The sequence below is a fragment of the Pongo abelii genome, chromosome 14 (genome assembly GCF_028885655.2).
Source record: "Pongo abelii isolate AG06213 chromosome 14, NHGRI_mPonAbe1-v2.0_pri, whole genome shotgun sequence".
In the NCBI taxonomy this organism is placed as follows: domain Eukaryota; kingdom Metazoa; phylum Chordata; class Mammalia; order Primates; family Hominidae; genus Pongo; species Pongo abelii.
Genome location: NC_071999.2, coordinates 71,265,649 through 71,409,827, shown reverse-complemented (window position 1 = coordinate 71,409,827; position 144,179 = coordinate 71,265,649). Strand labels below are relative to the sequence as shown.

General features: G+C 34.9%; 1 protein-coding gene and 1 long non-coding RNA gene across 2 annotated transcripts; one reads left to right on the top strand and one right to left on the bottom strand.

Moving 5' to 3' along the window:
• Nucleotides 1–3,160: 3,160 nt before the first annotated feature.
• On the bottom strand, nucleotides 3,161–15,308 carry LOC112136068 (uncharacterized). The gene is made up of 3 exons (XR_002917269.3): nucleotides 15,111–15,308; nucleotides 5,562–5,624; nucleotides 3,161–3,530 (listed from the first exon to the last, which is right to left on the bottom strand). It is a non-coding gene; the product is annotated as an uncharacterized LOC112136068 (long non-coding RNA).
• A 30,559-nt stretch (nucleotides 15,309–45,867) lies between these two features.
• LOC100436943 (heterogeneous nuclear ribonucleoprotein A3-like) lies at nucleotides 45,868–94,407 on the top strand. Its single transcript, XM_054529349.2, has 2 exons — nucleotides 45,868–45,986; nucleotides 93,496–94,407. The coding sequence occupies exons 1-2, from the start codon at nucleotides 45,868–45,870 to the stop codon at nucleotides 94,334–94,336; spliced, it is 960 nt and encodes a 319-aa protein (XP_054385324.2). The 3' UTR covers nucleotides 94,337–94,407.
• Nucleotides 94,408–144,179: the final 49,772 nt, after the last annotated feature.

Sequence of the window (144,179 nt, the reverse complement as noted above, 5' to 3'; positions counted from 1 at the left end):
TAGGGAGTTTATATGAGAGTTTAAGGAATTTGGCTCAGGGCTGGGGCTAGTTTCTTTCAGTGTTTTGGGAAACTACCTAAACACCTTCCTCAGTGCCCAGGAATGTTCAAGGCACTCTTTGTTTCTAGGTCAGGACAAGAGAAAAAGCCAGGGGACCTGGGAGATCCTACAACACGTGTGCTTATTTGCACTAGCTTACAATTACAGGTGGAGAAGCAATGCATAAAAAAGACAAAGGTAAACAGTGAAATACATAAATAAAACCATGATCAGTTAGGAATAAGAAGCAGATACAAGAAAGAAAAATTTAGATTAACAGATAAGTTAAAAGGAAAACAAGAAACCCAGCGCAGAATTGATTTGTAATCTAAGTGCAAAGCATATCCTTAGCCTAATGTAAATATATTTTTAAAAGTGAGAGGGTCCGGAAAAAGGATAATCACTCTAACTTCTTCAGGATATGTTTGGTACTCTACTTCTATTTCTCTGTTCCCAGAGGCTCACTCAACTGTTTGTACTTAGATTGTTGTAGCTTTGCATTCCTTCAATTTGGGCATGTATAAGTAAGGGCATGTCTTCAGCATTTTTGCTTTACAGCAAAAATCACATTACTGGTTTAGTGAAAGTTGTGTTTATTTACTTACAGAATTTTACTCAGTGTAAGAATGCAGTAGATTTGTAAATCCATTAGGTATTAGGATGTTATTAAAAAATGAGAAAGGCTAGAACTGAGTATAGTGTAATTTCTGCAAATATGTGCCACAAATGAATAGTCCACTCTCCTACTCATCTGTCTATCTATCTATCTATCTATCTATCTGTCTATCTCTATCTCCTCTATCTTCCTACCTATAGCCATCTTTATACTTATATCAATTAAGTTCATGTACAATAACTCTTCATTTCCTTTGAGGACTTTTCTGTAATTATAGTGAACTATCATAAATTCAGAAAATAATTATTTGTATTTCCTAATTAAATTTTCTAGGAAATTGACCATGTGGTACAGCATAGTCCTTAGATGCTGCTTATTCTGGTCTGGATAGTGGCTCAGGGAATAAGGGTTTGACTGGCAGGTAGTGCTAAAGCAACCTAGGTTTAAAGCAGCACATAATCTGCTTTGTAACATAACTCACTGTTTCCATTACCATCCATAGTTTAGTTTGTCATTTGAAAAAATTGTTGCTATCCTTACTAATGTTTTTCTTAGTGTATGTTAATACCTTTCCTTATCTTAATTTTCCCACCTATAAATATTAAAATAATAATAAATCTGTCCCTCAATTATTTTTCTGGGTCATACATACTTTGGAGTCTAGTGTGCACCCCAAACGTGTAAAACAAGTACAGTATCCCTTCTCTACTATAATTTTCGTCTATAAATCAATTGTTGTGGTTTGAGTACGTCCATTTCAAAATTCAGGTATTGTCAATGTGATTGCATTAAGAAGTGAGCTGTTGAGCGGTAATTAGACCAGGAGGGCTTCTCCCTCGTGAATGTGTTGAAGGCCCTTATTAGAGAGGCTACAGGCCACATTCAGTTAGCTTACCATTCTGCCTTCCTTGGAAGCAGATAGCAGCCCTTAACAGACAACAGAACCTACCGGCACCTTGATCTTGGACTTTTCAGGCTTCACTCTATGAAAAATACATTTCTGCTCTTTATGAATTACCCAGTCTCGGGTGTTCTATTACAGTGGCAAAAACAGACTCAGACAGCACCCAAATAGTGTTTATGTTCTTTTGTGTTCAATTATCTTGGTACTTTGACAAGAGAGAGTAATTATTGTATCAGAAAAGTAGCCTTTTTCAACTTCAATATTTAGCCGATAGAAGTCCCCAACTTTATACAGCAGGTACTCAAATAACATTATTACATTCAATGTCATTTTGTTATAACATTGATGAGGAAATAATTAATTCCTGGCTGAGGCTACTGTCTGAATAGAGTGTGCATATTCTCCCCATGTCTACCTGGGTTTTTCCAGGTACTGCAGTTTCCTCTTACATCCCAAGGTATACACATTGGGTGAATTTGTGTGTCTAGATTGTCCCATCTGAGTGCCTGTAGGTGTACATGTGAGTGCACCCCAAGATGAGTCAGTATCTGGTCCAGAGCTGGTGCCTGCCATGTACCCCAAGCTGCCTAGATGGGCTTAGGTGACCCTCAACCCTGAACTGGAGTAATTGGGTAACTAATTATTATACTTGTTTTTATTAATCTTTCTTAAATACATGTGTACCTTACATTTGTTTCAATGTTTAATATTAAAAGTGTTTTGGGTCATTTTTAGGGTTTGATGATATTTTTGTGACCCAAATATGACATGAGAACTTAACTCTGATATATACCAATTGGCTTATGGTAAAATAGATTTTATTATAGTTTCCAAGAACCTATCAACAATGTTAAGTGAGGAATTACTGTATTTATAATTTTAATTTGGGGAAATTCATTGTGTTAAATAATGAAACATCATTCATAAATTTAGGCCAATTTTGCCTATTAGTTTGGTATTTACAAAAAAGTATATAAAAGTATATATATAATGCACAAAATACTCCACTGCTTATCTTATTTGCATTTGAAATATTAAGATATTTCAGAAATATGAAACTCCAAAACATTAGTTACTCCAATGAGGGAGATGAGAAAGAACCCTGAACAGGCTTTTTTTTTTTTTTTTTGCTTTCAAGTTTATTTTTTAAATGAAAACGCAAATAAACATTTGAAACACACAAAAAAATAAGAGACAGAAAAAAGAAAATGAGGCAATGGAGAAAAAAAAGGAAAGGAAAGAAAAAAATGGAAACACAAAAAAAGAAGACAGTGGAAGAAAGAAGAGGGAGAATAGGTAGGGAAGGAAGAAAATTATGAGGGATTATAATAAAAATTATATTTAAATAGTGTCTAAGTTTATATGTGCCTCACTATTAAATACAAACTCTAGAGAGTCATAGGAAACCCACTGGCTTAGAGGTAGATGTACTTCTTTTTTTATTACCGAATTTTCTAATTTTCTTAATCAGCATGTAATTTTTTGTGCATAAAGCCATTCTGGTATTTTAAAGAGCTTTATATAAGTATTTCTATTTTTTCCAGATTCTAAAATTTTACAAAAGCCTAGATTTTGCCACTTTTAAAACACTCAACACATTGTAAATTAATGCACCATTTTCTTGTTAAAATCAGCCTTGCATAAAATGATCTGTAGCTGAACAGGAGCAATAGGAAAGGTGTGAACTACTTCAAGGAAGTGCTAACTTCAGAGCCCAAATGAGAACATTTAAATGCTAAAATTTTTAGCAACAGCAAACAGATGTTTCTGCAAAATATCTTCTTTTTTTTTTTTTCCTGTTTTCCAAACTCTTTTTTCTCCATAAATTTACTTTTTCATTCTTCATACTTGGACTTTTCTGCCACTTTGCCAATTTTCAGTGCCCATTCATCCTTGAAATGTTTCATTTTAACTTCTCCATCTCTTTTCCTCTGCAGTAATTGCAATGTAAGCTGGATGTATGGTCCTGCTCTAAAAAATGAATTCAGTATTAGTGACATGTACCAGGCTGATGGCACTGCAAACTGAAGGCCATTGTTTTAATCACAGCAACTCACGCATCAAACAACACATATCACAGTCGCCTGAACAACTATTCTCAATTCTCAATGATTAACCGTTTGGCATAAAACATAGTGTTAATTTTTAAAATGACTGCATGTTATAGGTATATGCTTGACAATACATATTGTATTGATGATGACAATCAAATAGTCATTAGACAATATTGAATTTGAATGGCTCACAAAGGCAGAAGTCTACCTATTAATTGTTAATTCCAATTAAATTTGTGATTGCACAGATATTAACTCTCAAAAAGAGCACAAACACATGTGTCAAAGACAACTTAGATGATTCTAATATCATCATTAGCAAATTTATATACTCTATAGCAAACATAAAGTTCTACTAATGTATCTATTTAAATATAAATGGAAATAAAATTATCCTTTCTCATCCATAAGTGATTATTTGTATTGACAATTTGCCAACTCCAGGATAGTTTTGCTACTGTCTAAAATATCACCTCATCCCCACAAACATCAACTGATGGTGGTTTCATGAACTTAATAGAACAAAAATGGGCCTAAGTCTCAGGATGCCTGGATTTAAGTAAGACACATCTTCTAAGTGAACTAAGTGTATGAACTTGTACAAATTTCTAAAATTTTCTGGGCGTTACTTCAGCCAACTGTAAAAGAGTGGTAAATAATCATGAAGATGCCATGCTCTCCTAATATTCTCTGACTAAAATGTCCATGGGCTTTTGTATCTGTAGCAAAATCCCTATGGATAATTAGAGAAATCTTGATAGTCTGTCTCAATATATCTTTAAAAGAATATGACCCTTTGTGAGTAGTTAGAATGAGGAACTTTCTCCGTTGTCATTTGATATAGCCCTGAACTGAGTTTCTTTCTAAATTATGATCACATCATAAAACTTCACCCCACCATTAGAGCTTACTTTTACTTTAATGTGTTTTGCATATCAAGATTCTCCTTAGAAAGTAAATTACCTTAGGACACATACTTTATGTCCGCCATTAGCGAATATAGGAATGCAGATTGGTTTATAATCAAAACTTTCAAGATGGAACATAATATATACATAGGGCTAGAGCCTTGCCTTTAAGGAACGGAAGGGGATCAAAGAAGGAAAGAACAATTCCTAGCTGCTAACTCAAGTGTTTGGTGGACTAAATAGATCACATTTATCAAGGATTAATGTGGTTATGAGATAACTTGAATTTTAATTATGTGAGGTAAACAATGACTGAAGGGAGATTTAATCTGAGGGGAAAAAATAGTAGAGAATGGAGCTTGATATCATTAAGTATTAGAATAACTATCATGAGATTGAGGGATCAATATCTAAGGATTATAATCGATACAGATGGGTTGAAATTACAGGAGCGAATTACAATGAAATGTTGGCATAAACTTCTTTATAGTTATTTGAAGACAGAATAGTGTTTATAAAGATAGCAGTGTCTTCATTCTTAGAAATTTTATATAAAGTTTGAAAAGTCGTCAGAATTTTTTGCAGACAAGATGCTTGCCTGAAATGAGCATTTGGATTAATATTCCATAAAAATAGTTTTTAACCGGGATCAAACTAATCATAACCCTTATTGGAGTATGATATGGTAAATATAATTTAACATACTTTCACCTTTAATTTATAGTATTTTTTGCTAAACCATATCTCATAAATGAATTCCCAGCTTACCTATATGAAATATTGACTTTACCTTTATAGAAAGTTAAATTTAGTACAACCTTTGTCAGGAAAGCAATGTTCCTATTATAAATAAATATGAACTCCACTTGAATTATAGCAATTAATTATTTTAACAAACATGAGGGTGTACTATCATTGTTATTTTACAGATGAGAAAATATAGCATCAGAATTGAAATAACTTATCCAAGACTACAAATTTAGAAAACAGTTGCGGCCCAGTCTTTTATAACTTCAGAATCTTTGTCTGAAAATTCTTACCAGTTCTTTCCTTATGATGTCAAATATGCATAGTGTTTCTTGAGCAAACTTTCAAGCAAAGATCTTTAAAAATAGAAGAGACAACAAGCTATCTAAAAGATTCAGTTACTTTTTTATATAAAAACACTGGGGTGGATAAATTATCCCTGAAATTTCTTTCTGCCTTTATGATGGTGAGATAAACTGAAAAAAAAATTAAATACAATGAAGAAATTTGCACACTGTTATTAGATGAAAAGGTTCTTGCAGGAACTTGTTATAGAAGTCTGTGAAAAGCAGAATTGATTTTTATCAGACTGATATTGCTCAGAGGAAATAGTCACTGCTTAACGCAGAAGAATGAGCTAAATTGCCTCTAAGCTGCCTTCATCTATATGAATATAGAAGCCAAATTTTAACTACTTTTCCTGGAAAAGATACATATGATGAACATTAAAATAAAATACACATGGTCTTTTCAGAAATTTAACAATTTTCTTCAAGCCAGCAACTCTGCCAATTTGCTAAGAAACAAGAATTTTAAGAAATGTTAAGTTCTAAATACATGGCTATGAGAAAAAGTCTAGCATTACCATACATATCTCAAGATGGTTTTGGATTGAGTATTTTAATTTTTTGAAATAGCCAACAGCTTGTTGGGAGATAACCTAAATTAAGAGTTGCTGCCATGAGAATAACTGCATTTTCCCACTCATTGACATTGTCTAACATTAAATCTGCATTCATTATGGACCAGTGAGATATGCATTTTTAGTTACTTTATTCTGATTATAGAAAAATAGTAGAAACTATTAAATGTAGACAGAAAAATTATACCTTCAATGGAATGAAGCACTAATAAATCATAGAGGAACAGTGTAGGCCTAGTCTTATCCACTTTTCAAATTCTTTGTTCTTTTACTAGTAGCTATTTCATATAAACCTTATGCTGTAATCACATTCAATAGAGTTTGGGGGACTATTGGATTAACTCAAGCTGTCTTTTCCAAAAAGTAAAACATAAAAATGCTGTGTCCATGGTCTTTAATAATTATGTGGTCAGATTCCACAAGTGAGGCCACTGAATTTCTCTTTCAATTTTCTATGGTTTTCCTTTATATTATTGGAGAAAGTTTATATTGGCTTATAAATATGATTTACAGGCACTGCAAAGCTCTTCAGTTTATTAAGGCTTTATGGTAAAATGCTCATGACTGACACTGGAAACCCATCACGTTGCTTCCTTCTGCTACCTGAGTTCATGGAGATGTTCTGAGAGCATGGCATATACTTTCTGAACATTCCTAAGTGAAAGCTGCCTAAGCACCCCGAAGAAATACTTCCAAAATATTATTTTTGTGTGCTCTTCTTTCCTCCATTACTTTGTTTTGCATCTTAGAAATAGAACCAGTAAGTTGAAGCAGGAGAAAAAAATTGGAGATAACAGTTTATAACACTCCTCTTTAAACTACATAATGTGAATATTTAATATTTCCAGAATTCCTTAAAGTTAGAAAAAATTTAACTGGACAATCATATTATTGAAAAATCAGATAACTTCTTCCATCCTGCTTTAGTCACATTCAATAATAACTGAATAACTTCTTTTTCAAAATCTACAGTTTGAGCTGAGATATTAATTCATTTAGGAGGTCAAGGCTGCAGTGAGCCATGATCATGCCACTGCACTCCAATCTGGTCAACAGAGCAAGACCCTGTCTCAAAAAAATGAATAAAATATAAAAATAAATAAATATAAACAACATTTTAATATATAATACATATTTGAATGTATCTTAGTGTTTTTCTTAGAATAAATGTCAAATGATAATGCACAGTCTATAAATACATGACTGATTGATTGCAGATAATGATAGTAATATCTTGATGGAGAAGAAATCAGATTTTCTTTAAGCTTAACATTTAAAAAACACAATTGTCCACCTAAAATTTAGAGAAAATAGAAACACTAGCTAAATGTATACCATTAGAAGCTAAAGTCACTCTTTGGCTACTTAAAACAATGCCATAGATTCCAATAGCTGGACACATGTCAACAGAGACAAGAACAGTTGATAATAGATGAGTCTCTCTATCCAGTTGTTTAGCATGTTGGATGAGAGCCACTTCATTGTAGGATAACATCTTTTGTTTATGTCATTCCTTCCTTCCTTTCTCCCTCAGTACCTTTCTCCGTTCCTTCTTTCCTTCCTTCCTTTTCTTCTTCATTGATGATAGCTATTTTATTACTAGGCCTTATACTAAGAAGCAAGATACAGTGGCAAATGCAATAGTTGTGACTCTGTTCTTCACAGAATTGAGTCTAAAGTGGGAGGCAGACAGCTATCAAATTTGCATACAAAAAATCTACAATTTTCTACATTGTAAATTATATAATATTATGGTAAGTACAACGGAGCCAATGGCCAAATATTTTGAAATAGATTAATAGTAATAGCAAATACAGTAACAGCATTAGATAGGGTAAAGAAGGCTTCTCTAAGAAAGTAGCACTTAAATTGATACTTGAATAATGATGAATAGACATCCACAAAAAAGAGTGTGGGTATGGGGGAGAATGATTCACACAAGAGAACAGCATAAACAAACAGAATCAAATCCTCCAATATGTGAAAGATGAGCAGTGTGGATAGATGGTTGTGAGTAAGTAGAAGAGTGAATTGGCTTGAAGTTGCAGAAATAGGCATAGGCCATATCAGGCAAGTCTTGCAATCTAAATTAAAGCATTTGAATTCTGGTCTACGTGCAATGAAGAACAACTGAAATGCTAGGAAAAGGAGTTATAAGATCTATTTTATATTCATTTTAAATATCAATAAGTTTTGTACGGAAAGTGAGCAAGAATGAAAGGGAGAGACTAATTAGTGGCCTATTCAACTCATCCAGGTCGGTATAGGTGGCCAGGACTAGTAAAGCAGAGAGGTAGGAAACTGTGAAGAATGCAAGATCCATTTTAGAGGCACTTTGGCAGGATTAGTGATAAATGATATGGGTGGTTTTTTTAAGAAGAAAGAGTAGATTCTTCAGTATGTAGCTTGGGTAACTCAGCAAAACCATTCACTGAAATGAGGATGCCTGGTTGGGAGAGAGGCAAGTTGAGCAGAGAAAATTAAAAATTTGTTGTTGAGCATGTCAAATTTTAATATAGTTTTTTTGTTTGTTGGATTGTCTATACATTAAAAGGGAGACTTACATTGATGATATGCATTTAATTGGAATATAGTCTTGGGAAGGAAGTGTTACTCTGTTAGCTTTCTTGGGCTGCCATAATAAATTACTATAAACTGGGGGACTCTAAAGAAACAGAAATTTATTCCCTCCCATCTTTGGAGTCTATATGTCCAAATTCAAGGAATTGGCAAGGCCTTGCTTCTTCTGAAGCCTCAAGTAGAGAATCCTTGCTTCTTTCTTCCAGCTTCTGGTAGCACTAGATGTCCCTTGGTTTGTGGCAGCGTAACTACAATTTATTTCTCCATTCTTACATGGTCTGTGTGTTTCTGTGTCTTCATGTGACATTCTTCTCTATGTGTGTGTGTCTCTTTCCTTTTCTTGTGAGGACAGCACTAATATTGGATTAAAAGCCCACGTTACTCCAGTATGACCCCATCTTAACTATTAACATCGGCAGTGACACTACAGTGATGTTTCACTTAGTGATAGGGATACATTCTTAGAAATGCATTATTAGGTGATTTTTGTCATTGTATGAACATGTTAAGTTCAGTATACAGTAACAGCATTAGATAGGGTAGTTAAAGAAGGCTTCTCTAAGAAAGCAGCACTCAAATTGATACTTGAATAATGATGACGAGACATCCATGAAAAATAATGATTGTGGGTATGGGGAAGAATGATTCATGCAAGAGAACAGCATAAACAAACAGAATCAAATACTCCAATATGTGAAAGATGAGCAGTGTGGATAGATGGTAGTAAGTAAGTAGAAGAGTGAATTGGCTCTTCTACAGTATAGTAGACTATAACGTCTATGTAGAGTATACTTACATAGATGGTATAGTCTACTGCACACCTAGGCTGTATGGTATAGCCTATTGCTCCCAGGCTACAAACTTGTACAGCATGTTATTGTGCTGAATTCTGTAAGCAATTGTAACACAATGGTATTTGTGTCTCTAAACATAGGAAACATACAGTACAGTAAAAACATGGTATTATAATCTTAATGGACCACTGTTCTATATGAGATCTGCCATTAACCAAAATGTTGTTACGTGGTATACGATTTTATTTCCAAATAAGGCCACATTCTGAGGTACTGAGAGTCAGGGCTTCAACATACTTTTCTGTGAGACACAATTCAACTCATAATGGAACCACCTATCAAGAGAGCACAGAGAGAAAAGAAACAAAGCTTGGAAATGCACATATGTGGAATTTCAATATGTAGATTTCTTTTGGTGGAAACACTGATAAAGGTTGTGGAGTATTAGCTAGAAGGAAGTCAGCCTGTATTTCCACCACTTTAAAATAAGAGAATGATTTAAGGTAGGAATGGTAAAGAGCTTCAAGTCTATTGCAAGGAGTAAGAGGAAGGCAGAAACAGTCCTCAGCAAGAAATGTAACTCAACATTATTCAATAAAGCAAGAAAATGTGAAGTATCTTAAAAAGATTAACAAAAAATTATTATTAAAAATATTGTTATGTAATTTAGGTGTTGGTGTGCTCTGGACACTCAATAATGAATAACAGCCAATTTCTAAGATTAAAGGGATCCTCTCTGGCTAATTAGCCCTCTGTTTTCTATGCGTATGTTGGAATGGGGAAAGCCTCCATCCAGCTCACTCTGGAATGAAATAAATTTGAACTTTGATTTTACATTATGAACAAAAATAAATTCTATCATCCCTGGTGACATAAATGTAGAAAATAAAGCAAATAAAAATGTGAAAATATAATATAAAAGCTTAACTTTATAATCTAGAGATTGAGGATTTTAAAAAATACTGAAATGTTGAAAATTATATCAGAAAATATAGAAATATTTGAATATGTAAAAAGTATCCAAAATACGGCAAGAGATGTAAACAGCATCGAGTCAAAAAATTTGCCTTAGTATTTCTAATGCTAAAACTTACAATACATACGAAGTTCTACTAAACTAATTTTACAATGATAAAAAATGAAAGGCTTAGAGCAGGAGTGGTATAAGGCAGAGAAAACAAGACAAATATGTATATTTTAAAAGTAATATCACATTATTTTATTTAAGTAAAAGCATGTGTATAGTATATATGTATATATATCTGCAGAAAGAGAAGCAGACAATTATAGTCTATGAATAGTACTTAATTTAGGGCGATAAGAACGTAACAAGTTTACTTTCTTTAACATATTAATATATGCAATTTAAAAATAAAGCAGAGAAAAGCAATACATGTTTTGTTGTGAAAAACTGAGCAGATCCAGCTTTTCCAGGTATTTTGTGGGGTGTTCAGTTCACTCTATCTTGTACTAGTTTTTTTTTTAATCTGCTAAACATTCATGACCTTCTCTGAGCTAGAGTTTAAAAATGAAAACTATAGTTGCTCTTATGGGACTTGTATTCTAATGGATAAAATAGATCTGAAAACAAACGCATTATTTTCTACTGTAATAAGCACCATAGGCCAGGTGCGGTGGCTCACGCCTGTAATCCCAGCACTTTGGGAGGCCTAGGCGGGCGGATCACCTAAGGTCAGGAGCTCCAGACCATCCTGACTAACATGGTGAAAACCCGTCTCTACTAAAAATACAGAAAATTAGCCGGGCGTGGTGGCGGGCGCCTGTAGTCCCAGCAACTCGGGAGGCTGAGGCAGGAGAATGGCGTGAACCCGGGAGGCGGGGCTTGCAGTGAGCCGAGATCATACCACTGCACTTCAGCCTGGGTGACAGAGGGAAATGCCGTCTCAAATAAAAATAAAAAATTTTTTTAAAAAACCACACCATAATGTGAATCAAGAACTTTACAGATAAAGATTTTTTTATAACTCTCTTTTCTATCTTTTGTCAACTCACACATATTTTGGCCCTAGACAAATTTTATTTCTAAATTGCAAATCTTGTGTTAAAGTTAATGAAACAGGGAAATGTACAGGATATATTTAAAGGTTGGATTAATAAATGAAAGCAGTAATAAAAATTAACTTTCATAAACATGCAAATAAAACATGGAGATCACAAAAAGGTATGTATTTTAATTAAGATATGCATTTTTAACAGTATTAAAAATGTAACTCCATGTTTCTCATGATAGTGCATAAATATGGTTCAATTTAGTAATGATAAGATGTAACTCATTATAAGACAGGTCAATGCAATGTTCTATTGAACCCAAGTTACAGTGTATGTCATTTATGTGCCTTGTTTGGGAGAGCAATAGCACAAATTAGTTCCATAAGCAAATTGGGTAATTTCTCTAGCTCTCCAAAACTACCAAATGAAGAACAATATTCTACAGCATTGCTTTCTCTGTATTATATGCAATGAAATAAGCAGAAAATTAATAAAAAACCGTGACAAATATGGTTTCACATTTATTCAGTATAGTTCTAAAATACTCCACAAGAAGATCTATAGAACTGAGGAAGTGGAAAATATTCTCCCATCACGTTCTTGCACTCTCTACATAAAGCTGTTTTGAAGGAGGAATTGCTCAGTAAATAGTTTATACAGAAGCAGTTTAACCAGTTTCCTAGGGACCATAGTTGCTTAGGAAACTCAGATATACTATGGCACAGAGGCTGTGACTAGACACCTGCTGGTGTACACAGCTTCATGCTGCCATTTTTACCCATTTCTTCTCTCTCTCCTGGCTGTGCTCTCATATGGCAGAAGTGCAAAGTTGGGAAACCAGTGCAGTTCTTGGCTCTGGGTGGCGGAAATAAAATTGCTCATCGGTTTACTATAAAGACCACCTTTGGTAGATAAATTTGTTTTTGAGAGCAGATTAGGCAACATGTTTTCTACCCTGCAAACACTTTCCATTGATCATTGGGATAATCTCTGAGGATTTACCATAATTATATTCTTTGGAAGCCCTGGCACATTAAGAAATGGTAATTGAATTTCATGAGAGCCATTTTCAAATCTCTGCTCATTTGAGAAAATAAAATCAAGGGCATAGGTATATAAGGTATACGATAAACCTCAGGCTAGTCAACTAAAAAAGAATCATGTGTTTCCTTTGCAATATATAATCCATAAATATAAAATATATGTCAGGGTACCCCTTTGAGATATTTCAGCCAACAAATAATTCTGGTGTTAAATAACTTTTTATTTTTATATAAAATAAAATTTACTTAAGCATCAAGTTTTATATGTTTTTATCTTTCTATCTATATAAATAAATGGGCTTTATAATGGCTTTTGTAGATTGGCACCTCATTTTCAGTTGATATCCTTTTAAAATGTGAAATGATGATGGTAATGTGGGAACGTGTGCTGGAAACGTGACTTGTGGTCTCTGACACCAGGCTGCCACATTTAGCAGCTGTTCAGTAGACATGAGGAACTAAGCAACAGAACACAAGCCATTGGACTGGGGACCCCTAGATGACACAGCATTATAAAAAGAGACAAAAAAATAAACTTTTCAATTAACCAAGGGCAATCCCTCGGGTCTGAGGCTCAGCATTATCCATGGCTTCTGCATTCTGTCTGTGAAGCTTTCAGCGACAGGCAATCACAACTTTGTCTGCCAAATGTTCTATGGTAGCAGATTATAGTAAAATTAGTGATATTTTAGCAGTCAACAATCTCAGATATTGAGAGAGTAGAAAAGAGAGAAAGAGTGGCCTAAAAACTGAGTTCACATTATTATAGAGTTTAAGTGGAGTTTAAATAGTTTTACTTAATGTTTACATTTCCAATTAATTTTGTGTGCTTTGAAAGTTAGTGGAATCCTGAGACCCTATTGTTACCACACTACTTGCTTAGGATCTCATCAAACTTCTGATTTGCGTCTTCTTTTTATGTCAAGGTTTCCCTGCACATAAAACACTCATGGGCATTTCCATCTTTCTAAGAAAAGAAAAAAGCAAAGGTCTTACAGTGGCCTACATGCCCCTCGGCAATCTGGCCTCTCTTTCCCACCTCCCCTTTGCACCCTGCCCTGGCCTCTGCACTCTTTCCTTGTGTGCTCTGCATGTTCCTGCCTCAGATCCTTTGCCTTTTTATTCTTTTTGTCTTGAAAACTTATCCCCAAATAGTTGATGGTTCACTTCCTCAGTTCCTTCAGGATGCTGTTGAAATGTCATCTTCTTAAGAATGCCTTTTTTTATTCCCTTGTCTAGATGCCAGTCCTCAGCCCTTTTTGTCCCTTTTATCTCCCTTTACCTTTCTAATCATTTTCTTCTTAGCATGCATCATTACATGACATACACGCTTATTATTTTGTTCAATTTACCAAACAGAATATAAGTTGCAAGAAGTCAGAGGCTCTTTATTTTATTCACTGCTGTACTCTAAACATCCAGAAAACTTCCTGGAACCTAGCAGATGATCAAAATATTAGTGGTTTGGATGAATGAAGAGTTCTGTACAAGTAACAAGCAGGATATTGTTCATAATCCTCTGGAGTTACCTTAGATAACCTACTTACTTTCTCAGATTTTCTTGCTGTCTCTTTTCATGAAAGAGAGCAGAGAACCGACTTCAAAGTATTCCTCAATAACAGATATTCATCTTTCAAGTGACCCCCCCCCGTTGTATTAAAAAGGACAGTTTATCAATCCTTCTTGAGTACTTTAAAATTAAACATACGCAACTCTTTGTCTTATTAATTGACATTGAGGCCGTAAGGGAAAAAAGTGCTGAAAATAACCAAAGCATGCTAATGTATGCATAATAGTCTATGCTATGGGACACGGTCTGCTTTGGTTGTTTGCTACTTTTAAAAATCAGGTGTTAGAAATAAATATATTACTGCTGTAATGATTTAAACAATACTAAATATGAGGTGGGGGGCCGAGGATAAAATTTCTTGTCTTAGCTTGAATTTCCTCAAACATAGACTTGAGGTGAGGCATTGTGTGCAAATAGTTTGAGAACCGATACCAGGGTGCAGGAGGGAAGAACTAGGGAGAGTGAGGCAGGGAGGAGGGAAACAACAATACCAACGTGCGTTTTTGAGTTTATTGTTATGGGCAACAGATGCTTCTAGGAAGCATATACGATGCTTTTCAAGATTGTCCAATCCAATAATTTATCCATTAGCTTTCACTTCAATTGATCAAAAATTGCTTCTTCAGAGTGTTTATTCCCGTCTTTTTGAGTTGCACTTTCTGTGGGCCCTTCCTACTTTGTCCTTGGCAGAAATCATGGGGGAGGGATGGAGGATGGACAGCTGGGATATTAGTAATAAAGGGATGAAAAGCACACCCTGAACTCAATCCATATGCACCCTGCATTAAATCTTCTCAGTTACTTAGTCTTCACGGTCTCTACAAATGATGTAATATGCAGTGGTCAGCGAAATAAGCTACAGAAGCTACAATCATATTTACTCCAACTAGCCCCCAGGTTGTTAGTGATATTTTTCCTCTCACATTTCCACCACCAATTCTAGATATGCCAGCCCTTCAAGCAGCATTTCATCTGGTCTTCGTTGCTTGCCTGATGGAGTGACCCAGACCTTCATCTCTGAGAAGTCCAAGCCCTTGAGATCCTTAACCCTAACTTCAATTGCTCCAGTTGTTTTTTCCCCATTATGCTAGGCATGGAAGACCACCAGAGACCCAAGAGGATGTTCCGATGTCAACACATACTCCCTGCCACCATTATGTAATAGAGAACCCTGTTCTACTGTGTTCCCTACTACAAATGTTCTCACCTCTCACGCCTCAGAAACCAAGACATCTAATCCATCAGAACCTAAGATTTCAGAAGAAGGAAGCATAAATTCCTCACAGGTGACTGGCAGTGGTGGTGAAAAAGGCCAGTCTTCTTTCATCAATGAACTTGTATGTTCTACCATTCGATTCAAATTTCATATTTCAAGAAATCATTTCAATGCATACACTGTATTCTTGCAGACAACACTGCAACCCTGAGGAGTGTTTTGTTGGACATGGTACCATAGTTGAGTCTTTAATAAGACGTCCCATTTTACCATTAGCCTGGTAATTCTGGATAATATGACATGGAATAGAATCAGTGGATCTCATAATCATGTTCTTATTGTCACCCTGTCTTTTATATAAAATGGATCTTTTAAACTGAAATGTTGTCACATGTTATAAATCTTAGATGTTGGTGTTATCAGTAAAACTATGGACAGGGAAGGAAAATCAGTAATAAATTAAGAGCTAATTATGTTTTGGATGAAATGCTCCTCTCCAGGATACAAGGACTGGAAATAATTATCTTCTCATGAGCAACTGAATTAGTCTCCTTGGAGCCATTAGCACCATTTCAGGGGCTCATCATTGATATCTGTTTTGTAAACTTTAGACTTTCAAACATGAGTGGAAGGTAGATCTTGTTTTTCGAAAAGAAGCTTAAACCACTGGACCCATGCATAGCTTTTCTTTCTACAGCCACACTTATTGTATTCATGGCTTCTTCCACAAACACTGGTAGTCAAGAGCATAAGATGGCTGATGCTCACTTAATGGGCCATCCTGTCTATATGGTGTTTTGTGTGTGTGTTTTTTTTTTAGATGAACTCTTGCTCTTGTTCCCCAGGATGGAGTGCAATGGCACGATCTCAGCTCACTGCAACCTCCGCCTCCCAAGTTCAAGTGATTCTCCTGCCTCAGCCTCCTGAGTAGCTGGGATTACAGGTGCTTGCCACCACATCTGGCTAATTTTTGTATTTTTAGTAGAGATGGGGTTTCACCATGTTGGCCAGGCTGGTCTCGAACTCCTGACCTCAGGTGATCTGCCCACCTCATCCTCCCAAAGTGCTGTGATTACAGGTGTGAGCCACTGCGCCCTGCCAGTCTATATAGTTTTTGAACATGTCATATGTTATGTATAAACTGTAGTGGTCATTAACCTGAGGCACAAAAATCTTTTTTTTTTTTTTTTTTTTTGAGATGGAGTCTTGCTCTGCTGCCTAGGCTGGTATGCAGTGGTGCATTCTCGGCTCACTGCAACCTCTGCCTCCTAGGTTCAAGCAATTCTCCTGCCTCAGCCTCCCATGTAGCCTCCCACATCCCTACAGGCCTGTGCCACCATGTCTGGCTAATTTTTGTATTTTTAGTAGAGATAGCGTCTTGCCATGTTGGCCAGGCTTGTCTTGAACTTGTGACCTCAGGTGATCCACTCCCCCTCAGCCTCCCAAAGTGTCAGGATTACAGGCATGAGCCACTGCTTCCAGCCTTGAGGCACAAAAATCTTAACCAGCATAAATCTGAGTACCACTCCTCCAGGCCTCTTTGATTCTGAACTCCTCATCTCATTCCTTTCAAGGCCCTCACCAATTGGCTAGACAATTGAGTGACCAAGTTACTCCTCCAAGGTCTGCTCACAATGAGGATTCCCCTTGACACCAGCCTTTAGTGTCACTTCTTGTTGTGTGTTGAATTGTGTCTCCCCAAATTATTAGCTTGGTGCAAAAGTTATTGCAGTTTTTTCAATTACTTTCAATGACAAAAACCAAAATTACTTTTGCACCAACCTATATATGTTGAAGTTATAACTCTTGGGACCTGTGAATGTGACCCTAATCCAGTAACTGGTGTCTTTATAAAAGAAAGGAAAGAAAGGGTTGGATATGGAGACACACACAGGCATAACGCCATGTGACAACAGAGGCAGAGGTTGGAGCAATGTAGCTGTAAGACAAGACATGCCAAGGATTTCTGACAGCCTCCAGAAGCTAGGATGAGGCAAGGAACACTTGTTTTCTACAGATTTCAGAGGGAGAATGGCCCAGCTGATGCCTTGATTTCAGAGATCTAGCTTCCAGAACAATAAGGAAATAAATTTCTGCTGTTTCAAACCACCCAGACTATGGTACATTTTTACAAGAGCCCTAGCAAACAAATAAACTCCTCATTGTTCTGTCTTGACGTGGTTTTACATTTTCAGCTTGTATTAATTTATCAGGCCAACCCATTTGTGAACTAAGCTTCTGTCAGCCATAAGGCCAGAGATAAGAGCTGAGAAAGAGACTTTGTTCAACAATACTGGGCTACCTGCTTATGTAACTTACTTGTGCCCTCTAGATGTTCTCTGGCCAGTTCCAGAAAGTATCATTTTAATTGCACTATGGATTACTTCTATGGCCATCTTACCTTATGATTTGGTAATTTTATAATACCAAGATAATGATGGGGGTTGTCATTGCCCAATATCTGGTGTAGGGCAGAGTTGCAGCCAATAGTCTGATTACATAGTCACTTGCTTTTTCGTGATCAGGAATTCATTCACACAGCAGGAACTATTTTAAACACAAAGAATAATTATCTGTGACTGAAGACATGGCCTTGCTACAGTATGCTAGCATGAGTTACAACCTCAAGTTGGAGCTTTCCAGAGACCTTATATAGCTTCTCTGTCTAATATAGATACCTTTAGCATCATTGCAAATGCTGAGTCATGCAACCAAGCTCAGGGCATCTTGTACAATATCTTAAAATGGTTTACAAAGCCTTCTCTGCTCCTTGAGCTAAATTTTACTAAAGAGGGTTTTTTTTTTTTAATCCTTTAAAGTCAAGAATTTATTCTTTTTCTAGAACTCCATGCCTCTATATAGAAAACAGACCTATGAAAAGCTTCATTCATTGGGCAGTTTGGATTTTCAGGGTAAAGTTTCTTTCTCTCATTTTTCTAATTCTGCAGGTATGTGGGTCTATTCAAGTCAGGGCCTTCTTTGTAGATTACTCTACCTGTAGCCATTAGTTGTCTGATCACAGGTGTCCCAAAATACTGCTAACAGATAGCGGACATTTTGCTGATTAGGAGTCCCATTCAACTTTTGATCATAACTCAGGAGCTCCAGTCAGACTTTTTCTGAATTTGTTGTTATATAGATTATGTAAGAGCTATTAATAAAGTGGTAGCTTAATTCATTCTCTGTAAATATTCCTTTTGAGTAAATCTCCACCCAGAGAAAGATGTTTTTGCATCTATGGACATAAACACCATAAAATCCCAAGAAAAGTGAAACTTTATCTTTAACAATGAAGTTCTATCTTCTCTTTCAAGATAAGTAAATGTCTAAAGTACTCTAAAGAGATGTATATGGTTTCCTGCAACAACTAGTTTTTTATCATGTAAATATATATATCATGTATAATCTTTGTGTATATATCATATATAATCATATATAATCTGTATATGTATATGAGGCAAATATTACATATTTGATATCATTTCTCAGAAGAAAACCTTGAGGAAATTTTTTTATAATTAGTTTTGAATTTGTAGTATATTAAATGCATTCATTTTGGCGACATGTTTTCCAAAAATTTCTGAAGTAATGATGAATAATTAAGTCCATATATGTATATGTTGGCATAGTTCCACTCTGAAAGGCAAATATGTATGACATGGAGGTTATATATACAAATGTACGTATATATGTATACAATGTATACATATATACGTATACATATATTTATATGTATATGTATAAAAATAAATATATATTTATATTTATAATCCTTCATTAATCTACTAATTTGCCATTTAATATCCCAGGGGTATTAGTTTAAATTCTCTAGCCCCAAGCAAATTTGCAGAAAAGGTTTCATTTCCTTTTATTAAGAAAAAGCATTTTTTAAATTCCCATTTAATTCTTAGTCTTTTCATTCATATCTTCCCCAGCACAGTGCAACCCTCATGTCATACGTGCTTGCTGTTCAGAGTGGAATTATGCCAACAAATACTTATATGGACTTAAAGCTTCATCATTACTTCAGAGATTTTTGGGAAACATGCCCCCAAAATGAATGCATTTGGTATAATACAAAGTCAAAACTAATTATGAAAAAATTTTTCCTCAAGGTTTTTTTCTGAGAAATGATACCAAAAAATGCAGTATTTGCTTCCAATCTATTTCTGCATATCACATTAAAATGCAAAACAAATATGTCTGTCATTTGTTAGTAAGAATCCCATGTTTTCTTCTAGAGTATGTAGGCAGTAGTTGGGCAAGGTGTGATGTTTCTAGAGTTTAAAAATAATGTTGCAAAAATTTCATGATGTAAGCTTTTAGGTTGAAAAAAGTATGAGCCTTCAATTTGGTTTTTAAATCATAATGGAGTATAATTTCTTTTTGAATACTTTTCTCAATAATTTTTTATATAAATTGTATATATTTTAGCATTTTGGTTTTAGGTCACTTTCTTCATGTTTATTTTTCATCTCTTTTTATCTTTATTGCTGTCACCAGAAAATGTATTTCAAGTAGAGGGAAGGGTGTGGGTACTTTTTGTCTTCAAATTCTAAGCTTTGTCTTCCTTTCTCTCTCCTTTTACTTCCACCCCCTTTCATTTCTCTATTTAATTCTCTTAAAACACTATTTTTTATTGATTTTCATTTTTGTGCTATCTAGGTACCACTCAAAGACCAAAAGCCTTCTCAACCAAACTCAAGATCTTTTTCTTACCACGTCAAATATTTTTTAAACTGAATTCCTCTTTGCTCATTAATTTAAAAATAGAACTTTAGTTTGTCTTTATCCGAAGGATGCACGACACCTACACATACTACTTGCTTTACTTATAGCTATATATTTTGAAAGTAATAAAATATGCTTTTACATGTTTCTGATTCTCAGTTCCAGAGATCCAACTCATTTACACCCAAGAGTTCCATTAAGATCTTTAGAACAGTTTACTTGGTATATTCCAAGGAAATTGCTGTAACCACATGTTCATCCACACACACAGGTACACTGCTAATATATGTAACTACAAATGTGCATTTTCTAGCTTGCTGTTACTAAATTGACTGTAACAGGCAAGATTCTCTAATGGCCTCCCAAATTTTCATCCCTGGGCATCTTGTATAGTCCCCTTCCTTTGAGTATGGACTTAACTGATGGATGAGATATCTCTCCCTTTATAAAGCTACTAATTAATTGATTTTGAGTTAATCAAAAGGAAAATAATCTTGGATGGGGTCAACATAGCCAGGTAAGACTTTAAAAAGTCTGCCTTTGAATACACGGCCTCCATGAGTTCTGCAGCTGTGAGGAGTTGAATTCTTTTAAAAATCAGAAAACTGGAAGAGGACCCTGAGCCTCGAATAAGCCCCCAATCCTGGCTGAAACCTTGATGCAGCCGTTTGAGAAACAAAGTAGAGACTACCACAAAGCCTTGCAAAAACTTCAGATGTACAGAACTTTGAGATGTGAAAGGATGTTGTTTTAAGCCGCTCAATTTGTGGCAATTTGTTATACATCAATGAAAAATGAGCACACTGAACTGTGGAAGGAAGAAGCTCACAGATACATATGACTATATTTTTTCAACATTCTAACTAAATTTATTTCCATTAAAAAAAGAAATTATTAAAATATTAATCGCAGTTAAAGTATTAATAGTAACAGCAGTTGTAATATATGGAATGCATTATTTTTTTATATATGTTGCCCATATAATTGCTACAAAAACTCTATGAGGGAGGCATTAGACATCTAAATTTATAAGCCGTATAGGGAGGCTTAGGGAATTTAGGCGTCTTATTAAAAGTTGCAAAGCTAGTGTGTGTCGTGCTCACTGGGAGGTGTGTGGAAAATCCCTCAGACAGACAAAACCCTTTTCTGTGGTTTCTAAGTCCATACTATTTCCACTTGAGTACATTACATTTCATTATTTATAGGAAATTACATACAAGTTGTCCTCTCTTGCAGTGAGTTGCTAAGATCAATAAAGTAGTTACCTATAATGAAAGACCTTAAAATTGAGTAGAGGAAGCAGATATGAATTCAATAATATTTTCCAAGGTCTAAAATGAAGTAAATGCTATATTTTGGGGTTATATGCTGGTGGGATTAGAAACTACTTAGAGAAGCCATGGCAACTGAGTTAAGCCTTAAATACTCCGAATGATATTTCAGGTAAGGAAAATTGGAGCAGCGATCATTTGGGTGAAGAAATGAAATGCTGCATTAGAAATGATGAATGTACAGAATATGTTCACAGAATGTTCAGTAGACAGGAGCAGAGGGGAGTCAAAGATAGAAATGAGCTTTATTTCCTCAATACTTGCTTCCTGCATTGTTTACATGTTCTCTGCATTTGCCTTGCTGTCTGTTTCTCTCTTTCAATCTTCTTGCTCATTATTCTAACTGTTTTTTGCATAGTAATCTGAAAATTTTTGAAACTTATGTCAGCATAGCATTTTAGAAAGTGCCTAAGTGAAATCTTTATTTTAAGATCCAGTTGCACACACACATTTTTTACTTTACTGTCAGACTCATAGCTGATGCTCAATACATATGTCATTTATTTTCCTTTTGTCCTTGATATGTAAAGGTAGTTTTTGAGTGTTTTTCTTTATTCTTAGTGGTACAAGGCATACTGCTAGGTATAAGAAAAAGGAAATAAACAAGTTTGGCAAGGATACTGATCTTGTGTGGAAATGATGGTAGCTGGGGGCAAAACCTGAAAAAAATATGTGTATCGGGAAAAAGTAAGTGAAGAAAATGTGCCAAATAACAGTAAATCCTAGACAGAGAATGAAACAGAGTGATATACTAAGAAGTAACTGAGGAGACAATGTCAGAGCAGGTAGTCAGAGAAGGGCTTTTTAAAAAGACAGCCCCTAAGAATGTACGTGGCCATTTCTCTGATCCACCAAACATATAGACTAGAAGGAGCTGTCTCTGGTCATAAAGATCTTTTGTTTAATTAAGTAAAGCTTTTAATAGAAGGAAAATATTATAGGAAAACCCTACTTCTGTCTAAGAAAAAAATATTTCTAATATGATATAAGAAATATATTTCTAATAATATAATGTATTATTTCAAATATGTAATAAGAGAAAGCTAAAGATAAAATGTTACAGAAGTCCCTATTAATACATTATAGAAAGAAAAGCTTCCTAAAATAAATATATGATCATAGACAAGCAGAGGAAATTTATCGAATTCATTTTCCTGTTGTATTCATATTATCAATAACAAATAAACTAGAGGTGAACTGAAAGGCACCTACGAAATTTTCCAAAGTTATTGTCCAGAGATTCGTATAATTCAAACACTTTATATGGAGGAGGTGTCATTTTTGCACAGAGTTTAATTTTACAAACTCAGTCATGTATCCTTTTTATGTTTTTTTTTTCTTTTTTATCCTTAGTAGAAAAAAAATGAAAGAGTAAAATGCCCCTCACAAGACAGTTAATCACTTCACTTGTGGGAAAAGTCAGAGTACTACACATCTTGTGGCAACTGAGAAGAATGCAGGATAGGCTATTTTTGTGCTCACTAGAGAAATATAAATCTTTTGAAATTTTCCCACTTATCATTTCTTGTATTCTATCTATTTGGTATATTAAATTCATATATAATAAACTTGAAAACCACTCATTTTACGTGAAACTAATTATGCTCTGTAAAGACCCAGAGGACAGATTCACCCTGACAGAGTACTTTCTATACCATTTACTTGTAGCTTGCACATAGAGTGCAATGTCTCAGCTGGAATCACATGTGCAGCTAGTGACTGACACTCTCCAACTCACCAGCCGTTATTTCTTAGGTTGATGTTTATTTAATCCTTTTTCAAGATGTATAAAAAATGCTTCCCAGTTTTATACGGATTAAAGGAAGCATAGATTTAAAAATGATAATTTATATACCCTCAGAATAATAACTGATTTCACAGTTCATTAATTCAATTGATGAACAACAATAAAAGAGAAATACTGCAAAAGACAAATGTGTGAAAGGTGGGAGAGAGAGTATATAATTTTACTCACTCAATATTCAAAAGAAATACATGATTAAATGCACCTTAAATAAAATGGCAAATTCACTGTAGAAAATAATTAACATTAATTAAGATTCCATTTAAAAAACTTACTTCAGATACGAAATTGAATAGGTAGTTTTTGATGGAATTCTAATATAATTTCAGATGTAAATTTTGTTGTTGAAAATAAAATCTGTTTTATGTAATCAATTACGCAGAGTTTGTTTTCCTTCTGTGTTTGTCTTTGATAGTTTCAGAAAAGAAAAATGACATATGAACTATATGCTTTTGGATTTTATAATCAGAATGACAGCATTTAGTCAAAATGCTTCAATGTTTATTTCTCTATGTATCCCCCTCAGTGAAATTTTTAAATATCTAGTTTATATTAATGGAGGATATGGCACATTTTTCAAAAACTGTTGTCCAAATAAAACATTTTTCATTATATATGTATAAATATGTATACATATGATGAATACACATATATATGTGTGTGTATGTGTGTATCATAGAATAGAGAAAATATATGTTAAATAATTTCTGCATGTCATTGCTTTATTATTTTGTAAATCACCACTAGTCTAAACAAATCTAATGGTATTTGTGGATTTAACCGTATGTGGTATACGTGTATATATGGTAATTATTAAGTATCATATTTGAGAATGCCGTATGATTTTAGTTTTGTTTGTTGACAAAGTATTAAAAATTCCTTTTGTTAAGTTGCATGTGAATATGTAAATAAAATTCCTACTCTAATAGACCTAGAAAAATGAAATAAAAGGAATATTCCTATTTTTCTCATCATGAGAAGAAAATTTCAAAATCACTTTGCAAAAACCAGCCAAAAAGGAGCCACATATAAGGTGGTCTTATCGTTACTCTACATTAAGAAAAGCAGTCTCATAATCAGATCTTTATTTCCAAACGAATGTTTAAAAGCATAAAATGAGTTTATTTTGAAGGTTAACTATACATAAGTCTGAACATTTGTTGTACACAAACAGAGATTAAAGATGGAGGCTCTGCCCCACCAAGGCTTCAGAATTAATATAACATGACCAGTGTAGTGACAGATCCAATGAGTCACTGCCTACTCTGAATAAATGCTCAAAGTAGCTAAAGAGAAACTGCCAAGGTCAAAGCTCAGTGCTATTTCAGACAGATGTTATTCTCTATACAGCAGTCACTCTCTCTTTCTGCTTCCAAAAGGAACTGGTGCACTGCAGGCACTCAGGATGAATCTGCCAGGTTTAATAATGATCAAGAACACTCTTAAATAAATGTCTCCAGAAAGAGAAGCAATTGGAAAATTTAAAAGTAAGGACTACTTGAACTGTGGCTCATTGCAGAAAGTACACCTTTCTTGTCTCATTTCAGAACAAAGGTACCAAAGAAGAATATAGAAAAAGTACATGGAGATTCCCTCCTTGAAGCCGAAGGATCAACACTCACCTGCAGAAACCATAGAGAAAATGTTCTGGGGAAATGAAAACGTGGATAGAAGCAAGTTTCTTTGGATCAATATTCATTGGTGGAGATTTCTTTTCATTTTGGTACAACTATAAAGCACATATTACAGTATTCTAAAATTTACAGTGAAACATTTAGCAAAGCTGTGATGTTGAAGGGAAAGTAGGAGACAAATATACTCAGTACAAGATTTGAGTACTTTATAGTACTAATGTTTGCAATTATTTTTTGTTACTATGTTCTTATCTTCTTTTGAGATTGTGAGGTGTATTCTTATCTTTGGCTCTCTTTTAGCCTTTACATAAAACGTTTTCAAGTGAAAAATGTGACACTTCATGCATTTGAGGGGTATAAATACAATATTTCATTGCAACAGAATTAATGGAATTAAAAAAAAAAACTTCCCAAGCCGTGAAAGTTAATCAGGAAACACCCTAAGTGTAGGCAACAAAGTTAACACCTCACTACTTTTCATTACCACAAAAGCTACCACTTATCAGAGTGATTTTCATGCAACATTATTAATTTAACAGTGTCCGCGATAGATGTAAATATTTTATCAAGTACAATTTTAATCATATCAGTCATTTGTAGCTTACAAGATATTTATAAACTAATTAAAAAGTAAAATCACAGGCATCTGAAACAATAGGCATGTTTTAGTTCGTCTTTATGTGTAACAAATCATCCCAGAATTGTGTAACCCCGCATTGACTTTTCATTGAATGCAGGTTGACCATAAAAATGGGTCATGGCTTTGAACATAGTAGCTCTCTTCTAAAAGGAAATTTCCAGGTAGGCAATCAGATGAGAGCTGTCAGCTTCCCACAACCCAGCAGCGGTGGGAATGATTGCTTCATTTTTGAAAGAGGTGGGAGTGGATCAGGGTGTTGCACAACAATATCTTCTTTCACTTCATCTTAAATTCATTTCAAATCCCTCTGCTTCTCTTCAGTCTCACCCCACCATTCTAATCACATCTCACCTGATTATCGCAAGGGCTCTCTATTGTTCTCAGTCTACTTTTTTTTACATTGCATTGAGTGTTAATCTTGTAAATAAAAACTGTTTTCCTATCTTACACGTTCTTCATCCCTCCAATGTATTCTCATTGCTCATATGTAAAGTAAATATTCTATGACTTTCTTTTTTTTTACTTTTTTAATTATTATTATACTTTAGATTTTAGGGTACATGTGTGCAATGTGCAGGTTAGTTACATATGTATACATGTGCTGTGCTGGTGTGCTGCACTCACTAACTCGTCATGTAGCATTAGGTATATCTTCCAATGCTACCCCTCCCCACTCCCCCCACCCCACAACAGTCCCCAGAGTGTGATGTTCCCCTTCCTGTGTCCATGTGTTCTCATTGTTCAATTCCCACCTATGAGTGAGAATATGCGTTGTCTATTAACAAGGCTCATAATGGCATTGCCCTTTTTTTTTTTAACCGTTACATACTCTTCCTTACTCTCACACTTTTCCTTACTCTTTGCCTCCAGCTGAATGGGTGGTTAAAAGTTCTTCTAAGGATGTGGAGAAATAGGAACACTTTTACACTGTTGGTGGGACTGTAAACTAGTTCAACCATTGTGGAAGTCAGTGTGGCGATTCCTCAGGGATCTAGAACTAGAAATTCCATTTGACCCAGCCATCCCATTACTGGGTATATACCCAAAGGACTATAAATCATGCTGCTATAAAGACACATGCACACGTATGTTTATTGCGGCACTATTCACAATAGCAAAGACTTGGAACCAACCCAAATGTCCAACAATGATAGACTGGATTAAGAAAATGTGGCACATATACACCATGGAATACTATGCAGCCATAAAAAAGGATGAGTTCATGTCCTTTGTAGGGACATGGATGAAATTGGAAATCATCATTCTCAGTAAACTATCGCAAGAACAAAAAACCAAACGCCGCATATTCTCACTCATAGGTGGGAACTGAGCAATGAGAACACATGGACAAAGGAAGGGGAACATCACACTTCGGGGACTGTTGTGGGGTGGGGGGTGGGGGGAGGGATAGCATTGGGAGATATACCTAATGCTAGATGACGAGTTAGTGGGTGCAGCGCACCAGCATGGCACATGTATACATATGTAACTAACCTGCACATTGCGCACATGTACCATAAAACCTAAAGTATAATAATAAAAAAAAAAAAAGTTCTTCTAACAGACCTTGAGATTTTCACAACAGCGGTTTTAGATTTTCTGTTTCTTCAGTGTAAACACTTTCCAACTTCCACTCTCCTCCTCTTTTGCACAGCAAATGCTGACTAATCTTTGGAAATCCACTTAAATAATGCTTCCAGATTTGCTTGGGTACTCATAACATATTTTTCTATAGCCAGGTCATCAGTAGAATGTTGAACATTATAAGACTAAAGATAGAGCCATGAAAAACTTTCTGCAAATGGATACTGATATATAATCTCACATTGTTTTTGACCCCAATGCCAGGTATTGTGCCCGACATCATGTAAATTTTCAATAAATATTTATGAGTAAGTTAATAGGCCAGATAACAATGAACTTACTTTTAAGAAATCTTCAGTTTATATCTGTTCATTTTATCTCAGTAACATAATAACAGACGTCATCAAATGCCTGGAAAATTTTCACATATCTTGTATCTGAGATAAGGATTCTCAATCATATGCATGATTTTTCTCCCCAGGGGAGAAAAAAAAAAAAACAGGTTTTCATAAATCAATTAGAGAGGTAAGGAGGGAAGGACTGGGGCCAAGCAGCAGCTTAACATCCAACAGTATGCAGGCAGACCCCTCCCACCAACAAAAAATTATCCAGCCCAAGATTTCTACAATGACAATATTGAGAAAAGTGAAACTCTATCACTGCCCCAATTAACTAATTTGACAAGTGCAGAAAAGAAGGAAAGAAGGAAGGAAGGAAAGAAGGAAGGAAGAAAAAATGAAAGAAAGCAAGGAAAAAAGAAAATGACATGTGCTTATTGAGATTTGTTCTTTGCGATTTATATATATATCTAAAAATATATATATTTTATCATACTTGAAGTTCTAGGTTACGTTTTATCCTGGCTCTTAACCACGGCTCCCTCCTTCCTTTTTCTAAATTCTTACAGGTATTTACTTCATAAAACTTTCTTAAACCACGTCTGCTGTTTTCCACAAATATGTCAGCCTGACAGATTTTAGGACTGTGTTATTTTCAACATAGTTCTTCTGACATCATTAGCTGCAGTTCAGTGATATCGGTGCACATCTTACTATACTTCAGTAAGTAATTTGTCTGACTCGAGACTCCCAAAGTTATTTAGATTACCTAGGTGCTCACTTGTTATCTCCTAGTGTATTTTGGACTTTGATTATCTTCTGTCAAAGATGGTTCTGCCCTCTCTCATCTGATAATGATTAGACTTGAAAGGGAAGTCAGAAGAGGTGAATTTCTTATTGATTTCTGAATTTGATGGACACTTTCAAGTCTCTGTACTTGTCTATGTTGTTTCTTCAGATTTCAAAGATATTTCTTCTTACCTATTATAAAGATACTTCCTTACCATAAAGTCTTCCTTAACCATAAAACAATTACTCTTAATTCTATATCCAAGCAGCATATTGTATTCTGGATTTTATTTCTCACACAGCCAAACACAGTTTCTTACACAGTATTTTATAGTATTACCAGAATCAAAGAAGCAAAGAATCAGAGACTCTAAAGAAAATTTACCTATGTATATTTTGGGTTTGCGAATATGTCTAATCATACTTTATTTGTACTTTATTATTTCCAACTGTTAGGTCCTTTAAAACAATAAAATATAATTTAATTATATTCTTATGATTTCTTCATTTTATTTAGTAAGTTGTTTGACTTTTTATTCATATTTATTCTATTAATATGAAATATTTTATAAGCAGTGATTTATTTATGCTTCTTAAATATGTAATTCTCCTCTTTTTATCTTAAAAATCTCAGTTATATTCTCTTGAAATTTTACTTCCTTTATTGGATAACAGCTCCTGTGATTACATACAATTTTGTCCCATAGAATGGTATAATAAACTCTCATTTTAGTATATTTGATGTATATCTTACTATTTAGGTTAACATATAATTTGCTATGTATTCTAATTTTGAATACTTTTCAATATTTGTATATTAACCAAATTTTTCTATTCTGCGTTTGAAAATATTCTGTGTATTATTCTGAATGTAATATCCTGTGCCCTAAGGAAGAGATACTGAAAGGTATCCTGGTGTCATTCTTCATAGAAAACATTCGTTTCATTCCAATACTCAGAATGCAGTTGGAAAAGAGAAGTGAGTGAATCCAGATGTTAGTGCTTGTAAGTCAGAGGCTTACCTCATCACATTGCTCTTAGGACGAAATCAGATCTTACAGGATATATTAGAATGGAAAGATGTAATGGTCAGTGTGGAGCCAGTACAGACCACAAATAGTATAAATTGTATAGTAAAAGACACAATAGTTTTGCCTTGAAGATGGCAGACGTAGGAGGTTAACCAATGAAAGCAATGACATGCCACAAGGAAAAGAGCACCTGGATTTTTGTTTCTTAAGAACAAATAGCCAGGAAAAAAAAAAAAGAAAGACAAAAAATGTGTGTTCTTGAGAGTTACAGTAACAAAATTGCAAATGGCAATAAGAAGTAAACAGTGTAAGCTAATGATACATATAATTGTGCAGGAGCCTAGAAAAGGCCATGTAAAATTGGCAGCGGCCACAAGGCCAACTGTAGCAGCAGCTGAGAAATATTTATAATAATGATTGGAAAACTTACTGTAATTTTTGTGGTCATGTTTAGCAAAGTAAAAGTTATTACCAGAAGTCTAATAAAGAATTGTTTTTAACTTGTGAAATCATCTATACGAACAGTCTTGCACATAGTTTAAGAAATTTTGTTAAGTAATTTATAAAATTACATAAAATTGAGTAGGCCACAATGGTCCCCACTGTATGATTAGTTTAATTATGGCAGCAGGGCATCGAGAATCTGCAAAGGAAATCTTTGTGACACTGAGTTAATGGATGAGCATAGTCATCATCCGGTGATAGAATAAGGAATTACATTACAGACATAAGTGGAACTTGGTCCCAAACAAGGAATTTTTTATTAAAAATAGCAATTAGTAGTGGTTTCCTTTGCAGTATTTTGAAAAATCAAGTCTTGCATAAGTTTAGGGAATAAACAAATCCAGAATGAAAAAATGCCATTAGTATTGTAAAAGCATATGAAAATTGAGTTTTGAGAAGCTAATTCTAAACCACCTCCTTACCAGAGCTCTTACACTGTTGAGTAAAATCTGGTATTCATATTGTTAGATAACGTCCATTCACTCATACATTTTAAAGTTGATTAAATGGACCCAATTAAAAAGAAAAAAAAAACTCCTAAAACCTGTCAAAAATTATATCAGTGTTCTCATGACTCACCCTAATGGAATTAAATTTTTTAAAAATCCAAACACCTAGATAATCTGGACATATATTTAAGTATTATTACATGAAGTAGACAGTACCTTGTTTCCATTTCTATGCCAGTGAAAAGGAACTTAAACAAATACAATATATTTTTCAAAAAGAGTTTTACTGTCATGTTGAATGAAATTGACTTTAAGCCTAAGATCCCTAAATGAGGTAACAACTAACAAGAATAAATTCAGTATTTCAAAAAATTAAATGTACATATTATTAAATAATAGATAATTTAATATGGTTATGTACAGTAAATAAAATAGTCTAAGAGAATTCATAGTTCTTTTACATACTGACATTCCCAGTATTTGACTAACAATTTGGTGGAATAAGTATTCGCTTCAGTGGACTATTAGATTGGTACTAAAGAGATTGCGGTTTTTGCATTGTTGGAATTTGCCACTTGATATTGGAATGCATTCTTATTTAAATGTGCTTATGTTAAACTTCATTTTAAAGGAGATGTGTCGCTTTATGTTTTTGCTAATGACTTATTACTTGCTGTTTATTTTATATTTATCGTAGACTATGGAAACGATGTTAGACAAAAAGCAAATTCAAGTGATTTTCTTATTCGAGTTCAAAATGAGACATAAAGTAATGGAGACAACTCTCAATGTCAGCAACGCTTTTGGCCCAGGAACTGCTAATGAACATACAACGCAGTGGTGGTTCAAGGAGTTTTGCAAAGGAGACTAGAGCCTTGAAGATGAGGAGTGTAGTGGCCGGCCATTGGAAGTTGACAATGACCAACTGAGACCAATCATCGAAGCTGATCCTCTTACAACTACACAACAAGTTGCCTAAGGACTCAACATTGATCATTCTGTGGTCATTTGGCATTTGGAGCAAATTGGAAAGGTGAAAAAGCTCAATAATTTGGTGCCTCATGAGCTGAGAGACAATTTTAAAAATCTGCATTTTGAAGTGTTGTCATCTCTTATTTCACAAAACAATGAAAAATTTCTTGATTGGATTGTGATGCGTGACAGAACATTGATTTTATATGACAACTAATGATGACCAGCTCAGTGATTGGACTGAGAAGAAGCTCCAAAGCACTTCTCAAAGCCAAACTTGCACCAAAAAAAGGTCATGGTCACTGTTCCGTGGTCTGCTGCCAGTCTGATCCACTACAGCTTTCTGAATCCCAGTGAAACCATTACAGCAAATCCATGAGCTGCACTGAAAATTGCAACGCCTGCAGCCGGCATTGGTCAACAGAAAGACCCTAATTCTTCTCTACAAAGCCTGATTGCATGTCACACAGCTAATGCTTCAAAAGTTGAATGAACTGGGCTGTGAAGTTTTGCCTCATCTGCTATATCCACCTGACCTCTCGTCAACCAACCACCACTTCTTCAAGCATCTCAACAGGTTTTTGCAGGGAAAATGCTTCCACAACCAGCAGAATGCAGAAAATGCTTTCCAAGAGTTCATCAAATCCTGAAGCATGGATTTTTATGCTATAGGAATAAACGAACTTATTTCTCATTGGCAAAAATGTGTTGATTGTAATGGTTCCTATTTTGATTAAAAAAGATGTATTTGAGCCTGTTATAAAGATTTAAATTTCATGGTTCAAAACCACAATTACGTTTGCACCAACCTAATATTCAAACACATATCTAACTCTGTCTTCTTAGTGTAGTATCAAGGTCAGAGTGCCTGCTATTAAAAATTTATTTATCATGAATTTCAAAGTTTCAATCTCTAAAAATTTCCCAATTAAAATACAAGTATAATTTAAATGTGAAAATCTGTCATCCCTTAACCCATTAGATTTGTTATTAGAAAATAATCAATGAGTTAAGGAATGAAGGACACATATACTAGGAAAGTTCTGAAAGAAAAAAATATACAGAGGAAGCAAAGTGTGACTATGCACATTTATCTGCTAAATGATTTGGCCAAAAACTTACGTGTTTTTAGACATCTCCAACTTAGTTATCAAAAATTGTGTGTGTGTGTGTGTGTGTGTGTGTTTATTTTTGGGGAAGAGTCCAAAATGTGGTTGAGGGAAAACACAGGGTGTGAGGCTTTGAAGATATTTTATTTTCTGTTACCTATCCTGGGGCAATATGTACTTTTCCTGAATGAGAATTTTATGTTTTTAAATATAAATGTCTTATTGTAAAACAACAACGACAACAAAGACATTTGATATAGCATATTTAAAGTGGTAGGAAAAAACTGGAGGAAACACAATTGGAATAATTCTGTACATTTTTACTATGAATACCTAGGTTTTAAAGTATATTTTATAAACATATAAGACCATAAAATAGACATTTTGAAGGCAGATTCCAGTCCTGACCTGTCATGTTTTCTCTGGCAATAGCATGTCAATTCATTTTGCCCTTGGATTCATCTGTTTAAGTTGTATAAGGAGGAATAGAAGAGAAAATAATGCCTTAAATAGAGCAGGAAACAGTGTAATTTCACATGGCAAGTCTCTGTGTTCTGCTCAGCTCACTTATTTGGAGGACGCAGTTACTAATCCTATTTCATCCATTGCCTTGCAACATTTACACTATATCTAAAAACAGCTGGCTCGATTTTCCTGACATATTTCCTGATTTCATTTATTTCTGTCTGTTTTTATACCATCTTAAAATTTACCCCCAAGGTGGATAGACATTTTGACTTATTTATGGCTAGTCAAGACTGAAAGAGGCAAATTTTCACTCTGTAGCCCACTTGTGGCTTTTGCTCTCAGTTCTGGTTGATGTCTGAGATTCAAGCCTTAAAAATGGATTCTAGGCAACAAGAATGACTTAACTTCTTTGTGAGGCCTCATTATCCTAACACAATGAAAGTCCTTGTTCCAAGGAGCAGGTTTAACAGTGACATTTTAATACAATGTAATAAAATGATATGTGTATTACTTAAGACATCTTAGGTTGCAAATGACAGAAAATAAACTCAACCTAGCTTAATAAAAAATGATTATATTGGCTTAGAGTATATTCCTCAGTTATTTAAATTAATACATATACACACACATACTTATATTTATATTTAACAAATATAGATAAGAAAGACACTAATGAAGGTCGACTTCAAAAGAACAGCAAGGAGAATCTTAAACTCTACCTTTCTTATCTCTGCTTCACTTTGAATATTGTTCCATCACTTTGTACTGCAGATTAATTTTCTTCACAAGGCCAGAAACATAGTTAACCAGAGTTAGTGCATTCCTAAGACTGACATTCAAAGAAAACGTTATTTTCTTTCTCTCTTCCTTTTTCTTTCTTTCTTTTCCTTCCTTCCTTCCATCTTTCCTTCCTTCCTTCCTTCCTTCCTTCCATATTTCCTTCCTTCCTCTCTTTCTCTCACTTTCTTTTTTTCTTTCTTCTTTTTTTTGGCCTAGCTTGGGCCAATCAAATATGAAGGATTAATCTGTGGAAGAAAACAACAACTTCAGTACAAACAATAAAGAATAGGTAGGCAAAAGATAATGCCAAGAAGGATGACTTGCTTTCTGCAAAAAGGGGCAATTTTGGAGAGAGGAACGAGAGAGATTTATTGATATTTTTCACATAAGGAATAGGAAACCTTAGCCCCATAGTAGCTGGCCAACATTATAAAATAATTTTGCTTTCATGAAAGGAATTATAAAACACGCATATAAAAGTTTAACTTCCCTTAAAATTTGAGAATGGAGTCAAAATGTATGAGGATATATATTTATGACTAGATTTATGAAAAGACAGTTTCAATACAAATATCATAACATTTTAATATTATACATATATAGTAGATCAGATATTGCTTGTATTCTTCAAGTTTTAACTAGGAATATGAAATCACGCAATGAATGCAAAGCAGAGAAAACTTAATGAATAGGATTGGTTGTACTGGTGATGGAAAAGCTCAGCAAGAAAATAAAGACAGTGAGATAATGCAAATATCAGCAACCATGGGGAGTGGCCAATTCATTTTAGCCAGAGCTAAAAAGGAAAGAGGCCATCCCATTCTGCTAAGAGGTTTGTCTGCAATAGCTGGATTTAGGCAATCCTGTTTAGTGGGCGTCAGACCACAGAGAACATGTAAGCATTTCCAGAGCAGTCACTCTGACAGAGTGCTAGAAATGTGCAGGAAGAAGAAGAAATAACTCTGCTGCTTCTTTTCTTTCATTCTCCTGTCTCTCACCAAGGCCTCCCACTGGCCAACTCCAGTCAGAGGTTTCCTGACTTGAGAGCTTGGGAAATAAACCCATACGGTCAGGAACTCTGTCATATAAGCAGAGAAGGCAAATAGTGGGTAATGGATCTTATGAGACTGCGTTTCTGCTCTCCTCATCAGTCTAGGTAGTTTGTGATTAAATGGCTTTACTACTTGTTTTGTTTTTCATATAGCTTGTTTTTATTACTATGTAACACTACCCTAGGTAGTCCTAATTTTTTTTGGACTTCTGTGCAAATGAAATCTAGTTTCTAAATGTTGTAAATATTGAAACAGTCAAGTTATATAAATCTTCTTTAGATTTGTTCAAATTATATTTATTTTCAGTGTTTGCATCATATTATTATTTCAGAAAAAGCAGTTGTCCTTGGTATACTTAAGATTCTAGAAGTTTACAATGGCAGCAGTACAAAAAATAAACAGACTGAATGTGTACAAGACATAAAGACTTGTACTGAAAGGCGACATACAAAGAAATGAGTACTGAAAACATGACAGTCCTTGAGGATAGTAGAAGGATCCAAACAGCAACCCTGTTGTACTTGATGATATTTGTTTCCTCTGCCTGGGGCTGAATAATTTTCTTGCTGATGTGTTCAGTGAAAAAGACAACAATAATCTTTCCAGGATTTTTTCATTTATAATACAGAATGTTTGCTTACCAGCTATTTCCTATCTAAATTGCTCTGATATGAGAAATGCATGTCACAGCAATCATTTTGCTTTAAATATAGGTTCAATTTAATCTCTGTCCTCCTTTTCAGCAAAATATTTTGTACTAACCTTGGTTGCTTAATGAGGCAAGGATCTGTTCCTTTTCTTTCTTGTCTTATATTTTTGTTATTCTTTTTTATTTTTTACTTCATGGAGGACCAATGACCAGCAATAGTGAGAGCTTTTTCTTTTATACATTTTGAGAAGTGCAAGCACTTTATCCTCCTGAGCTGAGGCAAAGATCCTTCTGAACTGGGGAAAGTAGCCATTTGCATTTTCCTAATAAAGTTTTCTTAATCTCTCAGTTTTCCATTGCCTTCCAGAAACATCTAAATGCTGTTCTAAAGAAAAGTACTCTCTTCCTTTTAACCTGCCCACCTTCTTATCTCTTCACCATGTTTTATTTCTTCATAGAAATACTATCTACTTAATAGTAGATAGTACTATCTACTATTAGTACTTAATACTATCTACTTTATCTTGTTCATTTGCTTATGTTCCATTTCTATCTTATCGCACTGAATGTGAACTCCTTGAAGGTAGGAAATTTTTCTTGTTTATTCACGCTGTCTCCAAGGCCTAAAATAGTGTCTAACACATTCCATGTGCTTTTTAAATATTTGTTGATTGGGTGATGAGAAAATTGACATACATGTCATTTGTTAGTTCCATGTATAGCAAGAGCTAGACATTAATCTTTCATTTAATTCCTTTAACATTCAGAAACTACATATTCTACTACTTATTCTTAAAAATAAGGACTTGGTTTCAATCAATTGCATAAAGTAAGCAGGAACAAGCATAGTGACTGACATATAATGTAACGGGTATTCATCAGATGCTTACTGAATGAGAGAATGCATGAATGAGTAACAACCTACAAAGCCACTTCCAAACATTCATTGATTCATTGATTGATTTATTCAGCAAATGTTAGAATGGCCACTATGTGCCAGCAAGTGCCTAGAAACAAGGGCTACATCAATTAATAAAATACATTATCTGTTCTTATGTATCTTACAAATAGACTTTAGAAGAAAAAACAGCAACTAGATTTTTTAATAATATCATAATTGTCCTATGAATTGATGAGCAAATGGTAGTAGTTCATGTGCATTTTAACCTCTGCTGGGAGGTATGAGAATGTATTTAAACCTTGGTCAGAGGTCTCAAATCTTGAGGCCAAAGACTTTGGCAGCCTGGTGAGCAGCCATTATCTTTTGGGTAAATGTTTTCCTAAGTGAAACACGACTAGCCAGTTAGAACGTTGTTTCTCAGATTGTGGATCATGATCCCTTCAGTAAGTTGTAAATCCATTTTGTTTTATTTTGATCAGCCCTTTTAGGTGAAATAATAGGAAATACTCGAATAAAACAGAACAGAATAGAAAATTTAGAGTGCTTACATTTGCCAATTCAATTGACAAATTCACTTGCCAAGAGTTAGCATTGTTTCATGAATCCTGTATTAAATGTGTGTGTATGTGTGTTTTTATCCTGGCTTATTAGGGTATAAATTATATTTAATGTAGGCTGAAGATAGAAACAAAATAGATTGAAAGTCATTAGGTGCTAAAGAAACAAGAACAGAGTCCAGACCGTAGGTTAAAGAATATGGAGGGAAGCAAGGGAAGGCACAGGGAGGGATTGCTGAACTTGGGGGTGGCTCTGGCTTGAGTAAGTCTCTCATCCACCAAGCACACACAAAATCTAAATGCAAGGAAGTGAGGCAGAGATGATGAAAAGGCAGCTAGTCCTATGAATGAGGGAAACAAGATGATACCTAAATGTCTTACGTGTGTGTGGGCAAGTGTACAATCAAGGTGATAGACTGAGGTGTGGGGAAACATGTCCATCTCCAGAGTAGCTGGTTTACAAAGGAGTAATAAAGGATGGGTAACTATTTGTATAAGGTAGGGTCTACGAGGATATTCAGGCCTTGCTCTAGACAAGGTGAATCTGTCATGGGATCCTTAGGGTGTTGCTTCACCAGCCAGCAACTTCTGTGGCCGCCGGTGGCTCTGCTTGGGTTTTGCTTGCACCTGCTGGGCTTGTTCTGACTACTTGGACCGGCAGGCTGCACTCGGCTCATGCTACCAGCCTTGATCCCGTGCCTGCCAGGGGCGAGCCAGGTGCAGAGGGGTGAGGTATGTGTGAGCAAGTGAGCGCAGGATCCGGCCACTGTGCACAGCCAGGTACGCCGGCTGTGGCAGGGCAGGCAGCTCCAGGCATTGGTACAGGTGCCTGCACCATGCGAGGCTGCAGCTGGACCAGCTGTACACAGATTCTACTGCAGGCACACACAACTCTACGAGAGGACCGTGGTGGCACCTTGAAGCCTGGAGATGCCAGGAACCACAGAGTCCCAAAGAGGGTGTCACAGCCTTGGTTCAAGGAGCCCCTGGGTCTGGGCTCCCCAAAGGTCCCCAGCTCTTCTCTCCTTCTTGTCACCCACAACATGGCAAGTGGGGAAACATGTTTCAGCCCTGTTTGTGTTACAGCTCTTTCAGTCCCACCATTCAGTGGGTTCCAAGTTCTTGTGCCACATCCAGGAAGAATGAGGTTTGTGGACAACTGGAGGTTGAGCACGGCAGAGAGTACCTTCATTGAGCAACAGAACAGTTCTCAGGAGACCTGCAGTGGGTAGCTCCTTTCCACAGGCAGGTTGTCCCAACGTCTGTGTGAATCCAGATGAGTCTGGGGTCTTTATAAGCTCTGGAAGGAAGAAGTGTGTGCTGATTGGTCCATGGGTGTCCATGGGCAGGCCTGGAAAAAGCATCGTGAGTTTTCACTCCAGACTTCAACTCCCCCACCCAGAACTGGCAACCCTGCCCCCAGGCTTTAGGCAGTCACCTTCCCTGGTTTGAAGGTGGCATTTCACCAGGGACCTGTCCCTTTCTGACCAAAAACCTGTCTGCTTCCTGCCATCAACATGCTGTCCGTGGTGCCCATGCTGTTAGTGCCAAGGGGTGCCTGCAGGCCCACACCAAGCTGCATTCAGCCCCCAACCCTGTTTCCCTTCCATGATCACGGGTGCCCAAAATTTGGAGGGGGTCGAGGAGGCAGGGGGGCTGGTGTGCCAGCGCCGCCACAAGTGCACGGACAACTGGCTGGATCACAACAGCACCCGGGCTTGGCCACAACTTTGCTCTGCACCGAAGCAAGTGCCAGGAGCCAGGAGAGGCCAGACAGTGGGAACAGGCACTTCTGAGCCTGTAGGAGCAGGGGCTTCCCAAGCCTCCGAGAGTGCAGGGATGCCAGGTCCAGAGCTGTGGCTGGGAAGCTGCAGCTGTGCCTAGGAGCACGGGGCTCCCACCTTGCCGACTCAGTAGGGGGCGGGGATCCCTACTGTTCTCAGCTCCCACCGCCCCTCAGAGCGCATAATGCCAGTCACACATCCTCCTGCTGCAGCCAGCGTCTTAACAGTGGCTGCTGTAGACAGGCCACGGCTGCCATCAAACCTGAGTGTCAGTTATCTAAAAACAGGAGATGGATGATTGAATAAGCTGGCATAGAAACCTTATTAGAAAAAAAGCAAAACAAATTTCTATCATATTTGTTTTGAAATGGAGGTTAAGAATTGTCAATGGATGGCAATCGACTCAGAAACTGGTTGGCAGGGAAGATCTGGGCTTTCTACATTTGTAGAAAAGGATTCTCTGTGTATTTCATTTAGAATGGCTGGATAATCCCGAGAAGCTCGAAACAAATTTGGGACTGGTAATTCACAAATTGTTACCAAGTAATTCACTAACATTGCAAGTGAAAACAAGAATGCTGACTTACCTACCTCCAGGACTTCCAAGAACATCAGATGAGATAACATATGTACAAAGTACTGGTTGTTTTAGGAGTAGATATTGACATTATTATTATTGCTTTTTCCCTTTGTTTGGATGATGGGTGAGCTGGCATACAGCAAAGATTGGGTAAATAGCAGTAGGAGATTATAAAGCTCTAATTTGAGACAAGATGATAGAGTGGAAAGCTTGCAGTAGAACAAGCTTTCAGCACTAAAACTGTGTTAGAAGGAACAATAATAATGGTAACATCAGAGGAAGAGAACATTTAATTGAAGGAAATTCTTTGTTATTTTTTGGTAATTGCTTCAGGTCCTTGATAAAAAGTATAGATAAGTGATCTGTGGGAATATTTTTTTGTATTTTGGGAGTAAATTATACTTCACTATCTTTATATCAGTCTAAATTCGTCAACTCAGTTTCTTGGCTTTTCTAAGCTTGGTTACTTTCACATTAATTTTATAATTTTTATATTGTATCCCTATCATTATTTAGAAAGTGAAAAAATATTTTTTCTATGAAATGTATTATTTCCTTATATCTTTTTTCTTTTAGGTACTCAAGAGAGAATACTGGCAATTGTTTTAGTCAGTCTGGACTGCTATAACAGAATATCATAGACTGGATGGCTTATAAACAACAGAAATCTATTTCTCATAGTTCTGAAGGCTGGAAGTCTGAGGTCAGAGTGCCAGCAAGCTCTGGTTCTGATGAGGGATCTCTTCCAGGTTGCAAACTGCTGAATTCTTATTCCTCACATGTCAGAAAAAGGGCAAGAGACCTCTCTGAGGTATCTTTTTTAAGGGCATTAATCTGTTTCATGAGGGCTCCTCTGTCATGACCTAATTACCTCCCAAAGGCCCCATCCTCCAGCATCAATCCCTTGGTGGGTTAGGATTTCAAGATATGAATTTTGGAAGAGACACAAGCATTCAGTTCATGACAGCAACGGTAGTATTTATTTTGAAGTTTCCTTACCACATGCAGAAACAATTTTTAGCCTCACAGAAGATGGAGTGACTTTTATTAAAAACTTATGATGTGCTTTATCTTAAAAGTGGTGTCAATGTCTATGTAAAGATCCAGGTGAAGAGCCCCTTGTAACTTGTGATTTGAATGTTTGTAATGCACCAGCACGTACTAGTAAAAACATAAAACTCTGAATTTGTCCTTGTCTTTCTTTAAGCTATCTTAGGATGGGCATATCATTTAGTCATCTTTTTAATTATATGCCCTGCCTAAGGGAGTTAGTTGCAATTAATAAATACCTGTTAAATTGAATTACATGGATGTGGCAAAATAGTCTTAGTAGGACTTAATAGGTTTATTAGGACTGGGTAGGTTTTAAAATTTGTAGTTTTCTTCTAAAGAAATCAAAATCAGAATAATACTTTTCAATATTTATGCTTAATAAATAAAACCTTGGCCTCCTTTGTTCACATTCCATAGACATTAATAAAATACTTTTAAACTAAAAGTTGGACCACAAAGTCAGCCTCCATTTATCAAGTAAGTATTTGGCAAGTATGACTTTCACCCATGCAGAGACTAACACTGATATTTTTACCGTGCTAATTCTTTCAATTCTAGTTGATGTGCTGCCAAAGGAAGCTAAACTCTACATCCAGTTGGACAAATTTTATTATAGTTGGAATAAATTACATTAAAATAGCCCTTTAATATTATCTACAAAGTAATAGAACAACAATGACAACAACAACAGCAACAAAAAATTCTCATAGTTTCATCTTCTAAATTTGAAGTTAGTAAAAGCCAGTTTAAATGTTACTTTTGTGAATTGCTAAGAATAACCTTCTAAAGTTGGGTTTCTTAGATCTTAACACTTCTTTTGCTGTGTTTAATGTACATGTTTAAGAGTTATTTCTTTGGAAAACATCTAGCCCTTTTTAAATTCTATTAATTTCCTAAATAGAAATTTGTAGATGCATCATATTACCAATGTATTTTCATTAAACAAAACTCCCCTAAGATTTAAAACCAACTGAAACTTCAAAATTTCTGTTTTGAAGAGGAGATCATCCTGGGCCCTCAGTGAAGCTCATTTATTTAGATCTTCAGCAGAACATGTATATTCACTTTATTATATAAATCATCACCTGGAAGGGTAGTTCTTTCATAATATCCCATTGATACAAAATAAAGAACTTAATTTTGAAGAGTCACAAGACTTCCTTAGAGCTACATCACATTTTTGAACTCCTGATAGAGATCTGGATAACATTTCCTCTCTGGGATAATGCATTTAGTAGTCTACAATGGCAGCACATTTATGTGGGTCTCTTAAATTCTCATCATCTGCTGAACTCTAAGAAGTTTAGGTTCCAGCAGTGATCCCATTAAAAGTTCTTTTTTCCCCTGAGGATTTTCAATTCTGGAAAAAATAAAAAATCACCCCATGATTTTGCACACAGGACAACAACCTGAGGAAAATTTAATTTAAACCATTCTCCATGCAGCTCTGTGCACAATGTTAGGTTATTTATATCTTGTAGAAAGTACCAGAAAAAAATATCTCACATGTTTTTTGTTTTTTTCCAATATGTGGAAAAATGTTGCTAATATGTAAGATAATTGTTTCTTGAAAAATATTATCTAGTAAATGTTTTATTATTTAAATTACATATATTCAACAGGAAATAAAAATAAACTGATGAGGATTTCAACCACTGGACACTTCAAAGTTAAAAATATATGTCAAAATACAATAATATTTTATTAAAATAAAGAGCAATTTATAGTTTAAATACCATACATTATTTCATAATTTATTTCTTACTCAATGAAACATATTTGTATTAGAATAACTAAAGACAAAGTTACGAAGTTGAATGACCAATAATTTTCTTACATTAAAAATATATCTGGCAGAATAATATTGTTGGATATTACACTAGTTTGTTTCCCATATTTCCAGGTACCTCATGACCTTTTCCAAAATACTCCATTTCAAAACCCAAGGCAAACTATTGGATTCAAAAAGTATCATTGATTTTATAAACAATAGATTTAGAGGAATAGATTAACAGCTTAAACTGAACTACAGATGATCTGAATTGAGAAAATAATTGAATCAGAAGCTAAGAAGGAGTTTTTTCCAACTCAACTCCGAGGAATGTTGGCGTTAGAATACCCAGATAGGATGGCCAGTTGAGTGAAGAATCCTCTGCTTGAGCCCTTTTTCCCCCGAGTGACCAAGTGTTCCTGCACCAGTGTGACAGGAAGTGAGCAGAAATATCTTTGTGAAGTGTCTGCATAGATGGGTCTGAGGCAGCCTATGGAGTATCCTCTGGCTTTAGTGTGCTTTCCATTACCTAGGAGTACCAGTAACAGGGTACCAGGAGCCAATGAATTCAACATGTGTTGCTGTCTGGATGAGGAGAAAATGGCCATCAAATTTGTGGAGCTTTAGAGACCAGTTGCAAAAGTAGATTTCAGTAAGTGAATCAGTAAGACTAGACGATTAGAGATTAAATCAAAAATATGATAGTCTTTTAATGCCTCAGGCCCTTAAAACTTTTACTTAACTTTAGAAAACTGAAGCAAGGAGGAAAAAGGAGGTATGGAAAAAAGTTGAATTGACTAACAATAAAAATCTACTGTGTAGATAAGACAAAGCAATTCACATTATTGAAGGATGACAATAAATTTCTTATACATGAATTTATGAAATATGATGTTTATTGGTTACATATGTCTGAACTATACTCTAGTTAACTCTATTCATTTTAAACTACATGTTACATGCAGAAATGTATCATTTTATTTAGCTACATCAAATATTGTCATGTATCACGTTGTAATTACAGTATGCCGATGTGGCTAAGTTGTGTGGGGTACAAGTAGGAAAATGGCTGTGGCTAAATAAAAAATGATACTGTGGGGCTATTCAAAAAACAACAGACTAGGGTCCTTGTTTTGTCATTATCTAAGCATTTGAAAAAGTCCTCTACAACCTGCCTTAGTTTCCTCAGGCAATTACCTCTGACGAAGAGAAAAGTAGACATCGACAGCTGGAAGACGCTCTGACACTATCATTTACCCCTTGGTGCTGCTAGGAGCTGGCTCAGCACTCACAGCCAGGCCATGATGCTTTATTCTACTGCTTGAAAAAAACAACTTCAAAGTACATTCACATCAGAAAAGGGTATTGCGATTATGAAGGAATAAGACAAAAACAAGTCCCCTCCAGAATAAGCCAAGAACAATGTCCAAAACTAAAAACTGACCAAATGCACCCTCTATTCTGGCTAATATGTATAATTGCTGTTCCTAGCCTCTATTTGCTCCTCTCACCTTGTAGGTTAAGAATGATTAAGGTATCAAATCAGTAAATTACCTGCTTTATTGGCATTATTGAATCCAGGGCAGACTTTACTTCTTCAAAACATCCCTAATATCACCCAATTCAAGCAAAAACTCTTGTCCGACTGTAATCCCAACACTGGAGGTGGGACCTGAGGGGAAGTCACTGGATCATGGGGCCAGATTTCCCCTTTGGTGCCATTCTCTTGATAGTGAGTGAGTTATCATGAGATCCGGTTGTTTAAAAGTATGTAGCAGCTTCTCTCTCTCTTCCTCCTGCTCTGGCCATGTGAAGACGTGCCTGATTTCCTTTGCCTTCCACCATGATTGTAAGTTTCCTGAGGCCTCCTCAGCCATGCTTCCTATATAGCCTGTGGCACTGTGAGCCAATTAAATCTCTTTTCTTCATAAATTACCCAGTCTCAAGTATTTATTTATAGCAGTGCAAGAATGAACTAATACATGCAGTAAGAGCTTTTTACACCCTCTTAATAAAATACTCTAAAATTTTCAATGGTGTGCAGTCTTCCTCAATGCAAGTAAATAAGCCCAGCTTTGCTTGACTACCAGTGTGTTCCTTGTAAGTTTTGTAAGTTTTGTCTGGTGGGCATTGACAACTCCATAAGGGAGGTAAAATCCCTTGATCACCATTATATCTCCAGCATCTTTGCAGTCCCTTGGAACATAGTAGTTATCCCGCAAATACCTGTTATAATTAATGAATAAACATATGTGTTACTAATTTTATGTATACTATAAAAATATAGAATTGATTTTTATAAGAAGCTCTGCAATATATGACAGATCGTAATTTTTAAGCTTCCAATAAACCAGTAGATATTTGGAAGTGTCTTCTCCAATACTGCAGATTCTGAAAGATGTATAAATTCATAATATCCAGGCACAAAAGAAATAGAACTATTTAAAATGCCAACTATAATGTCTGAGTTATTGGTGAATTAAATCTTTATTAAAAAGAAAATTTATTTATAATAAATCCTTAATAAATATTTAATTCACCAATACTTCAGACTTCACTATAGTATAGCTTAGAGAAAAATGACAGTTATTTCACAAAATATGGATGTCTGGAATGCAATTTCACTGATTCCTACAGATCCTGACCACCATTAACAATAAAAACAAAACAAAACAAAACAAATGAATTTAAAAGAAAACAAACTGCAGTTACCAAAATGTATTTCTCTTTAGTATAGATTTAGATGCAGATGCAAAATTAAATACGTACTATCAGTGATAAATGAGGATTCACTTTTTGACAAAGAGCTATACAATGTACTCTAAGTGATATATTCCATACCAGTATGATCTGCCAAATACTGTCAGTAAATTTGTAACTGTATCTATTTTCTTCGTAGTTTCCTTCTGGCAGTACTTCTTGTCACAGTACTTGTGTACTATCCACTTGTTTCTAATACAGCAATATTAATCTCATTCTGGTTTTATTATCACACCTTATCATATAAGAAAACCAATAACGTTTATTATGTACTGAATATGAAAGGGAAATGCTAATGATTGCACGTTATGTATTCGACCATTTCATGTTAACTATAATTTATGAGTATTTTATGTGAAAGTGTGTGGAAACTGAATATTAAGTTAGCCGGAATCATTTATGCATCACAGCCACCGAAAAATACTATTTTTTTTATTTCTGCTATGCTTGGAGTTCAAAATCATATATAGGCCAGTATCATAAGCATATTAGTGACTAGATACACATTTTTATTAATATCAGGTACCTTTTTGGCAGCTTTTCAAAATATTTCCTGATATTCCGAATAATGTTTTCTATCTTAAAGAAGGTTTAGGAGAATATTTGTAGGTTTACCTTACTTTTTTCATTGCATAGTTGGTGTTCATTCTCTTTTGCACAATGGCTCATAAAATTTCTGAACTGGCCAGAGATTGTTGATTAATATGTAAGATATTATTTAGTCTGTAAGTTGAAGGTAACTGCAGTGGTTGTTCATTTTTTTAAATATATTAACACAGCTCTATTTAAATCCTGCTAAAAGCAGTATATTATCAAACTAAACATTTGAATAACTTGATTAATAAGACAGATTATGTAGAGTATAAAGGTACATAGATGTTTACTAATATACCATAATAAAAAAATGAGCAAAATATTGATCATTATGTTTAACCTTGATTTTAGTTAGCATCACAAGTAGAAGAAACATATTCACCAACAGGAAGTCCTGGAACACAGCCAGTGCAACAGCAGTGAAGTTATTCTTTGCTACAATACAGCTCCACTGGACTAAACAAGTATAAGAAATGGATGACAGCAGGAGGACACCTGGCCAGCTGTTGTATGGTGAGCTGAACTGAGGAGATCTCAAATAGGGTAGTCTGAAGGAACATGCCACAGACACATTGAAGAACCATTTCAAGTAATGAAGCATGGCTGCAGAAGACTGGGAAATAATATCAGGGGAAAGACTGACCCAATGTGGAGCAATTGGAGCAGCAAAGGTGTGCAGCCAGGTGAAGCTGCAGCATTTCAGCTTGCAACAGCTTTTGTAAAGAGCAGTCACTCTCCCAGTCAAAGAGCCCCATCCACCTGTATTATCTGAGTAAACATGGCAAATTTCTTACCATACGTTTTAGTAGTATTCCAATTTTTTAAATATATTTTTATGAAAAAAATCTCAGTCAGTGCTATTTGCAAATAGTTTCAAGTTTCCAAAAGTTCTTGCATAATGACTAGTACTATACACAAATGAAACATATAGTAGGTTTGGAAGCAGGTGTGTCCATACAGAAAATAATTGTGTTAGGGAACTTTCACATATCTGTTTGCCTTCACAGCTTTTCTGGAAGGCCAGTTAATCCATGGCTGTCGGGATATAGTGAAGTAGTTAAAAACAGTTTTAGCAGTCAGGCCATCCAAGAGTTAAAATCACGTCCACAGCAATTAACACAATTTTTGCCCTGAGTAAATTGCACACCTCTCTTTCCTTCCATTAGAATATTTATATAAAGAGGCACTCATAGGGCTATTGGAAATATAATCTTCAGAAAATGCTCAGCACTGTGCCTGACTACATAGCTATTACCAGGGGACCTATTTTTTTTCTGAATAGTCCATATAAAATTAACAAGAATTCAGTTGTTCTCATACACAATATTGGTGTTTCAAGGCAATGTATAGAATCTGTGCAAAATGGAGTGTGGGTTCTATTCAACATTATAGTACCTTTTTATGTGAAAAGAAACTAAATGATAATGAAAAATATTAGTTTCTGAAGGAATACTTTAAAAAGTGGATAAAATATATTTATGAATTATATTTGAAACTGACTTTCAGTTGAACTCTGTGTGGTCTTTGCATTTTCCATTTTTATCTGTCTGTTTACTGTCATAGTGCCTGAGAGAACGACTCAATAGCTAAGTGGTTGTAGAATGCATGAATGTAGTGTGCACTTAAATCAACTCCAGAGCCTTGATTTTGTTGCTAATACACATTGTTTATTTTTAATAAATCTTTAGTAGGAAATGATGTCTTCTTGCCTTCAAATATCAAAAGATGTGTTGTTATAATGAGATGAACAACCTTTTTTGGCCCCGGATAATTAAAGAAAACTTAGCTTTATTTTTAAATTACATATCTGAAGCACAGTACTATTTAAAATAATCAAATTATTCCCACTTTTTTTCTTTACTTTGGGTGGAATACAACTATAGTATTTTGTTACAATTTATCTCTTTCAGCAATTTTCTTTATGTCCTTGAAAGATCCATCTTTGATCTGATCAAATTATTTCCATTTTTATTTCTTTGTATTTGTATTATTAAAATATCTAATTACTTTATTCATATTTATTATTTAGACATTATATAATAGATAATTTTTAATTTTTAACATTAATATAACAATGTCTATGGCCCCTTAGCTGCTATTTATAAATTTTCATAATTTTTACATAAATACCACTGAAATTTAAAACCTGATTCAAGTATATGATTAGAATAATGATCTCTCCCTGCTAGACAGTAACTTTTTATAGAGCTATATTTTGAGTTGTACCTCATGTTGTATAACACACCTTCCATCTGATGTTTAGAAACTATGAGAAATTTCATCATGGAGATTAAATAATTCACTTTAAATTTCTTTTACGTTTGTTCTGCGTGTTCTAATTTATCATGTTAAATTATGTGTGCTCATTGCAAATGAAGACTTTCAATCTTTGACTACGTGATTTCCACTTTTCTTACAAGGGGCTCCAGATGCCCTTGGGTAGACAGAAAGATCAAGTTCAAGGACTGTTATTGAAAATGCCAGTTATCTGGAGACTAGCAGCCCATAGAAAATTTTTAGGTAATAAGGTTGAAAGCAAATGTACTGATTGGAAGAAATGTCTAGTCCAAATAAGGGCTCTCCTATCCTTTCCACTAATATTGCTAAACTTTATTTAAAGATATTTAGTGACTTTGCCGTATCTACCTCATTAATAAAATTTTTCTACAGTTTGATTGACCTTACTGTCAAAAAGTTTGGCAAATATCTAAAATAAATATAACTTTCTTCAACATAAGTCCAGCATGTCTAGTTTAACATTAACATCTAATGTTAATATTTCTCCTACATTTTACCAGATTTTTATAATGTCACCAAGAACCTTAATTAACTAATCATATTTTGTTTCTGAGTTGATTTTCTGATTTTTAAAAATGAAAAATCTTTGTGGCTTTATGTATTTTTAACTATCTTTTCATTGGTTTCTATTTTACTGTATTCAACTTTGCAATGACTTACAATGATTCAAATTTCACAGTAGGTGTGTCTTTCAGAGAGCTTAGTGGTTATTGCAAAAATCATCCTATAGGTCTTTACTACTTTACAGTGAAGGAAAGAAACATTTAAAAAGCACAGAGCCATGCAGAAACATAACGTAAAATTTGAATTCCAAACTACATACAGAAAACAGATTTTCAAGCCTTCATAGATTTCTTAGGGTTGCACTTTCATTTATCAATCTTTATATCCTATAAAATTTACTTTATCCATGAAAATGAAGCATTTTTCTGAATATTTGAGTTCACTGTTATCTTTCATATTTCAATATTATATAATATTTAGGCATTATATTTTAATACAAATAATAACTACCTCTCAGATTTAAAGAGTCTAGAAAACAGATCCTTATCAATTTTTCTAAGCAATTTAGGATGCCAGTGCACCCTGACAGTGACTCAGGCAAGATGATTAAACAGGTTTGTTAGAAAACAATATTCACAGTTATTTTGGAATGCTGGGGAAAAGTACAGATTATACACATTTGGTAACCAAATTATATTAGTCTATTTTCTAGGATACATATATTAAAATAATTTTGTTTAATATGTGTCAAGACATTCTAGTCTTTTGTTTTGTTTTGTTTTGTTTTTTTGTTTGTTTTTGAGACAGAGTTTCACTCTTGTCGCCCAGGCTGGAGTGCAGTGACACAATCTCAGCTCACTGCAACCTCTGCCTCCCGGGTTCAAGGATTCTCCTGCCTCAGCCTCCCGAGTAGCTGGGACTACAGGCATGCCCCACCAGACCTGGCTAAATTTTTTGTGTTTTTAGTAGAGACGGGGTTTCACCATATAGGCCATGCTGGTCTTGAACTCCTGACCTCAAGTGATCCATCTGTCTCGGCCTCCCAAAGTGCTGGGATTACAGGTATGAGCCACCATGGCTAGTCTATTCTCAGTCTTTTTAACAGAGTTAATATGTGACTTTTAATTTTTTCTATTAATAAAATAAAATGTATACTTTTTAATAACAGCCAGGAATTTTAGGTCTGCATCCATGTTAAGAAATTCCTTTCGTGTTCTTTATAATGGAAATTGTCAATTATTCTACCCATAAATCATTTCAGCATTTACTAACAGCTATAAGAAAACTGGAGGCCGGGTGTGGTGGCTCATGCCTGTAATTCCAACACTCCGGGAGGCCAAGGCAGGCAGATCACAAGGTCAGGAAATCGAGACCATCCTGGCTAACATGGTAAACCTGTATCAACTAAAAATACAAAAAAATTAGCCAGGCATGGTGGCACATGCCTATAGTCCCAGCTACTCAGGAGGCTGAGGCAGGAGAATGGCTTGAGCCCAGGAGACAGAGATTGCAGTGAGCCAAGATTGTGCCACCACACTCCAGCCTGAGCAACAGAGTGAGATTTCATCTCAAAAAACAAAAACAAAAACAAAAAAGAAGAAAAAAGAAAAAAGAAAGCAAAAAAAGAAGAAGATAAAAAGAAAACTGGAGGTGGAGGGGCGGGGGCGTGAGGGATGGGAGTAAAGGAATAAAAAAATCCAAGGAAATACAACCTACCAAAATAGTTTACCATAAACTTTTAGTAATTCTTCTTTAAATGAGAAATAACTGTTAAACTGTTTCAAATTGAATTTTAGTGATAGCAGTCTTATTCACTGAATTCTTATTTTTATTTCCACTTAAACTCCTTCTACTCCCTTAATTCTAAGCATTTTGGAGGCTTTATCTTGCTTTTAATTCCTTTGTCTACAATCCACATTGCTCACCAATTGGTCCTAAATATCCATCTCCAACTTTGGCTGATTTCCTGAGTAATACTCTTTAGTTTTCAATTGTCTACTACAATTTTACATAAGTGCCTTATTCAATATCAATCTGAAAAATATTTTTTGAGAATGTAGAATTCAACAGGTGAAGTTTGGGGCATGGGGGATAAGTTGAAATTTAATTGAAAATAATCTTGTCTTTTTGAAGATAATATTCCAATGAAGGAAGAACTTAAAATAAATATATTTAGCAAGTAATTTATATTATATAATACAAAATAAAAATTATCATTTAAAAAAATCAAGGTGGATAAGAGAGGTAGGGAGCTTCAGAGCATTGTGGTAAGCCTTACTGAGAATTTGACATATGATCAAAAACAAAAAGAGGCAGCCTGTGCATATATCTGCAGGGAGAATGTTCCAGGTACAGGTAACAGCCAGTGCAAAGGACCTGTTGCATAAGTGTTTCTGGCATAATTAAATAACAGCAAAAAAGTCCAGGGGAGTAGTAGAAGAGGAGATATATAAAAGAAGATCATAATGTATAAATCTTTAGAGGGTATTGTAAAAAAAATAGCTTTACTATGAAAGAAAAATGATGGTACCATTAGAAGGTTGTGAGAAAAGTGATGCAATCATCTTCTTCATGTCTTAAGACAATCTCTCCAATGCCTTTATTAATTTTTAAAAATATACGAACACCCAGAAATTGAATTAGAGTGGGTTAGACCAAGGTGGTAGCAGCGGTACAATAGTGGGAAGCGGTTGGATTCTGAAGTATTTCTATCACAGCACCAGTAAAAAAGAGAATACACAGATTATTTCATGGTTTTTGGGCTGGGAATACTGAAGGATGCATTTGGCATTAACTAAGATGGAGATGACTACAGAAGGAAAAGATGTGATGAGGGAAGCAGGAGTGTGGGCACTGTAATTATAAATGTCCAAATGAAATGTATCTCTTGTCATCCTGCTGTTTCTTTCGTTCCCTATCTTGATTTATTTGTCTCATTGACCCTGCTAATCCTATTTAATGTTTCTTTTTTACATCCCTACTGTAATTGCCTACTATTATTGTCATTGCTCAGACAAGTCATATTATTCTATAGCAAGTCTTTTTTTATGATGATTTCCAATATATAAAATTAACCACTATGTATGTGTCATGGGATCTTTGGGGTGTTGCTTTGCCAGCCAGAAATCTCTATGGCTGGAGGTGTCTTCTGCCTGAGTATTGCTTGTGGCCACTGGGCTTGTTCCACACACTCGGCCCTGCAGGCTGCACTTGGCTCGTGCTACCGGCTCAGATTTCATACCACCCAAGGGCAAGCCAGGCACAGAGCAGTGCGAGGTGTATAGGCAAGCAAGGTTGGGGGCTGGCCACTGTCCACAGCCAGGCACGGTGCTTGTTGTGATGGGGCAGGCTGCTCAAGGCACTGGCACAGGTGCCGGCTCTGTACAAAGCTGTAGCTGGACCAAATGTACCACACGTGGTTTCTGCTGTGGGCACCGTGCCTGGAAAAGGAAAATCCACTGGCATCTGGAAGCTTGCAGAAGCCAGTTACTGCAAAGCCCCAGGGAAGGTGTCACAGCTCTGGCTCAGGGACCCCCTAGGTCTGGGTTCCCTGAAGAGCTGCAGCTCTTCTCTCCTCATCTTCTGCAACATGGTGAGCAGAGAGATCTGTTTCAGCTCTGTTTGTATTACAGCTCTTTCAGTCTCACCATTTAGTGTGTCCTGAGTTCTTGTCCCATCTCCAGGAAGAATGAGGTACATGGATAACTGAAGGGAGAACAAGGCAGAGAGGAACTTCATTGAGCCACAGAACAGCTCTCAGGAGACCCGCAGTGGGTAGCTCCTTGCTGCGGGCAGATGTCCCGACATCTGTCCAGCTCTTAGTGGAGAGCAGACCTGCAGTGGGTAGTTTCTTTTTACAGACAAGTCCTCCCGACATCTGTGTGAGTCTGGCTGAAACTGGGGTTGGTATGAGCTCAGAAGGGAGGAAGTATGTGCTGACTGGTCCACGGGCAGCCGAAAAAGCACTGTAAGTTCTCACTCTGGGCGACGCGGACTCCACCTGGAACTGGCAGCTCCGCCCTCAGGCTTCAGGTTGTCGTTGGCTTGAAAGTGGGGTTTTATCAAGGGCCGGCCCCTATCTGCCCAGGAACATGTCTGCCTCCTGCCATCAACATGCTGTCCACGGTGCCTAGGATGTTTGTGCTGAGGGGCACCTGCAGGCTCAGGCTGAGCCACACTTATCCCCCCTATTAACTTCCTCCCATGCTGGCCAGTGCCCAAAGTCTAGAGGGGGCTGAAGTGGCAGGGGTCTGGTATGTCAGTGCCACCCAGAGTACGTGCACACCCAGCCAGGTCAACAAGGCAACCGTGCTTGGCAACAATTTTTCTTCACACCAGACTGGCTACTGGGAGTGGGGAGAAGCCAGACACTGGGAGCAGGCACTTCCGAGCCTAGGTGGCAGAGGATTACCAGGCCCCTGAGAGCACAGAGATGCCAAGAATCGGAGCCACAACTGGGCAGCTACAGCTGCACCCAGGAGCATGGAGCAAACAACCCTGGCCATGCCCATACCGCTGCAGCTGGCATCTTCACAGCGGCCACTCCAGATGGGCCACCACTACCATCATATATGTTCCTCAGCTTGGATCAACAAAAATGGACAATTCTACTAGCCTTATCTATTCCCTTCTCCAGCATTCCCTTCCTTTTCTTTCCTTCTTTTTTTTTTTTTTAATTAGGGTATTTGTTTCTATATGTGTTTCAAAAAGAGGACGTTTTTCTTAAGTAACTATAATGCTATTACTGCATCTCAAGAATTAAGAATAATTATTTAATATCTTCTAATAACTTCTCCATAATAAAAGTCCTGATTATTTAAAAAAAATAGTTTGCTTGAAATAGAGTTCAAATGAGGTCCAATTATTGTAATAATGTTAATGAATTATCTTTTAATTCTGATGAAGTAATGTTAGAATATCTTTTTTTTTTTTTTTTTTTACTTTTTTCTTCACGAAAATAAAAACTTTGCTAAAGAAAACAGGTTAGATAGCCTGAAGACTATACCTCATTTTGGATTTGGCTGATTGTTTCTTGTTGGTGTTGATCAGTTTATCTCTCCTTCCCCTGCACTTTCTATTGACTTCCTGTTGAATGATCGCTCAATGTAGGGTCGATGATAGTCAAGCTCAATATGCATGTGTGCCCGGGGTGGGTGAGCATTGTTGTGTGCATGTGTGCTTGTGTGGAAATACTTCATAGGTGGTGCTGTCACTAATAGCCTCTTAAGTGTCTCTACTCTCTCTTTATAAGGCTGGCAGAATTACCTATTTGGAAAACAGATCTTCTAAAATCCTTAACTGTTCATGCTTCAATGATAAAGCCTAAAGTTTTAAGCCAGGAATTCTACACCTTCACAACTTGACCATAAAGTCTGTGCTCCAGCAGCCTATGATCACTGCCTGCCAGCTCCTCATCACTGTCAAACCCATGGTGGGTTTTAAGAATTAACAGAAAGGATATTTTGAAGGCACCTTGAATGGCATTGGTATACAAAAAGAACTAAAAAAAATAGTAGTTTTCTCTTTTTAATACACTTTTTCATGTTATTCCTTAAACTTAAAATACCTGGCTCTCACAAATCTACTGATCTTTTACACAGCCCTAAGGCTATTTCATGTCACTTTCTCTGACATTTTTTTCCCAACTCCACCCTTTCACCACAGCACATAGAATGAATCTCTCTTTCTCCAGTTCCATGGATTTTTCTTATGGTAACTAATATTTTATTTTCTCTGGATTTATGATTATTTTCATAGTTATTTCCCATAAATTTTTAATTTTTTAGGAAAATGTACTGTCTTACACATTTTAATAGGATTGCATATTCTGGGAACTCAATATAATTTTTGGAAAATAAATGTATAAAAGCATGCATCTTTTAAATTTGTATTTCTTATACAGCACAAAGCAAAGTGAAAACTAAGCTATTATTTTGTGATTCATGAATTAGGCTATTTTCTATTTCAAAGGCAATAGATAAGACATAAGTAAAAGGCAGTGTTAGATTGGATCCTAAATATCAGGAGTAGAATGTAATGACAAATGATGCAAATTATTTCCTTAGTATATTTTTAAGAATTGTTAATGTTTGTTCTTCCTTATATGGATGCTTACGAAATGCACAAATTTAACAAAATAAAAATTACTGTAATACTTATCATTTACATAATTTAACTCTTATAGTTACTAGCAAAAAATTGGCAATTTGGAAACTTTCTGATTTTTACTTTTAAGAATTCCTTCCTTTTTACAATAATAAGCAGCAAATAATAATTACACATATGTGATAAAATATCTTTGATAATGTGCTTTATTGAAACAGATATATATTCTTTGCTATTCAAGTTTTTAAGAGGAAAAGCTTAGATATGAAAATAACTTATCTTTGGTATTATTTCTTTGGCTTCTTTCAGTCTATAAAAGCTTTCAGTAGCTATCATAATCCTTTAGTTTTTTAGTGTAAATACTTGTCACTGTATCATCTTAAGCAGCAACAACTCTCCATATGTATAATAAAATTGCATTTTATAGTTCATGCTTAAAATAATACATGTTAGACTTCACATGAGATAATCTAAAGAAATCAAAATTTCTGTGACCAAAGAAATACTAACAAACCATTTCTGCTTCATTGCTGACAGCTAAGTATGCTACTTATTTTCAATGCAATCAGCAGTCTATCTTTTTTTTTATTTATTTCTACCATGAGACACACTAATTAAATTCCCCTTTGCCAGATTCTTTTCATATACCACATGAATAGCAAGTAAAGTCAATTTGTGAACTTATTGTCCTTGACATACTGTAGAAGTGTTTCTAGCTGGAACTGATTATGTTTAATCTTCTGTGTTACCCAGGTAAAAAATAATCCAAAAGATAAAAATAAATAATTGCAGCTCTAACTTATTTAAATTTGTTCTGCTACTGTTTTGGAACAATGCAGATGAACAGCAAAAGATCTTTCACATTGTCCAAAGAATGTTTCCACAGCAGTAATTATTTTCTTGCATGAGACCATGTGCCCTCTGCAGCAGGTGACAGATAAATGATTTTAAGATGTGAGAAAACCGAACTGAAGCACTCATTATTCTTTGAGGAAATAGAATCAGGACTAGAATATGCAAGTCTTATACCCAATCTTCCTGAGAAAGACAATAGTACAGACATTTTAGAAGGTAAGATTTTACATATATCTTAAAATCATTTGGGCTTTCTTCTATAATATACTCTAAAAAATGTGATACTTGCAGTCTTATTATAGGAATTATTGTCAACAAGAATAAAAGGTTGGTTTATAAACATGACAGAATCTTTGCAAATTATACTTTGGAAAAATGTGACTATACGTATTTATATACTACGTAAATATTATTAAAATAATATATAAATATATATAAAAGCTACATTATATATACTATATAATGTTTATATACCACATATACTTTGCAATTTATATATATTTTAAATACCTGAGTAACCAAACTACTTTATAAATGCCAAATTTTATAAACTGAAGTTCTTATTTTTAAAGGAAAATGAGCTAGATAATGCTACTTACATGATATTTAAACTTTTAGGCAAAAGTACTGAATATTTAGGAAGCCAATTGCCTTTATTAAGATGGAACAAAGTGTGCTATTGTATGTAAACTCATAAGAACTTGTGAATTTTAAAGACAAAAACCAGATATTTCTTTTAAGGCAAAATCTTTAAATGAAAACGCAGCTCTTACATATACTAAATGATGTAAATTTAAAATATACACATTATAATTTAAATAAAACTGCATTGGGCATGTAGTGCCTCTTACTGAATATTTGTCATTCCATAACAAATATATTAATGATCAAAATGCTGTCTTTCAATCTCTAATTATTGAAAGCCTATAAGATTTAATCTGTAAATAATTTATTTTTTAATAATAAAGTTATATTAATTTTGTTTTTTTAAAGATCAAATGGTGCATGTATATTAAAACATTTTAATTATAATCTGTACTTTATTATATAAAAATTCCTCTTATAAAAAGACTAATCAAATCTGTTTTGTTTTATTTGAAACTAATTTTTATTTCATAGAAAACTGCATGCAATATAAAAGAGGAAGCAATACTTTGTGACAAAATAGTTAATGCCAAAAATATTTTAGCCTTTTATCAAATACAACAAAAAGACACAAATATTACAGTGTCAAATGAAAAATTAGTCAAATTATTCATATAGAAGATTTAATATACTAACACTACAATGGTTCTGCAAAAATTTAAAAAGCTTCTGCACAGCAAAAGAAATAATCAACAGAGAGAACAGACAACCTACAGAATGTAAGAAAATACTTGCAAACTAATTATCTGATCAAGGTCTAATACCCAGAATCTACAAGGAACTCAAACAACTCATGAAGAAGAAAACAAATAGCCCCATTAAAAAGTGGGGAAAGGATATGAACAGACTTTTTTTTTAAAGAAGACTTAGAAGCCAACAAACATGAAAAAATGCAAGTTAAAACTACAATGAGATACAATCTAACTCCAGCCAATATGGCTATTATGAAAAAGTCAGAAAAAAACCATGGAATACTATGCAGCCATAAAAAATGATGAGTTCATGTCCTTTGTAGGGACATGGATGAAATTGGAAATCATCATTCTCAGTAAACTATCACAAGAACAAAAAACCAAACACCGCATATTCTCACTCATAGGTGGGAATTGAACAATGAGAACACATGGACACAGGAAGGGGAACATCACACTCTGGGGACTGTTGTGGGGTGGGGGGAGGGGGGAGGGATAGCATTGGGAGATATACCTAATGCTAGATGACGAGTTGGTGGGTGCAGCGCACCAGCATGGCACATGTATACATATGTAACTAACCTGCACATTGCGCACATGTACCATAAAACCTAAAGTATAATAATAATAAAAAAAAACCAGTAGATGTTGGTGATAACGCAGAGAAAAGGGAAAGTTTATACACTGTTGATAGGAATGTAACTTAGTACATCCTCTGTAAAAAACAGCATGGAGATTTCTCAAAGAACTAATTACTAGTAAAAGAATTACTAGCAATCTCACTGCTGTGTATATACTCAAAGGGAAATGAATCATTATGGAAGAAAAACCTGAGGCATATATTTATTGCAGCATTATTCACCATAACAAAGTTATGGAATCAGACTAAGTGATCAACAAATAATTAGATAAAGTATGATGTGTGTGTGTGTGTGTTTGTGTGTGTGTGTTGTGTGTGTTTATCATCTAGGTCTCTGCCTATGTATATATTTGTAATATACATTTATTTATTTATTTATTTCTACACACCATGGAATACTACTCAGCTATAAAAAAGAATAAAATCATGTATTTCACAATGGAACTGAAGGCTGTTATCTTAAGTGAAATAACTCAGAATCAGAGTGAAATACCACATGGTCTCACTTACAAGTGGGATCTAAACAAACAGTACACATGGATGTAAGGGATTTGAGGGGACAAGGTGAAAATACACATTGTAGATTACAATAGGTGGCAGGGTGGGAGGTGGGTGACGGTTGAAAAAATTACCTATTAGGTACAATGTTTACTATTTGAGTGACAGGTATACTAAAAGCCCAGACTTCACTATACAATATATCAATGTTATAAAATTTCACTTGTACCCTCTTAATCTATTTTAAAAATTTAAAATGATAAATAAAAAATAAAATAAACAAAATTCCTACGTGGACCAAAGTTAATATGTGACTTCAAATTCATCTCTGTAGAAAATCTCATTTCATGTTTCGTTCTCTAATTTTGCTTGTTAAGTTTCTCAGTATTTGATGCTTACTTGTAGAATCACAAACTGTAATACTTTGCATTTCCATTTTACTTTGACATGCATAATCTCATTGGTTCTTTACAAATTTGTGAAGGAGACAGATAAGGTGCTGCTACACTAATTAATTAATAAATGTTGTGCAAGAGAGATTAAGTGGCTTGCTGCATGTCATACAGCAATGATGTTGCATAGCCAAATGCATAAACAATTTTCTCCAAGCCTGTAGCCAATCTGATTGTGGATTTCTTCCCCTTGGCACTTCTTACAAGAAATCAAGATTTAAAAAAAAAAAACTCATTAAAATAGACTACTGATAATCCTAATCCTACAAAATAAAAGATTGGTAATAATTCAGAATAAAAGTTCAAAATGAAACATGAGTTTTGTATAGGAGGAAATACGGTTACCACATGCCCTAGTCTTTTTATATAACTGCCAAAGGATATGATAAATTGACATTTTATGGTTAAATGTAACTTTACATGTATAAGCATCTCGGGGATTTTTGGCACATCTTGAAAGTATTTTTCCTGGAGTTTATTTTCCTAAACTAGTCAGTAAGATTGAAGCAATGCAATTTAACATAATAAATTATTTTTATTTTTCAACTACTAACAAGTGTTACTTTCACTTGGACTCAAAGCCTTGCCCTGGACTTTGCCATTATCTCTATTTTAAACCTTGAAATAACTTTTGTTAATAACCCAGGCTCACATAAAGCTTCTCCTTCCCTTGCTGCAAGTATAACTAGGTTTAGGTCTCACTGTCTTTTGACACTGGAATTTCCATCCAATTTTTCTGTGTCTCCTGTGTTTATATCCTTACCTCTTCAATCTGGAAGTCAGAATTCCCTCACTTTCATCATTTTCTTCTTAGAAACTTGAAACTCTCTGCCCTGTTTTCTGTATAACTCCACCAGTCCTTCATCTGTCAATAGATTTCTGATTCTACAACTGAGTTTCTAAGTATTAATGAAGAAAATCAGTTGGCTGTGTAGATTGGTGATAATATAACATACCTTATCTTTATCCTCAATAATGCCAGTACATTATTCTGTTTCCATTATCTGTTCCTTCTCCAATTCTTTCCTGCAGTAATTTCAAATTTTACCAATGTCTTCAACTTCCTATACTTGCCTTTCTTCTTTTTTGAGAAAACTAACTTCTATTTCTCATAACAAACAGACATCAAGGTAATAATACCTTTTTTTGTCTTATCTGTCCCTGCCCTACCTAAACATGTATTTGTATCCACTATTCTTACATTTTTTCCTTCAATACCATTGGGAAAATGTTTCTTCTCTTACCCAAGGCACAGGTGGAATATGTAGCTACTTGTGGTCTGAATGTGTTTTGCTTCTTCATCTTTCTCTATCTTTCCTTTATATTGAAATCCTACTCTCCTTTTCCTGTTTGCCCAACAGCTGTATGTGACCAAGACTCTTCTTTTATAGTCAATCAAGTTAAAACGTTCACCTCCATAAGTCTATATTCAGTGCTTTAGTGGTATTACATTTCTATTTATACTTTAACGTTTTTGCTATAAATGCTTAATATATAGCAAAAAGTCTATAAAAAAATTAACACACATTGACAATTTACCTAGCTTAGGATATGGAAAATCACCAAGAAATATGGAGCATCCTGTATGGTACTACAATATCACATTACTTTATATTTCCCAAGAAATAAAAACCATCTTGTACTTTATATGCTTTTTATAGATTTTACCATATATATACACACACACATATATACACATATGTATCTGTTGTATTTTACATAAATTATTCTATATAATGTGCATTGTTACATGATTTGATTTTTTTCAAATTGTTACTTTGAGATCTTTCCCTATTGATATGTGTTGCTTTATTTCTTTTCATAATTGTATAATATTCATTTTATGAAAATGCCCTAAGGTGCAGTGGCTCATACCTGTAGTCTCAGCACTTTGGGAGGCCGAGGCAGGTAGATCACCTGAGGTCAGGAGTTCAAGACCAGCCTTACCAACATTGTGAAACCCCGTCTCTTCTAAAATACAAAAAATTAGCCAGGCGTGGTGGCAGATGCCTATAATCCCAGCTACTCAGGAGGCTGAGGCAGGAGAATCGCTTGAACCTGGGAGGTAGAGGTTGCAGTGAGTCTAGATCACACCATTGCACTCCAGCCTGGGCAACAAGAGCGAAACTCCGTCACACACACACACACACACAAAGAAAGAAAGAAAAGAAAATGCCCTAAGGTGTTTATCTGTTCAACCGCTGCTTTTGAGAATGTGGCCTGTTTCTAAACTGTTGTTATAATAAACAATGAAGATATATATTAATGCCCATGTATCCTGGTAACGTTTTTAAGGCTTATATTATCTCTTTTTGTAGTAAATTTTAGTGGATATAATTTTAATTTTAGTATGTTTGAAGTTATTACTGTTATAATGCATATTTTGGCTTTTGTCCTACTTAGAGAATTCTTCTCTGCGGAAAGTTGATAAAAATATTTTCCCATATTTTCTGCTAAAAGTTTTAAAATTTTTTTAAGCGTTGAATTTTACATGTAAGCCCTTCATGCAACAGCAATTGTTTTGATAAATGCTGTAGATAGAATTTGAAATGTATTTATTAAAAAATAGATTGCATACTGATCTAAAATGCTAGTTCTATTAAATGTCAGATTCTCAATCAAGGTCTTGGATATACTGGGTTATTTATTTGAAGTTTTTCTGCTTTCTTTTGATGTTGGCACTTATAGTTTTAAACTTCATTCTGAGTATTGATTTCATGGTATCCCATAGGTTTCGGTATGTTTTGTTTCCATTATCATTTGTTTCAATAAATTTTTAAGTTTTCCTTTTTTTAGTTTTTGAGACGGGCTCTCTCTATGTCATCCAGGCTGGAGTGTGCAGTGGCACAATCATAGCTCCCTGCAGCCTACCTCCCAGGCTCAAGCAATCCTCCTACCCCAGCCTCTCAAGTTGCTGGGACTACAGACATGTGACACCATGCCTCGCTATTTTTAATTTTTTTTTGTATAGACAGGGTCTCCCTATGTTGCCTAGGCTGGTCTCAAACTCTTGAGCTCAAGCAATCTACTTGCCTCAGACTCCCAAAGTGTTAGGATTACAGATGTGAACCACCTCACCCAGCCCCCATTTTCCTCCTAATTTACTTATTGACCCACTGGTCATTCAGGGGCATATTGTTTAACTTCCATGTGTTTGTATAGTTTTCAAAATTCCTCTTCTATTGATTTCTAGTTTTAGTTCTTTGTGGTCAAAGGAGATAATTACTGTGATTTCAATTTTTTTTGAATTTTTAAAAGATTTGTTTTTGACATAACAAATGGTCTATCCTTGAGAATAATAAATGTGCTGAGGAGAATAATGTGTGTTCTGCAGCCCTTGGATAAAATGTTCTGTAAATATTAATTAGGCCCATTTGGTATTTAGTGCAGATTAAGTTCAATGTTTCTTTGTTGATTTTATTTCTGGATGAACTGTCAGTGCTGAAAGTGGGGTGTTGAACATTTCAGCTATTATTGTATACTTTAAGTATTGATACCTCTCTCTAGGTTTGGGAAGTTCTGTGTTATTATTTCTTTGAATAAACTTTCTGCATCTCTCTCTCTACTTTCTGTTTAAGGCCAAGAACTTTTAGATTTACCCTTTTGAGGCTATTTTCTAGATATTGTAGGTGTGCTTCGTTTTTTTTTCTTTTTTCTTTTGTTTTCTCTGACTGTGCACTTTTAAATAGCCCGTCTTCAAGCTCACTAATTCTTTCTTCTGCTTGATCAATTCTGCTATTATGAGACTCTGATGCATTATTCAATATGTCAGTTGCATTTTTCAACTCCAGAATTTCTGCTTGATTATTTTAATTATTTTAATGTCTTTGTTAAATTTATCTGATAGAATTCTGAATTCCTTCTCTACGTTACCTTGAATTTTGTTGACTTTCCTCAATACAGCTATTTTGAATTCCCTGTCTGAAAAGTCACAAGTTCCTGTCACTCTGAGATTGGACTCTGGTGCCTTATTTAGTTTGTTTTGTGAGGTCATGTTTTCCTAGATGGTTTTGTTACTTGTAGATGTTTGTTGGTGTATTAGTCAGTTCTCACACTGCTAATAAAGACACCCGCAAGACTGGTTGATTTATTAAAAAAAAAAAAAGAGATTTAATTGATTCACAGTTCAGCATGGGTGGGGAAGCCTCAGGAAACTTGCACTCATGGCAGAAGGGAAAGCAAACATATCTTTCCTCACATGGTGTCAGGTAGAAGAAGAATAAGAGTGAAGTGAAGGGGGAAGAACCTTATAAAACCCTCAGATCTTGTGAGAACTTACTATCACGAGAATAGCATGGGGGAAACTGCTCCCATGATTCAATTACCTCCCACCAGGTATCACCCACAACACAGGGGATTATGGGAACTATAATTAAAGATGAGATTTGGATGGGGATACAGTCAAACCTTATCAGTTGGTGTCTGGACTTTGAAGAGTTAAGTATTTATTGTAGTCTTAACAATCCAGCTTTGTTTGTACCTGTCCTTCCTGGGAAGGCTTTCCAGGTATTTGTACCTGTCCTTCCTGGGAAGGCTTTCCAGGTATTCAAAGGGACTTGGGTCTTATGATTTAGACTTTTAATCACTACAGTTGTATCTTAATTAGGGGGCACTCCAATCCAAGTAACACTGTAGCTCTTGCAGAGTTGCGGAGGTAGTACCTTAATGGTCGTGAATAAGATATAGAAGAATTCTCTGGAGGCAGAGACACTTGTTCTCTTCCCTTGCTTTTATCCAAAACAAATGAAATCTCTCTATCTGTGCTGAGCTGCCTGGAATGGAGAAGGTGTACACGAGGACTTGGACTGTGCTCTGTCTGATCTGAAGCCAGCACAGCACTTTGTCTGCCTAAAGCTTACTAGCCTACTACAACCACTAGCTGGCTACCACCTATGTTCATTAAAGGTTGTAGGTTGCCACATCAGCAGGTAGCAAAGTAAGCCAGGCTTGGTTCTTCCGTTCAGGGTGGTGGGTTCTCCCAGGCCCCAAGCAAGTGCAGAGGTGCCATCTGGGAGCCAGGGACTAGAGTCAAATACCTTAGAAGTCTATCCAGTGTTCTGTTGTACTGCAGCTGAGCTGGCATCAAAACCACAAGAAGCAGAATGTTCTACTCTTCCCTCCCCTTTCCAAAGAAAGAGGAGCCTCACCCGTGGCCACTACCACCACAGGCCCATGGGGAGTTCTACCAGGGTGCTACCAAAGAGAGCCTCAGGTCTCTTCAGTCAGATTGTGGTGAGTAGTGCCTGGTGTGGGACTCACCACTTTCCAGGGCAGTAGGCTTCCCTCTGGCCCCAGGCAGGTCCAGAAATATCACCCAAGAGCCAAGGCCTAGAGTTGGGGACTGCAAGAGCCTGTTTGGTGTTCTACCCTCTTGTTGTCAAGCTTGTATCCAAAGTGCAATACAAAGTCCTCTCTACCTTTCCCTCCATTTTGCTCAAGAAAAAAGAGCCTCTCCCTGTAGCCACCAAAGCTGGGGATGTGCTGAGTCTCACCTTAAAGCAGAGAGTCTCAGAGACTCAGTCAAATCCCTCAATGTAGTACCTGTGTATTACTGCTGGTTATTCAGGGCCTAAGTGTTCTTCAGTTAGCAGCTAATGAATTCTTCCAGGACTGGGTCCTTCCCTTCAGGGCAGCTGGTTTCCTTCTGGCCCTGGGTGTGTCTAGAAATGCCATCCAGGAGCTAGGTCCTGGAAAGGGGAACTTACGACTCTGACTGGTGCCCTATCCTGCTGTGGCTGAGCTGGTAACCAAGATGCAAGAAAAAGTCCTCCCCACTCTTCCCTCTCTTCTCTTCAAGTGGAAGAGAAGAATCTGTTTTGGAGCCATGAACTATGTAGTCTGCAGCTAAGGGAGCTGCGTGTCAGTGTTCCTTTACCTGCACCAGCTGGTGTATCAGTAGGTTGTGCTCCCCTCAGTCCACTGGCTCTGAGCCCAGTTCAGTACTAGAACTTGCCTAGGATTTGCAGTCCTTGTGGCTAAGATTGCTTCTCAAGTTTATTTAAGGCCCGATAGCGCTTTAGTCTACCGTGGCAAGGCTTGTGGGAACTCAGTTTCCAACCACTGGGCCGGGCAATTCCGCTCTGGCTAGGGCTGGTTTAAATGCTCCCTCCATGGGTAGGTGTCAGCTGAGTTCATTCCGATTTTGTTTTCTGCTGTAATGGGGCAGATTGGTGCTCTACCCTACTGTGGGCGACCTGATACCTAAGCTGATTTTTGGTTCTTATGAAGGTGCTTTGTGTGTGTGTGTGTGTGTGTGTGTGTGTGTGTGTGTACATAGTTGTTACATTTGATGTTCTTGTGGGGAGGATGATCAGTGGAGGCTTCCCTTTGGCCATCTTGCTCTGCCTCCTCCTCTGAAGAGAAGAGCTTACATCTAACATGCGGGTAAATTTGTCAAAACTCAGATACAAGGAGGATAGGTAAAAGTAAATTTAAAAAAATAAAATTCAAGTGGATATTAATACATCAAATAATTCAATGAATACTTTCAATATAGCAATCTATTTTCAATATAGCAATTTGTTTTCAATATAGCAATTTGTATTCAATATAGCAATCTATGTAAACATTGAATACCATTAGTTTTTTTTTTTTTTTGATGGTATGGTGTCAAAATGATCTCAGTAATTATTATTTGGGATTATAAAAGACTTCAAATACGATTGAATACTTGCACATTATTTCTACTTTCAAGGAACTTATACCTATTTTCAAGCTACTTGTACACATTAACTGAATGGTTCAAAGGAAGGATGATTGATACTTTAAATATCGCTATACATAATTTTTAGTTCTTTTCTGAAGTAAATTTTTTGAAGTAAAATTATGTTTTCACTAATGAGATCTAGGGCTATTTTTCTTTAATGTAATATTTTTCTCCATTTATTTAATAGTCTGTATTCTTTCTGAAATTTTCACTTTGTCTTAAACTGTTTTACCTGTAACTCATTAGAATAAATTTACTTATGTCTCTGAAGGAACATATTAATATGATTTTTATGTGAGTTTCAATATTCTCATGAATTTACTTGACCTTGTACTTAAATTTATTGAAAAAATAAAGATAAACATAACTACAAAGCTAGTAAAGAAGCGAATAGCAAAATTTCTCCATTTCTCATGGGATTGCAGCTGTTGCTATAGCTACTGAATTACTTGCCTTCAACATAAGACTTGGCCTTCAGATTGACCTAAGGCTTCAACGTTATGTATGTATACTATAGGATATCTTTTTGTTTATTTGTTTACCAATGCAGATGGAATTCCTGTAGGATAATACACACCTGAAGAATACATACTGATAAATTCCAATTTGCATAGGCCCAACAGTAAGAAAAGCTGCGCATATATGGATTCCTCCAAAATATTTTATTTGCCATACAAGGCTATTAATATCTTTTATCTACCATTGTGTGACATAAGTTTTCACCCTGATATGCACCTTTGATTACTATAAGTTTGAAGCATCTTCAGCTTTGCCCTCTTTACTGAAATTCTTTCTAACTTAAATAAATCTTACCCTAGTAAAATTATAAAACTACCTGTTTATTCACTTCTTTTTTTTATTTGCATGATACACTATTCTTTTATGACATAAAACCCTTGGCTCAATATATCTTTTATCATTTGTTTTTAATTACAAACATTAACTTTTCAGTGACTTGAAAAATAATGTATTCAGAAATCAGTTAAGTTTTGTTACTTTACTGCATGCTACACATGTATTCTGAAGTCACAGGTGTACTGACAATGGCTAATATAAAATAAGAAGAATATTGAAGCAAAAAATTAGTTAATAAGTTTAGAAATTGGAAATAAATCAGAACAATCATATTAGATTATCTTTGAAGATTACTGTTATACAATGTAATGACATACATGTGCAAAGCACATCTCAAAGGAACACCATTTGCAAAGATCACAATAAGAATTTGTTTCCCTGGAGTTTTATGGTGTTGTAGCCTTGAAATCATTTTTATGAGAAGTTTATACAAACAAAAATTCAAAGAAGACAAGGAAAAAGGTAAATATGTAAAAAAAAATGCTTTTCATAAAATCGCATTTGTAAATATGCATTTTTACATTTTTAAAGATCATTGATTGTTATGGGATAATTGCACATGTAGATGTGAAATATATGAGAACAAAAACAGAACAAGTAGGAAAGGGGTAAATGGAATTAAACTACTATGAGATTTTTACATTGTTCATGATATAAAATAATATTATTTGAGGAATACATTAATGGCGAAGAAATTTGCTCTATTGTCTAGAAAGAAAACAGGCAAATATACCTAAGAAGTCAATATATAAGATAAAGTAAAACACTAAAAAAAAAAAAATACAAGCTGGATTCACTTAAAAGAAGGCTAAAACTGAGGAATGGAGAATCACAGATCAACAGGTCATGATAAAAATAGTAGACTGTTACCCAATAATGTTAATAATCGCCTTAAATGTAAATGGATGGAATATTCTAATAAAAAGTTAAAAATGGATGCTGAATAAAAATAACAATATTGAATTGTAATTTAAAAAAATACTCACGTTGAAAACAGAGCAACTGGAAGTAAAATGTGGAATAATGGGTATCATGCAAACACATTAAGCATTAGAAGCTTACGTAGATATATTAATGTTAGAAGCTTATGTGCCACATGAAGTTTGTCCACAAACAACTCCTGATTTAGGCATTTTAGGATGCCTTTCCTTAAACAAAGCATCTATAAAAAGGACAAAATCCATTTTGTGCCTAATCAAAATGTCATGCTTCTTCTAGAAATCACTTAGTTTGCTTGGGGAAGGTGGAAGTGTGGTCACCAGATTTGGATTGTGTTTTGTCTCTTGTAAACCCACTGAAAGGTGTCCTATGTGCACTATTTTAACCTGCTTTCTTTTTACAATATTTAGCTTGACCCGTCTTAGCACAGGTGAATCTCCTCTGTTTCACATCTTGCAGTCTTTATCCAATGTTGCAAGATTTCAAGAAGCAACTGTATCATATTCAAGTATTTTGCAGTTATTTAACCATTTTTTACAATTTTCATGTTATAAAACTTCTGATATAACAGCATAGACCTCTATGGCTTCTCTATTTCATCTCCCCAATAAAGATTTTGAGAACATATACAATGGATGGAGAAGATACAGATTATAAATATTAAAATGGTTAGTAAGGAATGGTGTAGGGAAATAAATTCTGGATTTTTGTTCACACTTCAGCCAGGTATTATTTATAATCAAACTTTAATCATTTCTAAAAGGGAGAAATAACTGGTTATATACCACCTCCTATTTGTTGTAAGAATAAAATAAGGCAACAATGTTCAGGAAAGTTTCTTCAAAAACTTCAAAACATTTTTGCCGGGCGCGGTGGCTTACTCCTTTAATCCCAGCACTTTGGGAGGCTGAGGCGGGCAGATCACGAGGTCAGTTGATCAAGACCATCCTGGCTAACACAGTGAAAACCCGTCTCTACTAAAAAATACAAAAAAATTAGCTGGGTGTGTTGGCGGGCGCCTATAGTCCCAGTTACTCAGGAGGGTGAGGCGGGAGAATGGCGTGAACCTGGGAGCCAGAGCTTGCAGTGAGCCGAGATCGTGCCAATGCACTCCAGCTTGGGCGACAGAGTGAAAATTGGACCTTAGTATCACTAGATAAACTCAGTATTTCAATTGAGTTATGCGGTTTTGATTAACAGCAAACGTATCTCAATGACTTAAATCCCAATATTTCCCTATAAGTAACAATGAAAATATCAGACATGTTATAGATTTCATTTGTTTCAAATATTGGTTAACACACACATAAATCTTTTTAGGATATTATGCATATGTCTTTCTTCAAGGTTTCACTTAATTAAACATAAGAACTCAATTCCTGGATGTAATTGAACTTTTGAAATCTTGGGCATAGGAAAAAAAATATGTTATCCTTAAAGAATGTGAATTTATTAGACATTCTGAAAGGACTCAATTTATCTTTATCTTCAATTTGTTATTATCCTTGTATAATAATATTTTATTAGAATATTGAAACTCAGGGCATATGCCTTGAGGTTGAGCACCTAATAATTAGTGAAAATGTGTATTTCTGTCTACCAGTGGAATTAACATGAATAAGGGATGAATAAATAACTTATTTCAGTCTACAGTGGATATGTTAGCCTTTGGTATTTACATTCACATTGGCATCCTAAGAACTGGAACTAGAATTCAATCTCCATCCCAGGAGCCAACAAGTGAAATTATCCTGTAGTCATTGCTCAAAGTAATGTTCTAGAGTGCATCTTCTAAGTCATATCATATATTCCACACATGCATATATAGAAATATCACTCCTTTTCTGTCTTCATTATCTCTATATTCAGTCTTCTGGTCTAATATTGGAAAATGTGGAACAAGAAACCTCAGAAAATCAGGAAAGAAGCATTCAGAGATTGCAATATCCACCATTAATATACTTAGGACCATTGAATAGGTCAGTTATAAATAGTTGACCACAATGACAAAAATTCTGAAGACCAGTATATTTATTTTTTGTAAAAGGTCAGCATACTCATAGCTTTGCTTTTTCCAAACACCCAAGGAAACAAAAGTGACACTTTCTCATACTTCCCTATTAATTTTTTTTACCAAGATTTTATTTTTCCTGACATTTTTTCTCATGCTTCCCTATTAAAAAAATTTTTTTTACCAATATCTTATTTTTCTTATGTCCATTTCTTTTTAGATTTCAGGCCTTTTAATCTCAATTACTAGCTATAGTCAGAAAGGTAACCCTTCTTCCAAGAGTCTTTGAATTTTAATAGAGATCAGAACCCAGTGATTAAAAAAAAAATAAAAAACCTCAAAATTTTAGAGCCTAGAGATAAAATGATTAATCTCAAGAACCTCCTTTGGACCTATCTGAATTAACACTAAGTATATAACTACTCTGCCTGTGCATAAACTGACTCAGGATATTAAATTTTAATGATATTCTCAGTTTGTTATATTGGCATTAAGAAAAAAAATTGTAACAATATTGATGCAAGATTTTTCTTGGCCCCTTCGCTGGACTCGCGACAGAGGTGGCCTGTTTATTTGGTCTGCCACGCTCAACTCCTAGTGGGAGGGAGCACGTGAGCAAGCAAGTGCAGGATCCAGTCAGTTGCTCTGGGCACCAGCAGGAGCAAGCTCCATCCAGGACCTGTGGCAGCACCCAGGTAGGGGTGCCTGGGACCCTGAAACCCCAGAAGGGATGTTACGATGCTCTCCTAGTTTCACTGTTCCTGGTCAATGGTGTGTTACCAAGTCAGTTGGCCCCTTGCCTAATTATGTAAGGTGGTTGCCCTCCACCAGCACAGGCAAAGGGGTGGGTCCCAAGTCTTTGTCCACCGTCCATGAAGAATGAGGTTGTGTGAACAATTGAAGGATGGTGAAGGCGGAGAATTTTGTTAAGCAAGGAAAACAGCTCTCAGCATAGAGGAGAGCTGGAGAACTGACAGGAAGTGCTGGCCATCTTCCTCTAAAGTCAGGCCTCTCTTCCATAGTCCTGCTGTCTCTTCTTCAAAGTCTCCATTTCCTCCTCGAAGTCTGGTTGTCTCCTTGGAATCCAGCCAACTCCCCTCTACCAGCTGAGTCTGGGGTCTTTGTAGGCACAAGATGGGGACTGCGTGCTGATTGGTTTGTGAGTATGCAAAATAGGTTAAAGCAAAGACACCACTCCAAGGTGGGCATGACAGTGTAGAAAACCAATTTGGAAAGGGTAGGTATATGTAAAATAGGTGAAGGGTGGGATCAATCAGAGGAAAGCGTGCCAAACAAGAAGAAAAGTTCTCAATCCGGTCTGAGGATTTAACCTGTAGCTTGGCTTTCAGGCTTTAAACTGTCTTCAGCTTGGAAGTGGGGTTTCACTAGGTACCTGCCCCTACCTGCTTTGGCATTTGGCTGGCTTCTGCTGCTATCAGTATGTTATTTTATTAGTATGAATTAGTTTTATAAAACATAATAGATTTTGTCTTTTATGTATGTGTCACTGAGAAACTCCAGGTTTATTTTGGAGATTCTACAAATAATGCATGTGCAAATAGACTTTTTCAATCCTTTATATGTTATCTAAATATAGATTAGATTTTATGTCTACATGATGAATTAGAAAGATGAAAAAGTATATGTCATTGATGTTGGTTATGCTTTGTAAAACCTATGGCGGAGTTACTTAAAGTAGATTAGAACATTCACTTAAGATTCCAAGCTACAGTAACCAAAACAGCATGGGACTGGTATAAAAACAGACACACAGACAAAGGAACAGAATAGGGAATCCAAAAATAAAGTTGCACACCTACAACCATCTGATCTTCAACAAAGTCAACAAAAATAAGCAATGGAGAAAAGACTCCCTTTTCAATAAATGATGCTGGAATAGCTGGTTAGCCATATGCAGAAGAATGAAACTGGACCTCTACTTTCGACCATATATGAAAATTAACTCAGGATGGGTTAAAGATTTAAATGTAAAACCTGAAACTATAAGGCTCTTAGAAGAAAACCTAGGAAACACCATTCTGAACATTGACCTTGTGAAAGAAGTTATAACTAAGTCCTCAAAAGCAATTGCAATACAAACAAAAATTGACAAGAGAGACTTGATTAAACTAAAGAGCTTCTGCACAGCAAAAGAAACTATCAACAGAGTAAACAGACAAACTGTTTCTCACGGGAGAAAATATATATGTGCAAACTTTGCATCTGATAAGGGTCTCATATCCAGAATCTATAAGGAAATTAAATAATTGAACAAGCAAGAACAAATAACCCTATCAAAAACTGGGCAAAAAACATGAACAGATACTTCTCAAAAGAAGACACACAAGCGGCCAACAAACATATACAAAAAGGCTCCACATCACTAATCATCAGAGAAATGCAAATCAAAACCACAATGAGATATCATCTCATACCAGTCAGAATGGCTAAATGGCTATTATTAAAAAGTCAAAAGCAACAAATGCTGGCAAAGATGTTGAGAAAAGGGAATGCTTATTCACCGTTGGTAGAATGCAAATTAGTTCAGCCACTGTGAAAAGCAGTTTTGAGATGTCTCAAATAACTCAGGACTGCCATTCAACCCAGCAATCCCATCATGGGTATAGATCCCAAAGAAAACAAGTCTTCCTACCCAAAAAAGTCACACGCTCTTGCATGTTCCTTGGAGCACTATGCACAATAGCAAAGACATGGAATCAACCCAGGTGCCCATCAATGGTATATTGAACAAAGAAAATGTGGTGCATATATGCCATAGAATATTACAAAGCCATCAAAAAGAAAATTATGTCCTTTCTGCAACATGAATGCAACTGGAGGCCATTATTCTAAGTGAATTAATGCAAAAACAGAAAACCAATACTACATATTCTCACTTATAAGTTGGAGCTTAACATTGAGTACACATGGACATAAAGACGGCAACAATAGAAACTGGGGACCACTGGAGTGGAGAAGGAAGGATAGGGACAGGGCTGAAAAACTTACTGTTGGGTACTACTTAGTATTGAGATCACTTGTTCCCCAAACCTCAGCATCACGGACTATATCTAGGTAACAAACTTCAACATGTATCCCCTCAAGCCAAAATAAAATTTAAAAAAATTCTTAATGATAGTTTTCAGCTTGCAAGATACACATTGCTATTTCTAGCCACTTAATCTACTATTCCTGTATTAAATCATCCAATCATCTTGACTTCTGCCTACATTCTCCTGCCATATGTAAAACTGTTACTTCAATATTTATACAAACATTTAGAATTGTTTAAAATCCTATTAAACTTCTTAAAGAAGATTCCAATGATATAAATTTTAAAATTTTGTAAACGATCTTCCAAGTCATGTTATTACGTTTAAAAAAAGATAACTTGAAGGCTTATTTAGGCATAGTCACTTTATAATTGAGAATTTAGAATCATAGCTATGTCTACATTTGTAAGGAGCAGTAGAAAGAATTCTTTAATTTAACTAGATTACTCCCATACACACAACTCTATGTACCCAACACAAAGGAAAGTGAAATACAGTTATAATTTAACTTAAATTAGTGAATATAATTGATGTTTAAAAATTTGTGCTCCAAAGTGTGCCATTTATATATTCCATAAATTACAAACACGTATTGGTTTTGGTTTCTCAATTATTCAGATTTGATTCTTATACTAATCCTGATAAGCAAGTATCTGCCTTGCTGAATGTAGGTGCAAAAAATAAACATTTGTAACTATTGTAGGGTTTAAAGCTTTTGGGGGGAGGAAAATTAAATTAGCTTATTGATAGACTTTTATAAATTGCAAAATAGTCAATAGCTATTTCATACTCCAATCTCAGAATACTTTCAAGTAAAGGAAGATAGAGTGTAGAAAAAGGGTGAGCAACAGGAAGAGATTTCAGGTGGTCTGATGGGTGACTGGCAAAATGGAAAGGTTTTGGCCATTTGATTGTTGAAGAGTGTGATGAACATAAAGTAAAATAGCAAAATTGAAAGAATAATGAACTTCTGAAAATACTATTTCAAGTTTTTTACTGTGTTTAACCTATTCTTCAAAAGTTTTTATTCTCTTTCTCTTTTTCTTCTCCAGTTAACAAACAATATTTCTATTTATGGAAAATCTAGAATTTTCTTTGACTACTATTTTTCTGTCTCTTGAATATTCATGAAAATGTTTTCATTTTTCAGTTAAAAGTAGCTCAGGTATATAAACTGCAAATTTCACAGTGCCCTTTAACTGTATCTCTTAATTATGTTGTCTTTGGTATGTATGAATATCTATTTGTTGTATTTTGGGGATAGAGATCATGCTGTTCTTTCAGTTACAGCTATGATAATCTATCACATTCGTTTTTCTTAATAAAAAATAAAAATTTTTAGGATTTAGTCTAATTTATCCAAGCATTTCAGATTGCAGAAAGATACTAAAATATGACTCTTTTTATTCTATGACTTTCCATTTTTCTAATACTATCCTACCTGTATCAGAAATCTCATAATTTTATCACTTATATGCATTTGCTATCACATATTGGTTGGATTAGCTATTTCCACTGGAGCCCTGGTTCATTGTCTCATGCTTTTGATCTCCTGAAATATAGTTTTGCAAGTATGTGAAAAAAGTAATATGAATATCTTGTTACAACGCCTTCCTATTTTAATATATTTTTCTGAAAGAGTAAGGCATGCCTAAAAGAAATGAAGATACACATTTTGCAGCATAGGAAGTAGCACAAAATGATGACTAACTCGTTAAAATATTTATTGCAAACTTTATGCCTAAAACATTGCTAGGGCTTACACAATATATATTGTGATACTGAATTAGGTCAAAGTCCCACATGTATTAAAGTATTATTATAATTATGTTAAGGAATAGAAATTGAGTCTTATAGACTTGCAATAACTTAAAAAAATAGCTATTTTCCAGGTAAATATTAATGTCTGTTATAGATTAAATATACATAGGTTGAAGTGGCTACAGTAGCTGATCAAGAATGTTAAACAATTTTATTTTAAAAACATATATATAAACCAGCATGCCTGAATATGTATAGACTGTATTTATTCCATACACTGTTTAAAGCATCACTTGAAAGGGCAGTCTTGCTCTTTTAAATTTCTCAACCAATTAATCGTAGTACATGTTTGAAAAATATGAGTTTTATGGGGGTGAAGTGGTACATAATATTCTTCATGAAGCTTTTAGTTTTATTATTCCTTAAGATTATCAACATTGCTTAATTCACAATGAGACTTTTGAAAGTATCAGTCAAAAAAGGAAACTTTTATTCACATTTAAATTTAATATGATTTCTCTCCTTTTTTTCCTCTAAATCTTTTTCTGTAGCCATTTTTGGTGAGTTTTTAATGTAGACAATTGTACTTAGTTCTGATGAAATGTCATTCTCTGTCTACCTAGAAATAAGATGCTTCTTGACATTGAGTTTTGTCATTGATTAAATTGTCATAGTCTATTTGAAACCTAAATGCTGCCATTGGTCATTGTTCTTTTTCTTCTTTAGAAAGTGACCTTTGTGAATAATTGTATGCCCTAGATGTGTCAAAATGAAAAGAAAGAAGCATTCCCAACTATGAACATCTTATAAACTATTTGTCTCCACTGTCTTAAACAGCTTTACAGAAATGAAATATTTCAAAAATCCACTGCAGAGTCAAAGAGTTTTTAACAATCTTAGTTACGAAATGAATTTAGTGCAGAATCACATCATATATTAAACTTTTTAATTTTACCAACATAACTTTGTTAAAAATATTATACTACACCCCGAAGAAAAATTATAAAACATTGGTGCTTTAAATATATGTAAAATAAGATATTCTAAAAAGTATGGCATTTAAAAATGTGTTTATTATATCTTGTTTTGAACTCATCAGGAAATTTTAAACATTTACTGATGTCAAAGGAGGAATAAATATTGTCTTCAGGTGCTTTGGAAAAGATCTATATCACTTTTGAATTAGAGTAATGCTTATATTAATGAAGGTAAAGATCATTGCAAATGAGGTATACATACTCATTAAATATATCAATTTTTAACTAACTAAGTTTATTTTACTACCTACATTTAGAAGCATATATCACTTTCCAACCTTAATCTTTGAAACTGTTTTAAATTTTGTGTTCTTAACGAGCTTGATAAAGAATATAAAAAGTATACATAAACAAGGTATACACAGTCAAGCAATAGTATGCGTGACACAAGATATAATGGACCATGAAATCTAAAGAAGATGCAATACAACATGAAGTAGAAGGAGAAGTAATGGAAATATTAGAGTTTATTTCTAAATAACGTATCTCATATAGGTTTAATAGAAGGGAAGAAAAATATAAGAATTCTGTAGTTGGAGTACTAACATACTGAATGATATAGAGGAGAAAATATGTTTTACTGTTGGTAAAAAAAAGTTAATTTTTAAAAAGACCCAAATTTATCAGTTTTTTTAGGGCTTTAGTTTGGGGAGTGTGTGTATGCGCACGTGTGTGTGTGTGTGTGTGTCTCTCTCTGTGTTATTTAACATAGATTACTGTAAACCATCTGAGTTCTTGTACAGGAGCAAAAATGATGAAAAATGGTTTTTAAAAATATAATCCGGTAGTGGTGGATGGTAGAAAGAATCTGGAGGCAGTGAGCTGGAAAGAAAATATTTATAGTTATTTAAGAGTGAGTTAAAGGATTAGAGTGAGGGCCATGGGAAAAGAAATAGAAAGGAAAATTCTAAGAGAGTTTGTGAAGAAAATACTAAGAACAAACAAAGTGAAAGGAGACAGAACTAAAGAATACTGATTTAAAGAAGACTCCAAGATTTCCAGCCCTGGACATGTCAATAAAAGAAACAGAAAATCTGAAGGGAGAAAGAGAGTTAAGGAAGTTGATTTTTTTTTTTTTTCAATCTGGCAAGACTGAGATGAAAGTCTACTATCATGCTGTTCTTCAAGGTCTTAGGATTATGCACACGCAAGTGAAATATCAAAATTAGAAGTGGTTTTCAGTATACATGCAGTAGCTGGAGACATAAGGATAGGTAAATTCACTGAGTTTAGCAAAGTGATGGTAAGAAAGATAAGAAAGAAGGATATAGGACTAGGAGATAAGTTACAATCAATAAATCCAACTGAAAAAAAAGGAAAATTTCAGAAGATAGCTAAAGAATTGAAATTGTGAAGGGATGCAGATGCTAGGGCAATATCCCTCATGCAATAATTTAAAAATCTTAATATATCAAAATATTGAGGTACACACATTTTTTCTGCTACTTCATTATGGTCAAGAGATATAAAACAACCACACTGTGTAAGTAACATTGTATCATTGTATACCTAAGTATAATATAACTAAGAAGAAAATTATATTTTAATTATGATGTAATTAAGCAGAAGCCAAATCTATCCATAATCATCCCACAATTGGCTCATACACCTCACCCCTTGCCACTAGTGTATGCAACACATTCATTCAGCATTCAGCTGCATGAGTGCTAGATATCAGGTACTGTGCAGAAATAGAAAGGTGAACTAGGAAAGCAAGGGTGTTACTTCTCTGCCTATACTAGTGGTAGAAATGGACAATAAGCAGAGAAGGGATAAATACAATTATTAAAGACCATGATAAGTGTTATAAAGGAATAACTACATTCCACATTTTGCAATAAAAACTGAACTAATAAAGGCCAGTTTATTTTTTATTATTACTATTGTTTTTTGAGATAGAATCTCGCTCTGTTGCCCAGGCTGGAGTGCAGTGGCATGATCTCAGCTCACTGCAACCTCCGCCTCCCAGGTTCGAGCGATTATCCCACCTCAGCGTCCCGAGTAGCTGGGACTACAGGCACATGCCATCATGCCCGGCTGATTTTTGTATTTTTAGTAGAGATGGGGTTTTCTTCATCTTGGCCAGGCTGGTCTCAAACTCCTGACCTCAGGTGATCCACCTGCCTCCGCCTCCCAAACTGCTGGGATTACAGGCGTGAGCCACGTTGCCCATCCTATGTCTGTTTAAATAAGGAGATACAGAATAGCCTTCACAGGAAAGTAACATTTTCAGCTACATAACTGTGATTAGACACTGCATTTTCATATGAGAGAAATGGGGATACATTGGATAGGTCAAATCAAAAGATGACATTATTTTTGAAAAACATGACATTGGCTGCTGTGTAGGAAATTAATTGGACAGGACAAGAATGGAAGCAGGGAAATCAGTCAGAAGCAGTTTGCAGGAGCTCTTAGAGCAGCTTGGCTGAAATGGTGTCAATGGAAATTCACAATATATCCTTAAGGCTGAATGGATATTTGGAATCATGTGAGGGGTGAGGAAAAAGGAAGGAAACTAACTATGATAGTGTTAATTATTTTGTTTATTGGACATAACACAAATCATGGAAGAGTGAGTTTGTAAGCATATATTTTTATGTATGTATCTATTGACATTTAGACACACGCAGATTCGCACACATCTATTATTTAATTTTGTGATTTAGAACCATAAGAAGCTCAGGTTTCAGCTTTTTCTGTTATTAAGTGAACATTCATATTTATTTCAGACTTGTGACATTTCTTACCATCCTATAAATATGGCCTAACTAACCTAAGCAAAGAAAGTTCTTTTACTCTTTTATGATTATTTTCTGAGCAAGGAACATCTTGAAACAAGTTTTCCCATATGGAATTTATAAAAGAGGTAGTAAAAAAAAATTCTTGAGGATCGCCTCTCAATCTATCTTTGTGTTGTTTTAGCTATGTTTTGAACTCCTATACAAGATTGGAAGACTGGAGGGATAGTGGATGCACGACGCAGATGTAACTCTCTGTGACCTTGAGGGGACTAGAGTCTTTGTCAGTGGCAAACATTCAGGAACACGTTCCTACTTTACGTACATTTTTGCTTAATGGGAGGTCCTAGGAGTGAAAGAGTAGAAATAAATGTGTTAAGGTTACAAATGACTCTTAATTCCCTTAACTTTTCTTAATAGGAAGGAGATGTGATTTACTCTGAATTTACTCTATGTTGCTGTTGTTATTGTCACTGTATCTCCCTTATCTTTGATTACAGTTTTGAGTTTCAAAAGGAAATTTCCAGAAATAAATGTTCAGCTTTCACCACTTACCCCAATATAGGAGACTCAAAGTGAGTGCACAATAACTATTTAGTGAATAAATGACTTAAAAAAATTAACCATTCAGATGCAAAATATCTCATGTATTGCCAAGTGGAAAAACTAGGCTTAAACTATGTAATATATAATATAAAGTTTGAATTATACACAAATAGGAAAAGCATACTCTCAAAAATATAAGTTCAAAAACATAAGTACAAAAACCATAATAAACCCAATTATAAATAATTTTATATCATCACTCATTTTACTTTTTTTTTTTTTTTTTTGCGTTTTGCTCTTGTTGCACAGGCTGGAGTGCAATGGCGCGATCTCGGCTCACCTCAACCTGCGCCTCCTGGGTTCAAGCGGTTCTCCTGCCTCAGCCTCCTGAGTAGCTAGGATTACAGGCGTGTGCCCGAACACCCAGCTAATTTTGTATTTTTTTTTAGCAGAGACAGGGTTTCTCCATGTTGGTTAGGCTAGTCGCGAACTCTCGACCTCAGGTGATCCGCCCGCCTGGGCCTCCTAAAGTGCTGGGATTACAAGCATGAGCCACTGTGCCCTACCCACTCATTTTACATTTTATGTGTTCCTCCTCCTTACTTCTAGTGTGTATAGAGAACATTAACTCCAGCTCTTAGTGTTCAACACTAAGACTCCTTCTATTGGGGAAAAAAAAATCTTCACATAAACTCCAGACTGTGAAAGAGGCTGAAGATTTTCAAGGCCTATGTCAGAAACTGATCATTTAGATTAAATGAGAAAAGTCAGCCAAGTAGTAAAATTTTCTTGCGTTATCAGAGAATGCTAGCAAAAGGTCACTCAGTCCAATTCAACTATGATCTATATAATCTAATTATGCTCATTTCTAAAGTAAATGTGTTATTTGCACTGCATTGGTATGCAGATTACAAAGTGTTATTATAGGATTATAAATGGAATATGCTAGTTTGCACTTTGTAGGAAAAGGACCTGTAAATACCATTTAGCTTCACTTTTATGCAGCTAGGATTTAGTGCACACTAAAAGGCTTAGCCAGTACAATATTACAGCCGCAGATAGAGAAGTCAGCTAACTGAGCACCAATGCTAAATAAAGCTGAGTGAGTGCAGTTTGGGCTTATCTCTTCATTTATTACATTTTCTTTTATCCATTAGAAATGTGAAGTTAATAAATTCCATGTTATGTCTGTCTGAAAATTAAAACAACTTTTGTTTTAGCCTTAGAATAAAATTTATTTTATGAGATATTCAAATTGTTAAAGCCTTTCTTTGAATATTTGGTGTATATGCTTTCATACTGTATTCATTCATAAAGATGGGAGTAAAATGCCTTTCCTTATTTTCTTGAAGGAGTAGTGTAAAACACAGTTTGGGGACTTTGGCAGATTTAATAATATTTGTCTCTGCAGTTAGTACTAGTGCGGTTTAACAGCGCATTAGCAATGATGCTTTAAAATGATTTTCAAGTAATTCATTACTTCCCTTTCTCATGCATTAAATTTAATATAGCTTGCAGGTTCTAATTCATCTTCATGCATACTAATAAATTGTGCACTACAAATAAATTCTACATTAGTTTTAAAGCAATTTCACTTCATCTATATATCAAATATGAAGTTGCCAGTTGATTTTCAGCTAGCTGCGAATAAGTCCAGAATCTTACCTATGTAGTTACATGATCAATGACTATAATAACCATCTTTGTGAAGATGACATATTCCTTTTAATATTTTTTAAAGAAAGACTTAAAAAAAAACTTTCTAAGATGGTGAACACTCTTGAGGACACTACTCTAGAATGTGAATGAAACCAATGAAAGCATCTTAAAATTCACATTCCACACCACAACGATTTTCTCCTTTTATATCCAAGCTTTATAACTAGAACTGCAGAGGAAAGAAAATTGTCTGTCCTCTCCCCTCTTGGATCCTTCTATCAACTGGTTTAGTACTGGCAGTCATTGCAGCTGCTGAGTGACAGTTTCCTGAGCAGTTTTCACAGCAGCTAAAAACAGAAAGGGCACAGACTATGGCACTGATGGTGGGGAGGAGGGCAGAAAGACATCTCACTGCATAAAATAACAATGTAATGTGCCTATATAGAGCTTCGTCATACAGGAAGCACTTTCATATAGATCATCCCACCTTAATATCAGAAACATGCTTTGATGTATGCAGATTTTACAAGAGAGAAAATGTAAAGTGAGATATCTTATTTTTTCCATGTTGCATGACTTTAATGTTGGAACTTAACAGTCAAGTTTAAATTGTCCGATTCAAAATCATAGTGCTTTTCTTACTGCATCACATTTTATCCTGAGCATCTGTTTGTTTATCCCACAAGGAATGACAACATAGCATATTTTTCCACTCTATTCCCAACTGGGTTCTCCAGGAAAAAATATTTTAGTCATAGTTGTTTAAACTGGAATGTTAGGAGAGAGACTCTTAGAGCCTTCAGTGTGGCCTGTGGACTAGCAGCATTATCATCCCTGAGAGCTTTTTACAAATGCAGAACATCAGACCTCACTTCAGACCTACAATATCCAAATCTCCCTTTTCAGTAAGGTCCTACTTAATTCATACATAGCTTGAAATTTTAGAAACACTATTTTGGGGGAAACAAAAAACAGCTTATAGAAAAAAAGACCTTTCGAGTACCATAGGAAAAAATATTCCCAGTCACATCCAAGTGAAAAGAAAGCATATATGTATTCTTTCCTTTACCAACCATTTGATACATTTTATAACATTTATGATACTTCTTCCACCCACTCATTTTTAGCAGCATTTTTGCTGTCGGCATGAGCAGAGTACATGAGTGGTGGTGAGTGGTGGAGGAGACTCTATATCTAATGAAGTTTCTGAATCATGAGAAATCGATTAGGGAAAGAAAACTTGAGCAATAGAAATTCTGCTGATGAAATTTATACAGTGAAAGGCAGACTGCTTCAGTAGTTTTAAGATTCTAATTTAAGCAATACATAATGAAACTAAGCATGTTCTTCAATGTGTTCCATGACTAACATATAAAGTGATCGATTCTGAGTGTGGTAGTGTGAACATTTCTTAATATATTAAACTAAATGAAAGTTATTTCAAAATTGATGTGTAATCAGTTTAAGGTAGCACTTTAGTTGAGCTCATAACACAGAGACATGTAACATTTTTCATTATTGCTGAATATAAGTACCAGGAACATAATTGTCATAGCCCCTACCACTAGTCTCTAATTTATCTCCACACAGGTCCAATCATTTGTAAACTTTAAAAAATTTTAAAGGAAGAGGCTTCTTACAAAGTCATTGTTCAGAATGTATGACTAGACTGTGGACTTACAACCGCATTGTGTGTGTTGAAGTAATTGACTAGAGGGACAACTTTCTTAACAGAATCAATATCGAGGAATGCAGAATATTTTAGATGACTCTATAGGAGAGCATGTCATTTTCTAAAGGTCCTATTTATTGTGAATTTAAATTCACTGATCATTGTGACTAGAGCTATTTTATTTATTCTTAAAATATAAAGACAAGTTGTATAATGAAAATGAAGCTGAGATTTTTCTTTGCTTTGTATTTGCAGTGTGGGCCACAACAGTGACTCTGTCTCTGAATAATGATCTCCATGACGTCAGTATATATTCACCACACCCACACCATAGTAGGGGGAATTTGTGGGCCTGGTGCTTCTTTTAACTTGGCTCCCATTTGATGAAAAAACTTAGACCAATACGAAGTTGGAATTTTTAGAGAAATTTTTAATTATAACTTTCTGAGCTTTAAAAGTTTTTTTTTAAATCATATTATACAATAAAACTGAAAAATTATGAAGGATTAATAACCAGGAAAAACTGGCATGTATAAAACTTTCATATATACATTATCCGTTGTTTATAGAATTGTAATATTATCAATGATATTATCAACTAAAAAATGAGGGCAGATAATGATAGATGTACTTCAGATTTTTCAATCTGTGGAGTGACAAACTGCAAATTCAGGGATAAAACTAATTTGTAATAAATGAAGTAATGGAAGAGTATTGTGTAGCTAATAATTGCATATATTTTCCCATCCATTATTTATTTATAAAAGAAAATAACATTAGAAATTTAGGTAGAGGGACTAATTATGTTGGACAGGTGCCTATCAATCTTGTATTATATAGAATTTCTAAAATACGAAGCAAAAATGTACTTTGTATTCATTCACTTTGGAAAAAGTTTGTAATATTTAATAACTGCTCACAAGAGTAGATATATATTTATCTCTCATGTTCACTGAATGAAACAGGTGAAATTTATTTAATAGATTAATCTTTTTAAAGTAGTTTGAAGTTAAGATGCTTTAGATAGTTGTAAAATCATACCGTACATTCATAAAGCCACAGTCTAACTTTGTCTTGTTCATTACTGTTTAATATGTCCCTGGCATGTAATGGCTAATCAATAAATATATATTGGGTGAATAAATAAATGAATAGAGCTTGAGATTCCAAAATAAAGATAACTCAAATTCAAAAGCTAAAAAACAGTTTTACACTTTAGCATGATACCTCAGCAGTTTCAAATGTAAGCAAACTGTAGTCACTACACAATTACTTTTTCACAATGCACGTGCTAACCATAACACTTTTCTTCATTTAATTTTAATTTTAGTTGGACAAGGTGCATATTAATTATCTGAAATAAAATGGACCATAAATATATTTTCATATCTTACAAAAACAGGCAATTATATATTTACATCTTTGGATTCTTTAGGTTAATTTCCTTGTCGAATAAATGAATTCAAGGTGTCTGTGCTTTAGACCAAACTCTTTAAAATATGGACGTTGTCTTTTATGTTCAAGAGCCACACTTTTAAAATTAATCTGTGGGAAATATATTAAATATCAGAACAGTAGTGTGATGTGTTATTTTGAGCTTACATAAATATAAGCTAAAAGTCATAATGTGGTTGTTACTGAATTTCATGATTCTAAAAGGATCTTCGTGATTGAAGATTTGATATTTAATTTTGCCCAGAAGCTAAGAAATAATAATGAAAGTGGTAGCCTGGACTACCGGATTTAGAAGTTTAAATTTTAAAATATTTTTCAAGGCAAAAAACTAAATACTAATTTGAAGTTAACTTGGGGTTATTGCAGACACAATATTTTAAGTATCACAAACCTTTCAATAAAACTTATACAGGTAGAAACATATTACACACCAGAAAACTCATATAATTTTCATGTCTTTTAAACAGAACAAATGACTTACATTTGTGGTAAAAAGAGTAGTTTTAAGCTTCAGAAATAAAATGTTAGGAGAAAAACATTTTCAAGCATCCTTCAAATATGGAAATATTCTAGTCATCTCTTGTCTGTTAAAGACAAAATTACTTTGAGAGGTTGTCTCAAGATTGAATTATCCAGTTTGCAGTTTAGAAGGTTTGCAGTGCTTATTCCAGCATCTCTTTCTTCAAATTCCACCTGGGCAAAGGGTCAAGTTCAATAGGCGCAAAGAAGTACTCGGGACAATCAGATCAAGTCTGATCGACTTGCTGGTGGATGTCACTGACAACAGTGTCTTGAACGACCTTTATAATGCTAATAGAAAGCTTTTCTAATTAAATAAAAGTGTTAAAGTGATACTTTCTGGCCACACTGAAACTGTTCTTTGAGTGTCTAACATATTGAAGACTTCTTGCTCTCAGCTTCACTTGATTGGAAAATAATGTATGTGGCTCATTGACATTGATAGTCTATCTGGAGGCAGCTAGAATTCTAAAAAAAAATACTAACGTACTGTATTAAGTTCTACCTGAGGACTAGTGACTACTCTATTATTTGTGTTACTTAAATTGCTTACATGATTTACTTAAATGATATATACTTCAGCATGCTCATTCACGTAATGGGTGTATTAACAATTGTTCTCACTCACATATACCTGGCTAGCTCAAATGAAATTCATTTGTGAATGTAGGATGCATATGCTCTAAAAAAACTGACCACAGGTCATAGATAGTGAAAAAGAAGAGTAATAGATCCACAGCAGTGGTGAAAGTTATTAAGATGGACATAACAAATTCTATAGCAGGGAAAGCAAAACGGAAAAATACAAAAGACCCTGACAATAACTTAACTTTTTGCATTCTCCAGCATTTTCTAGAATTACATTGTATCTATAGCTATATAATTTTTTGCCATCAAATTAAGTTTTCTTGATTTCTCCTCTCTTTTTCTCAAGTGTTTCATAAATGGTATATACTATTGATCTTTAAACTGTTCAAGTGAACACCTGATTTAACAAAGTGTGAATATCATTCCTCTACCAGTGTAACATGAGGACATTTGGGTGACCTCATCATGTCATCACTATTATTACCCTCTTTTTATTTTAGTTGTCTTTTTCCTAACACTCTATTAGTTAATAAAATTATTTGAATTGTTCTTCTAAAAAAATACCCATTCAATTTCCTCACATTTTTACTAGTCTCTGTTAACCACTTATTCTTTTATCCCTATCTCCATTCTGTTTTAAATTTTCTATTTCCTTTGTGAAATACACTAGAATCATGGAAATGAGAAGCAGAAGCCATTTATTCAGAGCTTGCTATTGCAAGTGAGTTGGGTACCACCATTTGTATTAGGCAGAGACTCAAAGGCAGGCCGGAAAGCTTTATAATGGGAAAAAAAAAAAGAGAGAGAGAGAGAGAGCAAAACGTTAGATGTGCTCTGTTTGGAAGCTTTTGGCATGAGGAAGATGGACATCTTATATGATAGTTTTGGGAAGCATGTTTTGCTTTCTCTGTTATGGACTGAGTTAGAAGTCCGAACAAAATATAGAAAAAGATGGTAACTGGTGATTAATTTACCATTCTGGGCAAACTGCTGCAGAAGTTGGGACTGTTTCCTGGACTAGTTGTGCAAAGTTTGTGTGTCAGAGTCCTGTTGTCATATACGGTCTGACCATTGTCCATTTGTATGATCAGTCTTCCACCTTTGAAGCTAAGGATATTGTAATTATTTTCCCAAAATCTCTGAGTGGTAATCTCTCTCATTTATTTCATTTAAGTATATATTTTATGTGTCCTCAGTCTCGAGTAACAATTTTTCTGAGTCTAGAATTCCATTTTGTTGGATTTCTTCTTCACAGTAATTTAAAGATACCAGTCTTGTAAAGGCAGACTTCATTCATATAAGCAAAAAATAGATGTTTTAACAAACGTTATTTCTGATTTCCAGAATATGCTGCCTGCCTCTTTATTAGACTACTTCTCCGTTTAAATTTCAGCTAATTTCTTTCCTAGTCAGAAATTTGCTGACCATCCTGTCACAAGTAGGTCTCTTACTTGATTACTTCAATTTCTGTTTATGTTTTATTTCTTGTATAATAGCTATTACAGGTTGAAACAATTTTTATTTACCTATTGTATTTTTCTCTAGAATGTAGATTTGATTATATGAAGTGTTATGTGCAATTGTTACTTTTTTTTGTAATTACTATCATCTTGTGTGTTTTCAGTCCTTGGAATCATGTGGTCTGTGTATATTTTCAGATCAAATGTCAGCAAATTAATTACTTGTCAATTAAGAGAATGTATATGTATGCATTATTATTCCTGCTTTTTTTCCAGCAAATATTTAAGAATTTGGTTTGAATTTGTCTATAACTACAGAATAGAAAATATGATAAAATTGTGATTCACTCTTAGAAAGAAAGAACAGCGCTTTACGATATGTAAAACATAGGAAACATTATTTTATGACTAAATGTTGCTTGAGAAAATTTTGTGAGAGAGCATGCATAATAGGATTAATATGCCTAAGTATTTTATAGACACAAACCGATTATAAAGAGACACAGTGTGGCAGTGAAGATAAGATACAGTCATTTAAAAAAAAAAACAAAACTCTCCTTTTCCCAAGTAGGATTTAAGGTAAGAAAAATGACATGAGGCATAAGTCACCTTAAGAGAGGGTTGTAATAGATCACCACGTGTCAGTTTCAGCACAAACAGGAACTTAAGAAAATCAGAATGTTTTATTCTTTGAGAACACCATCACAAAAATAGTCCAAGCCAATTTTACATTTGAGTGATGACTCTTAATGAACATGATTAGTTCTGGATACCTCATTTTAAGATGAGCATCCATAACCAAATTGAATCCAGGGGTTGTAACAGCAGAGCATAAAGATGTCATGAGAAATGAGACGAAAAACTAGAAAATGTTAGCCTGGAAGAGAAAACACTAAGGTACATCAAATTGTGAACTGCATATATATAAAAGTTTATTGAAATGGAAACTTATCTTGGTCTGCCTAAGTGCAGAATTCTTAACTAGAATCAGCAAGGGAATGTGTTTAAGGAAACAGCTATGAAACATATGTCACTAAAAAATAAAATGATGGTAATAATTTGGTGGAATAATAAATAGCTCTTGATAATTGGGTGTTGAAATACATGAAAGTTGACCACTTTCCAGAAATATTATAGCTAAACATGTTTTAAATTAGTATTTTAACTATGTGAGTTAAGATGTCTTCAAAATGTCCATGATAATCATAGGCACCTTATTCACTAGTCATTATAAAACATATGTGAAAGTGTCTTAAATCTAATTTGCAATTTTATTATATTTGGAAGAGCAAACAAATTACATAATAAATCAAGTCTTTATGCAAAAGTTCTACTCAAATCTCCAATCTCTAGATGTATAGGAATTTTTCCTTGTATCCAAGTAGTTATTATTTATAATTTTTCTAGAAAACAAGTCATCAAAACAAGATATTATTTATTAATACCACTGATTTAACTGATCACTACCTCAAATTTTCTTTTATGACCAACAATATCCATCCCAGTAAACCGAGCAGCATCTTTTTCAGTTATTTTCCTTTTGGTTTTAGGATGTTCTATACATCTAACAAAACCATGAAATATATGCAAAGACAAATTGCAATCTTGCAATAACTACATGATTTCATGAAGCCAATAAAGGTAAGCAGAATTACTAGAGTTTATCACTAAAAGCCTTTTACAATTGAGAGTATCATAAACTGGTTAAAAATTAAAGAAACATATTGTCAAAGATGTTGATACATTATGTGCTTCAAAAGAGAATGATTTGGATATCAAAGAATTGAAAAAGGTTCTTGGGAAAATTAATGAAGCCCTACAATATTTTGGCAAAAATGACCTTTTTTTCTGATTGTTCTTTTAAAAAATCACAATGTTATGTGCAATTATCAAGTTTTAGCAAAAAATACAAATGCATACAAAAACACAAACTTAAGTTAGTATAATGCACGCTTAAAGTTTTCAGAGAATTAATGCATATTTAAAATAACGATTTAATTCTATTGAAAATAAGGTCAATGTTATATTAAAATGTAAATACGGTCAACGTTATATAAAATGTAAATATGTAAACACTGTAATATGTAAATATGTACATGTAATATGTAAATATAATATGTTAGATGCATTTTCAAGATAAAATCATAATCACATCTTTTTAAAATTATTCTACTATAAAATTGAGGTGAATGTTTTAAGTGAACTTTAAAATAGGTTTTTTTTTAAAGTTCTTTTTAAATAAGAACAAACTATGTTTTACATAGTGGTGATTTCCCATAGGTTCTTCAGGAAGTCTCATAAAATGTCATTTTTGTGTTACTGATAATGAGTGTGATTTTAATTTGCAAATGTGTAAAATGATTGGTAAACACTAAACAGCTATACCACTTGATTGTATTAATATTTTCATTCTCAACACATCAAAATTACAACTAATTTTATAGTCTTAGTCGCATTGAACCTATCTTTTTTAGAAGCTGCAAAAATAACCAAAATATGTTATCCACATTACACATTACCCAGCAAATACTGAATTTTCCATGAAAAATATTAACTTTTTAAAAATCTGAAACAACTCACTTTTTACAATATTTTTGAGTTTGTATTAAACAGATAAGAAAAATATGAAAAATAAGTTGACTTAATAGCTTGTGAGTAAACCTTAAATTATTTAAGAACCTGTTAAATATTATAAGTTACAGAAGGAAAGTGTAATTAACAATGAATCTCTGTGCTTGGCAAGATTACATTCTCCTTGTATTAGGATTTGTGCACGTGTGATACAGCAGGTTGTTAAATTGCTCAGCTATCATAGATAGCAACTGCCATTTGTTCAGATGAGGTAGCTTGCTAGAAACTACATGAATCTGCATGAAAAAGAGCCTACTAATATTTCTTTTCCAAACTTCTGCTATCTTGAAGACGTAATCCTTATTAATAGGTATTTATTTCAAAATATAGAGGTCTTCATAAAATTTACTAGGTATTTCTCAAAGTACACTATAAATTCTTGATTACGTTTTACATCTTATTTTGTTTTGCTCCATATTCTTCATATAGTTGGAAAAGTGTTTCTACTTGTAAAATTAATGAAAGATTTATGAGATTATTGAGATAATTCCAAATGGGAGGGGATAGCTCTTTTGCCCCAGTGTGATTTTACATTGTTAGTTAAGAATTTAGTGGGGCAGAAATTCTTCAGAGTTAAATTTTTTATTTTATTAACTGGATTTGTATATGCATATTAATATATATTTTTTCATTTGAAAGCCAATGTGGGTTAGGTTTGTTATTCTAAATATTTTGACCATTTTAAGGACATTCTCTAGTGTAAATGATGGAAGTGTATTAATCACTAACATACTTGAGTTTACTGTGTACTTTCCTAAGTGTTATGCATATGTTTTGCCATTACATCCACAAAAATTCTTATGAGAAAAATTTTATGTTTTTATTTTACAGATAATTGAAAAAAAACATAAATAACTAGCCTAAGAATTTCCACATAGTAAAGGATAGTTCTAAGATTCTAACAAGAATTTCCACATAGTAAGAAATAGTTCCAAGATTCTACTTGACAGTAGCAGTCTGACTCCTGAGCTTACAAATTTATACAACAAGCTCTTTTTTTCTCCGCTATTATACCTTGTATAAAATATCACATAAGTACGTGCAAAAAATGTATTTCATGACAAAATCTGAAGAAATAATTATTTGGACAAAAATTACTATGATAAAAATATACTATGATAAAAATAATATCTATACACACATATAATCTTTTATTTAATCAGTTATAAATAGAAAATTGAGTAGCATTAGTTCTTTTAATGTTTAAATAATTGTGCTAACCATCACCACTATCAATTTCCAAAAGTTTCATCACTGCAATTAGAAACTCTGTTGCAATCAAGCAATAACTCACAGTTAACCACTACTCTCAGCCCTTGATTACCTCTAATCTACTTTCTGTACCTATGAATTTGCCTATTCTAGATATTTTATGCAAGTAGAATCATATAATATTTATTCCTTTGTGTCTGTCTTATTTCACTAAGCATAATATTTTTAGAGTTCACTCATGTTGTAGCATGTTTCATAGCTTCATTCCTTTTTATGACTGAATGATATTCCACTGTATGTATATACTACATTTTTTAACCCATTCCTTTTTTGATAGACACTTTGATTATTTTTACTTTTGGTATTGTGAATAATGCTGCAACAAATACTGGCCTAGAGGAATCTCAATGAGTTCCTGTTTTCAATTCTTGGGGTGTATACCCAGGAATAGAATTTCTGGGATACATGGCAATTTTATGTTTTGCTTTTTGAATAACACCAAACTGTTTTCCACATCTGTAACATACAATATTTTACATTCCCATCAGCAATATATGTATCCCAATTTCCACATCCTAGCCAACACTTCTTATTTTCCTTTTGTTTTTATAACCTTACTAGTAAGTATGAAGCGGTATTTCATTGTGGTTTCGATTTGCACTTTCCTAATGATTAGCGATGTTGAGCATCTTTACATGTGCTTATTGTTTATTCTTTGGTGAAGTTTGTATTCAAGTATTTTCCTATTTTTGAAATGAGTTGTTTCTTTTTTGTTGTTGGGTTATAGAAGCACTTTATATTCCGGATATAAAACATTTATTAGATATATAATCTGCAAATATTTTCTACCATTGTGTAGTTGTCTTTTCACTTCTTTGATGCATATGAGTTTTTGTTTTGATGAAGTAAAATTAGTATATTTTTTCTTTTGTTGCTGTGATTTTTTTCTTTTGTAGCATCTTTTGATGCTACTTTTGGTTATATATCTAAGTATCCATTGCCAAACCCAAGTTGATGAACATTTAATCCTGTGTTGTCGTCTTAGAGTTTTACAATTTTAGGTCTTATATATAGGTTGATCATCCATTTTGAGTCATTTTTTACATGATATAAGGTAAGAGTCCAGCTTAATTATTTTGCATGTGATAGTCCAGCTGTTCTAGCATCATTTGTTGAAGAAACTTTTATTCTCTATTGAATGGTTTGCCAAAATCCACTGGTCATAAATATATGAGTTTGTTTTTAGACTCTCAATTATATTCTGATAGTATATATGTCTATTCTTATGCCAGTGCAACAGTTTTAATTACTCTAGCTTTGCGTAGTAAGTTTTGAAATTGGGAAATGTGTCTTCCCATTTTGTTCTTATTTTTAAAAAAATATTTTTGCTATTTGAATCTCTTTTTTAAAAATATATTAAGACTCTATCCTGATATAGACATACTATAGAGACCTTGTCTCTAACTGGCCTTGAAGAACTGAGTAGTCATGTTAACAGGTCTACATGGCTAGCAGCTGAGTGTGGCCTCTAAGAGGTGAAGGCAATCCCCAGCTGACAATCAGGAAGTTGATGGGGCTCTGAGTTCTACAACTGCAAGGGAATGAATTTTTCCAGCAACCTGAAGAATCTTGGAAGTAAATTATTCCCCAGTTAAGACTCCAGATGAGCATGTGGTCTTCTGAGATTCTGAAGAGAGGACTCAGCTAAGCCATACTCAGACTCATAATTTACAGAAACTTTGAGGTTTTTTTGTTTGTTTGTTTGTTTTGAGACGGAGTCTCACTCTGTCACCCAGGCTAGAGTGCAGTGGTGCGACCTTGGCTCACTACAAGCTCTGCCTTCGGGTTTACACCATTCTCCTGCCTCAGCCTCCTGAGCAGCTGGGACTACAGGTGCCCACCACCACGCCCAGCTAATTTCGTTTTTGTATTTTTAGTAGTAATGGGGTTTCATCGTGTTAGCCAGGATGATCTTGATCTCCTGACCTTGTGATCTGCCCGCTCAGCCTCCCAAAGTGCTGGGGTTACAGGTGTGGGCCACCGCGCCTGGCCTGCTATTTGACTCTTTTAAAATTCCAAATAAGTTTGAGAATTGACTTGTCCATTAAAAAAAAAAAAAAAACCTTGGAATTTTAATATGGATTGTATTGAATCTGTATATTGCTTTGGGTAGGACAATATCAAGTGTTCCTATCCATTAACAAAGATGTCTTTACATTTATTTGCAAACCTTTCACTCTCTTGATTAAATGCACTCATATATACATATATATGTACATACATAAATGTGAGAAACAATCTGTTTATTTCACAAAAGAAAATTGTGAAATTAACTGTAAGTTATTTCATAATGGCATACTTTCAGGACAGCCTTAATATCAAGTTTTTGTAAAAGAATTAAAGTTTTGGGCTAGGTGCAGTGGCTCATGCCTATAATCCCAGCACTTTGGGAGTCTGAGGCAGGAGGAATGCTTGAACCCAGGAGTTCAAGATCAGTCTGGGCAACATAGGGATGCACCATCTCTACAAAAAAATTAATACATTAATTGGTCATGCTGGTACATGTCTGTAGTCCCAGCTGCTTGGGAGGCTGAGGTGGGAGGACAGCTTGAGCCCAGGAGGTCAAGACTATGGTGAGCCATGATCACATCACTGCACTCCAGCCTGGGCAACAGAGCAACACCCAGTCTCAAAATAAATAAATAAATAAATAAATAATAAAAATAAAGAAAGAATTAAAGTTTTAGAAAAATTCATACAATTCATACAATGTAATGTAGAGGGAAAAAAGGATACCACCCAATTAAGAGAATTTGAATGAATATATTTACATTGCTCTATCCTGAAAACCCACTAAGTGACTGTAAAGATTATTAATTTATTTATTTATTTTAGAATAAACACACAGGAAGAAGTACAAGGTAACTGATCCATCATCAACAAACTATTGATGCTGGAAATTAATTGAACTTGTCATAACACTTTTTAGAAAACCTACCCAAATCAAACCTGGCCAGTGGTAAATAAAGCTGATAAATGACCACGTTTGCATGTCAAAATTTTTCCAAAATGCTCAGAATGTAGCAATATTAGGTGTCACTGGAAATGGAGAAGAAGAAAAGAATTGAGCCTAAAATAAAGGGAATTAATTAGTAGTTTGTAGTGAATATGTTGCGCGACCTCGTGTTCTATAATTGTTTGGAAAAGCACATAATTGCTATCTTTGAAAAATAATACTGAGAATGATTCTCTGAAGAGGATAAAAAGAGTCTTATTTTGCCTCTCTTAATTTTTTCTAAGTTCTTTTTTTATTACCTTCGTTCTGTCAAACATATTTTTTTTCTTTTTTTAAATTGTTCGTGAACAGTTTTTCTTTAGATGCCTTGTCATCTGTTGCTATATAAAAGATGACGACTAACTGACGGACCAGTTGATTGGCTATGCTGAGTAAAGTTCACCATTACTAAGCAATTCTCAAAGCCAGAGTGGCAAAAGTATAAAACAAACCCTTAAGAGAAATAAAGCAAGGTATTTCATTCATGAAACAAACAGAATAATGATTATATAGATATATACACACATGCATGCATATACATACGTATATACATATGTATCAGAACAAATGAACATTGTTTCACAATTAGAAATGTAAAGCTTAATAGTATGTTTGAAAGATAAAGCTGAGAAAATTTCACAGAAAGAAGAGAAAACAAACAACAAAAAGACAAACATGAAGGGAAGAATAGAGATGTGTAAGACAATAAAAGACACATCCTATTAATTCAAACATCTAAGTAACAGGAATGTATGAAACAAATCACATAAAAAGTTAAAAAGATTAAAGTATTAAATAAAAATTTTGAAAATTTTTATATAAATTAAGGACACGCTTTTTCATATTTCAAGAATCCATTATGTGCCCATAGAAAGGGAAAAATTAGAGCAACACCAAGGCACATCATTATAATATTCCAGAATATTGGAAAATAAAAAGATCCTACAATATTACACATCAGAAAAAATGCCTACATGCTGAGATTCAGTCATTAGTATGCTTCAGGCTTTTTGTGATAAACACTAGAAGCTAAAATAAAATGGAAATGCCTTAAAAATTCTGAAGAAAACAGAAATTCATCATAAATCCATAATCAGTCAAAATGTCACTCAACTGTCAATATAATATAGACATTTTTATACATGTGTGAGGATTCAAAAAATTAAAGCATATTACTTAGCTCTCAATAGTGTGTGTATAGTAATTATGAAAGAAATATAAATCTTGATCTAACTCAAGTTATGATAAACCATAATTAGAGAATGGGGTTGTGGGCGGAAAGTGCTGAGTGTGTATTGTAGTTACAGAAAAACACAAACAAATTAAATACTTATTCTTCATTGAGGAAAGATACATAGGAAGTTACACAGAAATAGTAGCTTATTTAAAGATTTAAATCATTTCTAAAATAATTTCTAAAATATGTGAAAGTGGCTATTTCTGTTGCATAGTAAATAAAAGATGAGCTAGAGAAAGATTTTTTAAAACAAATTCTATATAATTGGTTGTTTTTTATATGCTCATATTTACTCACATACTCTTGGGATATAAAATGGAAGTAAATACATTAATATATTAAGACTTGGAGGAATTATGTGTAATGTCAATTGTATGCTTTATGTTTTTTTTCATTTTTAGAAAATGTCTTATAGTGGAACCAAAGAGAGCTGTTTCTAGAGAGGATTCTGTAAAGCCTGGTGCCCATCTAATAGTGAAGAAAATTTTTGTTGGTGGTATTAAAAAAGATACAGAAGAATACAATTTGAAAGACTACTTTGAAAAGTATGGCAAGATTGAAACCATAGAAGTTATAGAAGACAGGCAGAGCGGAAAAAAGAGAGGATTTGCTTTTGTAACTTTTGATGATCATGATATAATTGATAAAATTGTTCTTCAGAAATACCACACTATTAATGGGCATAATTGTGAAGTGAAAAAGGCCCTTTCTAAACAAGAGATGCAGTCTGCTGGATCACAGAGAGGTCGTGGAGGTGGATCTGGCAATTTTATGGGTCACGGAGGAAACTTTGGAGGTGGTGGAGGTAATTTTGGCCGTGGTGGAAACTTTGGTGGAAGAGGAGGCTATGGTGGTGGAGGTAGTGGCAGCAGAGGAAGTTATGGAGGAGGCGATGGTGGATATAATGGATTTGGAGGTGATGGTGGCAACTATGGTGGTGGTCCTGGTTATAGTAGTAGAGGGGGCTATGGTGGTGGTGGAACAGGATATGGAAACCAAGGTGGTGGATATGGTGGAGGTGGTGGAGGATATGATGGTTACAATGAAGGACGAAATTTTGGCGGTGGTAACTATGGTGGTGGTGGGAACTATAATGATTTTGGAAATTATAGTGGACAACAGCAGTCAAATTATGGACCCATGAAAGAGGGCAGTTTTGGTGGAAGAAGCTCGGGCAGTCTCTATGGTGGTGGTTATGGATCTGGTGGTGGAAGTGGTGGATATGGTAGCAGAAGGTTCTAAAAACAGCAGAAAAGGGCTACAGTTCTTAGCAGGCGAGAAAGCAAGGAGTTGTCAGGAAAGCTGAAGGTTACTTTGAGAGAGTTGTCCCAAATGCATTAGAGGAACTGTAAAAATCTGCCACAGAAGGAACAATGATCCATAGTCAGAAAATTTACTGCAGCTCAAACAGGAAACCCTTCTTGTTCAGGACTGTCACAGCCACAGTTTGCAAAAAGTGCAGCTATTGAGTAATGCAATGTAGTGTCAATTAGATGTACATTCCTGAGGTCTTTTATCTGTTGTAGCTTTGTCTTTTTATTGTTCTTTTCATTACATCAGGTATATTGCCCTGTAAATTGTGGTAGTGGTACCAGGAATAAAAAATTAAGGAATTTTTAACTTTTCAAAAAAAAAAAAAAAAGAAAATGTCTTCAGCTTACTTATTTTTTATAAGCTTAATTAAATGAACATTGAAGGACGAACTTACAGTGGGGTCTTCAGTGTTGGGCATCATATATAGCTAATTGAGCTAGACCAAATTACAAAGGCTTATCTAGGTTCTATGAGTGTTGACAGAAACTAACTCTGACTATAAAGTATGAATAAGCCAGGTTATTCTATGTTAACAAATAACTCTCAACCACAGTGACGTCAAAGATTCGAGTTGGTGGGTGCAGTGCACCAGCATGGCACATGTATACATATGTAACTTACCTGCACATTGGGCACATGTACCATAAAACCTAAAGTATAATAATAATAATAATAATAATTACAATAAAAGAAAAAAAAAACATACATACATATTATAAAGGATTCAGAGATAAAAAAAAAAAAAAAAAAGATTTGCTTTTACTCACTAAATATGTCCATTTCAGATCATCAGTAGTCTCTGCTTCATGTCGCATTCATTCATGAGCCTGGAAAATTCACACAAGATGTTGTGGCAAAAATAAGAATACATGGGGGATTTATTCTGTTTCAGGAATGCTTTAACTGGAAGCAACACATACCATTTTTCCTCAGTTTTTACTGGCCAAAGTAAATCATATGACAATGATTAAAGTTGAGGAAAGTGAGGTAGCGCAATCTTCCTAAGTACTTATAATGAGAGGAGAACTGGCACCAATCCACAAGGACTCAGCTAAGGTTAATTTGGTTTTCTTTTCAGTTTGGTTGTCTCACTGAGTCCGCAGGTTGAAAATCTGATACCTCTGCTCCCTTGAAGGCCTGGGGAATATACATACTAACAGCTACTCCTATTCCCAGACAGCCGTGTGGCTTACAGTAAAACCTATGCTTTATTCAAAACAAAACAAAACAAACAACAATGAAAAGAATTCTCACACCTATTATCCCAACAATGAAGAGATACTTTATATACATAATATTTTTGACCCTAGTATTTATATCTGTGAGATTTTCAGCATATTACTTAATCTTCCTCATCCAGCAAATGAAGATAATAATAGCATTTAACATGTCTAATTTTTGTAATGAAGAAATATGGTAACATATGTAAAGTACTTTTAATAGTACTCGGAAAATTGTAAGCTTATTAAGTATGTTTTGTTATTACTACTAATAGTGATATTTTACAATTTTGTTTCAGGGTGATTAGACTAGTCAATCATACGCCCAGGGAGAAACTGTCTCTGAAGATAGGAGGGTGTGGACAGCAAATAGAGATCTTCTTGAACCCTAGTATTTGAATTTCAGGAATGACCTAGAATAATTAAAACTACAACTGATTCTTTAAGCATCCCCTCCCTGACTATGTCAAACTGGTTTACCTCTAACTCTAGCTCTCTTACAGAACAAATCACATGGAGTGGGGGTCGGGGAACTACATGAACACAACACACTTAGATGCCTGGTGATAGCATTAGAGTTTCAAAATTCATCTTTGTTAATCTGAACAGGGCACTTGGTACAAATACCTAAAACACCAGAATAAAGAGCTTCCATGAAAGTTTGGTCAATATAAATGGACAACAGAATTTGGGGACCTAAGAAAATTCTGTGAAAATAGTCTTATTCGCGCTCTTGGTAGCAACATTAATGGCACAGAATCAACACACTTACACAACACATAGCTATCATATTAACACTGCTACTTCCATATTTCATTAAACCTAAGATTTATCAATTTTATAATACAGTCCAATTTCATAATATAGTCCAATTTCAGAGATGTTGACATGTGAAAAAGTGCGTTTTCATGAAATATGGTACAGCCAATGGTTAACATTGAGTATTCATTATGTATTAGAAATTATGTATAAAATATGTAATTATATATTACATTATTTCTAATATTTACCATAGTTATATCAAGTAGTTTCTGATATTTCTATTCTACATATTCAGAAGTTGATATTCAGTAATATTAAACATGTATGTTTCTAAAGCCAGGGTTTAATCCCAATTCAATTTTTTTTATTAGTCCACTCTTTTCTCAAAAGTTTTACAAATCCTCTCCCTATAAAATAATGCAATGAGATATTCTAGTACAATATTTCCAGGTCCATTTTATAAAAGTCAGATCTTCAGAAATCGTTTCAGGTCATGGTGATGCGGGGAAACCCCCAAATGGGGTCTTTGCCAGGAAGGGTTCTTGGTTTTGCTCAGGAAAGAATTCAAGAGCAAGCCAATGGTGAAAGAAAGCAAGTTATCAGAGCAACAGTGTACAACAAAATTGTTACTCCATTGACTCAGCAGGGCTACCCCATAAGTGGAGTAGCACTTGAGGATTGCGGCTAGCTATATGTATACCTCCTCCTCATTATATGCTAAATAAGGAGGAGGTTATTCACTAAATTCCCAGAAAAGGGGTGGGGAGCTCCTGGAACCATATCAGGTAATATTCAGGTGTTGCTGTGGCAAGTGTGAACTGTCATTGTGCTGTAGTGTCTTATATGAAGCAAATATAATTCCTAGTTGTAGCTGGTTTTGGTCAGTTTTTTGCTCCTGTTTTGATAGCAGGGCCATGAAAACAGGTCCTGCTGATCTCTTACCTCAATGGTACTAAAATAACTAGTTTGTTAGCATTTTCAACTCCTTGATAAAATCAGTAGATTCAGGAAATGAGCATCAAATGATTTTTAACCTCACAAAAAGACAACTGGACATTACTTATTTGCTAGAAAGTACACAACACCAAAATATGAAGTACACAGAACAAAAACAATCAAATGAAAATCAATCCTTGATATTGAGTAGCAATAAACATTTTCTGTAAAGAGCCAGAGAATAAATATTTTAGGTTTTATAGACTGCATGATGTCTACCACAACTACTCAATTCTACCTTTTTAGGTAAACATAACCATAGAAAACACATAAATGAATAATTTTGGCTGGGTTCTACAAAAGTAGTACTAAACAAAATAAGCTTTGATGGCAGCGATGGCCCATCTGGAGCAGTCACTGAGAAGAGGCCAGCTGCAGCGGCGGAAGCACGGCAGGGACTGTACACTCCATGGAGCTAGCTGGGGCTGGGAATAGGACAGAGCCCCACCCTCTACTGAGTTAGGGTGGGGAGTCCTGCACTCCTGGGGACAGCTGAAGCAGCCCAGCCATCGCTCTGGACCTGAGCATCCCTGCACTCTCAGAGGCCTGGAATCCTCCTTCCTCCACAAGATCAGAAGTGTCTGCCCCCACTCCCTGGCCTCTCCCCATGCCCAGTGCCTGCCCTAGAGGGGAGGAATGTTTTGGCTGAGCCCTGGTGCTGTTGCAACCCAGCCAGGTGTATACCTTCAGGGTGATGCTGACAGCCCAGCCCCTTGCTGCCTCGGCCCCCTCCAGACTTGGGCACTAAGGAGCGCAGGAGGGAGGCCGGGATGGAGCTGAGGTGCCTCTCAGCACGAACAGGCTGGGTGCCATAGTCCGCATGTTGATGGCGGGAGGCAGGTTCCTGGGTGAAAAGGGGTGGGTCCCCGGTGAAACCCCACCTTCAGGTCAGGAACAGCCTGAAGACTAAGGGTCGGGCTGCCAGTTCTGGTTGAAGTCCAGGGCCTGGAGTGAGGACTTCATCGATGACTGTTTGGCCTATTATATGGTGCTTTTGGGGGGCCAACCAAGGCCACCTATAAAGTAATCAGCACACACTTCCTCCCTTCTGAGCCCGTAAAAAAACCCAGACTCAGCCAGACTTGACTGATGTCAGGACGACCTACCTTTGAAAAGGAGCTCAACCTGCCTGTGAAAAGGAGCTGTCCACTGCGGGTCTCCTCTCTGCTGAAAGCTGGACACTTGTTGGAACGACCTGCTGTAACACAAACGGGGCTGAAACACAGCCCCCTGCTCTCCATGTTACGGCAACAAAAAGAACAGAAGAGCTACAGCCCTTCTGGGAGCCCAGACATACGGGATCCCCAAGCCAGGGCTGTGACACCCTTTTGGGACTCTGCAATGCCTGGTATCTTCAAGCTTTCAGGCACCACCATGTTCCCCTTGTCGAGACCCGGGTGCCCACAGCAGAAGATGCATGCAGTACACCTGGTTCAGCCTCACCCTCACACAGACCTGGCACCTGGAGCTGCCTGCCCCAGAGCAGCAGCTGGCATGCCTGATTGTACACACTGGCTGGACCCTGTGCTCACTTGCTCACACAACACTTGCTGCTTCGTGCCTGGCTTGCCCTTGGCAGATGTGGGATCTGGGCTGATAATGCTAACTGAGCATGACCTGCCAGGTCAAGTGGACAGACAAGCCCAGAAGGTGCAAGCAATACTCACACAGAAGATGCTGCTGGCTAAAGATGTTTCCAGGTAGTGAAGCAACACCCCAAGGATCCCATGACAGCTTTAGGCTGGATGTGGTCACAGGCTGTAGTTTGACTATCCCTATTCCCATCTCTAACAACCAGCTTCAGGAAATGCAGAGGAGAGAAGAGGATGTTAAACAATGCCATGAGGAGAAAATCAGCATTATCTGGACTCTGGGGAATACTACAGGACAAATAGCATAATGCTTTTCAAAAAATTAAGTGCAAGAAAGAAAAAAATAAAGGGATGCTGGTAACTTACATATTAAAAGACTTAATAGACATAGCAACTGATCTAAATGTAGAGACTTTATTTGGATAGAAATTCAAATAAAGGAATTCTCAAAACATAAGGCAATCTAGAAAACTTTGGATAATTGGTATTTAAATGTAATAATGGTTTTCTAGTTAGTATATATGTATGTATGATTTATTGTATTTGAAGGTATAGATTTAAATAATTTTAGATGAAAAAGCCTGATGGCTGTGATATGATTCAAAAGAAGATAGGGGTGTTGAGTGTGGGAAGCAAGTTTGGATACAGAAGAAAGAAGATGGGCAAGAATTGACAATGCTTAAATTAAGTGATGTGCATGTGAGAGTTCTACTTTGTATATATTTAATATTCTACTTTGTATATTCTTAAGTGTTTCTATAATAAAATGTAAATTTTTTTGTTTAGAGTTGTATACAGCAACACATAATAGGGGTGCCCCCCACTTTGCTAAACGAATACATAGAGAAACATGTTGACTTGAAATGTTAACTTGGCAAAACATCGAAGTCAGCAGTTATGGGGGGCACTGCAATATTCTCTCCTCTTACCAGCTTTCCTACCTGTTCAATGACAATAACTTACTTATTTTTTTCCTTTCCATCTGGACACACCCTACCCGAACAATATAAACCAAACTCTTATAAACAAAACTCTCAAGCTTTTAATTATTAAATTAATCTGATTTTGGGTACCTGCCAGGAAGTTAGGAAAAATTCTGAACTAATGTCACTTGCAGATGGCAGTCTTGACCAAAAATATTTTCCTATGGCTTCTATGCATATCTTTATTAAACCCAGAACACTCTGCCTTGAAAAAAATAATTTTTAAAATTTCTGCCAACATTGATATTAGGAGTGAAAGAACAGAAAACTAGTGAGAAAAAGGACTTCCTGTGACCTCTCAAATATCTTTTCCTATAAATTAGTATATGCTCCTTTGAAGACTGTTTGTCCATTCTAAGGAAATGAGTATGTCCATGCTACGGAAGTATATTTAGTATAGATTCATGTGAGTGTTTTATATTCTCACTGTCCCCAAAGGATGAGAAAATCATGAGGCTATTGGTTTGGATAAGTACTGTTCCTGGCTATGAGGACACAAAACTCCCAGAACTATAGTGTAATGCTAAATAAAAAAGAAAGGGACAGGGTAGGTAATAACAAAAACTAAACACACAAAAAAATCATAATTTGAAAGAGGACTATTCATTTTGACATAAAAAGATATTGTGTTTCACTTTTGTGATTCAGATACCCAGCTTTCTTTTCACTGGTCTTTGTTTTTCTTCACGTAAATGATATGTGAAAACCTAGGCTGTTAGTAAGGTTAAATTAAACTCAGAAAATCCTTGTCATTTGCATTTCTGCAAATTTAACTTAAATTTAGGATTGACTATAAATAGTTATAACTGCTTTTTTTCAGCTACATAGTTGCTAAGCTACTTACTGTTCTTTTATTGCCTCGAATTATTTGTGTACTATTTGATGTTGAACAACTCTAAAACTAGAACAATTAGATGAAGGAAAAATTAGATCTTTCAACCCTTCAAAAAAACTACTACAAATTTAATTGCTATAAGATGCCACAAAGAATCCGTTCATGCCAGAATAGTTCAGCATCTGACAAATGAAGTGGAGATACGGAATTTATTGCAAATCTACAGCTACATTGTGACTTGGTAGGTGGTATTTTTAATGGCCTTGAAAATTACAGTGAAAAATTAGATGAAATCAGTATTCAATGGCGGGGCATTACTACTGCAATATGGATAGGAAATAAAAATTCCTCTAGCTCCAAATAGTTAATGAACATCAATATGTGCAAGGCACTGTAAAGAGGGCAGATCATTTTATTTCCTTGGAGCTTAGTTTGGTGCCAGAAAAGGAATTTTATGTGCTGAGTTGACTAGTACAATCTTTCAGGTACGGTACTTTCTGCATACTGTAGAAAAACATCAGAAAATTTATTTTCAGGAAGACTTCCAAATGCTGCAGCATTAGCAAAGATTGAACAAGGGGCAGTGTGATCTTAAGTAAACCTCCCATCTTTCTTTTTTTTTTTTTTTTTTTTTCTTTTTCTTTTATTATTATTATTATTATACTTTAGGTTTTATGGTACATGTGCGCAATGTGCAGGTAAGTTACAGAACAGAGCCCTCAGAAATAATGCCACATATCTACAAGTATCTGATCTTTGACAAACCTGACAAAAACAAGAAATGGGGAAAGGATTCCCTATTTAATAAATGGTGCTGGGAAAACTGGCTAGCCATATGTAGAAAGCTGAAACTGGATCCCTTCCTTACACCTTATACAAAAATCAATTCAAGATGGATTAAAGACTTAAATGTTAGACCTAAAACCATAAAAACCCTAGAAGAAAACCTAGGTATTACCATTCAGGACATAGGCATGGGCAAGGACTTCATGTCTAAAACACCAAAAGCAATGGCAACAAAAGCCAAAATTGACAAATGGGATCTAATTAAACTCAAGAGCTTCTGCACAGCAAAAGAAACTACCATCAGAGTGAACAGGCAACCTACAAAATGGGAGAAAATTTTCGCAACCTACTCAACCTCCCATCTTTCTAAAGATGTTTGTGTTGGGAGAAGTGATCTTTGAAAGTCTTTGCTTGGAAATGTCATGAGCACAGACACAATAACCAGGCATAGTGGCACTGCACATTGGTAAAGGCTCAAAAAATGCAACTGAGCAAACTGAGAAGACAGGATGGCAAGAGTGTTCCTTAATTGTTAACGGAAAACTATTGAGCTCCAGTGAGGGTTATGCTGTCATTTGAATTGACATGATAGCAATTGCTGTTGTAAAAGAGATTAGATTAGATTTTAAGTAAAATATAACATTTGAAATAATCAGAAAAGTATTAGTATCTTAATTTTCTGTGTCAGAGTTTTAAAATGTGGATTTTTTTCCTCTGTATACTTTAGTAAGCAGCTATTGGTCTCTATGTTTCTGTTATTAAGAATTCAGAATTGAAATTTTGGAACTCATGACATATTTTAATTAGTTATTCTCTTAAAAGGGGAAAATAACTAAAGAAAGCATGACCTAAGATTGTTTCCTATTTAGTTTAAATTCCTTGATGGTATGACATGCTATTTACAGTGGTTGGTGTTATTGGATCAAATTAATATTAAATGTAGATCTTTCACAAACAATGTTTCAGTCAGAACATCTTAATAGAGGTTATATTTTTCATTTGTTACTTTACCCAGTTTATTTATTTGTATATTTTCAATTATAATTCCCAGGTTATACTTTGAGAAAAGAATTAAGATATAAGTAAGTGGAAATACTGAAATATTTCAGTAAAATCATGAGTGGCAGAACTTCGGATGAGAACCAGCAGTCCTGACTTGAAGTAAGCAATTCATTTTTAAATATTCAGAAGAAAACCATTAATCATTATTACATGTATTATTTGCCGGTTTCTATATAAAAGTTTTCAGTTAGCAGAAACATGTCTTGAGTTCACCTGGCACAGTTACTATTTTGGAAAATTGCAACTCTGTCTTTCTTGTTCTAATTAGTGTTTCTGTATGTATCATTCAGCAAAAAAATTTAATAATCTGTTCTCTGAATATTTAAACACAGTTATCCTCAAAATGGAAAACTATCATTAAAACACAATTAGTGAAGGAGAATCAGGTTTAGTGTAACCATTGTCTAAAATGGTTCAGCAGCCTTTCTTCAGACAAGTAGATATATGTGATCGGTAAAACAATATTAAAGAAACCATACTGGTATTATTATAATTCTGTGCAATCAAAAGGGTTTAGTTATCTACTTACTTTAGTAGATGAGTATATTAATCCAAGCCTTTGTATAGAAATAATAGTGAAACAACTTGCATAAAAATGAAAAGATTATGTATACTTTCATATGAAGAAAAATATTTTAAAATTTTATAAAATTATGATTAAAATATTGTAGAACAACTACAATCCAAAACAGTCTGTTCAAAATATGTCATTATACTCTTTTCAGTAATTTCTTATTACCAGGTCCTTTGGTGTGGCAGCCCTTACTCTGCCACCCAGGATGTCTTGGATACTTGCAAAAGCCAGAATAAGAAGTGCTGTGTGTTAACCTCAGTTGACATGCATATTTAAGTTTAAATACTTTCTGTAACAAAGAATTGAGTTTTTGAAAAGACTGTGGTGGTTTAATGGTGGAGTTCTAGTTATTGACCCTCTTTATCTATAAAATGTCATTTTGAATGCAATGTTTCAACTATATACAAAATTTAAATCCCTTTCAAAATAAATTGCCTATTTTTAAAAAATCTGAAATGATAGTGCAATGTTCTTAAAATATATTATGTAAATGTTAAATGGTAATAGGAATGGGTATTTCTAGTATGTTTAGAGTATTTGGCACATATACACCATGGGATACTATACAGCCATAAAAAATGATGAGTTCATGTCCTTTTCAGGGACATGGATGAAGCTGGAAACCATCATTCTCATCAAACTAACAGGAACAGGAAACCAAACACCTCATCTTCTCACTCATAAGTGGGAGTTGAACAATGAGGACACATGGACACAGGGAAGGGAACGTCACACACTGGGGCTTGTCTGGGGGTAGAGGACTAGGGGAGGGTTAGCATTAGGAGAAATACCTAATGTAGATGAAATGTTGATGGGTGCAGCAAACCACCATGGCACGTGCATACCTATATAGCAAACCTGCATGTTCTGCACATGTACCCTAGAACTTAAGGTTAAAAAAAAAAAAGGAGAGGAATATTAAGAATGACTGTATTTTCCAATTTACTCAAGAAATTGTGATTCTTCACATCTTCTTTAATGACTATTAATGTGGAAAGAAAAGATTACCTATCAGATTGTGCAGATAGGTTACCCACTGAAATGTGTACTATGATATCAAAGGGGAAAACCAGGTAAACACAGTTAAAAATGTAAGTTTACACCACCCTGATTCAGAAAGTAGTTAAGTCATCATACAAAATTGATACAATATGACAAGATAACTTGAAAAAGAACTAAGTTATACAATGAAGGAAGAGCCTCAAGGATGGGTGGGAATTTTAAGTGAAATCAGAGATGAAATGAATGTATTTAATGAATGCCTCAAAATCTTGCAATGCTTCCCAAAGTTTCAGAGATAGTGGAAACTTTTTCTAGGAGCACCACTGAATTTAATCTTCACTATATGGATACAATTTATTATTTGTGGTATACCCCTCAATTTTTTCCACCTATTTGTTTTATTGAAGTAATGTATGCCTTGTGTAAATAATATTAAATAGATAGAAGGATTTTTCAATAAGAATCAAGAATCATTTGCCCTAACTTGCCCTAACTATCTTCAGCCCCATTCCCCAATAATCGGTTTTAACCTTTTTAGGGAAAGTTGAGAGGGGTTTTCTCTTGTGATTTCTTAGCATTTTAACTAACATGTTTAAGTCACTATCTTTTGATCCATCAACCTGAATATTCTGCTGTGTAACATACCATGCAAGATGAGTACTGAACTCAATTACACATTCAAACTACTGATTTTTCACATAATTTTATTTTTTAATCCTTCAAGTAATTTTTGAAGCTTGATTAACATACTTATAACTCTGTCTCTTATTCTGTCAGATTGTTATAGTGTGTCCACACAATAAAAGCGGAATCCAAATTCATTTTGTTACCACTAACAATTTGTTAGTGGCATTATGTGTACTTTTGGATGGCCAAATAAAAATATTAATAATGTAATAAAATTACAATAATGTAATAACAATAACAGTACTGTAATGGTATGGTAATAATATAATAATAATAACAATGAAGTATATAATTTTATTAACCTCTTCTGACTTTGCCTTTACTGCATTCTAAATGTCTAATTAAAAATCAATATATTACTTGAACATTATTTAAATACAATTACAGCAAAAGACAATGAAGATGCAAAAGTCATACCTCCATTCCTCCATGGATTCAATGAAAATAATTTCATGTTATTTAACGGAGAAATATCTCTTAAGGGAAGGCAATTTTATAAGAACATATTATCAGTTTTCCAAAATCACTTGTGCCAAATTTGGGTGACAATTTCTTGTATGAAAATAGTTGCTGTTATGTTTTTTGTTATTTCTTTGTCATTATGTGGTTTATTCAATCTGAAAAAAAGATATACTTTATTTTAACAATATATATAAAATCTTCCAGGTTTTTACTCACTTATTTTACTAATTTTAATTTATAACATACTTCGTTTAGAACATTTGTCTTAAAATATGTACATGTTGCAAATAAAAAGTGGTTTAATTTATGGATTTGTTTAATATAATAGGGACATACTAATACATTCTCATTATAAAAAAGTAATAAAACAGATAAGGCAAAAACGTACCTGTGATTCCTGATTGCCACAGTTTTGGGTTTTCTCTCTGAAAGTAAACACGTGGTTATCATTAAGGCTTTTAAGTTTCTAGGCTTTTATATACAAATATAAATATATATATGTAAACACATATGTCGTTCATGTGATGGTGGCCCACCCAGAATCTCCCCGTAGGACTACGGCCTTCATAGTCCCAGTTGACTAACAGCTCTCAGCAGGATCTGTCTCCAGTAATTATCTTCTGCTGAACAGAGTCACCTCTTCTAAAGTAGTGTGCCCTTCTTGGATGCAGCCCGTATCTAATGACTATTGTGAAAATATAAAGGTCTTGGCTTGCCTCCATTTGGTATATCTCTGAAGAGCCTTCTCAGGTACAAAGGTACCTGTGGAATTGGCTGAGGCTGTTGATCGACTCCGTGGAAGTTCACTGTCTTCCTGTGCCCAATTGTGTTGTATTTCTTATAGTCATTCACTCACATTTGTTGACCCTGGAAGAACTCCTCCCAGAACTTCTTGTATCAGACTCTGTCTCTGTGTTCATTTCTTAAGGAACAAAATCTTAAAAAGTCAAAAATAAAAGTAAGCTGAAGAAACAACTGCAAAGCCAGAATTTGGAGCTAGATCATTCAGTGGTGGGCTGGCGATGAGAGCAAAGCACTGGTAGTAGGTGGAACAATAATAATCCTTGGCTTGTGGCAGTAATTTCTAAAATGTTACTCTGTGGAACACTGGAATGGAATACCAGTTGAAAAAAAAATGCGCTAGTGGATAAAAGAAATGTAGAGTTTTTAGAGAAAAACTCTAATTATAAAAATCATGGGATTAGATAATAGTTTCCAGAGAAAAGTGATTTATTGAAGAAAGACAATAAAATGTTAAGGATGACTAATCACCAATTAAAGCCTAAGAGTGAAAATGAGAAGAGCTTCTTGATAGCATAAAGAGATTATCATTTCCTACAGCTAGAGGGCAAAAAATAGCTGATATTCAAGCCTAGGATTTAATTACAAACAGTCCCCAATTTATAATGGTTCAATTTAAGTGTTTTCAACTTCACAATGGTATGGAAGTGATAAGCATTCAGTAGAAACAATATTTTGAGTACCCTTACAACCTCTGTTTTCCACTCTCAGTACAGTATTCAATAAATTACATGAGCAAATCAATACTTTTTCATAAAATTGGCTTTATGTTAGGTAATTTTGCCCAACTGTAGGCTAACATAAATGTTCTGAGCACATTTTAGGTAGTCTAGGCTAAGCCATGATGTTTGATAGGTTAAATGTGTTAAATGCATTTCAACTTATATTTTCAACTTACGATGGGTTTATTAGTGAGTAACCCCAATGTGAGTCAAGTACCATCTGTATATGAATTAAGAGATCTGAAGAAATGTGAATTCTCAATCTTGACAAACACCAAGCACTCAGGTCTGATCAGGAAGAGCCAAGACCCTGAGTTTGTAGGCATTAAGAAGGATTGAGACCCTGAGATGTGGGCAATTGCAGGTGTGCATATAAAAATATTGAATCCTCAGATTTATTGTAAATGTGGTGCCTAAAGAAGAGGTTCATTTTCCTAATAGCTTGTACTCCCCTACGAGCTTGAAGACGAAGTAAGGATCTGGCTTACAAGACAACATGTGTTTTCTTCAAGATAAAACCCATCTCCTTTCCTGTCCACCATTATAATTATGTCACATAATTACTCAAGCCAGATCACATAGTATCAGTTCACATCTATAAAAAAAGAAAAGTGAAAGTAAATGTATCCTGGAGGACTTTCAAGACCTAACCACCATGTAACAGCGGGAGCCCAGGGACTATACAAAGCACTGGGTCTGAAGGTACTTGATCAAATGCTTAGAACATAGGGTAATAAGTGAATGTTTATCATTAGTAAATAATTTTCCCATGTTATAGCACTAATTTCTTGACAAGGACTTGTGGATTTAGTGCTACCATACTGTGAGAATGGCTCTTGGAATCTTGGAAAAAGCAATGTTCCACATTAGGTGAAGCAGAAATAGAACAGCCATGGTATATGGTGGTAGAAGGGATTAAGAAAACTCAGGGAAGTTGACATGCTAGATTAGTGAAATTAGAGAGCTCACCAGATAACTGCATTCCATTTGAGGACATTAAAATTAGTCTATTCACAAGAGTGATGAGAAATGCTCTGGTGACAAGGGTGTAAGCATCACTGAGACCTACAGTGGTGCCTGCTTTCTATGTAGATGACTCCAGGGATGGTAGGATGATGTAGTATTAGGCTCACCACTAGCAAAACAAATAGAGAATTACAAAATTATAGAGGTCTACACAGCAGAGCTCACCTGTCAGAAGAAATCCATTACCATAATGAATAATGGCATTGTAACTGTGGCCAGAAACACTTGACCTGAAGAATTTTAGGGAATGGTTATTGCAACATAATTGGGAATACAGATGGCTACCCAACAATGGTGTGTGTCTTAGTCCATTCCTGCAGCTGTAACAAAATACCTTAGACTAGGTAATTTATAAATAATAAAAATTTATTTCTCACAGTTCTGGAGGACAGGAACCCCAAGATCAAGGTGCCAGCATATTTGATATTTGGTGAAGCCTCATCCACTACTCCATAGATGGTACCTTGTTGCTGTGTTCTGACATGGCAGAAAAGACAAACAGCTCCCTCGCACCTCTTTATAAGTAACTAATCCCATTCATAGGGGCTCTGCCCTCATGATTTAATTGCCTCCTAAAGATCCCACCTCTTAATACTAACACACTGGTGATTAAGCTTCAACATATAAATTTTGGGGTGCCACACTCAGATCATAGCATTATAGCAAATAAATAAATAAAATAATTGATAGGTTGAGAAGTAATTACTCAAGCCAAATCATTGACTTGAACCAGCTTTTATAAAAAAAAAAAAAGAACAATTTAAAGAGAGGTTGGATCCTCAATCTCTAGGCACTAAGGTCCCTGCATCACAATAGTAAGTGTGTGTGATAGTGATTTATCCAATCCTTCCACCAAGAGACCCTACCAGACCATTTACTCAGAAAATGTGTACTGGGGAAAGGGAACCATCTAAATATTTTGGGGATTATTGGACAGATGTTCCAAGTTGCCATTAATATCTAGGGATCTCATTCTCCATCTTTAACTCAAACAAATGATCTCAAAGGCAAAAAAGGGGACAGGGTGGAGATACCTGCTATTAGCTCACCTTACTTCTTTTTGCTCTTTCTGGAATACTTATTCTGTATGTTTTTGTTGTTGTTATATCCACAGAAACATGATGCCTTTAAAATTATGATTTTTACACATGTATTTCATTTTTCAAATGGCTGTTAGTGGAAATTTTGACCTCCTATGACTGGTCACCTCCTAATTAGAGATAGATATTTCTCTTGGATTTATTTTGACTTTGAGCCAAATCAACTATTTTTTAAGCTGAAGGTCCGTCTAGATTTTCACTCTTATTTTACTGGGATACATTATCAAGTATTTTATTCAGAAAAGATCTATCTATCTCTCTATCTTTTTATCTATCTATACCTTTTCTAAAGAAATTACTTTATGTATATGTGAAAATATAAAGGATATATTTCTTACATATATAGTATACATATATAACTATATATGTTTTCTGAAGAAATTACCTGATACATACATATACACATATTATACACAATTTTTTTCTGAAGAAATTACCTAATATGTATATATAGGATATATAAATATAAATATATATACACATATATATATACACTCATATATATTTTCTGAACAAATTACTTGAGAATTTATATACATATAAATACATGTAAATATATTTTTACATATGATGAATCTGTGTTTTAATAAGTGTCTAAAAATGTACTTATTTTTCTATATTTTCAGTTGATATTTCAGCTTGTAAAGATACAACATTCTTCCCTTGTCTGCAGTTTTGCTTTCTATGGCTTCAGTTACATCACAAAATATGTTGAGAGAGAGACTACATTCACATAACCCTTATTATTATACTTTTTCTAGCTTATTATTAGTTGTTGTTGTGTTAATGGAAAAACCAAACTTTGTGAAATATTTTAGAGGTTTATTCTGAGCCAGTATGAGTGACCACAGCCCAGAGAAAACACAAATTCAGGAAGCCTTGAGTAAATGGTTCCAAGGCAGTCAGGTTACAGTTTGGTTTTATGTTTTAGGGAGACAAGAGTTACAGTCAAAGACAAATCAATACATGGAAAGTACACATTGGTTTGGCCTGAAAAGGTGGGATGTAGAAAGCTGGGACTTACAAGTCATAGGTCGACTTTAGGGATTCTTTAGCTGACAATTGGTTGAAAGAGTTAAGCTACTGTCTAAAGACATGAAGTCAGTAGAAAGGAATGCTCCAGTTAAAATAAGGGGGTTGTAGAGGCCAAGGCCCATGATATGTAGATGAAACCTCAGAGGTAACTTTTACAACTCTTAGAAAGAATAGATGGTAAATATCTCTTTTCAGGTTTCTTAAGGTGTCACAGTCTCCTAGATTTAGGAAAGACCTAAATAGGGAAGGGCTGGCTGCATTATTGGAGATTTTTCACAGATGAAAATTTCTCCCAGAAAACATAGCTATGCAGGATCATTTTAATGGTGACAAAGAAACATATTTGGGGATAAAACACTTTTTCTTCAGGGTCTGCTATCTGTCATATCATGTGATGCTTATAAAAGGGTCAAGACTGAAGTAAGCCACATTATACAAGATTAATAAAATACCTATTTAATGAGATTTTATGGTTTATAGGGTACAACTTATATTGGGGGAACCCACCCCCAATATTTCAACATAGGTTCTTTCTATTTTCCATAAGTGTCAGCTGGCTGAGAAATAAAGAGAAAGAGTACAAAGACAGGAATTTTACAGCTGGGCTGCCTGGGGTGACATCACATACTGGTAGGACCATGATGCCCACCTGTGCCGCAAAACCAGCGAGTTTTATTATGGATTTCAAAAGGGGAGGGGGTGCAAGAACAGGGAGTAGGTCACAAGATCACATGCTTCAAAGGGCAAAAAGGAGAATAAAGACCACATGCTTCTAAGGAAACAGGACCAGGGCAAAATCAGAAACTCCTGATAAGGGTCTATGTTCAGCGGTGCACGTATTGTCTTGATAAACATCTTAACAGAAAATAGGGTTCGAGAGCAGAGAACCAGTCTGACCAAAAGTTTACCAGGCTGGAATTTCCCAATCCTAGTAAGCCTGAGGGTACTGCAGGAGACCAGGGCGTATTTCAGTCCTTATCTCAACCACATAAGACAGGTACTCCCAGAGCGCCCATTTATAGACCTCCCCCCAGGATTGCAATTCCTTTCCCAGGGTCTTAATATTAATATTCCTTGCTAGGGAAAGAATTTAGCAATATCTCTCCTACTTGCACGTCCATTTATAGGCTCTCTGCAACATGAAAAATATGGCTCTTTTTGCCCAACCCTACAGGCAGTCAGACCTTATGGTTGTCTTCCCTTGTTCCCTAAAATCACTGTTATTCTGTTCTTTTTCAAGGTACACTTATTTCATATTGTTCAAACACACATACAATCAATTTGTATAGTTAACACAATTATAGTGGTCCTGAGGTGACGTACATCCTCAGCTTATGAAGATAACAGGATTAAGACATTAAAGTAAGGCAGGCGTAAGAAATTATAAGAGTATTATTAGGGAAGAGATAAATGTCCATGAAATCTTCACAATTTATGTTCCTCTGCCGCAGCTCCAGCCAGTCCCTCCGTTCGGGGTCCCTGACTTCCCACAACAGACTTAACCATTGCCTTTCATGTCCTTAGATCGTGTTTATAATTTGGTATCTTATTGCTATAAAGAGTCTGCTTTGTCAATCTTTTGATCTTTTATTTTAACCTTAATGCTGGAAGGGAATATAACAAGGGGTGTATGAACCCCTTCCCATCATTGCCAGGAATATAGGTTTTCAGGTTTCTCTAGAGTCCGTTGGCCAAGGGGTGATCCATTCAGTCAGCTGGGAAGCTTAGGATTTTATCTGTGGTTTACAGTTGTTCATCTCTTACTCTATATAATTTATAGATTGAATTTTATAATAGTTATGTATGTATAGGAAAATACCTTGTATATACAGGATTTGGTATCATCTACAGTTTCAGGAATCCCCTGGGAGTCTTGGAATCTATCTTGCATGGATAAGGTGGGATTACTCTCTCACTCTCTCTCTCTCTCCATATATATATTATATATATATAAATAATATATATATATAAACATATATATAAATAATATATATGTATAAACATATATATCAATATAATTGCATGCCTGTATCTCGGTTGCTCTGGAGATAATTAATAGAATCTATCGATCTATCTATCTATCTAGTCTCAGAACTTAGAATTTATGGCTCTTTTTCTTTTTATTCTATTGTCTACGTATTTAAATCCTATTTCTCATTTATTTTGTATTTTTCATTTTGTATTATTAACTGCTCATTCCCACTGCAAAATTTTAAGACTAATTTTAGTTTTCTTTTTATTTACACTGTTTTATTTTCAATGGATCTTTTGTTTCTGAAAATGTAGGAGGATCTGAAAATGTAGAATAAACCTTTGTTTATTCTTGTCTTGATAGGTTCCACCTCCATTTTCTTTCTCATTAATTGCATTCATATTAGATGAGTGTTGTATGTCCTGAATAGTTTTTATATTTCTAAGTTTATCTCATATATTGCAACTATTTGTGATTTGCTCTGTGATTTGAGAAATATCAAATTTAATCTCCAACAGAGATTGAATTTTTGTTATTTCTAAACATTAAAACAAATTCTCAAGGGCATTTTCTTATTATTAGTTCTTCTTAATTTGATAGACAGCGATTTGCTCTTGATTTTCAGAATTACCTCAAAATTTTTCCTTTGAGATTTATTTTATTATTTATTTTATGTTATTAAATTTATTTTTTATTTCATGAATTTCCTTCATATGCATATTAATCCTGGGTTGTCTATTGTTTTATGTGGTAAAAATTTGGTCTGATTTCTCTGCTGTATAAATGGATCTTATGTACAGTCAGCATTTTAACAAAATGAGAAGAATGACAGAGACCTAAATGTGCCTGGGGCTTGTTGGTTACCTGATAAGTTTCTAACTTAGATTTTAAGAGAAGCTTTTCCTACAAGGTATACAGAGGGGCCTCTCAAAGTTCAGAAACAGGAAGTTATTTTTCTTTAGGGAGTCTACTTTCCACTGATAGTTATTTGTTTAATAGTTTGTTTGTTTTCCCCATGATACATTTTCAATTCATTTAGTGATCATTCTATTAACTTTGGTTTGATGTAAATGTTAACCTTAGATGTTTTATAATTGCCATTTCCTACTGTCCACCTTTAGTATCTCCTGACTGTAAACTTAACTTTGCAACAATTCCTTCCATAGACCATGTCAAATACTTTTCAGATACTATCTTATTTAAGCCTCAAATTAATTATCAATCTGACATTTGGGTGAAAGAACTGAGGCTTAATATGTTGACTACCTAAGTTTGGATTTGAATATAGGTATTATGATTCCAAAATCTGCACTTTTTACCACTAGAATATAGCATCATCCATTTTCCATTGTAGTGCTTTCCTGCTTTTCATGACAGCTACTTCCACACTTATTTATTTATTATTATGTTTTTCTTCCAAACAAGTTATGCTTATATTTTATTTTGATATGACTTTATTTGAAGATTGGCACTATTACTATTGGCTGAAAAAAATTATACAAAAATATTTTTGTTCATGTTACATACAGTTAAGCAATATGCATACTTAATAGCTTAGTGTGTCTACTGATAATTATTATTTTATCATTGTTATTATTAAAATATTATTATTTTGAGACATAGGGTCATCCTCTGTTACCCATGCAGTGGTGTTATCATAATGCACTGTAATCTCAAACTCCCAGGCTTAAGTGATCCTCCAGCTCAGCCTCCTAAGTAACTGGGATACAGGCATGCAATACCAGGTGATAATATTTTTTTTTAAATGCAAATCTTATGTTTACATGCAGACATTCCTTGACAACTCAGAATAGAGATAATGTGGGAAATATGCATGGCATTGTTAAAGGAGTCATTAAGCAATCATTTTAGGCTGATAGAGAGGAAAAGGGGTCCTTAGGAAGTTTGTTTCTTTTATTGGAGCTCCAGGAAGGTTTCTTGTCTAGCAGGAAAGCCTGGTTCTTAGAGTCAGGCCGGCAAGCCTTGATATGCAAATATAGGCCATTAGAGACTGGGTCCACCAAAACATGGCAATTCTCACCATCTTCTTGCCCCCACATGTGCCTGACAACATGGCCGTCCCCACATATTCCTAGGTTTGTAGAATTTCAGGGCACCCTGTATTTGCATATTAAAGGCTAAGGTGGGAGGGCCAGTTTTTTCACGGGCTACGTGAATGACATGCCTGGTCAAACCAATCCCCTGAGCCCTATGCAAATCAGACACCTCCTCCTCCAGCCTCCTCATGTGACTGGCTGTCTTCCCTGCCTTCAGGGTTTCCTCTCTCCGCTTGGAGCCCCTCTCCCTCCGTCTATGTATGGGGCAGCGACTTCCTTCTTTCTTGCCTATTAAACTCTCTGGTCCTTACAATCACTCCACGTGTGTCCATTTCGTTTTACCTAAATTGGTGCGAGACTAAGGACCCTGGTGTTCCTCCAGTCATCGGAGCCGTATCAGTGTTTTATCCTGTGCTCTTTCTAGCCTTTTCAGTTTTTATAAAAGCATCCTTAACTTTATACAACCAGCATATCTAGTCAGGAACATGAGGCAGATTTCAACAAACAGCAGAAGAGAGCTGCACTCCAGGCATTAGCCAGGGGGGATAATTTCAAGCTTACAACCATTCAGTGTTTATCAAAAGCTTAGTTCAAAGAAACAATATGTGTGGAGCATTGCCTGAAGGATGTAAAAATCATGTATTCCTCTGGTTTCTATGAAATGTACCTCTAGGTTTTCCCACCTTCAGAGTGGTGTATCATATTGTTCTTATAGCAGATAGCATTTGATCAAATTATGCTTTCATGAGATGTCATCGACCCATGTGGAGGAACTCTCTAAGAACTTGTATTAAGAAATCGTACTATATTTTTAGTAAAGATTATGTTCATTACAGCATAGAATGTTCTGTTTTTTGTATTTTTAAGATTTCTTTTTTTGAAGACCAAGAATGGTTATGTCATACCTTTGAAAGTTATACTGTGTTCAAACTTTTAAACTACTTTTCTAAATGTTGGCTGATAGAATATCAACTTTTTAAAAGAGGTACAATGTGGCTAGGAATAACAACAATATATTCAGATACTAATACCCTTGCCACACCCTGCCCCATATATTTGTTCATAATACAATACAGTAATTTACTTATGTTATTTCACTTATATCCCTAAGAGGATTATGCAAACAGAATTTTTTTTTTTTTTTTTTTTTTTTTTTGCGCAAAGATACTCTTTCGAAAAGATTTATTAAACTTGGTGGATAAATTCAAACCAAATAAGTAAGAAACTCTGTTTCGAGCGTAGCTAAACATTATGCTGGATATATAGCAAGCTCATTCAGTGCTCATTGATTGTTATTTAAATAATTCTTAGAGTTAATTTAAAAATATTAAAAATAGCTTGCTTTTTAAAAAAAATTTTGGTGGATAATAAGCCATTGCTAATTAATGGGCTATTTATATCATGACACTACACAATGCTATCACTAATATATATGCAATGTTTTCCAATTTATATTCTTAATAGATTTTTTATTGCTCACTTTTCCCTAATTAATAGAGCAATGCATGCAATCTTCTTTCTTGCTTCTGAATGTGCCAGTTGTGGAGCAATGGAAAGAGAAAATGAAGGTATGTACCAAAATTGGTGCCTTAATGTATCTTAGTCAAATTTAGAAAACTAGTCCTCTGTGAATAAATTAGTTTTAATATAATTTTATGCATATTTGCTAAACATGCTTAATATTAAAGCCACTTATTGAATGCTTTTCACAATTACTAATGTAGTACAATTTTATTGAACATTGCACACATTTTTCTAATGGTGCTTAGATAAGGAAAATCTGCAACTTTAATCTTAGGATAAAGCAAAGAAAGGAATAAAGAGCCAAGAATTTTTCTCATATATTTAGATTGTGTGCTTTAAAGAATTGAAGAAAAACACTGGCTGACTTTTTTTAAGCTCTACTTTTAGTGTATGACTTTATTAATATTTATAACTTGAATTAGTTCTCTTTTTAAGATAAAAAAATGAAACAGCTTTGAAAACCTACATTGAACCAACTCTTCCACAATACTTCTTTCTAAGACTAGGCAAATGTTGTAATGGCTTGAGATGTAAATATTTACGTAAATTGCATACCTTTTTTCTCTTAATATATTTGTTGACAATTAAATTATTGAATTAAAAAAGCAAACAAAACCATATAGAAGCATAAAAAATCCTATATTGACTGTTTTATGGCTTTTTGAAGATGTATGCTATATTTTTACAGGAGAAATTTTAAAAAACATTTCATCCAAATCTTGGGAAAGGAGACATGACAAAACTATTCAGCTGCATGTATAGAATCAAGTTCAAGTCTGTAGACTGAACTAATCACTATGTAGGATCAATGACTACATTCTGTACCAGAGATAAGCAACATATTATAATAATTTCATGTAAATATAGAGTCAAACCATCTAATAAATTGCTTCACTAGGCATCATATTCAGTTTTATTAGAAACCCTGGTTCAGCATAGTGCATCTGTTTTACACTAAACATATAAACTATATAACATAGTTATATATATAATTATATTATAATCAGATGTTGGTGTCAAAATATATGGTACTGTCTATATTTCAGCTAAGAATGTATTTTTTTCTTGCCATGAGATTTCTTTACATTCCCAATTAACAAAACTTCAGTTTTTCTATCTGGATGTTATGTAACAAAAGTAACAAAAGGAGGTCTCGTAACATAAGCCATGAAAACTTACATTTAAAAATAAAAAATATGTATATATTCAAAAAGGTAAAGCCAAACGTTACACAGGGAGAAGTAGCAACATTTTTTAAATGGATTAAAAAATATAGAGAAAATTCAGTAAATGGTTAAAAGAAATAACAGAAGAATTATATATAAATACAATTCATTTGTTAGAATGATACTATGTACTAATAACAACTCTCATACAATTGCTAGAAATCATTGTAGAACCTTAGCGTTAGAGCACATTGCTACAAAATAATTCCAAATTTCAGGTGAAAATGTATTAATCTCTATCTCTATGAATTATAAGATGTCTATCTGGTTTTGGAAACGTCTTTTGTGTTTATCTACAGAGGCCCAAAGAAATTACATGGAGGGTTGAATTAAATGATTATATATTACCAAGACTAAGTAAAAATATACCAAAATATGTGTAAAACTTACAGTAAATTTATTGCCTAGGCAGAAGATTAGACATACTAATGAATTATTAAGGAAAATGTGACCATCTATCTTACCACAGAGTCTTAATCTAGTGATAATTTACTTTGTTTCTGTTTTTGGAAAAAGTATTAAAAAATACTTAAGTAATAGTTACTTGTTTGTCAATTGTGTAAGCATTGAAAATTGTTACTTATGTAACTCTTTTTTAAAACCATATAAGGATGAAATCATTTTATAGGTAGCAAATAAACTCTACAATTAGCTTTGTTAAATAAATTTTACTACATTATTCAGCACTGGCAGTGTTGATTATAATTTCTCACAAAACTGTTTAATCAAATCCTGAAATTTTTGTTTTTTCTATAAAGTTCATGTTACTACTATTTGGAAGATGGTTCTGCAAATACCTCTAAGCTGGAATAATTTTATATCAGTGAACTAAATTAAAGTTAATCTATTTTCTTGTTTTCAACTAAAACTAAATTCAAGTAATTTTGGTTTTATTTGTCTAATATGTTCTATAATTTAATAGTTATGTGATTAATTTTTATTTTGTGATGACCAGAGAAAATAATATAATAGCTCCAACAATATGAAATGTTTTTAATACAAAAATAATTAAATTACATTATTCAGATTGAGACAATATGATGCATATTGGACATATATACAATATAAATTATTATATTGCCTTTTAATTTACTTTAATTTCAAGTAAATTTTATAGGAACACTTCAAATATCTCTTCTCATTTTTCAGCAGGAAAATAAGATTTTTAAAAATGAAATTGATTTGCTATTTTATGCTGTCATATTTAGTATTTTAGATAATTTTGAAGCTGCTTAGTAAATGTTCATTTCTGACAAAATTGCTGACTCAGTTGCCAGTATGCTTCATAAGATAATAAAATATAGATGGAGTAATATTTAAGTATCTGTATCTATTATGGAGAATTGCCTTCTGGAGTCATGCATTATTAAAAGTTTCTAACAAGTTATAATGGATGTAAGATAATAGAATATCATGTATAACGAGTGATTTAAAAGATAATCTCACTGTGCTTGTCAATGGTTTAAAATGTAGATAATAGAGTAGTATAAAAATACCAGGTACAAAGTTTCTTATGTATCCAAGCTGTTAAAAGGTTTTTTTTTTTTCCTTCATCTAATAGTGGCAGGGCATAGTGGCCGACACCTGTAATCCCAGCACTTTGGGAGGCTGAGGTGGGAGAATTGCATGAACCCAGGCATTTGGGACCAACCTGGACAACATGGTGAGATCTCATCTCTACAGAAAACAAACAAGCAAACAAAAAATAATACTAGAATAAAACAAAATTTATTTCTCATGTATATTTTAATGAAATGAATGGTTTTTAAGCATAATCAATTTTTGGCATTTGCCGTACTTTAATATTGCTTAGTTATGTTGGCATCACAAATATTTTCTTGAATTCAAAGCAATGTTATACAAAAATAAATATAATAAAAGAGTTTGTTTAGTCATGTAATCAAATTGTGATGATCACATGGGTTTAATATACAGGCATACCTCATTTTATTGGGCTTCACTTCATTGCACTTCACAGACACCGATTTCTTAAAAATTAATGATCTGTGGCAATCCTGCATCTAGCATGTCTGTTACAGTAGGCAGATAGCTAGACATGCGCAGGAGGTGGAGCCCCTGAGAAATGGGAAGTCTGGAAAATTTTACACCCCAGAGGCCACCTGAAACATGCATGCATTCCTGTGGGGGAGGTAATGAGCAATGCCGCCATTAAGTAGAATTTGTATGCAACACCAGACCCACACATGCACATCAACTGACAGTAAGGGAGAATGTTACAAACCTGGGGCAGGAACTAGGCAGAGAAAGGTGTGACTTAAGGCAGAAGTGGGAAATCAGATGATATGGTTTGGCTCTGTGTCTCCACCAAATCTCATCTGGAATTGCAATCCCCACATGTCAAGGAAGGGACCTGGTGGGAGGTGATAGGATCAAAAGGGCAGTTTCCCCCATGCTGATTTCATGATAGTAAGGGAGTTCTCACAAGATCTGATGGTTTTCATTTTTGCTCTTTTGTTTTTTGAGACAGAGTCTCACTCTGTCATCCAGGTTGGAGTGCAATGGCACGATCTCAGCTCATTGCAACCTCCGCTTCCCGGGTTCAAGTGATTCTCCTGCCTCAGCCTCCCAAGTAGCTGGGATTACAGGCATGCACCACCACACCCGGCTAATTTTTGTATTTTTAGTAGAGATGGGGTTTCACCACCTTGGCCAGGCTGGCCTCAAACTCCTGACCTCAGGTAATCCACCTGCCTTGGCCTCCCAAAGTGCTGGGATTACAGACAAGAGCCACTGAGCCCAGGCGATCTGAGGATTTAAAAGTGGCAGTTTCCCCTGTGGTCTCGGTCTCTCTCTCTCTCTCTCTCACCTGCTGCCTCATGAAGAAGGTGCTTGCTTCCCCTTCACCTTCCATCGTGATTGTAAGTCTTCTGAGGCCTCCCTAGCCATGTGAAACTGGCAGTCAGCTAAACTTCTTTCCTTTATAAATTACTCAGTCTCAAGCAGTTCCTTATAGCAGTGTGAAAATGGACTAATACACTAGACAAAGAAAAAGGTGGAGACGTGAGACAGAGGCAAGAACTTAAAGATCAGAATCCGGCATAATAAAACTGAAATGCAGAACTCCGCAGCTGCTGGCTCATTCTCTTTTGAACAGCCCACTCTGCCTTGTCGTTCAGAGTATACTTTCTCCACTACTATTTAACTTTTGCTGCTACTACTGCTGTTTTCCAGACAGACCAGCCTGTTACTCTCTTAGCCAGGTTTTCCTTCAATAACCTCCCTGCTGTTTATTTTCCTCCCTTAAACCTTTGTTTGCACTGCTGATTGGTCTCCTGTCCGAGTTCTTTCTCACAAGAAGACTGATAACTGAGGATTCCTACATTTCCTAGTAACGTATCAGCACCATTTTTTTTTTCTAATATCATGTGGTCAATTTGTGCCTCTAGCGATTGTCTCCATAGTTCCATTTTTAATTATTATTATATTTCTTATAGTGATCATAATGTATGATCTTTGATGTTACTATTGTAGTTGTTTTGGGGTGTCATAGACCACATCTGTAAAAGATGGCAAACAATTAAAAAATGTTGTGTTCTGAGTTCTCCAACTACTGGCTATTCTCCCACCTCTCTTCTGCTTCTTGGGCCTCCTTATTCTCTGAAACACAACAATATTGAAATCAGGCCATTTAATAGCTATACAATGGCCTCTAAAGTGATCAAATTAAAGGAAGAATTGCACATCTCTCACTTTAAATCAAAAGCTATAAATGATTAAGCATCCTCAGAATGAATGTGAAAAGCCAAGAAAGGCCAAAAGCTGGGCCTCCTGTGCCAATAGCCAAGTTTTGAATGCAAGAGAAAAATCTGAAGAAAATTCAAAGTGCTATTCTAGTGAACACACATATGATAAGAAAGCAAAACAGCCTAATTGCTGATTAGGCAAAAGTTGTAGTGGTCTGAATAGAAGACAAAACCAACCATAACATTTTCTTATGCTAAAACCCAATCCAGACCAAGGCGCTAGTGCTGAAGGCTGACAGAGATAAGGAAGCTGCAGAAAAAAAAAATATATATATATATATGTATATATATACATATATTTGAAAGTAGCAAATGTTAATTCATGAAGTTTAAGAAAAGAAGCTATCTAACAAAAAAGTGCAAGGTGAAGCAGTAACTGCTGATGGAGAAACTGCAGCAAGTTATCCAGAAGATCTAGCTAAAATAATTGATGATGGTAGCTACACTAAGCAATGCATTTTCTTCGTAGACAAAATGGCCTTATGATTATTATTTTTTGATGTGCTGTTGGATTCAGTTTGTTAGTATTTTGTTGAAGATTTTTCTATATGTGATGATTAGGAATTTTGGCCTGTCCTTCTCTTTTTTGTTGTATCCTTATCCGATTTTGGGTATCAGGGTAATGCTGGCCTCATAGACAGATTAGGGAGAATTTGCTCCTCTTCAATTTTTTAGAATAGATTATGGACAATTAGTTTAGTTCTTCATTATGAGTTTGTTAAAATTTGACAGTGAGTCTGTCCAGTCCTGAACTTTTCTTTACTGAGAGTGTTTACTACTGATTCAATCACATTACTCATTATTAGTCTATTCAGGTATTTTATTTATTACTGATTCAATCCTGATAGGTTGTGTGTATCCAAGATTTATCTATTTTCTCTAGATTTTGCAGTTTGTTAATTTACAGTTGTTTATACTAGTCTCTGATGAGATTTTGAATTTATGTATGTCAGTTGTAATGTCTCCTTGTTTGTTTCTGATTTTATTTGATCCTTGTCTCTTTTTTTTTTGGGTTGGTTAGTCTAGATAGCAGCTTATCAATTTTGTTTATCTTTTCAAAAAAACATACTTTTTATTTTGTTGATTTTTTATTCTGTTTAGTTATGCTCTTTTTCATTTATTTCCTTCTACTAATTTTCAGTTTGCTTTTTTCTTGATTTTCTAGTTGTTTGAGGTGCATTGTTATATTGTTTACTTGAAATCATTCTACTTTTTGATGTAGGTATTTATTGCTATAAATTTCACTTTTAGCATTTCTTTTGCTGTATCCCATAGGTTTTGATATGTTGTGCTTCCAAGTTTATTTGTTTCAAGAAATTTATTGATTTTCTTCTTACTTTATTGATCCAGTATTTGCTCAGGAGCATGTTTCTCATTTTCCATGTTCACATTTTTATTTCTGGTTTTATTCCATTGTAATCTGGAAAGAATCTTGGTATAATCCTGATTTTTAAATAATATATTGGGATTTATTTGTGTCTTACATATGGTCTATGTTGGAGAATATTCCATGTGCTGATGAGAAAAGTATGTATTCTATAGCTGTTACATAAACTGTTCTGTAGGTATCTATCAGTCCCATTTAGTCTGAAGTACAGTTTAAATTCAATTTTACTTTTTATTTTTATTTTTTTTATCTAGATGATCTGTCTAATGCTGAGAATATAATGTGGAAGTCCCCAAGTATTATTGTATTCAAGTTTGTCTCTCTTCTAGATCTAGAAATGCGTGCTTTCTATATCTGGGTACTCTAAAGGCTGGGTGTACACGTACTTAGAATTGTTATGTCCTCTTGTTGAGTTGGTCCCTTTATTATGGACTTGTCTCCTTTTACTGTTTTTGACAAAATGTCTGTTTTGACATAGCTACCCTTGTTCACTGGTGGTTTCTGTTTCTTTGGAAAATCTTGTTTCAATCCTTTACTTCCAGTCTATTTGAGTCTTTATAGGTGATATGAGGTTTTTGTAAGCAGCATTTACTTGGGTCATTTTTTAAAATCCCTTCAACTAGTATATATTTTTTAAGTGAAAAATTTAATCCATTTTTATTGAAGGTATTTACCAGTATGCAAGAACTTATTCCTTTCAATTGTTAATTGTTTTCATGTCATTTTGTATATTTTTTGTTCCTTCCTTTCTCTCTTTTTGTTTATCATTGCAGTTTGTTGATTTCCTGTAATGGGAATATTTGAGTTCTTTCTTTCCATGTGTGTGTTTGCAATACCAGTAGTTTTATACTTTCATATGCTTTCCTGATGACAGATATCTTCCTTTTGCTTTCAGGTGTAAGACACCCTTAAGCATTTCTTGCAGGACTAGTGTAGTGCTGATACATTTCCTTAGCTTTTGCTTGCCCGGGAAATATTTTATTTCTCCTTCGTTTATGAAGGATAACTGAACTGGGTATAATATTCTTGAGTCATCATTATATTCCTTCAATACTTTGAATATCATCCCATTCTCTACTGGTCAGTAAGTTTCCTGCCAAACAATTTGTTGTTAGTCTAATGGAGGTTTCCTTATATGTTACTCAATGCTTTGCTCTTGCTGTTTTTAGAATTCTTCATCTTTGACTTTTGACACTATGGTTATAATGTGCCATGGAGAAGATTTTCTGGGTTTTATCTGTTTGGGGATATCTGAGCTTCCTGCATCTTAATGTCTAAATCTCTTGCTAGATTTGGAAGCTTTCAATTATTATTTTATTGATTTGGTTTCCTGTTCATTTGGTTTTCTCTTTGACTTCTAAGATGCCAAAATATTTGGTTGCCTTATGGTGTCCCATGTTATGCAGGGTTTTTCCACATTTACTTTTATTTTTTCTTTATTTTTGTCTCATTGGTTTTTTTCAAAAGACCTACCCAAATTCTGAAATCTTTTCTTCTGCTTGATCTAGTTTATTGTTGAAGCTGTCAAATACATTTTTATATCATTCATTGAATTCTTCAGTTTCACAGTTTCTGTTTAGTTCTTTTTATGATATCTATGTCCTTGGTGAATTTCTTATTTATATCCCTATTTTTTTTTTCTGATTTCTCTGTTCTGTTCATCTCTGTTCTCCAGTATCTCACTGAGCTTATTTAACATTATTATTTTGAATTTTTTTAGCATTTTATAAATTCCTTTTTCATTGGAATCTATTGCTAGAGAATTATTGTGTTTTTTTGGAAATGTTATCTTTCCTTGCTTTTTAATCTTTCTTCTGTTCATACGTTGATATCTGCATATCTAGTTAAACAGTCCTTTCTTCCATTTTTTTTGGATTGGCTTTTTTAAGGGAGGACTTTTTCCTGCATATTTATCTATTGTGTTTGTTAAATATGATAATTCATCATTTATTCTGGGTGCATGTAGTGTGTATTCTTTGTATGATTTCTTTGGCTGTAAGCAATGCTGATGATGTATGTGATTTCCACAGTGGCTTAGGCTGTGGTTGTTAGTGAAGGCTTTGGGTGAAGTTTTGCTGGGAATGGGAACACTAGGTGAGCCAGTCCTCAGGCTCTAATAGTGGCATCAGCGGGTCAAGCGTTCCTGTCCTTGGGCCCCAGGTGGCATACATGTGGACCAGTGTTGGTGGGTCTAAGTGGGCCAATTCTGAAGCCTCTAGATGGTTTTCTTGGGTGTTTTGCTGTGATAGTGCTGAGGTAGCAAGGGGTTGGGCCTTAAGCTTTGGGCAGCAAGCATGTTGCAGGCAATGGCCAAAGCAGTGGTTGGAAAACCCTAGGCTCCCATATGGCATGAGCTTGTGTTATTAGTGGCTACTGGATAGGCCAGTCTCAGGTCCTCAGGTGGCTTGTGCAGGTGCTGGCTGTGGTGGTAGAAGCAGAGATGGGTCCATCCTCAGGTCCCTGGTAGGAATACATAGATATCAGCATGAGGTGCATGAGATACATGAGGTAGGGTGATACAAATGTGCCCGGGCAGTATGCTTTGGTACTGGGGCTTGGGAGGTGATGCCAAGCTAGGTGAGCCAATACTTAGGCCTCTTAGCAGTGCAAATAGATAGGGGATATGGTGGGCATTGTTGCATGATTCCTGTGGCCCCGGTAACATGTGTGGATGGTGAAAATAACACCAACAGTGGACAGGAAGAGCCAATCTTCAGGACTTGTGCAAATGTGTGAGGGCCCTGCTGATAGTGGAAGCAGTGTTGTTCTCAGTGGCAGTGACCACAGACAGTCAGATTTCAGGATCTGGAGAGTGGGCACTCTGGTCCCCTTTGTCTCAAGGGCAGCATCCCTGGTGCATAACACTGCCCATTCTCCAGGGAGCAGGACAGTATGTCTGCTAGACTGCCGGGGACTCTACATCTAACAGGCATTATGTGACTGCCAGCCTCTGGATGAATGCAGGGTGATTTTAGTGGTGTCTGGGGCCATGGAGATGCAGGGGGGTTGTTGGGCCATAGGGCAAAATGAAGTCTCGTGAGGACCAGGCCCTTAAAATGGTGCCATGCATAAGCTGCTTAGTACTTGTGGTGTTCGTGAGACCCAGCACGAGCTCCCTTTCTGGGACAACGCTGCTGTGTGGTCTCCAGGCATCTCCCTATGCTATTCTTATGGCCTGCAAGGATGGAGGGGCTCTTCCATGGCTAGAGTTGTAAGATTCTATGGTGGGAATATGAACTGCAGGGATCCTCATTCACTCTTTCCCCATACTGGGGAGCTTCCTCAGGTTCCCAGCCAATCCCAACTGAGATGGCTTTCTCACTCGTTTCTCCTTTTGTGCCTCAGTTGTTTCCTTTTGCTTCTCTGTTGAATTTCAGTGTTCTGTCTTAGATGCTCTGTATTAGTCTGTTTTCATGCTGCTGATAAAGACATACCCAAGACTGGGTAATTTATAAAGAAAAAGAGGTTTAATGGACTCAGAGTTCCACGTGGCTGGGGAGGCCTCACAATCATGGTGTAAGGCAAAAGGTACCTCTTTACATGGCAGCGGGCAAGAGAGATGAGAGCCAAGTGAAAGGAGAAACCCCTTATAAAATCATCAGATCTTATGAGACTTATTCACTAGCACTAGAACAGTATGGGGGAAACCACCCCCATGATTCGATTATCTCCCACTGGGTCCCTCCTAGAACACTTGGAATTATGGGAGCTCCAATTCAAGATGGGATTTCAGTGGAGACCCAGCCAAATTTCTTATACCACATACTCTGAATCATGTCCCTCATTTTCCCTCCCATGAAATCATTCCACCACTGGCCCTCCCCAAATCTCATGTCCTCACATTTCAAAACCAATCATGCTTTCCCAACAGTCCCCCAAAGTCTTAACTCATTTCAGCATTAACTCACAAGTACACAGTCCAAAGTCTCATCTGAGACAAGGAAAGTCCCTTTCACCTACGAGCCTGTAAAATCAAAAGCAAGTTGTTATTTCCTGGATACAATGGGGATAAGGCTTTGGATAAATACACCTATTCCAAATGAGAGAAATTGGCCAAAATGAATAGGCTAAGGGCCCATGCAAGTCCAAAATCCAGCAGGGAAGTCATATCTTAAAGATCCCAAATGATCTCCTTTGACTCCATGTCTTACATGCAGTCATGCAAGATGTGGGTTCCCATGGCCTGGGGCAGCTCTGTCTCTGTGGCTTTGCAGAGTACAGCTTCCTTCTTGGTTGCTGTCAGAGTGCCTGTAGCTTTTCCAGGAGCATGGTGCAAGCTGTCAGTGGATCTGCCATTCTGGGTTTGGGAGGATGGTGGCCTTCTTCTCATAGCTCCACTAAGTAGTGCCCCAGTAGGGACTCTGTGTGGGCTTCAACCCCTTATTTCCCTTTCACATTGTCCTAGCAGAGGTTCTCCATGAGCTCCCCTCCCTTGCAGCAAACTTCTGCGTGGACATTTAGTCACTTCCATACATGCTCTGAAGTCTAGGCAGAGGTTTCCAAAGCTCAATTCTTGACTTCCGTGCACCCAAGGCTCAACACCACGTGGAAACCGCCAAGGCCTGTGGCTTGTACTCTCTGAAGCCACAGCCTGAGCTGTACCTTGGCCCTTTATAGCTGTGGCTAGCGTGGCTGGGATGCAGGGCACCAAGTTCCTTGGCTGCATACAGCAGGGGGTCCTGGGCCTGGCCCATGAAACCATGTTTTCCTTCTAGGCCTCTGGGCCTGTGATGGAAGGGCCAGTTGCAAAGGTCTCTGACATGTGCTAAAGACATTTTCCCTGTTGTCTTTGTGATTAACATTTGGCTTCTCGTTACTCATGCAAATTTCTGCAGCTGGCTTGAATTTCTCCTCAGAAAATGGGATTTTCTTTTCTATCATATTGTCAGGCTGTAAATTTTCTGACTTTCATGCTGCTTCCCTTTTAAAACTGAATGCTTTTAACAGCACCCAAGTCAAGTCACATCTTGAGTACTTTGCTCCTTAGAAATTTCTTCCACCAAATATTCTAAATCATCTCCCTCAAATTCAAAGTTGCACAAATCTCTAGTGCAGGGGCAAAATGCCACCAGTCTCTTTGCTAAAACATAGCAAGAGTCACCTTTATGCCAGTTCCCAGCAAGTTCCTAATCTCCATCTGAGACAACCTTAGCCTGTATTTCATTGTCCCTATCGTTATCAGCATTTTGGTCAAAGCCATTCAACAAGTCTCTAGGGAACTCTAAACTTTCACACATTTTTCTGTCTTCTGAGCCCTCCAAATGTTTCCAGCCTCTGCTTGTTACCCAGTTCCAAAGTTGCTTCCACATTTTTGGATATCTTTACAGCAGTGTCTCAAGCTAGTGGTACCAATTTACTGTATTAGTCTGTTTTCACACTGCTGATAAAAACATACCTGAGACTTGGTAATTTATAAGGAAAAAAAGGTTTAATGGACTCGCAGTTCCACATGACTGGGGAGGTCTCACAATCATGGCGGAAGGCAAAAGCCCCATCTCACATAGCAGCAGGCAAGAGAGAATGAGAGCCGAGTGAAAGAAGAATCCTGTTATAAAACCACCAGATCCTGTGAGACTTATGAGGACAGTATGGGAGAAACAGCCCCCACGATTCAATTATCTCCCACTGGGTCCCTCCCGCAACACATGGAAATTATGGGAGCTAAAATTCAGGATGGGATTTGGGTGGGAACACAGCCAAACCATATCATCCACTATTCAAACTGTGATTATCTATTGCTATTTTTGTTCTTTGTGGAGGTGAGTACTGGATGTCTCTAGTTAGCCATCTTGAAGCGCTTCTCTGAAAAGGGTATATATTTTTTGTCATCTTAAATAACAAACTGTGTTAACTGATTTTTAGTTACTTGAATTGTTTTGTTTCCATAGGAATAAATTTTTTTATTATAAAGACAGGGATTTTGAGCTGCCTTGTTCCCCTAAATACTTTTAAAGTAACATTATACAATTTACTTGAGTTTAGATTATTTTTCCTTGGAAAGCTCAAGATGTCATCTGGTATCTGGCAACCACCCCCTAAGAGCTAGTTAGAAATGCACAGTTAAAATTCACTCCAGACCTAGAAAATCGAAATCAAATTTTTATGAGATTGTAAGGTAATTCCTGGAAACACTGAACTCTGAGTAGCACTGATGTAGAATCTTAAAAGAGGAAGAGTGGTTATAACGGATACTTTTCTCCCTGACATAGGTTAGCACTATTTTTGCTTATATTTTAATGCCCTAAAGACACTACATTTATATGAATTCCAATGTTAGTGTGAAGAACTCTGAATGAAAACAAAATTAATCTCTGCACTTAATTCCTAAATCTGTGTTGCTCAAACATGCAAGTTTTTCTCAATCATCTGCTATTTATTTTTTCACAAAAAGAATATACATGTTCTACCACAGACTGGATAGTTAAATCATAATATAAGGGTACAATATTACATAAAATATGTATTTTTTTAAAAGTTACAGGATGACAAGAGTCAAGTCGTGTTTTAGGACAAGGAAACCATAAAAAATATTTGCTAAAAATCTGGATAGCTGATGTTCTTGAATAGAGGCATCCCCAAAGACAATATGGGCAATGCAGAAAAAACCCACGTGGCAATTCCAGAGCCTATTAAAAGCCATCCAGATCAAAACATATTATTTAATCTGTTTATCAACGCATGAGCATGAAAAATATAAAATTTAAGATTTATATTTAAAGTATTTTCTTTTAAATAGAGATATCATTTTAGTAAACAGACACACATGTGCACACACACATAGATGTATGTGTCTTAATGAGTTTTTAATGAAAATGAGTAATGTATAGATGTATAGGTACATAAAATATTATCAGTCTATTTTCACAGATATCAGAAGAGATAAAAACTATAATATAATAAGTCCTGAAATTCTTGTTATGTATGAATAAAGAAAAAGAAATAGATCCATTGAATCACACTAAAATGAGAGACTTTGGTGACCAGAGGAAACTTTAAGTGGGAAAGTAAGAATATCAATGATAGAAAGAAAGAACCAGTACGTCCTTTTATTGGGTACAATTATCCAATAAAAAGCTTAATGGTAAAAACAACATTTCATGTCTCAAATTTCTTTAAAACCATTTCTGGTGGCATAAAATATACAGGCATTTTTTCAGTTACAAATGATTTTTTTCACTAAAATTAGAATTCTCAATTGCCTCTTTCAACATAGGTTTTTTTCTAGTGACCTGTCATGTAATTTTGTAATCAAATTCAATTTGGTGCTTTTCATGAATAGTGGCAGTAATAATGACAGTTAACATTTATTGAATGCTAAGATTATATTTCAGAAAATGTGCTATGAGTTAATGCATGTAAACCTCTTAATACTCTGCCCAACACATGATAGGCAGTCAATATATGTTAGCCAATACTGCTAGTATTACTGTTACTACTGCTTCTGCTACTATTATTGTTAGTACTATTTAATCTTCAGAACAGTCCTTTTAAATGGGTATTATCCTTACAGTGTTTTAGATATAAGAAAACTGACATTCAGAGAGATTAAATAACATGAACAAATCACCCAATATCTAAGTAAAGTAGCAGTATCTTCAGTGAGAATTGATTAAACAGAGCCTAAATGTATCAATCTGTATTAAGTTGTGTGCCTAACTTCCTATCTTAGTATTGCTTCTAATCAAAGTCACAACAGATTCAAAAAAATATACTCAAATTACAATGTCATGTTATCAACTTTCTGGAAATTATTGGTCCCTGCCCTCACTAAGAACTGACATTTGTCCAGAGCAAATGGATTATTTTGCTTTATAAAATTAATACAGTTTTAATAAAAGCAAAACTTTTTAAAAATAATGACTGCAGACTAAATAAAAATTATATTACCCTAAATGATACAATTTCTATGAAAAATATAACCAAAATTCTTTCATCTTTTATCAAGCAGAATGTCCTTTTTATCATTAATAGAACTTTATTAGTTTTGAAATGGATAGCAGAAAAAATATTGAGTTTATATTTGAGCACATAAATCAAACTTCTTTCCAGGAAGGATGACATTAGCAAGATGGCTAAATGGGAAGCTCTAGGTTTTCCTTTGCCCATGACAACAATACATAGAGAAATTACCAATGTGAAAAATCTAGGAACCAGTTAAGAGGTTCTTGCAGTGCAAGCAACCCAAGAAGAACCACATGAAAGCTGACAGGAATATTCACAGCAATATACTTCCAATAGCTTCTCCTCTCAGGAAGCATGGCCTGATCAGGAGAAAATTTTCAACTTCTAGCTTCTGTCTAGGGAGAATAAGAAGAATGGCATGTATGTCCAACCTTCTGACATTTTTAGACAGCTCTTTGAGGGATTGATTTCTGTCTTGCCAGAATATAAATGCTGACAGTAATAGGCACTAGGATGAGGGTTTCTTAAAACAAAGAAGAACTCCTCACTTTGCCTAGCACTAGAGAGTCAGCAGTACCACCAATAATCACCAAGGAGAACTCTTGAGTAGAAATAAGTGCTCCTTATCTAGGGAATTATATGTACAGCACAAAGAAGACATATTCCCTGAAAAGGCTTCCAGAATCTTTAGCCAGGTTGATTGGTGAATGTCCTGCCCATATGAGTCCAGACCATAAAGACTAAGAGTAATGGTATTGCTTTCAAGTTCCCAAGTCCCAACAAAATATAACAGTCATATAAAGAAACAAAAACATGGTCCAATTAAAAGAAAAAAACTACTTTCTTTCAGAAACTGACCCTAAAATAATGGATACATGAATTATCAAAAAATTTATCACTTTTTGATAAATCTTTGATAATTTATGTATCCATTTCTGCCCTACAAGAAATGCTAAAGAGAATCCTTTAATTTGAAACAAAAAAGACACTATACAGCATCACAAAATCATCTGAAAATACAAAACTCTTTGCCAACGGTAAGTTTACAGACAATATAGGATCTTGTATTGTAATATAGTTATACTCATTACTTTTAAAATTAGTAAATAATTTTAAAGAAAAAAGCATAAAATGTAACTAAATTTATGTTAATAGATATATAATAAAAGGAGAAATTTTGTATCATCAATCACATTAAGTGGAAAAGCAGAGATGCAAAAGAGTAAAATTTTTATATGTGATTAAAATTAAGTTGCTATCAATTAGAAATAGATTGCTATAATTTAAAAATATTTTATGCGATGTAATGTTAGTCACAAAGAAATTATAGAATGTGCACAAAAGGAAATGAAAAGAGAATCAAAACATGTCACCCCACAAAAAGAAAAGAAACAATAGAACACAAAGGAACCAAACAAGAGGAGAAAGGAGAGATAATACAGCTGTAAGACATATAGAAAATAATGACTAAAATGGTATTATTATCTTCTTATTAGTGATTACTATAAATATATATGAATTTTAAGTCACAAATTAAAGGACACAGAGGGGCTGAATAAATTTAAAAAAAATTAAGTTAAAAAACAAAACCCAGGATCCAACTGCGTGCTGTCTACAAAAGACTCACTTTATATCTACAGACACACATAAGCTGAACGTAAAAGGATGAAAAAAGATATGCTACATAAATGAGAACCTAAAGACAGCAGGCATGCCCATACATATATTAGACCCAATATATATGGAGACAAAGGCACTCACAAGAGAAAAAGAAGAACATTATAATATGATAAAATTATCAATACACCAGAAAAATATGACAATTATAAATGTATATATGTATAGCATTAGAGCCCTTAAATATATGAAGCAAACACTGACAGAATTGAAGAGAGAAATAGATAGCAACACAATAACAATAGTAGTCTTCCATAGCCCAGTTTCAGTTATGATTAGAACAACCAGACAGAATATCAGTAAAGAGCAGCACAAAAACAGACCCACAGATCAGTGAAATGGAATAAAGAAACCCTGAAATACAGCCACACACCTATAACCATGTGATCTTTGACAAAGTTCCCAAAAACAAGCAATGAGAAAAGAACTTCCTATTCAACAAATGGTTCTGGGATAACTGGTCTTATGCAGAAGAATAAAATCAGACCCCTACTTTTCATCATACACAAAAATGAACTCAAGATAGATTGAAGATTTAAATATAAAACTTCAAACTATAAGAATCCTAGAAGGAAAACTAAGAAATAGCCTACTCAACATCAGCCTTGGCAAACAATTTATGGCTAAGTCCTCAAAAGTAATTGGAACTAAGAAAGTTTTTCCAAGTGGACCTAATTAAATGAAAGAGCTTCTGCACAGCAAAATAAACTCTCAACAGAATATAAGGAACAATCTACTGAATGGGAGAAAATATTTGTGAACTATGTATCTGACAAGGGTCTAATATCCAGCATTTATAACAAATTTAAAGAAAACCAGCAAGCAAAAAAAAAAAAACTCACATTAAAAATTGGCAAAAGACACAAACACTTCTCAAAAAGAGGACATATAAGTGCCAAAAAACATGAAAAAATGCTCAACATCGCTAATCATCATAGAAATGCAAACCGTAACCGCAATGAAATAGCATCTCACACCAGTCAGAATGGCTACTATTAAAAAGTCAAAAAATAACTGAAGCTGGTGAGGCTACAAAGAAAAGGGAACACTTCAGTGGAAATGCAAATTAGTTCAGTCTCTGTGGAAAACCGTTTGGATATTTCTAAAGGAACTTAGAAGTGCCATTCAACCCAGCAATCTCATTACAGGGTGCATACCCAAAGAAATGAAATTGTTCCCAAAAAAGGCACGTGTATTTGTATGTTCATTGCAGTACTCTTCACAATAGCAAAGACATAGAATCAACCTAGGTGCCCATCAGGAGTGGATTGAATGAGGAAAATATGGTACAGATACACAATGGAATTCCATGCAGACATAAAAAAACCAAAAGCATGTACTTTGCAGCAACATGGATGCAGCTGAAGGCCATTATCCTAAGTACATTATCTCAGGAACATAAAACCAAATACCACATGTTCTCAACGTGGGAGCTAAACATTGAGTACCCACAGACATAAAGATGGGAGGATAGATACAGGAGACTGCTGGAAGGGAGGGTGCCATGCCATGGGCTGAAAAACTACCTATTGGGTATTATACTCACTTCCTGGGTGAAGGCTTCAGTCATATCCCAAAGCTCAGCATCACACAATCTACCCGTGTAACAAAACTGAACATTTACCTTCGGAATCTAAAATAAAATTTGAAATTATTTTTAAAAAAAGATCTAATAGAGAAATAATTAAGAAATAAGAAAAATCAGAATAGAGAACTTTAATAACACTGTAGAGCAATAAGACCTAACAAACATATATAGAAGGTTCCATACAGCAACATCAGAATACATAGTCTTCTAAGTGCACATGGACTAATCTCCAAAAGAGACCACATGTTAGGCAACAAAATAAATATTTAATACATTTAAGAAGATTAAAATCATAAAAAGTATCTTCTCCAACTACAAGAGAGTAAAACTAGAAATCAATAGCAGAAGAAAAATAGAACAATTGAACATAAGAGAGAGCCTGGAAATAAACCTGTGCGTATATGTGTAAACAAACTTTGAAGAAGCAAGACTACACAGCCTTTTCAACAAGAGATGTTGGGAATACTGGATATTCATATGAAAATAATGGAGTTGGACCCTTACTTTGTACCATAAACAAAAATCAACTCAAAATAGATCAATGACCTAAAGGTTAAAATCTAAAACTGTAAAAGTCATGGGAGAAAACAAGTAGAAAAGCTTCAGAACATTAATTTGCCAAGAACGTTTAAATTGCCTTGTCATTCTTAAATATGACATTAAAAGCACAAGCAACAGAAAGCAAACTAGACAAATGGGGCTATATCAAACTTAAAACCTTCTGTGCATTAAAGGAAACTATCAACAGAATAAAAAGTCAGGCTACAGAATGGGAGTAAATATTTGTAAATCATATATGTGAATCTACAATATATAAGAAAGTGCTTCAACTCAGCAATAACAACACCCCCCCACCAGATAATCCTATAAAAATGGCCAAAGGGTGTGAACAGACAGTTCTTCTAAGATGGTGTACAAATGCCCAACAAACAGGAAATTGAGAGACAGGACTAGCTGGATTTCCTAGGCGGACTAAGAATTCCTAAGCCTAGCTGAGGAAGGTGACCACACCCACCTTTAAACACAGGGCTGGTAACTCAGCTCACACTCGACCAATCAGGTAGTAAAGAGGGCTTACTAAAATACAAATTAGGCAAAAGTAGGAGGTAAAGAAATAGTCAAATCATATATCATCTGAGAGCACAGGGGGAGGGACAATGGTCGGGATATAAACCCAGGCATTTGAGCAGAGAGTGGGCAACCCCCTTTGGGTCCCCTCCTGTTGTATGGGAGCTCTTTTTTCACTCTATTAAATCTTGCAACTGCACACTTTTCTGGTCCGCGTTTGTTACGGCTGGAGCTGAACTTTCGCTTGTCCCTCCACCACTGCTGTTTGCCGCAGTCCAGACCCGCCGCTGACTTCCATCCCTCCAGATCCGGCAGGGTGTCCACTGCGCTTCTGATCCAGTGAGGCGCCCATTGACGCTCCCAATCGGGATAGAGGCTTGCCATTGCTCCTGCATGGCTAAGGGCCCAGGATTTGCCCTAATTGAGCTCAACACTAGTTGTTGGGTTCCACGGTTCTCTTCCGTGACCCATGGCTTCTAATAGAGCTATGACACCCTTCGCATGGCTCAAGTTTCCATTCCTTGGAATCCGTGAGGCCAAGAACCCCAGGTCAGAGAACAAAAGGCTTGCTGCCATCTTGAGAGTGGCCGCCACCATCTTGGGAGTGGCCCACCACATCTTGGGACCTCTAAGATCAAAGACCCACTGGTAACAAAATGATGCTCAAATCACTCATCGTAAGAGAAATGCAAATCAAATATATAGTAAGACATTACCTCATACCCATTAGGATGGCAACTATCAAAAGAACAGAAAAAACAAGTGTTTCTGAGGATGCACAGAAACTGGAACTCTTGTGCACTGTTGATATGATTGTAAAATGGTAGCCTAAATTATTAAAAACAGTATGTAGAGCCCTCCAATAAATTAAAAATAGAATTACCATTTGATCCGGCAATCTCACTTCTGGTTATGTGTCCGAAATAACTGGAAGCAGGATCACAAAAGGGTATTTGCATATCCCTGTTTATTGCAGCATTATTCACAATAATCAAGAAGCAGAAGCCACCCTAATTTCTAGGACTGAATAAATAAAATGTCATATATATATATATATATATATATATATATATACACAATAGAATATTATCCATCCTTAAAAAAATCCTGTAACATGCAGTAACATGGATGAACCTCAAGGACGTGATGCTAATCAAAATAATCCAGTCACAAAAAGACAAATACTATATGCTTCTGCTTCTATGAAGTATATAAGGGTTGACAAAGCCTGGAGGGATAAGGGAGAGGAAATTAGTGTTTAATGGGCATAGAGATTTAATGTTGCGAGATGAAAAATTCTAGAGATCTGTGCTACAACAATGAATATATTTAACACTACTGAACTGTACACTTAAAAATAATTAAGATGGTAAATTTAATGTTGTTTGTTTTTACCACAACAAATTTCTTTAAGAGTTCACTTAATTATTTTCACAATTAGCTAGGCCATTAATTAAGAAAATACAACCATAAAATCATTAGTTTGCTAATAATTAAGTATTTATATACTTTTCTGCTACTTGATGATGGGCAGTGATCATTCAAAATGGCTGTCCCATAAAAGATAGTTGAGCAATTTTTGTTTATTTCAATAAGCAGTGATAAATATCAAATCATAATGCTTTCATTTTGTTATTTTATTGGGAATGCCTTACTGAAAAAAAGGCCTAAAGAAAGACTAAATAAATTAATGGATCTACTTGACTTGCTCATAATGGTAAGATAATTCTTAAAACTTTAGTGCTATTTTGGTTTGGCATTCTTTATTTTCAGGACATTAGGTATTACTCAAGAAAATATATTGCAATATACTGCAATAAACAATTAAACCTTTTCCACCTCATACTAAATTTTGTACTCACACATGTCAAATATGTGTTTTCTGTAAATCTTCAATTCAGTTGTCTGGTTTGGAAAATAGACATCTTGGACAAAGGCAGATATCTTAGCAGTTATTAGGTTTATTTTTTGGGGGGTGGAGGTGGTGTATGTGTGTGTGTGTATGTACTGCCCATTGGAATTTTGAGCAGTAGCTCATGAGTGGGTGAATGTGAGTGTTTATGTGACTGTGGATGCAACAGCATCTGTGGATGTTGGGAATACTGCAGCCCAGCGATGTTTAATTGTTACTGTGGTTTGGACATGATTTGTCCCCACCAGAACTCACATTAAAATTTGATTCACAATGTGAAGTGTTGGAAAGTGGGGCCTACTGGGAAGTATTTGGGTCATGGGGGTAGATCCCTCATAAATAAATTAATGACCTCCCTCAGGAATTAATGAGTTGTTTCTCTTACTGGAATGGATTAGTTTCCTTGGGAATGTGTTGTTAAAAAGCTGGCTTCTTGGATTTCTCACTCTTGCTTCCTCTCTTGCAAAATAGTCTCTGCATATGCCAGCTTCCCTTCCACCTTCCACTGTAAGTTGAAACAGCATGAGGCCCTCACCAGATGCAGCTGCCTATCCTTGAGCCTTCCAGCTACCAGAATCATGAGCCAAATAAACCTCTTTTTAAAAAATAAATTACCCAGCATCAGGTACTCTGTTACAACAACATAAAATGGACTAAGACAAATGTGAATATGCTGCCAGTCCAGTCTTAGACCTGTCAATGGTACTTGATAGACTATACACATCCATGAAAACTTTTCTGGAATGTGGCTTTTCACTGGATCAAATACATAGTAATGTAAAATCTCTTCCTCTTAAGAGTTTGAGCTCTTCATTTGAAGCTGGATATAAATTATTTTATCTTTTGTTAAGTAAATATCAGAAAGCATTATAGGTAAGAAAGATGCTTCCTAATAATCAGAAGAAAATCTTCTACCTGTTGTGATGTTTATAGCTCTTTTTCATTTACAAAGAATCCCAATCAACCTAGCATAAGCAAAATTTATATCTATTTACCAGAATGTATAAGTTTAACAAAGAATACAGTGTTAGGAGTTCATCTTTACCTCTGGTTTGGATGAGAACTGCTGATACAGCACAGTAGAAACTAAAAAAAAAGAGATCTGTCTTGAGTGTTCCTTGAAATATCTCTACATTTCAGCTCTACTCTCTTTGGGAAAGCTAGTTTTTATACTTTCCAGACTAAATTTGAAAATGGCCCTCATTGCGGATCATGGTGGCAGGAGATCGAGACCATCTTGGCTAACACGGTGAGACCCCGCCTCTACTAAAAATACAAAAAATTAGCTGGGTGTGGTGGTGCACCTGTAGTCCCAGCTGCTTGGGAGGCTGAGGCAGGAGAATCACTTGAACCTGGGAGGCGGAGCTTGCAGTGAACCGAGATTGCGCCACTGCTCTCCAGCCTGGGCAACAGAGTGAGACTCTGTCTCAACAAAAGAAAAAAAAAAAAAGAAAATAGCCCTCATCTAGAGGTGCTGACTTATTTTCTTTATTCAAGTAAATTCCAAAGCCAAATTTTCAAATGAGGCATTTTAATTGGCTAATCTTCATCAAGGTGCCTTTCTAATGGAATAGTACTGTCATAGTAAGTGACCACATAGTTTTGGCCTGCAGCAGAGTCAAGCTTGCTTCTACTGCTTTCCTGTAAACAAGGGACCTGGGGAAAGAGCAATCCCCAGTATGTGGTATGTTGACCTTCTAGGGGAATAATACAGTTGAAATCATTCTGTAATATGATATAGGAAATCAGTTCTCAAACTTTAGTCTGCATTAGAATGACCTGAAGGGCTTTTTTTAATAAACAGATTTCTGGGCCTTATTCCCAGAATTTCTGATTCAATATGTCTGGGATAAGATCCAAAATGTGCATTTTTAAACAGCTGCCAGATAATTTTCTTGGTGCTATTGGAGTCCCACACACTTGAGAACCAGTGATGTAGTACAATGAGGACACACAAGCTAGAAGCATGTCTCAGCTTTGTGTCTTGCAATGTAACAGTAGTCCATGAAATTAAGGGTGACTAAGTCAATTGAGTTGAACTTTTTCAGTCAGTTAATCCCCAACTATTTTTTAAAAGCAACATGCAATTCCTATGGGCTGTCTGATTTCTGAGTTACATTCAGAAACTGAAATTTACAGAGGAACATGTACCGTATTTGTTTTATGCTTTAGAATTAACCAGTGGCTGGTCCCTTTCTTTCTCCACAATTATTTTCCAACTGATAACTCTATTGCAACATTTTTCTTTTGATTTGATTTTCTAATAGATATCAGAAATCTATTCTCAGGGACTTCCGGTTTTAGCTCTGACTTATAAAAAGTTTGGAAGTCAATACTCCCATTCTTACAAAAAGGAAGAGCTGGACTTTCTAGAAAACAATTAATTTTCTTTGACGCATCAGAGATTTGAAGTCATGGGGCAAACAACTACACCAAATCTAGAGAGAGGTGAACCCACAGTCATAATCAGGCTCCTACCTGGAGCAGAAGCTGCTGGAGCCATAAACTAGTAGGAACATTTAAATTGCAATTTTGACAAATTACTGTAAGCTATGTGGACTAGCAGGAGAATGAGAAACTCCTGGAGCTGCACCATATGGTGGAAACATTTTTTTTTTGTGAGCTTTGCCATCAAGAAAATATCAACGGGTATCCTGTAAATGTCATTGGGTTTGAAAGGAGAAGCAAAAGGGCATAGAGCATAAGGAATATTTGAAATATTAATGAAAAATAACTTTATAAATCAATTATAGACACCAAACTACACTTCAGGAAGCTCAGAAAAAATAAGCATGATAAATTTAAAAAGCAAACCAAAATAGGCATACAGTATTCAAACTATAGAAAAGCAAATACAAAGTGAAAATTGTATAAAGCTGAGAGAGGGGTTTCCCACAGAAGAAACAGGATAAAAATTACAGTGTATTTCTTATCAGAAACCATACACACAAGAAAAAAGTGAAGTGAAATATTTCATGTTGAAAGAAAAATACCCAACAATCTAGAGTTCAATATCCAGTAATATTATTCTTTAAAAGTACAGAAGAAATAGACGTCTGAGACAAAGATGGAGGAAATTTATTGCCAGCAGAACTGCCTTGTTAGAAATGTTAAAACAAGTTTTACAGGTAGAAAAACAAATCTAAAGTAAGAAACATATCTATCTAAAGAAAGAAAAAGCATTGTGGAAAGAATAAATGAAGGTGAAATAATGTATTTTATTTTTCTTATACTCAAATGATTTAAAAGATAATTATTTGTTTAGAGCAATAATAGTAATAATGTATTAGGTAATTATATCACTGGAATAAACGAAATAAATAATAGCAATATCATAAAGAATGGGAGAAATGAATTGGGAATATATTGTTATAAATTTTCTCCACTGCAGATAAAATGGCATAGGGTTATTTGAAGGTGGATTAAGGTTAATTTAAAAACACATTGTAAACGCTAGAAAACAACCAAAAAAAGTTCCTAAAAAAGTAGTCTAATTGACAAGAGAGGAAACAAAATGAAATCATATAAAATGTTCAATTAAACCAGAGAAGCATAAAAAGAAGAGAAAAAAAGAAACAAAGAACAGATGCCAGGAATAGAAAATAGTTATTAATACAAACATGATAAATATCAATCTAATTATATCATAGTAACATTAACTATATCTCTAAATGTATCAGTTGAAATCAGATTTTCAGAGTGGATAAAATACAAATGCAATTACGTACTGTCTTCAATAAACCCTCCTTAATATAAAATCTCAGAGATGTTAAAAGTTAAAAATTATAACATGCTAAAATTCAAAAGAAATTTCCAGCAGCAGTGTTAATTTCTGACAAAGACAACTTTAGAACATGGATGATTATGAGAAAAGAAGAAAAGTATTATGTACAATAAAGAGGTTAAGTTTCCCATAATATATAAAAATCCCATATATATATATGGCTCTAACAACAATTACTAAGGCCATAGGTGACCTGAACAAGATTTTTAACCAATTTAAATAGCTTTTATAATACACTCTATCCTATGGTGGCAAAATACACATTCTTCTGAAGCTCACATGAAACATTCACTAAAATAAACCTCATCTGATCCATAAAGCATGCCATAATATATTTAAAAGGATAGGAAACAAAAGATATGTTCTCAAACCAAAATGGAATTATATTGGAAACTAATAAATTAAGACAGGTGGAAAAAATATGTATTAGAATATTAAACAAGACACTGCTAAATAACACAGAGATCGAAGAGAAGGTCTCAAGAAAAATTTTAAAAATATTTTGAATTTGATGAAAATAAAAGTAAAACTTATCAACGTTTATAAGAACAAAAGCAATGCTGGGATGAAAATCTATATTGTTAATTTCATCCATTAGAAGAGATCTAAAATTGATTATCTAAACTTCCACCTTAGGGAACTAGATAAAGAAAATAAAATTAAACAAAAAACCACATGATATAATAAAAATTAGAGCAGAAATAAAATAGATAACAGGAAAATAATAGAGAAAATTAATAAAAACAAAAACTTATTCTTTGAGAAATTCAATGAAACTGATAAATATTTATCCCAGGCTATCAGAGAAAAAAGAAAGGAGACATAACCAAAGTAAAAAATGAAAAGGGGTTATCACATGGATTCTTTAGACATTAAAAATGTTATAAAAGTACAAGACTAACAACTCTATGCCCAGACATTTGATAACATTTTGTTAGTAAGGAATAAATGAATTCTTGGAAATACCTAAACTGTCAAAATACACTCAAGAGGAAGCAGATAATAGTCATATCCCTATTAAAATGTATTTAATTATTAATTATCAAAAAAGAGAGATCAAAAGGTCCAGATGGTTTCACAGATGAATTTTACCAAACTTTAAAAAGAAATAGTGACAATTCTCTACAATATCTTCTGGAGAACAGAAGCAGAGAAAATGATTTTTAACATTCATCAGCAATTAGCATCTTCATAATAGGTGGGGACTCACTGTCTCCTCTACCCCAACCTATGCCACATCTCACCTTGGCCTGCTCTCAGTGGTGAGCAACATGCTTCAAATTCTTCTCCTGCAAGGAACAGTTTGTCTTTAAAGCACAAGAGTGGAGAAGGAGTATAGATCTTGTGGGTCATACATTCTTGAATTCACATACTAGTTTGCTCATTTATTTAGCTATGGCTTAATTCATTTATTTCAGTATTCAAAAAAAGACATCAAATGTCAACTGGTATAATTAAACACTAATTGATGTTCTGTTACCATGCTTCTCTGTAAAGTGGTTAAAAACTTTGTTTTAGTGAATAGATAGTTGAGGGAATTTAAACAATTAGAAGAATGAAGCGGCTTGGTAAAAACCATACAATAGGCCCAAATAATTAGAAGAATGAAGTGGTTTGGTAAAAATCATACAATAGGCCAGGAGCGGTGGCTCACGCCTGTAATCCCAGCACTTTGGGAGGCCGAGGCAGGCGGATCAAAAGGTCAAGAGATCGAGACTGTCTTGTCTAACACGGTGAAACCCCGTCTCTACTAAACATACAAAAAATTAGCCAGGCATGGTGGCACTTGCCTGTCGTCCCAGCTACTCAGGCGGCTGAATCAGGAGAATCGCTTGAACCCAGGGGGAGGATGTTGCAGTAAGCTGAGATTGAGCCACCGCATCCAGCCTGGGTGACAGAGCGAGACCATCTTAAAAAAAAAAAAAAAAGTACAATAATAGATCTGTTATAAGATCTGCTCTTTCTTTTTATTGATACATAATAAGTGTACATTATGTATTTTGGGGGTACTTGTGTTTTTTTATACATTCATATAATGTGTAATAGTCAAATCAGGGTAATTGGTATATCCATTACTTCAAAAGTTTCTTATTTCTTAATACTGGTGACATTCAAATTATCCTCTACCAGCTATTTTAGAATATACAGTAGATTATTATAAAATATAGTCACTCTACTGATGATCAAAAAGTTTCTGTTTCTTTAACTGTATTTTTGTACTCGTTAACCAGACTCTCTTTGTTATCCTCTTCCTGCTACCCTCCCTGATCTCTGGTAACCACCCCTCTAGTCCCTACCTTCATGAGATCAACTTTCTTAGCTCCCACATGAGTAAAAAATGTGAAATTTACTTTTCTATGGTTGGCTTATTTCACTTAACATAATGACTTCCAAGTTCTATCCATATTGCTGAAAGTGACAAAACTTTATTCTTTTTTATGACTGAATAATATTCCATTGTGTATATACACCACACTCTCTTCATAGACATTGTCTATATTTTTATACAATAAATTACATATTATTTATACATTGATGAGTACTTAGGTTGATTCCATATCCTGGGTATTGTGAATAGTGCTGCAATAAACACGGGACAGCAGATATCTCTTGTATATTGACTTTACTTCTTTTCAATATATACCAATTAGTGAGACTGTTGAATCATATGGCAGTTCTATTTTTAGTTTATAAAGGAATCCCCATACTCTTTTTCCTGGAGACTGAACTAATTTACATTTCCACCAACAGAGTATGAGGAATCCTCTTTATTCATATCCTCACCAGCATTTGTTATTTTTTGTCTTTTTGCTAAAAGCAATTTTAACTGGGGTGAGATAATATCCCATTGTGGTTTTGATTTTCATTTCCTTGATGATTAGTGAAGTTGAACATTTAAGAAAATATACTTATTGGCTATTTTATGTCTTCTTTAAAAAATGTCTATTCATGTTATTTGCCCACATTTTAATCGGTTTGTTTGTTTATATTATCATTAACTTGCTTAAGTTATCTATGTATTTTGGTTATTAATCTCTTGTCAAATAAATGGCTTGCAAATATTTTTTCCCATTCTTTGGGTTTCCTCTTTGCTTTTTTTCCTTGTTTCTTTTGGTTTGCTGAAACTTTTTAGCTTGACATAATCTCATTTGTTTATTTTTGCCTGTGCTTTTGAGGTCTTACTTAAAAAAATCTTTGCCCAGACCAGTATCCTGGAGTATTTCCTCAAGGTTTTTTTCTAGTAGTTACAAAGTTTCAGGCCTTAGATGAATCTTTAATCTATTTTGATTTGATTTTTGTAAATGGTGAAAGGTGGGGATCTAGTTCTATGCTTCTGCATATGAATATCCATTTTTCTCAGCATCATTTGTTGAAGAGACTGTCCTTTCCCTGAATGTATGTTCTTGATGTCTTTATTGAAAATCAGTTGGCTGAAAATGCATGTATTTATTTTTGGTTTTCTTATTCTGTCTCAGTTGTCTATTTGTCTGTTTTTATGTCAGTACTATGCTGTTTTCTTACTATAGCTTTGTAGCATATTTTAAAGTCAGGTAGTATGATGTCTCCAGCTTTGTTCTTTTTGCTCAGGATATGTTTGGCTATTCAGGGGTTTATACAGATCGATATAATTTTTAGAATAGTTTTTATCTATTTCTGAGAAGACTATCATTGTGATTTCGATAAGGATTGCATTGGTTCTGTAGATCACTTCTAGTAATATTGACACTTTAACAATATTAATTCTTCCAACTCATGAGCATGAAATATCTTTCCATTTTTGTGTGTCTTCTTCAGTTTCTTTCATCAGAGTATTATAGTTGTTCTTGTGAAGAGCATTCCCTACTTTGGTTAAATGTATTTCTAGATATTTTACATTTTTTGTAGCTATTCTAAGTGTAATTGTTTTATTGATTTATGTTTTATGTTGTTCACTGATTGCAAATATAAATGCTACTGATTTTCGTATGTTGATTTTGTGTTCTGCAACCTTACTGAATTTGTTTATCAGTTCTGATGAAATCGTTAGGGTTTTCTAAATATATGATTATATCACCTGCAGACAAAAATAATTTGTTTTTCTTTCTCAATTGGATGCCTTTATTTCCCTCTTTTGTCTGATTGCTCTGGCAAGGACTTCCAGTATTGTGTTGAATAAAAGCACTGAAAGTGGGCATCCTATTTTGTGCCAGACTTTTGAAGAAAATATTCCAATATTTTTCTCATTCAATATAATATTAGCTGTGGGTTTTTTATATTTAGCCTTT

What these genes read in the sequence shown, in the direction of transcription:
- LOC100436943 (XM_054529349.2), top strand. Translation starts at nt 45,868, where the DNA reads ATGGCTGCAGAAGACTGGGAAATAATATCAGGGGAAAGACTGACCCAA. An exon ending in TTCAGCTTGCAACAGCTTTT is followed by an intron (nt 45,987 to 93,495) that starts GTAAAGAGCAGT and finishes TTTCATTTTTAG; the next exon opens with AAAATGTCTTATAGTGGAAC.